Here is a 144,179-nt window from a genome sequence, read left to right as displayed (position 1 = left end):
GAAGTTGTTTGGAAATTATCTGTAGTTTAGCAGATTATCAGTAGGAGCCTCATTATGTACACTTTTAATTGCTTTGTTCCAGCTATCTCTGAGCAAAGCTAGTTCGCAAACACTTCACATAATTGAGGTTGCAAAACATACTGTCCAGTGTCACAGTCATCGACTGTGATGAAGTGCTGAGAGGTTGCTCACGGCCAGAATCAACTCCTGCCTGAACACCCAGACCCACTGCAATTTGCCTATGGTCACAATTGGACTACAGCGGATACAATCTCACTGGCTCTCCGCTCGGCCTCAAATCACCTGGAAAATATTAATACCTACAGTATGTCAGGCTGCTGTTTACTGATTTACTCAGCATTCAACACATCATACCCTCAGTTCTGATCAAAAAGCCCCAAAACCTGGACCTCTGTACCTCCCTCTACAACAGGATCCTTGACTTCCTCATTTAGGAGACCACAGTCGGCAGTGGAAAAGTGGGGCAGCTTCCAGTTCCTGGGTGTTAACATCTCTTCCTCACTGACAATCAACACTGGCACATCTCAATGATGCACACCTAGCCCACCACTCTTCTCTCTCTACACCCACAACTGTGTGGCTAGGCACAGCTCAAATGCCATTTATAAAATTGTCAATGACATAACACAACTATCGTAGGCAGAATTGTCGACGAAGAGACATACAGGAGCGAGATAGGTTACCTGCTTGAGTGGTATCACAACAACCACCTTGCACTCAACATCAGTAAGACCAAAGAATTGATTGTGGACTTCAGGGAGGGGAGGTCAAGAGATTGCACACCAGTCGTCATCAAAGGACCAGCAATGGAAGAGGTGAGCAAGTTTCTGTGTGTCAACATCTCTGAAATCTACCCTGTGCCCAACATATTGATGCAATTACAAAGAAGGCACGACAGTGGCTGTATTCATTAGGAGTTTGAGGAGAATTAACATGTCACCAAAGACACTCAGAAATTACTACAGGTATACTGTAGAGAGCATTCTAAGTGTTTGCATCACTGTCTGGTATGGAGGGGCCACTGCACAGGATCAGAAAAAGCTGCAGGAAGTTGCAAACTCAGTCAGCTCCATCACGAGCACTAACCTCAACAGCATCGAGGGCATCTTCAAAAGGCAATACCTCAAAATGTCAGTACCCATCATTAAGGACCCCATCACCCAGGACCTGCCCTCTTCTCATTGCTACCATCAAGGAGGAGGTACAGGAGCCTGAAAATATACAGCTGCTTCCCATCCGTCATCAGATTTCTAAACAGACATGAACCCATGTACACTACCTCACTATATTGTTCTTTATTTACTCTCTTTTTGTATTACTTACTTGTTTTAAAATTTATATTTATTATAATAGTATAGACTTTATAGTTATATTTACTACGTATTGCTACAAAACAACAAATTTCATGATATACACCAAAGATATTAAACCTGATTCTGATTCTAAAAAGAGACTTGGAATGGCACTTTGCAAACAAGCACCTAAATTTCCATCTGTAAGGAAAGGATTAAATTTGACTCCTCCTTGGTATATGCTAAAATGTGTAACACAAAATGGAAGTTTGTAAGACAAAATGGTGTTAGTCTGAGACAGAAACACAAAAAACCTACAGCACAATACAGGCCCTTCGGCCCACAGTGCTGTGCCAAACATGAAATTACTTTAGAAATTACCTAGGGTTACTCATAGCCCTCTATTTTTCTAAGCTGCATGTACCGTGGATGTGAGAATGTTTTGAGAATCAGTCCACAGCCATGTTTTGAGAACTTGACAGTAGAGAACAGTGGAAAACATGTTTGGCTGGAAAAGTACTCATTCAATCTTATGGATGTCACAAGAGGGCTTGCCTAAAGCATTATTCCTTCCCATTTCCTCATTATCTCAATTCATAATTTCTTCATTCCATGTTTTTTTCTCCATTCTCAAATATATACTCAGATATCCCACCTCTCCCAGAAGTTCCAGGAGTCTTCCGCATATTAAGAGTGGCTCCCTGATGCCCGCAAATTATATACAATATCACGGAAATCAATTTTTTTGAGAGCGAGAGCGCACGAGCGAGAGAGAGAAAGCAAGTGCGCGCCATGGACAGTGTTCCAAAAAAAGAAAATATAAACCGTACGTCACCCCAGACTACACTAAAGTGTACCCCTGCCTAATAGGGGTCAAAAATAATGACAGTGTTGCTCGCTGCACTGTTTGCAACAGTGACTTTTCTATTGTCCATGGTGGGTTAAGACTGTAAAAGACATGTTGAGGTGAGTTTAACAGGTGTCGTTCATTCATTAGCATAGGTAACGTTATTTAAACTAGCTGGCTGGCTGCTAAGGAGCTACTCTGTTGCAGACATCCCACCTCTCCTGGAAGTCTCCCACAAATTGATGATGCTACCTCCCTGAAATGAGTTTTTGCAGGGTGGGATGTCTGTATACTTCAAAAAGGGTGCTGACGGTAAAAGTTTATAATCTACTGAAACAAACCCTCTGGCTTTCCATAATGGTAGCTATTCATTCAGGCTATTACAAACCTACAGTACATGCTATCGCTTCCAAAGGATACTTGTTGGCACGCTAACAACAGGAGCTGCTGAAGCAAGCTCTGCCTCCTGTCTACTCGTTGTCTCAGGCGACTTGACTGTGAACCCCTCCAGCTCTGCTCCTTCCTTGCCCTCTACATACATACCACGTCCTGTAAGCCTCTTTCCATTCTGAACTGATGATGATCCTTACAGAGGAGCTTTCTGGTTGCATGACTCTATTCCTCTTTCCTGAATTTAAGATGGGAATGATTGGCCCCTCCCATTCCTGTGCTACGGTCACCTGACACCTGTGGGGTTCTCTTTGATGGGTTAGGTTGTCAGTGAGCATAGTTCTAGTCTTTAACCTTTTATCCATGATAATGTTACCTGCAATAGCAATGTCCACTGAGCTATACGACTTTGACTGACCGTCCCATACTTAGTACACCCATCCAGCATAGGCTGAATTCGGGAATGCTCTGTTAAAATGGAGAGTGGTTAAGACCCTCTTCTCATTCCCCATCAGGCAGGAGGTACAGAAGCCTCAGGTCCCACACCACCAGGTTCAGCAACAGGTATTACCCCACCACCACCAGGCTCCTGAAATGGTGCCGATAACCTCACTCACCACAACTGTGAACTGATCCCACAGCCAACAGATTCACTTTTAAGGGCATTACAACTCATTTTCTCAGTGTGATTTTTTTTATTTGCCCAATTTGTCTTCTTTTGAACATTGGTTGTTCGTCAGTCTTCGTAGTGTTTCATGAATTCTGTTGTGTTTATTTGTTTTACTGTGGACGCCTGCAAGAAGTTGAATCTCAAGGTGGTGTATAGACTTCAAAAATAAATTTATTTTGACTTTACTTTTGACTAAACATGAAATGGCTAACTGCCCAAAGGACTACGAGCAGATGAAGTTCATTTATCGTATATGCGTGTTCTGCTGGAGTAAGCGTTCAAGATGCATACACCACTCACGTGCCTCCTGTGTAACAAAGCTGATACTGTGTTACTGGTGACAGCAACCTCGAAAGAGAATGGATCAGAAGGTGTTGGGGTAGTTTTAAGATCTGATACTGCCTTTATGTGTTCTGGTTTCCAATATCACAGAACAACTTTTTCCAAGAGTTCCATAACCAGAGAAGCCGTCTATGTGGTCTCTACAATAGCAAACCCAGAAACAAGCTCAGTCCCCTTACTTCGGTGGGAGGGCATGGTTTTGCCACAACATTCATGGGCTGTTTATAAATCTTTCATCAAAATAGAGCTTTGATCAGTGACCAAAATTGAGCTTAGAGCAGAGACTAATTCCGATATCAGAAGATTGAGAGGAGGAGATTTCACTCGGGTCCACTGACAGAGTAGAAAAAGGCAGCAGCAAGTCGCAGCAGTGTGAATAGAGCTTTGAGCAATTGATGTTCGGGATTGATTAACAAGAGCAAGTTAAAGGAATGCGGCCATCGCCAGAGTGGACAGTGTTAGAGTGCTGATCTTGAGGCGTGCATATATCACGTGGTAGTGTGATGACGTATGTAATCCATGTGTTTTATATATAACTTACAATTAATTATTTAATGAAGGAAGAATGTTTAATCAAACAATATATACACAAGATCATTCAAATTTTATTGTAATATTAAATACACAGCACTCCTTCCTGCTTAGATATACATTCCAACTCAACGTAGAATGCATCTCAACTATACACACGGAGTATTATAAAATACAACTTCTAAACAGACATCCACAACATAGTAAATAAATTTTAAATTGTTCCATTCCAGCCTAAAGATTTAATTGCTTTGAAGGATTTCTTCTTCTTGTGGGATAGCATCTTTCCTGACAAGCCTGGCCAGTGAGACTTGTGGCTGTGAAAGCAATCACAGGTTCCAGGGCCTCCTCCATGGTGGTTGTAGGAGTTCACTCTGAGGCTCCAGGAAGCGGTTCTGACAGCTTTGGTCACCTTTCTTCTTTTTCTCTCTCTCTGGATCTTCTTTGATCCCTTTCGTTTTCTTTCTCACGTTCCTTCTCTCTTTCACACCTTTCCCTTTCTCGTTCATATTCTTTCTCTCCATCTCTTCCCTCCTTTTTGTTCTTTTAGTTTGAGCATCTTCAGCTTGGGAAGGTGCGTTTAGTTCTCTTATTAACCCTTTTATTGCTGCCTTTACTATATGATCTCTCCTCTTCACTTCTTCATCCACAATATCATCTGATGAATTCTCTGTTTCATATCTCTATTGACCCCTTTTCTTTTGGCCTTCCATTCATCCAGCTGGCCTGTGGTCTTTGCATCTACTTTTACAAGCAGCTTTTGTCTCCCCCATTGAAGTTCATGGAATAACCTTAATGCACACAGAGAAGATTCTGGTTCTTTATACTCACAAAAGCAGAATGCTTGCAACTTTACTGAAGCTCCTTGAACTCTCTTCCAGCTTAAAACCAAGCCACATTTTGCAAGTAACTACCTGATTAACATATCAGAAGTTCTCTAAGATACGTTTTCTACAAAAACTGTTATGGTTGGACCAATGCTTTCATCATTTTCAGGCTTTCTCTGAGCAGTATGGTCCTTCCTCGGTCCAATATGCTTTGCAAAGAGAAGCACAGAGGTTTGCAGCAACACCTGTTTGTCCTCTGTTGGACAACGGTTCATGGTGTTCAGCATTGAGACAGTTGTGGCATCGTACAATACCTTTCTTAATTTGCTTTCATATGGCTTCATTGCAGGGAATGTGTCATGCAAATTGTTGATGAATCTCCAATCAAGTTGCAGTTGTGTCAACCAATCATGCCCCCACATTGCTGGTCCTCCTGTTTTTACCACATACAAGCTCAATCTGGCTTGTTGGTTGCTGTATCTCACTGTTATGACATTTCCACAGGAGTTATCTTTTCTCCAGTAAAAGTTCTTATTTGGATATCTTCAGGCTTCAGTTTAGTATCTTTGAAATGCCATTTAAACTCATTTTTTGGAATAACTGAAACAGCTGAGCCAGTGTCCAATTCCATTTTAATTAATCTGCCATTTACTTCTTGCATCAGCCATATTGCTTATCTGTCGTTAAATTTCACATTGTAGATCTCAAGGGTACACAGTCCTGTGGCACTCACATCATTATCAGATTTTTCATCAACACCGTGTAGATTAGTGCTCTTTTAGAAACTGCAACTTGACTTTTTAGCTTTTTCTCTTCCCGGAGCAATCCAGTTATTTTTGTCTGCCGACATGTTCTTTGTATGTGGCCTGCAAGTTTCACATTTGGACCTGCATTTTTTTGGTGAATGTGAACCAAACAGTAACACAGTTTGTTTGGCCAGGCTGTTTTCTGTTGAGATGCTGCAATTTTATTCACACTCACTTTCATTCCTGACTGCAACTCAAATGTGTCTCTGTCTGTGGGTTCCATTGAAACAGTGATTTCCACTGCTCTTTTAAATATAAATTGTGCTTCAGTTGAGCTGTTTTAAATGATTTCTTGTAAGATTCCACAAACTAAGCAATCTCTTACTGTATCATTAATTCCATTACCGAACTGACAATGCTCAGGCAATCTCTTCAATTCAGCCATGTAGGCTGAAATGGATTCCCCTTCCTTTTGATTCCACTTATGAAACCCAAAGCGTTCTGCAACCAACAATGGCGTTGGTTACTTTCACAATATCAACAAAGCTAACTTCTACAAGTTTGGTTGGAGCAGTCAAACCTTGAAGCAAACTGTACGGCTTTAAACCCAATGTACTTAGCAAAATTGGCACTCACATCTCATTGGCTATTTCATTGGCTTTTTCCAATAGCTCAGTATACATGAACCAATTATCTGTTGTGTAATCAACTCAATTATGTCTTTCCTTCTGAAGAAAACATTTCAACTTAACCATTGCTTGCTGCGCAGTTTTTATTTTGGTGTGAATGTCCTGCTGTGCTTGAGTGGGTCAGTAGCCATCTCAGGTTCATTTTAAAAATATCTCGTCACCAAAATTATGTCTTGCAACTTCAAAACATTAAACTAGTTCAAAGGAAGAGACAGGAATCCAAAATGTGTGTCTAATTTTAAGTTTACTTTTAGCAAGGCGCAAACGTATCACATGGTAGTGTGATGACACATGCAATTAAAGTATTTTTACATACAACCCGTAATTATTTAAAAATCAAGAATGCTTATTCAAACAATATATATACAAGATCACTCAAATATTATTGAAATATTAAATACACAACAGCCTTTACCTGTGACCATGTTTTATATGCTAAGTGACAACATCTATCTGGTCTGTCAGCTTGAACTCAGTCACAATGGTCACAATGGTAACTTAGCCCATGTTGCCTGGATTGGTGCAGGCCAATTAACACAACCCCGTTGTCTTAACATTTGGCTCATGCTTATGCTAAAGCCTCATGTTCACCATTTTGCAAACCATATTTCTTAGTCTGTGGGCTTTTAAGTTCAATTTACTGCTTACAATTTATAATAAACACTGAAAACTAATTGCAAGCTTCCTGAACTTATTTATATTTAAAATAAGAATTGAAATCTGGTTGTTTGAATTAATATCTGTTATATTCACATAACTCCAGAATGCTTCTTAACACTGCAATACTAGGGTCCTAAGCCTAGTACTACTTTGCTCTTGACTTAAAATCTGTTTATCCAAAATAGGACAGTAAATACTTAAAAAAAACTTCACTAGTGCTCCTCTTTCCACTATTTACCACTTATGTAGAGCCTCCACCAGGTCACCCTCATTAATCCCTGCATCTAATATCACCCTGAGTTCCCTGGCCTTGTTCCAGCTCCAGATGAATGTAGTGCTGAAGTTAGACATAAAGGGTTAATCTTAACTCCTGCCCTTCATTGATACCATGTTTTGCCCTGCGCTGCCAAATACACTGGAAAAGTTCTCCATGATCATTTCTCAGCTCATTCTTTGGTATAGTTGCACCTGTAACACTTAATCAGTCTACATCATAAGAAGCAGATCCCCTGGCCGCAGTGTTCCCTGAACTCTCTCCGTTAAGGCAGGCACCACTGGGGACTGCTGGGGTTTCTGGGACTGAAAACTCTGCCTCCTAATGGAGAGGTCCAGAGGGTTTTGGACCATTCCTCCAAACATGCTCATTGTTGTAGTGTGTAGCCTCAATTGCCAAATCACCTCAATCTATAACATCACCACCACATGTCCTCACCCAAAATACACATCCGACTCCTCTCAGTTGTGTCTGCAGTTTCTCCATCTGTTCAAAACTCTTATCTAATGCCAAATGCTGTTCTACAATCACAGCAGTACATCAATCCTGACACTGACTTCCGTATGCATCTGTTTACCTTCCTCCCCACGTTCCTCCTTTTCTCTGGTGTTCATACTGACTCTGAAATTAACTCAATTCCATCAAATAAACCTGTCTCTGTTCCTGCACTATTCCAGTTCCTTTTTCCTCTCTTTCTAATTCTTCCCTGCAAATCAATCCCCTAATTCAAATTCTTCACTTCATATCATTCCATAATGAATAAGTTTCAAGACCTTCACCTCAATATCTCCTTGTGTAATTGGACCCTCGATTTCCTCACTTGCAGACTCCAGTCAGTTGGGATTTGCAACAACATCCCCTCCACAGTCTCCATCCGCACAGGTGCTCCACAAGGCCGTGTGCCTAGCCTCTGCTCTACTCGCTTTATACTGATGACTTCGAGGCTAAGCAAAGCTCCAAAACTATATTTAAATTTGCTGACACCACCATTGCCATTGGCCAAATCAAAGGTGGCGGCAAATCAGCAGATAAGAGGGAGATTAAAATCTGCCTGAGTGGTGCCACAGTAACAACTTCTCACTCAGTGTCAGCGAGACCAAGGAGCTGTTTATTGATTTCAGAAGGAGGAAACGGTGGTCTATGAGCCAGTACTCATCAGGGGATCAGAGATGGAGAGGGCCAGCAACTTTTAAATCCTTGGTTAACATTTTCGAGGATCTAGTCTTGGCCATGGTGAGTTTGTAATATGGAAGAAAATGTTGAACTTGAAGGACAGTGGGATGGAAACGCCCAATTTGTGAGATTGTCCTTGCAGTCTCCCCCACGATCCCACCTCCCCAATTTGTGGACTCTGAACTGATTCTTGCTCTGGGACAATCTAATCAGAGCAATTGAGTGTGGACACAAGGAACGTCAGGTAATGACCTGCTAAACCTAAAACCATTCTCAGTGTAAAGTGCCAGACCTACCGAAGAAGCAATCTGCAATCTCATTAGACTCAGTGTCTGGGTCACCTACTTTGAACCATTCAGAATTGAAAGGAACAAATACACAAGGCTGGGGGGGCAGAAACCATAGAACAATGTGGATTGTAGCTCCAAACCCGAGCCAATAAAAAGGTGGTAAGAGTTGACCCAGTGATGTGTATCCAATGACACTGCAACGCTACATCTGAATTGGTGAGGAATGAATATAAAATGGACACTTTATCAGCAATAACTCTTTCAGCAATAACTCTTTCAAGGGACCCACCATCACAAGGAAGAACCCCCACACCAGGGGCTGGGAGAAGAAAGGATCGTTTCTTTAGCCAACAGAGATCCCCTATTTCGGTGTTATAAATTGAAGAAGTGGTCTAAATGAGTATTGGTACAGAGGGATAGTAGAATTCATGTTCTAAGCTGTTGGTCCAGGGTTCAACATAGTTACGCTGTTGTTTGTGCAGAGACAATAAAATGTGAGCTTCGATTAATTATGAGTTGCGTAGTGGGTTTCCTGACCATGTTCTGTTGATGAACGGTCAGCACTAGCCTGGGCCTAGCACACATATGCAATTACGAAGAACACATGGCAGTGCCTCATGGAAGTTTGTGAAGATTAAGCGTGACATCTGAAACATTGAAAACTTGTACAGATCTATGGTGGAGACTATATTGACTGGTTGCATCAACAATATGGAAACACCAATGCCCTTGAACTGAAAAGCCTACAAAAAGTAGTGGGTACAGCCCGGCTCATCATGGCAAAGCCCTCTCCACCACTGAGCACATCTACACACAGCACTGTTGCAGGAAAGCAACATCCACCATCAAGGACCCCCGCCTCCCAGACCTTGCTCTCTTCTTACTACTACCATCAGGAAGAAGGTACAGAAGCCTCAGGTCCCACACCACCAGGCTCAGACACAGTTATTTCTGCTGAACCATCTGGCTCTAGAACCACAGGAATAACTTCACTTCCCCATCACTGAACTGTTCCCACATCCTATGGACTCACTTTCAAAGACTCTTCATCTCAAGTTCTCATTATTTATTGTCTATTTATTTATTTTGCCTCTTTTCTACTTGCACAGTTTGTTGTCTTTTGCTTTACTTTAGTTCGTGAGCCAGTGGGGTTGGTCGGTACCACCTGAGGGGAATAACGCTCATAGTGATTTTTGGAAAGGTATACATCTCTAGGGTTAGAAAATATGTGACAGCATTGCACCAGTGGTAGCTTTATTACTTCAAATAAGTAATCACTTTTTGCATATATTCCATATTGACATCAGTACAGCAGAAAATGTTACCCCACCCCACAAAAGGTAAAAAACCTCTTTTGGCGAGATTTCTGGAGTTTTATCAATGTCATGATATTTTCCATATTGTTGTATCAAAACCAAACAATCTTAAGCTTTTGTCATAGCATATAGAATTACAGTACAATAATTCAAATGTGGGGTTCCACATGGCCATAACCTAGGCTCTATTTGGTTGTAAAATTAATATATTTAATCAAAGACTGCTTTCCATACTTCGTTTTCCATACTTTCATAACCTATTAATAATCATAATAATTTTCCAAGTCTTCCACGTCTTCCACATCTTCATCTGAACTTTCCACACACTCTGAGGTGGATGCCTGGTTCTCACAGTCTGCCAGTTCTACACGTGTCAGTACCCCTGAGGCCATTTGCAAAACTCATACGTCTTGGGAGTGAACATTTTTTTGGACAGTTACAGGCCAGTAGATCCAGGACGGCATCGGGTGCTGGCTAGCCTTCCATCCAGTGCACCACCAACTGTTCAGCTTCCTCTTCTCTCTCCATCTTCCATCCTCTGCCAACAGGGCTTGGCACTTGTGGGTCCTTCTCTAAACATCTTCTCCATATACCAGCCTGGTAGCTGGCTCGCTGTGCATGTTTTGTTAAGCTGTCCTTGCATGGTGGGAGTTGATGACTTTCAACTTCACCTTTTTTGGCACAGAAAAGGTGATACCTGAGCTCATTGACCTTTGTGGCCAATGCTTTTGGGGCATAAAGGAGACATGTAAATACCTCCAGTTTGTCCATCAGTTCTGGGGAGAGGTCCCATTCCTGACCCAACTCTAAGAATGTGTCCTGAGTTTTTCTGTTGCTGCTCAGAAATTTTAGGGCACTTGTCTTCCCTTTGCCTGCAAAAGCGCTTACAGTGTCACATCCTGTATATGCGTGCAACCCGATGAGAGCCCTACAAACCTCTATGCCAACAGTGGCAGCAACCTTCCTGATGTCTACAAGCATTGTACGGGTTCTAGTGTCACACTTCTGAAACAATGGGGCCTCAATCTTGTCACAAAATGCTAAAGACATGATAAAGACATCTGTGTCTTCTGAGCAGATCACTACAGACTGGTATCCCTCTCTTGTGGCATTGGCAGCATGGAGAATTAGGTGGCCATCTGCTTCTTCTTGTTGACACTGAAGAGCTGACACTTCCTCACTGTCTTGAGATGTGATTCTGTAACATTTGTCATTCACAGTTGCACAGAATCTTCTCCTGTAGCTTTGCTCTGTACTCCACCTTCCTCCATTCATGGACTATGAAGCTAATGAGACTATTTTTGTTACTGACTTTGGTCAGGAAGCTCCTCCACTGCCTCACCATCTGTGTACCTGTGATACCTTGCAACTCATGACCAGTCTCTTCACCCCGTAGAGATCTTTCACTATTCTTGATAGAGTTCTCCTTGTATGTGTCGAGCACAACATCTATTCTGCTACTCTGCCTGCCTTCCCTCAGAGCCACACCCAGAATTGTTGTGGCAACATCTCTGAACATAACTTGATCACCTTTCACTCTTTGGACCAAGTTCATTCTATCAACCACTGTAGCAGAGTTTCCTGGGAGTTGCTCTTCTACTGCGACAATTTTCTGCAAGGTTGTGGTTAAAGTAGCTTTATTTGTCTTTCACACAGAAAGCTACCACCGCTGCAATGCTATCACATATTTTCTAGCACTTAGGGGTGTATACCTTGCCAAAAATCACTATAAGAATTATTCCCCCAGATGGTACTGGTGGCCCAAATTTGGGGTCCTGGCTCACGGACTACTTGTTTGTCCATCCTGTAGGGTCCAGTTTTTCATTGATTGGATTGTGTTACTTGGATTTACTATGTATGCTTGCAAGAAAACAAATCTCAGAGTTGTATATGGTGATGTATATATACTTTCATAATAAATTTACTTTGAACTGCACTTACACGTTTCCTCTGTAAGCTTTTGTTATTTAATGCTCCACTTCAATTATATCTTTGGACACACATCATCTCATTATAATAGCCTTGTAACCTCCTTGATTTCTCTTCACAAATTGCTTTCCACAGGTATCCCTGAGTGCCCCTGACCCTCCACTCAAGGTCAAGCATTTTTTTTGTATATACATAAGCATGAAACTAATCTCCTCTAAATTCCTTTTCTCATTTTAATATCCTAACTTAGTGGGTGCTTTGACTTGAAAACAGGGCCCAATACCTCTTTTATTCTTCTTCTTTTGAGCCACCCAGGTTCACCAGATATGTCCACCAATATAAAATTGACTTAGGTTAGGCAAATCATTAAATGAATCTTAATTAATTGAAAAATCACACAAATTATCTCAATGCAAATATCCACACAAATTATACTGATCCCAAGCCAATATTTTAAGACCTGACTGTCATTGTTCCCTTTGTACCAAAAATCACTCAAACCAATTTACAACACTGAAATACGGGATTTTCCACTGGCCAAGTGATTGACCCTACTAAAGACATGTGATCCTCTCTACAATAGTTACCGTCCGGAGTTCTAGCTGATTTAAATCTAAAGCCCCTCATTCCCGTTCTTTTTCCTTATCAGTTGTCTCCAGCCTATTTGGCTAATGCGTCAGCTGTTCATTGAATCTGGTCTAAGGCTACATCACTTTATTGCTCTTCTCCCAACTGAAGGCTTGTGCCTCATATCCCTGAGTCAGACCAGTAAAAATCACTGCAGTCAGGTCAGACACTTGCTGGGTTCAATTACTTCAAATCAGAGACACAGGCTGCCCTTTCCATAAGCCTGTTATTTCTATCTTACCAAAGAATGAATCTCAGAAACAATTTGTAGGAAATTATCTCTAGTTCAGCAGATTATCAATAGGAACCTTATTGTGTCCACTTCTAATTGCTTTGATCTAGCTACTCCCGAGTAAGAACCCGTTCACAAAATGGAGGTTGCAGAACAGTAACAATGGCATCAGCCAGGCCTCCCACCACATGGCAACAGCAACGGCATTTGGTTTTAATACTTCCACTATCCTCAACTCTTTCCAGTCAGGTTTTTTCTTCATATTTAAGTTTCTTCATGGTCAACAAATCTCAAGCAAATGGGACTGTCTTAACAAGGCACATTGGTTGGCATGGTTGAGTTGGGCCAAAGTGTCTGCTTTTGTGCTGTATGATTATATGGACCCTATGACTCAACTTATGCTTCAGTGAGCAAATTGATGATGTCTTGGAACTCGACTTCAGTGTGTATAAATGCATACTTTGTGGTGGGATAGATTAAGAGAATTGTGGAGTAGCGATACAACCTAATCTGACCCTAGTCTTCACTGTGGGTGGTTCTGTTGTGGACCGAGGACTGCAAGCTCTCATGAAGCAGCTGTAAGATGCAGACACATTTCCATAGGCAGCCAAAATTGAGAAGAATCGTTCTCAATTGATGGAGTCAAAGGTTTTGGTGAGATCAGGGAAGGCTGTGTACAATGGCCATTGCTGCTCCTGGCATTTCTCAGAGTTGATATGCCCAGTCCATCACAGTAAAATTCTCCCCACCATCCGGACCTTGCACTCTTCTTGCTGCTGCCATCAGGAAGAAGGTACAGGAGCCTCAGGACTCACACCACCAGGTTCAGGAACAGTTATTGCCCCTCAAACATCAGGCTCTTGAACCAGAGTGGATAACTTCTCTCAACTTCACCTGTCCCATCATTGAACTGTTCCCACAACCTGTGGACTCACTTTCAAGGAGTCTTCATCACATGTTCTCAATACTTATTGCTTATTTATTTATAATTATTGTTTCTGTTTTTCTCTTTTTCTTTTGTATTTGCATAGTTTGTTTTTTTTTGTACATTAGTTGTTGTCCATTCCGTTAGATGTGGTCTATTATTGATTCTATTGTGTTTTTTGTATTTACTGTGATTGCCCACAAGGAAACTGAAACTTAGTGCTATATATGGTAACATATGTGTACTTTGGTAATAATTTACTTTGAACATTGAACTTTGAAGATTATGTTCACCATACCTCTAGAATGGCAGACAGGAGAACAGCTCAAAGAACAAAATGTTGCTTCACCTTCTGCAGGGGGAAACTGGAAAAGGAATGCTATTATCATGGGGGAAGTGCCACCATCAGCAATAAACTAGACTTGTGTCTGAGCCACTCCCTGTGAGATATGAAGGGCCTATTACACACTGGTTCACTTCAACACAAAACTCCATTTAGGAGGGGCCATTGAACTGGGGTCAGTGGGGTGGGCCTGTGGAGACGATGCCAGTACTGTGCCTCTGTCTGCAGGGAGAGAGGGAGAAGCCCATGAGAAGCATTTGTTTCCTGGTGTGCGCCCCCTTCTCCCACCCCAAAACCCCTCAGATACACTGAACACAGCCACCAGTCCTTCCTTCCTACAGCAGAGTCCACCCTTCATCGTGCATGGACCATGGACCCTCTCCCCACCCACCACTGAGACCACTAATGAGATGTTCAGTGTGAGTTAATGTAGCTGCTGTCAGGAATGTTCGGGGAATGTATGGGAGTGTCAGGCTCTGCTTGTGTTTGCAATCTGTCCAGTTCTCACAGCTTCACTCTTCCCCTCATTCCACCCCTCCACCTCATTCCTCACCCCACCACCCCTCCCCCTCCACCTCATCCCACCACCCCTCCCCCACGCCTCATCCCTCATCCCGCCACCCCTCCCCCACGCCTCATCCCGCACCCCGCCACCCCTCCCCCACGCCTCATCCCGCACCCCGCCACCCCTCCCCCACCTCATCCCTCACCCCGCCACCCCTCCCCCTCCACCTCATCCCACCACCCCTCCTCCACACCTCATCCCTCATCCCACCACCCCTCCCCCACGCCTCATCCCTCACCCCTCCCCCTCATCCCGCACCCCGCCACCCCTCCCCCACCTCATCCCTCACCCCGCCACCCCTCCCCCTCCACCTCATCCCACCACCCCTCCCCCACGCCTCATCCCTCATCCCACCACCCCTCCCCCACGCCTCATCCCTCATCCCGCCACCCCTCCCCCACGCCTCATCCCTCATCCCACCACCCCTCCCCCACGCCTCATCCCTCACCCCTCCCCCTCATCCCGCACCCCGCCACCCCTCCCCCACCTCATCCCTCACCCCGCCACCCCTCCCCCTCCACCTCATCCCACCACCCCTCCCCCACGCCTCATCCCTCATCCCGCCACCCCTCCCCCACGCCTCATCCCGCACCCCGCCACCCCTCCCCCTCCACCTCATCCCTCACCCTCACACGCCTTCACTGATGAGGGGATTTTCCAGCCGACCTGCCCCTGGGTCACATCGCCTGGAAATCCCCCATCTCAGAAAGGTTTTACTTTCGTTGCTCATTTCTCCCTCTCCTCGCCCCTCACCGCCGCTGTTCACATTAAAACACACGGACTAAAGTTATTTCCAGCGGAGCAATCAGGGCGCTCCCTGCCCCCGCATCACCAGTTGCTGGGCAGATTATCTCCGGAAAGGTTCTTGTTTTGCTCGGGGTGAGCGCTGTTTCCGCTCCGGTTTCAAACGTCTCCGGACGGCTCGGCTCTGCTGGCGAGGACGATCACATGGAAATTTTCACGGATCTTTAACAATTTTGTGCAACACACATAAAATGCAGGAGTCCTTGTTTTGTATTCCTGTGATGTCTTTACAATTTAAAATGTTGTGATGAGTGATATGTGAGGTAATAAAGACAGTTTGGTAAAATATGTTTGTGATGGGATTAAAATTGGCCAGGACAGATTATCCTGGGCTCGCCTGTTGTTCTTCGTAGCATCCTTTTTTATCTCACCATGAGGCAGGCGGGACCTTGCTTTAACATCCTATTTGAGAGATGGCACCGCCTTTAACATTTCAAATGTAGACAATGCTGTGATGTGGGAGTTGTGTTACACCACAGCTCTCTTAACACCATGTTGTCTGTATTTGAATTGTTATAGGCTGTAAAGACATCTCAAGATTGCAAAACGCAGTCTCCTGCATTTTGTGTGTGCGCACCGGATTGTAAAAGACCCTTGAAAGTCTCCATGCAATCTTCGTTGCTATCTGAGCAAATATTACATGACCCAAAGTGCATTATCTCAGAATTAGAATCAGGTTTAATATGTAGGGTAACGTAATTGGGAGAAATGTACATAATTCACAACCATCGACTTGAGTTGGGGTTTCGCTTTCAGAGGCTGGTCTGACATGATGACGTCGTTACATAAGGATTTTTAGCGCACTTTTGTGTTTATGTTTTGGAGTTCAATAAAATATGTTATGGCCTCACTTCACTTTATTTGCGAAAACCTACATTGGTGACCTCCTGCGGTTTCATGCACCTCCTTACCATGGTGGACGGTATCACCAAGTGGCCAGAGGTCATCCCTCTAGCATCAACAATGGCCGCAGATGTGGCTCAGGTGTTTATCAGCACCTGGGTGCTGGGTTTGGCGCCCCATCTGATATTTCCTCTGACCGCGGTCCCCATTCACATCGCACCTCTGGGCTGTGATGACCCAGAACCTTGGTGTTAGGCTACATCACACCACGGCGTATCACGCGGTCCAATGGCCTGTATGAATGGTTTCACTCCTCCTTAAAGGCTGCTGTGAGCATTTCCCTGACGGATGAGTGTTGGCATGATCGTCTCCCGTGGGTCCTGCTGTGGCTCAGAGCTGCTCGAAAAGAGGACCTACAGTCATCCATGTCAGAGTTGGTATATGGGCAGCCTTTACGAGTGCCTTGTGATTTCATTCCTGATGCTACGACCGCCTTATCGGTCTCTCAACAGCTTTCCACTCTCCTCAGTAAATTCATAGAAACATAGAAAATAGGTGCAGGAGTAGGCCATTCGGCCCTTCGAGCCTGCACCGCCATTTATTATGATCATGGCTGATCATCCAACTCAGAACCCCGCCCCAGCCTTCCCTCCATACCCCCTGACCCCCGTAGCCACAAGGGCCATATCTAACTCAAAGGGCCATATCTAACTCAATTATCTAATTCAATTCATCTTCACCAATTTCTACCTCCCATCATGTTGTACAGTGCTCTTAGTTTGCAGTTGGCCTTTCATCCACCATGACTCACACCAACATCCCCTTAGATCCCTTTACGATGGTCCGTTCTGCATTTTGGAATGGAGGAGAAAAGACGTTTATCATAGATAAGAGGGGTAAACCTGAACATATTTCAGTAGATCGCCTTAAACTGGCCCACCAAGATTTGGAGTATTCTGCTGCTGTGCCCCTGGCAATACAAAATGACCATGATTGTGTCAACACACCTCTGGGTAAGCCAGAGGCACCTGTTGTTCCTCCACCCATTGAACACAGGACCTGAGCCAGACAGCTTGTCTGAGCTCCAGACAGACTCACAATGCCAGTTTTAGTGAATTCTGGGGAGGGGGAGCTATATAGGGTAACATAATTGTGTGAAATGTACATAATTCACAACCACTGACATTGAGTTGAGGTTTCATTTTAAGAGGCTGGTCTGACGTGATGACATTGCTACGTAAAGATTTTTAGAGCACTTTTGTGTTTAGGTTTTGGAGTTCAATAAAATGTGTTATGGGTTTCATTAAACATAAAATACCTCACCGTTTTATTTGCAAAACCTACAATATCAATGGCATATGTCATGAAATTTGTTGTTATGCAGCAACAATACATTAATAATAAAAACTGTGAATTACAGAGGTAGTGTTCATGGGTTCAACGTCTAGAAATCAGATGGCAGAGTGGAAGAAGCTTCAGGCTCCTGTACCTCCTCCCTGATGATAGCAATGAGAAGAGGGCATGTCCTGGGTGGTGGGGATCCTTAGTAATGAATGCAGCCTTTTTGAGGCATCGCTCATTAAAGATGTCCAGGATGCTGGGGAGGCTAGTGCCCATGATGGAGCAGGCTTGTTGGGATTAAATTCCACCTGCCACCATTATGCCCAACTTTCCAACTGATCCGTCAATTTCCAACTGCTCCAGGGTACCTCTCAACAAGCTTCTTCACTCTACAGCTGCACCAATTTTCATGCATATTTACTAATTACATTCCATAAATCCCCTATTAAGTTGTTTTCAGAATCAGAATCAGGTTTATTATCACCGGCATGTGACGTGAAATTTGTTAAATAATAATAATAAATAAAATAATAATAAATAAACAAATAAATCAATTACAGTAAACATATATTGAATAGATTAAAAACATGCAAAAAACAGAAATACAGTATATTAAAAAAAAGTGAGATGGTGTTCACGGGTTCAATGTCCATTTAGGAATCGGATGGCAGAGGGGAAGAAGCTGTTCCTGAATCACTGAGTGTGCACCTTCAGGCTTCTGTATCTCCTTCCTGATGGTATCAGTGAGAAAAGGGCATGCCCTGGGTGCTGGAGGTCCTTAATAATGGATGCTGCCTTTCTGAGACACTGCTGCCTGAAGATGTCCTGGGTACTGTATAGGCTAGTACTCGAGATGGAGCTGACTAGATTTACAACCCTCTGCGGCTTCTTCCGGTCCTGTGCAGTAGTCCCTCCCCACACCCCTCCCCCCCATACCAGACAGTGATGCAGCCTGTCAGAATGCATCTATAGAAGTTTTTGAGTGTATTTGTTGACATACCAAATCTCTTCAAACTCCTAATGAAGTATAGCCACTGTCTTGCCTTCTTTATAACTACATCAATATGTTGGGCCCAGGTTAGATCCTCAGAGACCTTGACACCCAGGAACTTAAAGCTGCTCACTCTCTCCACTTCTGATCCCTCTATGAAGATTGGTATGTGTTCCTTCGTCTTACTCTTCCTGAAGTCCACAATCAGCCCTTTCGTCTTACTGACATTGAGTGCCAGGTTGTTGCTGCAGCACCACTCCACTGGTTGGCATATCTCGCTCCTGTACGCCCTCTCGCCACCACCTGAGATTCTACCAACAATGGTTGCATCATCAGCAAATTTGTAGATGGAACTTAAGCTATGCTTAGCCACACAGTGATGTGTATATAGAGAGTAGAGTAGTGGGCTAAGCACACACCCCTGAGGTGTGCCAGTGTTGATCGTCAGTGAGGAGGAGATGTTATCACCAATCCACACAGATTGTGGTCTTCCAATTAGGAAGTCGAGGATCCAATTGCAGACAGAGGTACAGAGGCCCAGGTTCTGCAACTTCTTAATCAGGATTGTGGGAATGATAGTATTAAATGCTGAGCTATAGTCGATGAACAGCATCCTGACGCAGGTGTTTGTGTTGTCCAGGTGGTCATTAGAAGTACACAGCTTGTTTCCAACTTCCAGTCGGATAAATGCCCATCTACTTCTATTGCCTTCAGCCTCCTGTCAGCAGGCAAATTTTGGATCCAGTTCACCAACATAGCTCAGATCCTTTGTGCTTTCACCTTCTGGATCAGCCTGCGATGCAGATCCATGCCAAAAGCCTTACTGAAGTCAATTTAAACCATATTAACTGCTCTACCTTCATCAATTTTCTTAACTACCTCCTGAAAAATTCAAGCACGATTTTTCCAACACAAACTATACTGACTGCTCCTCATTCGTCCCTGTCTTTCCATGTGCAATTAAATCCTGTCCTTAACCCTGGCTTGTAGTCATAGAGTTATACAGAATGTCCAGCCCAAGTTGTCCATACCAACCAAGTTGCCTACCTGAACTAGTCCTGTCTTCCCGCATTTGACTCATTTTCCTTTGAACCTTTCCTATCCATGTTCTTGTCCAAGCGCCTTCTAAATGTTGTTACTGTGCCTCCTCTTCCAGTTCCTTCCATATAAGGTCCACCCTCTGGGTGAAAAACTTGCCCTCATTTTCCTAATAAACCTTCCCCTCACACCTTAAAACTGTGCCTTCTAGTTCTTGATCCCCAACCCTGGGAAAAAGGCTGTGATAGGTATGACCCTCACAATTTTATATACTGCCATACAGTTGCTCTTCAAACTTCTGTGCTTCAAGGAAGGCAACTCATTGCCTGTCCAATGTCTCTTTATAACTCAAGCTCTCCAGACTTGGTAGCATCTTTCTGAATCTTTTCTGCACCCTTTCCAGCTTAATGATATCCATCCTATTACTGGGTGACCAGAAATGGATACAGTACTCCCAGTATGGTCTCAGCAAAGTAGAGGTGTACCATAATGTCTCAATTTCTGTTCTCAGTGCCCAGACTAATGAAAGCAAGGGTGCCAAATGTCTTCCTCATCACCCTGACCACCTGTTTTGCCACTTTTGGGGAACAATGCACCTGTGCCCCTCAGTCTTTCTACAGCATTAAGTAGTGTCCAGTCATTTACTGTGTAAGTCCTGCCCTGGTTTAACTTCACAAATACAACAGCCTTTACTTGTCTGAGTTAAATTCCATCTGCCAATTCTTGGCCCACTTCCCTAGTTGATCCCGATCCATTTGTAACATTAGACAACCTTCTTTGCTGCCTACCGCATCACCAACTTTGGTGTCATCCACAAACTTACTAACTATGCCACCTGCTTTCTCATCCAAAACATTAATACGCATGACAAAGAACAGGAGATCTGGCACTGAATCCTGTGGCACACCCTGACCATAGGGCTCCAAACTGAAAAACAACCCACCACTGCAGCTCACTGTCTCCTACCACCAAGCCGATTTTGAGTTCTGAGGAAGGGTCTTGGCCCAAAACATCAACTGTTTATTCGTTTCCATAGATGCTGCCTGAACTGTTAAATTCCTCCAGCTTTTTGTGTGTGTTGCTTTGGATTTCCAGCATCTGCAGAATCTCTTGTGATTACAATTTTGTATCAAATTGGCTTGCTTATCCTGGATCCCATATGATCTCATCCCATGGAAAGTTACTGGAGGGGATTCTGAGAGATAAGGAAAGTTACTGGATATACGGTATGCCAGCATTTCTCAGAATCCCCTCCAGAAACTTTCACACCACCGATATTAATGTTAAACTGATCGGCCTATAATTCCCTGGTTTATCCTTGAAGATTTGGTTAAATAATACACATTAACCACCCTCAAGACTTCTGGTAAAATCTACGGAGCAGAATGTTGAGTCCATCTGGGTAGAGATTAAAAATATTAAAGTGAAAAAATCACTGGTGGGAGTTGTGTATAGGCCACCTAATAAAAATATTGCAGTGGCAGAGGCGATTAACCAAGAAATAACTGAGGTTTGTAAGGACGGAACGGCAATTGTCATGGGGGATTTTAACTTCCACATAGATTGGGTGAATCAGGTTGGTCAAGGAAGTCTTTATAGAATGCATCTGTGATGGCTTTCTTGAGCAGTATGTTAGTGAACCTACAAAGGAAAATGCTATCTTAGATCTAGTCCTGTGCAATGAGACAGGTAAGATTAACGATTTTGTAGTCAGGGATCCCCTTGGAAAGAGTGATCATAGTATGACTGAATCTTGCATTCAGATGGAGGATGAAATAGTTAGATCTAAAACTAGTGTATTATGCCTGAACAAGGGAGACTACAATGGGATGAGGAAGGAGTTGGCTAATGTGGATTGGGAGCACAGGCTATTTGGTAGGACAGTTGAGGAACAGTGGAATACTTTTGAAGAGATTTTTTGCAGTGCTCAACAAAAGTATATTCCAGTCAAAAGTAAGGACAGTAAGTGTGGGGAGAGCCAGCCTTGGATAACTAAGGAAATAAAAGACAGTATCAAATTACATCTCATGTACAGTTGCAGAGTACTGGGAGACTGGAGTATTGGGGAAACTTTAAAAAGCAACAACAAACAACTAAACAAGAAATAAGGAAAAGGAAGATAGAGTATGAAAATAAATTAGCACAAAATATAAAAACAGATAGCAAAAGTTTTTATAGGTATATAAAGCGGAAGAGGGTGGCTAAAGTCAACGTAGGTCCTTTGGAAGACGAGAAGGGGAAATTAATATTGGGTGATAAGGAAATGACTGAGGCATTGAACAACTATTTTGTATCTGTCTTCACAGTGGAGGACATGTCTAATGTGCCAAAGAAGGATGTTATGGACGAAATGGGAGGTGAGGACCTCGATAAAATCACTGCCACTAAAGACATAGTGATGAGCAAACTAGAGGGCCTGAAGGTAGGTAAGACCCCTGGTCCTGATGGGATGCAGCCCAGGGTGCTGAGGGAATTGGTGGAGGTTACAGTAGACGCGTTGGTAGTCATTTACTAAAATTCTCTAGACTCTGGGCAGGTCCCGGCAGTTTGGAAGACAGCAAATGTCACGCCACTTTTTAAAAAAGGATGTAGTCAAAAGACAGGCAACTACAGGCCAGTTAACTTAATGTCTGTAGTAGGGAAAATGTTTGAATTTATCATTAAGGAAGAAATAGGGAAACATTTAGAAAGGAGTGGTTCCATTAGACAGACGCAGCATGGATTCAGAAAGGGCAGGTCCTGTTTGACAAACTTACTGGAGTTCTTTAAGGACATAATGAGTGCAGTGGATAGAGGGGAAAAGATAGGTGTTGTATACTTGGATTTCCAGAAGGTATTCGATAAGGTGCCGCACAAGAGACTTATAAGTAAGATATGGATGCATGGAGTCGGAGGAAGCATATTGGCTTGGAGAGTGGATTCATTAACCAATAGAAGGCAGGGAGTTGGTATAAATGGGTGTTTCTCCAGTTGACAGTCAGTGGTGAGTGGGGTGCTGCAGGGGTCAGTGCTGGGCCCGCAGCTGTTTACCATTTACATTGATGATTTGGGAGAGGGGACTGAGTGTAGCGTAGCAGAATTTGCTGATGACACTAAACTGAGTGGAAAAGCAAATTGTACAGGGGATCTGGAGAGTTTGCAGAGGGATATAGGTAGGTTAAGTGAGTGGGCCAAGGTCTGGCAGATGGAATACAATGTTGGTAAATGCAAGATCATCCACTTTGGAAGGAATAATAGAAGAGCAGATTATTATTTAAATGGTGAAAGATTGCAGCATGCTGTTGTGCAGAGGGACTTGGGAGTGCTTGTTCATGAATCGCAAGAAGTTGGCTTGCAGGTACAATGGGTTATTAAGAAGGCAAACGGAATGTTGGCCTTTATTTCTAGACGGCTTGAATTCAAGAGCAGGGAGGTCATGCTGCAACTATAAAGGGTACTGGTGAGGCCACACCTGGAGTACTGTGTGCAGTTCTGGTCTCCTTACTTGAGGAAGGATATACTGGCTTTGGAGACGCTGCAGAGGAGGTTCACCAGGTTGATTCCAGGGATGTAGGGGTTAACCTATGAGGCGAGATTGAGTCGCCTGGGACCATACTCTCTGGAGTTCAGAAGAATGAGAGGGGATCTTATAGAAACATACAAAATTTTGAAAGGGATAGCTAAGATAGAAGTAGGAAAGTTGTTTCCATTGGGGACGTTGGCTCAAGATTCAGGGGAGAAGATTTAGGACGGAGGTGAGGAGAAACTGTTTTTCCCAGAGAGTGGTGAATCTGTGGAATTCTCTGCCCAGGGAATCAGTTGAGGCTTCTTCACTAAGAAACAGTTAGATAGGTTTTTACATAGTAGAGGAATTAAGGGTTATGGGGAAAAGGCAGGTAGATGGAGCTGAGTTTACGAACAGATCAGCCATGATCTCATTGAATGGTGGGGCAGGGTCGATGGGCCGGATGGCCTACTCCTGCTCCTATTTCTTATGTCCTTATGGTACTTCACCCATGCTAAAGATGAAGCAAATATCTCTGCCAGGGCCCAGGAATTTCTTTCCCATCTCCACACAATGTCCTAGGTCAGGCCCCAGGGATTTATTCACCTTTGTGCACTTAAAGACAGCCAACACCTCTCTTGTAACATAGAACATAGGACATAGAAATAGAAATCTACAGCACATTACAGGCTCTTCGGCCCACAATGTTGTGCTGACCATGTAACCTACTCTAGAGACTGCCTAGAATTTCCCCATCACATAGCCCTCTATTTTTCTAAGCTCCATGTACCTATCTAAGAGTCTCTTAAAAGACCCTATTGTATCCACTTCCATTACCGCCACTGGCAGTGCATTCCATGCACCCACCACTCTCTGTGTGAAAAACTCAGCCCTGACATCCCCATGGTACCCATTTCCAAGCACCTTAAAGCTATGCCTCCTCATGCTAGCCATTTCAGCCCTGGGAAAAAGCCTCTGACTATCCAATGATCAATGCCTCTCCTCATCTCATCAGGTCACCTCTCATCCTCCGTTGCTCCTAGGGGAAAAGGCCAAGTTCACACAACCAATTCTCATTAGGTACGCCCTCCAATCCAGGCAACATTCTTGTAAATCTCCTCTGCACTCTGTCTATAGTATCCACCTCCTTCCTGTAGTGAGGTGACCAGAACTGAACACAGTACTCCAAGTGGGGTCTGAGCAGAGTCTTATATAGCTGTAACATTACCTCTCAGCTCTTGAACTCAGTCCCACAGTTGATGAAGGCTGTCACACCATACGCTTTTTTAACAACACTGTCAACCTGCACAGCAGCTTTGAGTGTCCTATGGACACAGACCCTAAGAACTCTCTGATTCTCCACACTGCCAGGAGTCTAACCATTAATACTATATTCTGTCTTCATATTTGACCTACTAAAATGAACCACCTCACACTTATCTGGGTTGAACTCCATCTGCCACTTCTCAGCCCAGTTCTGCATCCTATCGATGCCCCGCTATAACCTCTGACAACCTCCAGACTATCCACAACACCCCCAACCTTTGCGTTGTCAGCAAACTTACGAACTTATCCCTCCACTACCTCATCCAGGTCATTTATAAAAATCACGAAGAGAAGGGGGTCCCAGAACAGATCCCTGATGCACACCACTGGTCACCTCCATGCAGAATATGACCCATCTAAAACCACTCTCTGCCTTCTGTGGGCAAGCCAGTTCTGGATCCACAAAGCAATGTCCCCTTGGATCTCATGCCTCCTTACTTTCTGAATGAGCCTCGCATGGGGAACCTTATCAAATGCCTTACTGAAATTCATATACACTACATTCACTACATACACAAAAATGCTGGAGGAACTCAGCATCTATGGAAATGAATAGATAATCAACGTTTCGGGCTGAGACTCCTCTTCAGGATATAGATGTTCCAAGCATCATTGTCCTCTTTCCGAGTTTCCAAACTCATCCCTCTTGCCCTTTTCTAACAAGTACAAGTTCAGGTTTAAGTATCATTCACCATAAATGAATACCTATGAATAGAGACAAAAAAAAGTGTTCCTCTGGAGCCAAAGTGCAAAACACAGAACTGACAGTCACACACAACACGAGACATATATAGCACATATAAGATAGCAAGTAAAATAGTCACATACAAAATAATATAAAATATAGCCCAATAATAATGTAGCCCAACTTCCTGAATAACATGTCTTGTAGATTGATGGTGCATGGATGTTGTCGGCAAGAATAAGCCCTCAGCAGTCCGCAAATGAAAGCATGAACATATGCAATCCAGCTTGTCTTCCCTCACACTCTCTCCATGAACTGTTTGTTCTTCTGCCATCAGGCAAACGTTACAGGAGCATCAAAACTAAAACCACAAGGCTACTAAACAGCTTCCTCCCACAGGCAGTCAGACTGCTAAATAGCTGCTCTACCTGACTCTGCTTTGGACACTTTTAACTTGCACTGGACACTTATAACTGATTTTAACTGACATGTGGCTGTTGTGTTTTACTATTTATTGTTAGGTTTATTATGTAGTGTTGCATTTGTTACGTTATGATTGCACTGCCCCTGAGAAACGCTGTCTCATTCTGCCCTGCAGAGCCGATGTACGGTTAGAATGACAATAAAGTTTTTTGAATCTTGAATCTTTGAACCTTTGAAAATACTGACAGGAGGGGTCAGCCTTAACCCAGGATAAACGCTGTGTTACACCACTATTAGCGTCGCCCATTCTGGGTGGCTGTAACAGGTAGCCCGCAACATGAGGCCCAGTCCGCACTAGATCCAAGGCCACACAGATCCCCCCACTGTCAGTCTCACCAACAAAGCAATGAACTAGACTTGCATATTCTACATTTCTAATGTCCAACAGGCTCTTACAATCACAAGAATAACATCCAAGACTATCACTGGCTGTTAGACTGCAGACCACCATCCTGCACCAACTCCGAAGCCTTTCTGTAGCAGGCGGCAACACAGTCCACACCAAGTCCAGTTCCTTCAGCTCGTCCGGTAACAACCAACTTGCTTATGATGTAGACCTGCAGTACCTGAAGTTCTTACTGTCCAGTAATGCCTAGTGACCATAAAAGTATTAGCTATCCTCCAGTTTACTGATACTTCACCTGTAGCTAACAAACTTGCAAATTCTCCATCAAGATCCCCATTGACACTTCATTCTATGCCAAATCCATGCCTTTAACCACCAGTTTCACTCCTTTCTTGCATTCAGGAAGCATTGGAATATCACCCATCTCCAGGTCATGGCCCTTGTCACTTCTTGCTCAGACCATGGCTTCCCACAAGCTATGGCTCCTGCTGCCTTTGGCTCAGACCTCAGCCAAGAACTTTCTTACTGCAACTCCACTGGGTCCGACAGACTCTCTTCTTCTACCACTGCTCCCCACCAACCCTGGATCTCTCAGGCTCCCCTTTACCCCTTGTCCCTTCTTTATTCTTCTGAGCCCCCATATTCCTTACATCCCACTTTCCCTGAACACCCAAACCTCCCCTTTCCTCTGACCTATCCAATTCTGTATCCCCCCGACCCTAGCTCTAATCCCTGCTGTGTCTTCACCATCCCCTTTGACCTTCCCTTCTCTGAAGTAGAATGTTCTGTCCTCAGCAAGAGTCTTACTGTTGTCTCCCAGCACCCACACCTCAGTGAGTTCCACACCCGCCGTGATATTGAGCTCTTTTTCCATTGCTTCCATCTCCAAGCCTACTTCTTTAGAAAGGAGTCACCACTATCACAAGTCATAACCCCTACTCCCATCTTCAAACGTCCTCCTCTTCCTGAACACCATTCTGGTCTTCTGCTCACTCCGGATCTTTTTATCTCTAACGTCAACTGTCCCAACTTCACTACTCCTCTCTCTTATTCAGACTTCATGCTCTCTGAATATACTGCCCTCAACTCACTGTGCACCAATCCCAACCTCGCCATCAAACCCGCTGACAAGGGTGGTGGTGTTGTAGTCTGGCAGGTTGAGGTCCATGTTCATGTTCCAAGCCTACACTGGTAGTGGACTGGACAGACCCCAGGTCTTTCTGTGCTACATTGACAACTGCATTGGTCTACTTGCACCCATGTTAAGCTTGTCAACTTCATCAACTTTACCTCCAACTTCCACCCTGCTCTCAAATTTACTTGGTCCATCTCTGACACTTCTCTCCCCTTTCTCTATCTCCCTGTCCCTATCTCTAGAGACAGACTGTTTACTGATATCTTTCATAAGCCTAGCAACTCTCACTGCTATGTTGTCTACCTCTGCCTACCCTGTTACTAGTAAAAATGCAGTTTCCTTTTATCAGTTCATCTGTCTTTGCCGCATCTGCTCTCAGGATGAGGCTTTGTATTCAGGGCCCCAAAGAGTCACTCCAGGTGAGATGACACATTACCAGTGCTCCCAGTGAGGCCTCCCCTGCATCAATGAGACCTGACATTGGTTGGGCGACAACTTTGTTGAGCACCTTCCACCACAAAAGGTGGGATTTCCCAGTGACCATGGTTCACTGACCTCTCTTATCAGATTTTTTCTTCTTCCACTTTATCAACTCCCAGCTTCTCAGTTCATACCCCTCCCCCACCCACCCACCTTCTCCCTCATCCAGCTTCATCTATCACCTGCCAGCTTGTACACTTTGCCTTCACCCACCTTCTTATTCTGGCTTTCCATCTCGCGCCCCCCCCCCCATTATTTTCCAGTCCTGATGATGGGCCTTGGCACGAAACAACGACTGTTTATTCCTTCCTGTAGATGCTGCCTGACTTGCTGAGTTCCTCCATCATTTTGTGTGGGTTGCTCTGGATTTCTAGCATCTGTAGAATCTTTTGTGTTTATGATCCTTATCAATCTTTGCCCTTGCTTTGCTTATTATTCTGGAATAGCGCCTGTCTGGCCCTGGGGAATTATTAACCTCTGCTCTAATGTTCCTCTTTCCTGATACATGTTTGCTCTAGAATATCAGCATACCCCCTCACTTAACTTTCTATCCTCTGTGTCCTTCTCCCTGGTGATTACTGATGAGAATTACTGGTTTAGGGTTACACTCATATCTTCCCACGCCATGCATAGATCACTCTTTCAATCCCTGAGGAGACTTAAACTCTTTCCTTAGCTACCCTTTTACTTCTAATATAAAGGTTTTAGGAATCCCTGAACCTTCCTTACTAAAGAGACTTCATGTTCCTTTGTCCCTCCTGATTTTTTCTTTAGGTTTCTCCTATCACCATGCCAAGTTTGGATCCAATTCACAACACCCCTCTAATTCCTTGTGCCCTCTATTCGGCCCATCGGGTTTATTCTGCCATTTGATCATGGTGGATTGATTATCGCTCTCAACCCCATTCTCTGCCTTCCCACAATAACCTTTAACGCACTGATGAATAAAGAACCTATCAATCTGGTTATCAAAATTGATTTTGATCGGCTGGGTAAATTCGCTGGAGAATAGAGGTAAATGGAAGGTCCCTAGGGAGTGCTGTGGAACAGAGAGGCCTAGGACATGGCTCGCTGAAAGTGGCATCACAGGTAGATGGGGTGGTGAAGAAGATCTTAGGTACACTGGCCTTGATCAGTCAGGGCACTGAGTTTAGGAACTGAGATGTTATGTTACAATTGTACAAGATGTTGGTTAAGCCACACTTGCAGTTTTGGTCACCCTTTTATTGGAAAGACATTATTAAACTGGAAAGAATGCACAGAATATCTATGCAGATGCTACTAGGACGAAGGCCTGGATTATAGAGAGAGGCTGGGCAGGCTAGGACTTTATTTCATGGAATGCAGGAGATTAAAGGATGATCTCATGAGGGACAGAGATAGGGTGAATGCACACAGTCTTTTCCCCTAAAATCTAGAGGGCATAGGTTCAAGGTGAGAGGTGGAAAGTTTAACAGGGACCTGAGGGGCAATCATACAGAGGGTGATGGATGAGTGAAATGAGCTGCTAGAGGAAGCGGTTGAGGGAGGAACACAATTACAACATTAAAAGACATTTTGGTAAGTACATGGATAGGACTCTGGACCAAACTAGAAAAATGGAACTGGCTTGGTGGGCATCATGTCTGGCATGGACTCATTGGGGTGAAGGACATGGTTTCGTACTGTTTTACTCTATTACTGACCTAGGCATTCACCTATCCTGCTATCCAAAAGAGCTAATCATATTGACACAGATCTAGCTGCTGTGGTTAATTTCTCCTGAGAGGCCGTGCTCACAAACAGTCCACCACTCCTATGCTTGTAGAGAGTGATACAACCACAGGAGACTGCCACATTAACTGCCTTCCCTCCTAGCGGTCACCCATCTATCTGAGTGAGCCTTTGGTGTGACCACCTCCCTTAAACTCTCTGTAAGGTTCTTGGTGAATCCTATTGCCATTCCAACCTATCTGTGGGTTCTGAGAGGAGCTGCAGATACTGTCACCAGGGAGACTTGACTGTTCCCTGATCAGTCACCTCTCATAGGAAGAGCACACCACCTCACTGACTGCCCAATTAATATTTACTGATGTAAATAAAAGGAATCATATTACCTCACCCTACTGAATCACTGCTCAGGCTGCTTGCCCAAGCCTCAGTTAAAAGGTGTGAAAAGCAAGTATGTACTGTATATAACCACAGTGATGTCGCCTTATAGTTTAATTTTTACATGGTTCACATTTTTACTGTTATGCTGCAGGTATTTCATTTAACAGTTCTGTAAGAGCAGTCTGTTCTGCTTTCAGCCTGCTTGGGTTATTGTTGAAGATAAAGAATGATGAGAAATGTGTGCCATCCAACTAGGAGGCCGAAACTGGAGGGAGGTTTTTTTTTGTGAGAGACGCTAGGGTCTTTTATTTTGCATGCGAGGGAGAGAGAAGATGCTGGAGAGAACCAGTCGTAAGATACGATCCAGTGGGGAGACTGTTTGTTCGAGATGGATTGTGAGCGACATTCGGAAGTTGGTGTGTGCTTTCACGTTGACCAAGGGCCCAGCTCGTGAGAGACAGAGAAGTTCAAGATGAGCTCCAACTTGTGCACATTTGACTGTTTAATTAGAATGGGCCCTTCTTGTTTTTTCTTTCTTTTCTTTACTAGCCCTTTAGTTAAGTTACCATTCATAAATACAATTCCTTTAGTCGTATGCAGTGTGCTGTCTGTTATTTCTTGGCACTAATTTGTAACAGGGTAGCAAATTATACAACATCCACACAAACCAGGTTTGCAGTGGGAGGGCCATCTCAATCTCATGGGTTTAGCGGGACAGGAGTGTGTCTTCCCTAGACCTGCACAGCCAGGGAAATTGGGTGGTTTCATTTATAAAGGGACTTTACAAGGTACTGGTGAAAATAACTCTGGAGACCAGCCATTGTTTGGGACAGGGAGTTGGGAAAACCCCTCACCAAGCGAGTGTGTAATATCCGAGCTTAGTAAAAGAAAATGTATCATGATAGTGATAATGAAAGAAATCAGTAAGTACGTGTTGGTATATGCATAAGTTTAAAAACAGAACTCTAAATGTGTTTATTTAGATGGAACTGCAGTCAGACAGCAAGGGACAACACTGGGATACTGTCAGAGTGAAAGGTGTGGAGGGCACTTTGGAGTGAACTTTTCAGCTGGTATGTAGCAAGCCCAACAAGAGGTAGGAGACAGAGGAGAGGGAATTCTGGATTTAGCTTTGAGAAAATGAACCTGCGCATGTGACATGTGTGCAAGTGGGAGAGAACCTTTGTAGTGGTGATGATAATTGACAGAGTTATGAAAAAGCCCAACATTACATTGAGTCACAGAGTCACACAGTATGAAAGCAGGTACTTTGGTCCAAACGGTACATACCCACCAAGATTCCCATCTAAGCTAGTCCTAGTTGCCTACAGCTCTCTAAACCTCTCCTTTCCATGTACCTGTCCAAGCAGCTTTTAAATGAGGTTAATGTACCTGCCTCAACCACTTCCTCCGGCAGCTGATTCCATAAACTGACCATCTTCTGGGTAAAATGTCTTCCCTCTTGCCCTAAAGTTCTTTCCTCTGGATTTTGATTCCTCGACCCTGGGAAAAGACGGTGCACATTGACCCTAATTATGCCCATCATGATTTCATACAGTCTATAAGTGTGTGTGTGTGTGTGTGTGTGTGTGTGCGCACCCTCAACTCCTGGTGGAGTCGTCAGGGCACCGTCATGACAATCTTTGCTCATCATACGGTGTGTCTTGGGCATCTGAAACCTGGCGGTGCCCATCCCTCTCCAGGTTTTTTTTTACGAGGTCGAGTTGTTAGCTTGACACTCAACCCAGGCACAGATGGAGAGGATGCAAGGGAGCTGGCTGGATACGAACTGGGGACCTCTCACCCCGAAGTCCAGCGCTGATGCCACTACGCCACCAGCCAGCTATAAGTCTATAAGATCACCCCTCATTCTCCTATGCTCCAGTGAAAATTGTCCCAGACTGCTCAACCTCACTCCATTACTCAGTCCCTTGAGTCCTGTAAACATCATTGTGAATCCTTACTGCACTCTCTTCAACTTAATAGCATCTTTCCTTTTGCTCAATTTAGTGAACAGAACTCAACGCAATATTCCAAACATGGCCTCACCAACGTCTTGTATAACTGCAGCATAACATCCCTACTGCTAAACTGAATGCCATGACTGATGAAGGCCAGTTTGCCAAAGCCTGCTTCACTACCCTGTCTACTTTCTACATGATCCACTTTCAGGAAAGCATGTAGATGTACTCCTAGATCTCTCTGTAATACATCATTCCCTGGAGCCCTAGTGCTCACTCTGAAAGTCCTGCTGTTATGTTTTTCAATTTCAAAACATTAAAATAATTCAAAAGAAGAAACAGGAGTCTGAAATGTGAGTTTAACTTTGTGTTTACTTCAAGCAATTCACATATTTATACATATAACCTGTAATTAATACTTAAATGAACAAGAATGCTTAATCAAACTATATATATATATACACACACACATACACACGCACATACATACATACGGTATATATATAAAGATTTCTTGAGTATTACTGAAATATTAAATACACACTTCTCCCTGCTTAGCTAGAAACTCCAACTCAAGACTGTAGGCATCTCAGCTACATACACAGTATACCATACAATACAACTACTATATACAGACACAAACAGGAGGAAATCTGCAGATGCTGGAATTTGAAGCAACACACAGAAAAGTTGCTGGTGAACGCAGCAGGCCAGGCAACATCTCTAGGAAGAGGTACAGTCGATGTTTTGGGCCGAGACCTTTCGTCAGGCACTTGTGTGAAGTTCCACACTATCATGACCCTCCGAGTAAAAGAAGTTTCCCCTCATGTTCCCCTTAAACTTCTCGCCTTTCACCCTTAATGGATGACCTTTAGTTGTAGTCCCACCCAATCTCAATGGAAAAAGCCTGCTTGCATTTACTCCATCTATACCCCTCATAATTTTGTATACCTCTATCAAATCTCCTCTCAAACTTTTACACTCTAGAGAATACAGTCCTAACCTATTCAATTTTTCCTATAACTCTGGCTCTCCAGACCAGGCAACATCCTTGTAAATTTTCTCTGCACTCTTTCAACCTTATTTACATCCTTCCTGCAGGTAGGTGACTAAATCTGCACTGAATCTAAATTAGGCCTCACCAATACCTTATACAACTTCAACAAAACGACATCCTCCTGTAATCAGTACATTGATCTATGAAGCCCATTGTGCCAAAAGCTTTCTTTATGACCCTATCTGCCTGTGATGCCACTTTCAATGAATTATGGACCTGTATTCCCAGATCCCTTGGTTTCCACCACACTTCTCAGTGCCCTACCATTCACCGTGTAATACCTACCCTGATTGGTCCCACTGAAGTGCAAAACCTCACACTTTCTGCATTGAATCCCATCTACCATTTTTCAATCTATTTTTCCAGAAGGTCAAGATCCCTCTGCAAGCCATGATAGCCTTCCTCACCATCCACTTCACCCCCAGTCTTGGAGTAATCTACAAATTTGCTGATCCAGTTAACCAAATTATCATCTAGATCATTGATCTAGATGACAAACAACAAAGGACCCAGCACTGATCGCTACGGTACACCACTAGTCACAGGCCTCCAGTCAGAGAGGCAACCTTCTCTAGCTTTTCCCACAAAGCCAATATCTAATCCAATTTACTACCTCATTGTGAATGCCAAGCGACTGAACCTCCTTGACCAACTTCCCATGTGGGACCTTATCAAGTACCTTACTAAAATCCATCTAGACAACATCCATTGCCTTGCCTTCATCCATTTTCCTGATAACTTCCTTGAAAAACACTGTAAGATTGGTTCAACATGAACTAACATGCACAAAGCCATATTGACTATCCTTAATCAGTCCATGTCTATCCAAATACTTATATATCCTGGTCCTTTAGAATATCTTCCAATAAATTTCCAAAAACTGATGCAAACTCACCAGCCTTCATGGTTTCTGTTGAAAGCCTTTATTAAACAGTGGAATAATTGGTTATCCTCCAGTCCTCTGGTACCTCTCCTGTCATAGAAACATAGAAGCATAGAAAATAGGTGCAGGAGTAGGCCATTTGGCCCTTCGAGCCTGCACCGCCATTCAGTATGATCATGGCTGATCATCCAACTCAGAACCCTGTACCTGCCTTCTCTCCATACCCCCGATCCCTTTAGCCACAAGGGCCATATCTAACTCCCTCTTAAATATAGCCAATGAACTGGCCTCAACTGTTTCCTGTGGCAGAGGATTCCACAGATTCACCACTCTCTGTGTGAAGAAGTTTTTTTCTAATCTCGGTCCTAAAAGACTTCCCCTTTATCCTCAAACTGTGACCCCTCGTTCTGGACTTCCCCAACATCGGGAACAATCTTCCTGCATCTAGCCTGTCCAATCCCTTTAGGATTTTATACGTTTCAATAAGATCCCCCCTCAATCTTCTAAATTCCAGCGAGTATAAGCCTAGTCGATCCAGTCTTTCATCATATGAAAGTCTTGCCATCCCAGGAATCAATCTGGTGAACCTTCTTTGTACTCCCTCTATGGCAAGAATGTCTTTCCTCAGATTAGGGGACCAAAACTGCACACAATACTCCAGGTGTGGTCTCACCAAGGCCTTGTACAACTGCAGTAGTACCTCCCTGCTCCTGTACTCGAATCCTCTCGCTATAAATGCCAGCATACCATTCGCCTTTTTCACCGCCTGCTGTACCTGCATGCCCACTTTCAATGACTGGTGTATAATGACACCCAGGTCTCGTTGCACCTCCCCTTTTCCTAATCGGCCACCATTCACATAATAATCTGTTTTCCTGTTCTTGCCGCCAAAGTGGATAACCTCACATTTATCCACATTAAATTGCATCTGCCATGAATTTGCCCACTCACCTAACCTATCCAAGTCACCCTGCATCCTCTTAGCATCCTCCTCACAGCTAACACTGCCGCCCAGCTTCGTGTCATCCGCAAACTTGGAGATGCTGCATTTAATTCCCTCGTCCAAGTCATTAATATATATTGTAAACAACTGGGGTCCCAGCACTGAGCCTTGCGGTACCCGACTAGTCACTACCTGCCATTCTGAAAAGATCCCGTTTATTCCCACTCTTTGCTTCCTGTCTGCTAACCAATTCTCTATCCACATCAATACCTTACCCCCAATACTGTGTGCTTTAAGTTTGCATACTAATCTCCCGTGTGGGACCTTGTCAAAAGCCTTTTGAAAATCCAAATATATGACATCCACTGGTTCTCCCCTATCCACTCTACTAGTTACATCCTCAAAAAATTCTATGACATTCGTCAGATATGACTTTCCTTTCACAAATCCATGCTGACTTTGTCCGATGATTTCACCACTTTCCAAATGTGCTGTTATCACATCTTTGATAACTGACTCTAGCATTTTCCCCACCACCGATGTTAGGCTAACCGGTCTATAATTCCCCGGTTTCTCTCTCCCTCTTTTTTTAAAAAGCGGGGTTACATTATCCACCCTCCAATCCTCAGGAACTAGTCCAGAATCTAAAGAGTTTTGAAAAATTATCACTAATGCATCCACTATTTCTTGGGCTACTTCCTTAAGCACTCTGGGATGCAGACCATCTGGCCCTGGGGATTTATCTGCCTTTAATCCCTTCAATTTACCTAACACCACTTCCCTAATAACATGTATTTCCTTCAGTTCCTCCATCTCACTAGACCCTCTGTCCCCTACTATTTCCAGAAGATTATTTATGTCCTCCTTAGTGAAGACAGAACCAAAGTAGTTATTCAATTGGTCTGCCATGTCCTTGCTCCCCATGGTCAATTCACCTGTTTCTTTCTGTAGGGGACCTACATTTGTCTTAACCAGTCTTTTTCTTTTCACATATCTATAAAAGCTTTTACAGTCAGTTTTTATCTTCTCTGCCAGTTTTCTCTCATAATCTTTTTTCCCTTTCCTAATTAAGCCCTTTGTCCTCCTCTGCTGGACTCTGAACTTCTCCCAGTCCTCAGGTGAGCTACTTTTTCTGGCTAATTTGTATGTTTCTTCTTTGGAATTGATACTATCCCTAATTTCTCTTGTCAGCCACGGGTGCACTACCTTCCCTAGTTTATTCTTTTGCCAACTGGGATGAACAATTGTTGTAGTTCATCCATGCAACCTTTAAATGCTTGCCATTGCATATCCACCATCAACCCTTTAAGTATCATTTGCCAGTCTATCTTAGCTAGTTCATGTCTCATACCATCAAAGTTACCCTTCTTTAAGTTCAGAACCTTTGTTTCTGAATTAACTATATCACTCTCCATCTTAATGAAGAATTCCACCATATTATGGTCACTCTTACCCAAGGGGCCTCTCACGACAAGATTTGATAATTAACCCTTCATCATTGCTCAATACCCAGTCTAGTATGGCCTGCTCTCTAGTTGGTTCCTCGACATGTTGGTTCAGAAAACCATCCCACATACATTCCAAGAAATCCTCTTCCTCTGCACCCTTACCAATCTGGTTCACCCAATCTATATGTAGATTGAAGTCACCTATTATAACTGCTGTTCCTTTATTGCACACATTTCTAATTTCCTGTTTAATGCCATCCTCAACCTCACCACTACTGTTAGGTGGCCTGCACACAACTCCCACCAGCGTTTTCTGCCCCTTAGTGTTACGCAGCTCCACCCATATCGATTCCACTTCCTCCCGGCTAATGTCCTTCCTTTTTATTGCGTTAATCTCCTCTCTAACCAGCAATGCTACCCCACCTCCCTTTCTTTCATGTCGCTAAGGAAGTTTTAAGTATCTCTGCTAGAGCCCTGGCAATTTCTGCACTTGCCTCCCATAGAGTCCAAGGGAACACCTTGTCCAGCCCTGGGGATTTATCCACCCTTATTTGCCTCAGGACAGCAAACATTTCCTCTTCTGTAATCTGTACCGGGTCCATGAATCTGATGCCTCTTTGCCTTATTTCTATAGACTCTGTATCTGGCTCCCGAGTAAATACAGATGCAAAAAATGCATTTAAAGTTACAAGCTTTGTACTCTCAAAATTTCATTTTTGAAGGCCTCTCACTTTCCAAGTACACCTATGCCAGAAAACAACCCTTCCCAAATCCGCACCTGTCAGATCATTTCTGGTACCATCAAAATAGGCATGCAAAAGTCTGTTACTGTGAATAGTTAAGTGAGTAGAAGATGAACTGATCTCCAAAAGTCATAAAGTTAAAGATGAAACATTCTTTTCAACATTTTAAGCAAGATTAGAACCATAGAGCCATAGGCCCTCGATGCTGTGCCGACCCAAATAATCCTTAAAAAAAAAATTCTAAACCCACACTACCCCATAACCCTTTATTTTTCTTTCATCCATGTGCCTGTTCAAGAAGCTCTTAAATACCCCTAATGTTTTTGCCTCCACCACCATCCCTGGCAAGTCATTCCAGGCACCCACAACCCTCCATGTAAAAAACTTACCCCTGATGTCTCCCCTAAACTTCCCTCCCTTAACTTTGTACATATGCCCTCTGGTGTTTGCTATTCATGCCCTGGGAAACAGGTACTGGCTGTCCACCCTATCTATGCCTCTCATAATCTTGTAACCATATATAACCAAATAACAATTACAGCATGGAAACAGGCCATCTCAGCCCTTCTAGTCTGTGCTGAACTCTTACTCTCACCTAGTCCCACCGACCTGCACTCAGCCCATAACCCTCCATTCCTTTCCTGTCCATATATCTATCCAATTTAACTTTAAACAACAACATTGAACCTGCCTCAACCACTTCTGCTGGAAGCTCGTTCCACACAGCTACCACTCTCTGAGTAAAGAAGTTCCCCCTCATGTTACCCCTAAACTTTTGCCCTTTAACTCTCAACTCATGTCCTCTTGTTTGAATCTCCCCGGCTCTCAATAGAAAAAGCCTATCCACGTCAACTCTATCAATCCCCCTCATAATTTTAAATACCTTTGTCAAGTCCCTTCTCATTCTTCTACGCTCCAAAGAGAAAAGTCCCAGCTCTGCTAACCTTGCCTCATAAGACTTGTTTTCCAATCCAGGCAACATCCTAGTGAGCCTTCTCTGCACCCTCTCTATAGCTTCCACATCCTTCCTATAATGAGGTGACCAGAACTGAACACAATACTCTAAGTGTGGTGTCACCAGAGATTTGTAGAGTTGCAACATGACCTCTCTACTCTTGAACTCAATCCCCCTATTAGTGAAGCCTAGCATCCCATAGGCCTTCTTAACTATCCTATCAACCTGTACAATGACCTTGAGGGGTCCCTTTGTTCATCCGCACTCTTAAGTAACCGACCATTAACCCTGTACTCAGCCTTCTGGTTTGTCCTTCCAAAATGCATCACCTCACACTTACCCAGATTGAACTCCATCTGCCACTTTTCTGCCCAACCGTGCATCCTGTCTATATCCTCTTGTAACCTTCGACAACCTACAGCTCCATCCACAACTCCTCCAATCTTCGTGTTGTCTGCAAACTTACTCACCCATCCTTCCGCCTCTTCATCCAGTTCATTTATAAAAATCACAAAGAGCAGGGGTCCCAGGTCAGATCCTTGCAGCACTCCACTAGTCATCGACCTCCAGGCAGAATACTTTCCTTCAAAAACTACCCTCTGCTTTCTTCTTTTAAGCCAATTTTTTATCCAAACTGCCAAGGTTCCACTGATCCCATGCCCAATGACTTTCTGGATGAGTCTCCCGTGAGGGACCTTGTCAAATGCCGTGCTAAAATCCATGTAGACCACATCTACCACCCTACCCTCATCAATTTCTTTTATTACCTCTTCAAAAAACTCAATTAGGCTCGTAAGGCATAATCTTCCTTTCACAAAGCCATATTGACTATCCTCAAGTAGACTGTACTTCTCCAAATGCTCGTAGATCCTATTCTTAAGAAGCCTTTCCAATAGTTTGCAGACCACCAACATAAAACTCACCAGTCTATAGTTCCCAGGATTCTCCCTGTTACCTTTTTTAAACAAGGGAACTACATTTGCCATTCTCCAATCTTCCGGCACCTCCCTGCAGCCAAAGTGGATTCAAAGATCAGAGCTACTGCTCCAGCAATCTCTTCTCTCACTTCCCACAGCAACCTGGGGTATATCACGTCCAGCCCTGGGGATCTATCAATCTTGATGTTTTTAAGAAGATCCAACACTTCTTCTTCCTTAATCTCGACATTGTCCAGCACACAGGCCTGTTCTATTTCAACCTCACCCTGATCAAGGTCCTTTTCACTTGTGAATACTGAAGCAAAGTATTTATTTAGGACTCCCCAACCTCCTCCGCCTCCAGGCACATGTTGCCTTCTTTATCCTTTAGCGGCCCCACCTTCATTCCTGTCATCCTTCTGTTCTTCACATACGCATAGAACGCCTTGGGATTCTCCTTAATCCTACATGCCAAGGCCTTCTCACGCCCCCTTTGAGCTCTCCTAAGTCCTTTCTTGCTCCTTCCTGGCTACCCTATATTTCTCATGAGCCCCTCCTGCTTCCTGCTTCTTATATCTAAGTGTACTTCCTTCTTCCTCTTGATGAGTTGCCTCACGTGTTCCGTCAGCCACGGTTCCCTTTTCCTACCGTTTTTTTCCTTGTCTCAGTGGGACAAACCTATCCTGAACAAGTGGACCCTAAACTTCCTCCACATTACTTCTGTGCTTTCACCCTTGAACATCTGTTTCCAATTTACTCTCGCTAGTTCCTGCCTCATCCCTTCATAGTTAGCCCTTCCCCAGTTAAGCACTTTCCCATTTTGTCTGTTTTTATCCTTTTCCATAGCTATGCTGAAGCTAAGGGAGTTGTGGTCACTCTCACCAAAATGCTTTCCCACCAAGAGGTCTGCCACCTGACCAGGTTCATTTCCCAGAACTAGATCCAGTATGGCCTCTCCTCTCGTCGGCCGGTCCACATACTGTGTCAGGAATCCTTCTTGAATGCACCTGACAAATTCAGCCCCATCTATTCCCCTTGCAGTCAGAAGGTGACAGTCAATATGTAGGAAGTTGAAATCACCCATAACTACAACCCTGTATTTTCTGCACCATTCTAAAATCTGCCTGCTTATCTGCTCCTCGGTGTCCCAAGGGCTATTTGGGGGCCTATAGACTACTCTCAGCACAGTGACTGATCCCTTCCTATTTCTGACTTCCACCCACACCGACTCAGTGGACACTCCCTCTGCAGCGTCCTCCCTTTCTACAGCCGTGGTACTATCCCTGACAGTAATGCTACTTCCCCCCGCCCCCCCCAACTTTTCTACCTCCCATCCTATTCCTTTTAAAACACCTAAACCCTGGTACCTGCATCAGCCAATCCTGCCCTTCCTCCAGCCAAGTTTCAGTAACGACTACAACATCGTAGTTCCACGTACTGATACATGCTCTAAGTTCATCCCCTTTATTCCTAATACTCCTAGCTTTGAAATAGACACATTTCAACCCCTCTAACTGGCTACATGTATGTTTTGTCCCCTGCCTGTCCTTCCTCAGCAACTCAGAACACACAGCATCATGCCCTTGTCCTTCTACCCTAACCTCTGCACTCACATTCTGATTCCCACCCCACTGACAAACTAGTTTAAACCCTCCCCAACAGCACCAGCAAACCTGCCTGCCAGGATATTGGTTCCTTTCCAGTTCAGGTGCAGCCCGTTCTTTTTGTACAGGTCAGACCTTCCCCAGAAGAGATCCCAATGATCCAGAAATCTGAACCCCTGACCCCTGCACCAACTCTTCAGCCACGCATTGATCTGTCATGACGTCCTGTTCCTACCCTCTCTGTCTCGTGGCACAAGCAGCAATCCCAAGGTTACTACCTTTGAGGTCCTGCTTTTGAACTTCTTTCCTAACTCCCTATATTCCTTCTTCAGGACCTCATCCCTACTCCTATCTATGTCATTGGTCCCCATGTGAACCACGCATTTGGCTGCTCACCCCCTCTCCTGAGAATACTGAGATATCGCGGACCCTAGCACCAGGGAGGCAACAGACCATCCGGGATTCTCGATCTCTCCCACAGAACCTCTTATCTGTCCCCCTAACTATCGAATCCCCTGTCACTACTGCTCTCCTCTTTTCCCTCCTTCCCTTCTGAGCTGAGGGTCCAGTCTCAGTGCCAGAGACCCAACCACTGCAACTTGTCCCTGGTAGGTCGTCCCCACCAACAGTATCCAAAACAATATACTTATTGTTCATGGGAACGGCCACGGGGTGCTCTGCTCTTGCTGCCTATTCCCCTTCCCTCTCCTGACAGTCACCCAGCTACCTGTCTCCTGACTTTTAGGGTGACTGTCTGCCTGAAACTCCGATCTTTTCTCTAGTATAAGCTCTTAGCTGGATATCTGTAGGCTTCAGTTTTGAAATACCATTCAAACTCATTTTGTGGAATGACTAAACAGCTGAGCCAGACTCTAATTCCATTTTAATTAATTTGCTGTTCACTTCTGGTGTAAGCCATATTGCTTGTCAATTGTCAATCTTCACACTGTAAATCTCAAGACTAGCTAATCCTGTGCCCCTCACAACATTATTAGATTTTTCATCAACATTGTACAGATTAGTGCTCTTTTTGAAACTGGAACTTGACTTTTTGGCTTTTTCTCTTCCCTAAGCAGTCCATTTACTTTTGTCTGCCTGACATGCTCTTTTTATGTATTCTACTTTGTTACACTAGCTGCAAGTTTTACCTTTAAATCTGCATTTGTTTGGTGAATGTGATCCCTGCTTCAATGCTAACACAATTTATTCAGCCAGGTTGGTTTCTGTTCCAACTCTGTAATTTATTCACACTCACTATCATTCCTGACTGCAACTCAAATGTGTCTTTGTCTGTGGTTTTCATTGAAACAACAATTTCCACTGCTCTTTTAAATGTAATTTGTGCTTTAGTTAGGAGCCATTTTTGAATGCTGTCTTGTAGGATTCACAAACTAAATGATCTCTCAGTGCATCATTAAACCCATTATCCAACTGACAATCTCTTCAATTCAGCCACATATGCTGAAATGGACTCCCCTTCTTTTTGATTCTATTTATGAAACCTTAAGTATTCTCTTATCAACAATGGCTTCAGTTGTAAATGTTCCACCATTAGTTTGACAATATCAGCAAAGCTTATTTCAGATGGTTTGGTTGGAGAGGTCAAAATTCCAAGCAAACTAAATGCCTTTAAACCTAATGCACTGAACAAAATTGGTACCCATTTCTCATTGGCTATTTGATTTGCTCAAAATATCGTTGAATTGGATCAGTATACATATTTCAGTTATCTTTTGTGTAATCAAAAGTGTCAATTTTTCTGACGTGCCATTTCTGCTCTTCTTTTATGACCATTATCACCCGATACTCACTCTTTATGAACCTGTGAATTGTTTCATTTCCTGCCTTTTTATTTAAAATGTAATTGTGTCTTCTCTTCTGAAGAACACCTGCTGCTCTGTTTCATTGTTTCTTGCCGTTCTTTTTTGTAACTTGACCGTCTCGCTGTGCTTGAATGGGTCAGTAACTGTCTCGGATTTGTTTTAAAAATACCTTGTCATCAGTGTTATGCATTGTGTCTTCAAACATTAAACTAATTAAAAAGGAGACATGGGAGTCCAAAATATGAGTTTAACTTTGTGTTTACTTTAAGTGAAGCACACACGTATCGTGTGGTAGATATAGGAGCAGAATTAGGCCACTTGGTCTGTCAATTCTGCTCTGCCATTTCAACATGGCTGATCCAATTTTCCTCTCAGCCCCAATCTTCTGCCTTCTCTCCGTATCCCTTCATGCCCTGAACAATCAAGAATCTATTAAACCTCTGCCTTAAATATACATAAAAACTTACCCTCTACAGCTGCCTGTGGCAAAGAATTCCACAGATTCACCACTCTCTGGCTAAAGAAATTCATCCTCATCTCCGTTCTAAAAGGACACCCCTCTATTCTGAGGCTGTGTCCTCTGGTCTTAGACTCTGCCACCATAGGAAACATCCTCTCCATGTCCACTCTACCATTTGATAAGTTTTAATGAGGTCATCCCTCATTCTTCTGAATTCTAGTGAATACAGGCCCAGAGCCATCAAATGCTCTTCATACAACAAGCCACTCAGTCCTGGAATCATTTTTGTGAGCCTCCTTTAAACCCTCTCCAGTTTCAGCACATCCTTTCTAAGATAAGGGGCCCAAAACTGCTCACAACACTCCGCACAAAATGCTGGAGGAACTCAGCAGGCCAGGCAGCATCTATGGAAAAGAGTACAGTCAACTTTTTGGGCTGAGACCCTTCAGTAGGACTGGAGAAAAAAAATGAGGAGTAGAGTTAAAAGATGGAGGGAGGGGACGGAGAAACACAAGATGATAGGCGAAACCAGGAGGAAGAAGGATGAAGTAAAGAGCCGGGAGGTTGATTGGTGAAAGAGATACAGGGCCGGAGAAGGGGGAATCTAATAGGAGAGGACAGAAGGCCATGGAAGAAAGAAAGGGGGAGGAGCACTGGGGGGCAGAGGAGATGGGCAGACAAGGAGATAAGGTGAGAGAGGGAACATGGGATGGGAAATGGTGAAGTGGAGTGGTGGGGAGGCATTACTGGGAGTTTGAGGAATTGATGTTCATGCCATCAGGTTGGAGGCTACCGAAACGGAAAATAAAGTGTCGTTCCTCCAACCTAAGTGTGGCCTTATCCCGATGGTGGAGGAGGCCATGGATGAACATATTGGAAATGGGAATGGGAAGTGGAATTAAAATGGGTGCCCACTGGGAGATCCCGCTTTTTCTGGTGGATGGAGCATAGATGCTCAGCGAAGCAGTCTCCCGATCTGCATTGGGTCTCACCGATATGTAGGAGCCAACACCGGGAGCACTGGACACAGTATGTGACCCCAACAGACTCTCAGGTGAAGTGTCACCTCATCTGGAAGGACTGTTTAGGGCCCTGAATGGTAGTGAAGGAGGAGGTGTAGGGGCCGGTGTAGCACATGTTCCACTTGTAAGGATAAGCGCCAGGAGGGAGATCTGTGGGGGGGGATGAATGGACGATCTCACTGGAGGCAAAGTTGACTAAGTCAACGAGTTCCACATAGGTGCACCAATGCAGTCTTTGATGTAGCATAGAAAAAGTTGGGGAGTTTTCCAGTGTCAGCTTGGAACATAGACTGGTCCAAGAAGCCGACTAAAAGGCAGGCATAGTTGGGACCCATGCAAGTGCCCATGGCTACACACTTGGTTGAAGGAAGTGGGAGAAGCCAAGGAAGAAATTATTTAGAGTGAGGACAAGTTCTGCCAGAAAGACGAGAGTGGTGATGGAGGGGAACTGGTTGGGTCTGGTGTCCAGAAAGAAACAGAGACCTTTGAGGCCTTCCTGGTGGGGGATAGAGGTGTATAGGGACTGGACATCCATAGTATCTCTTTCACCAATCAACTTCCCAGCTCTTTGCTTCACCCATCCCTCCCCCCCACTCCCAGTTTCACCTATCACCTTGTATTTCTGTCTCCCCTCCCCCCATCTTCTAACTCTGATTCCTCATCTTTTTCTCTCCAATCCTGCTGAAGGGTCTGGGCCCAAAACACCAACCATACTTTTTTCCATAGATGCTGCCTGGCCTGCTGAGTTCCTGCAGCATTTTGTGTGTGTTGCTCGGATTTCTAGCATCTGCAGATTTTCTCTTGTTCTCAATACTGCAATTGAGGTCTCACCGGTGCTTTATAAAGTCTCAACATTACATCCTTGTTTTTATATTCTAGTCCTCGTGAAATAAATGCTAACATTGCATTTGCCTTCCTCACCACAGGCTCAACCTGAAAATTAACCTTTAGGGAATTCTGCACAAGGACCTCAGCATTTTGTGTTTTCTCTCCATTTTGAAAAGAGTCAACCCTTTCATTTCTTCCACCAAAGTGCATGACCATACACTTCCCAACTCTGTATTCTATCTGCCATTTCTTTGCCCATTATCCTAATCTAAGTCCTTCTGTAGCTTCTCTACTTCCTCAAAACTACTTGCCCCTCCACCTACGTTCATATCGTCTACAAACTTTGCAACAAAGCCATCAATTCCATTTTCCAAATCATTGACATATAACGTAAGAACGATCGGTCCCAACACAGACCCCTGTGAAACACCATTAATCACCAGCAGTCAGCCAGAAAAGGATCCCTTTATTCCCACTCTTTGACTCCTGCCAACCAGCCACTGCTTTATCCATGCCAGAATCTTTCCAGTAATACCAAGCGTAATACATAGCTTGTTAAGCAGCCTCATATGTGACACCTTGTTAAAGGCCTTCTGAAAATCAAAGTGCACAACATCATCTGATTTTCCTTTGTCTACACTGCTTGTTATTTCTTCAAAGATTTTCAACATATTTGTCAGGCAAGATTTTCCCTTGAGGACACTATGCTGACCACAGCCTATTTTATCATGTGCCTCCAAGTATCCTGAGACTTCATGCTTAATAATCGACTCCAAAATCTTCCCAACCACTGAGATCAGATTAACTGAGCCTATAGTTTCCTTTCTTCTGCCACTCTCCCTTCTTGAAGAGTGGAGTGACATTTGTAATTTTCCAATCTTCTGGAACCTAGTCAAGAATTTACTGATTCTTGAAAGATTAGTACTAAGGCCTCCATGATCTTTTGGAATTCTGGGGTGTACACCATCTAGTCCAAGTGACTTATCTCCCTTCTCTAGTTATGGCAACTTCACATACTTCATGACCCCTGACACCTGGAACTTTCACCATACTACTAGTGTCTTCCAGAGTGAAGGAAAGGAAAAGTACGTCGCATCCGGAGTTTCTCCGGCTAGCGGACGATTTCCCTCCACGCCTCTCTGACGTAGTGGGGAACCGCGTACGAGAAAAGTTACAGCAGTGGTTTGCCATTGCCCTCTGCCGGTTGAGTTTCCAAAGAGATCACCAGCTCGTAACCCAGCATGGATGGGAAGCGTGCAGGGGAGCCGGCTGGATTCGAACTCGGGACCTTTTGTCACGGAGTCCGGCGCTGATGCCACTACTCTACTGTCTCTACACACATGACTGTGGGGCTAGGCATAGCTCAAATGTCATCTATACATTTGCTGATGATACAACCATTGTTGGCTGAATTTCAGATGGTGACAAGAGGGGGTACAGGAAAGAGATATACCAGCTAGTTGAGTGATGTCGCAGCAACAACCTTGCACTCATTGTCAGCAAGACGAAAGAGCTGATTGTGGACTTCAGGAAGGGTAAGACAAAGGAACACAAACCAACCCTCAGAGGGATCAAAAGTGGAGAGAGTGAGCAGTTTCAAGTTCCTGGGTATCAATATCAAGATCTAACCTGGTCCCAACATATCGATGCAACTATAAAGAAGGCAAGGCAGTGGCTACAGGAGCTTGAGGAGATTTGGTTTGTCAACTAAAACACTTGAAAACTTCTACAAATGTACCGTGGAGAGCATTCTGACCGGCTGCATCACTGTCTGGTATGGGGAGGAGGGCTACTGCACAAGATCAAAATAAGTTACAGAAACTTGCAAAATTAGTCAGCTCCGTCATGGGTACCAGCCTCTGTAGAACCCAAACAGTGGTGCCTCAGGAAGGTGGCGTCCATCATTAAGGATCCCCACCACCTTGGACATGACTTCTTCTCATTATTACCATCGGGAAGGAGATACAGAAGCCTGAAGTCAGACACTCACTGATTCAGGAACAGCTTCTTCCCCTCTACCATTCAATTTCTAAATGGACATTGAACCCATGAACATTCCCTCAAAATTTTCCCATTATCAGTTTAAAGCTATGCCTTTTAAGATTGCCGTCGAAAAATAACTCCTCCAAAAAAAAAAAACAACTCATCCAGTGCATCATGTCCAAGTGCTGTTCCTGGATTAAATATCAAAGCACATTTCAAGTTTTTTTTTCCATGAGTACAAGAAGGTAATTTCTGTTTCTATAATTATATAATGTTTATTTTGTCATTTCAGTCCATTAATCAGCTGACAAATCATTACATGCTATTTCTCATCTGGTTTGCAAATATAATGTATTATAAAAGCCATAAACTATCTGAACTTTCAAACAAATTCACATTTCAATTACAAATATCATCAAACAATTCTAAAACAATTTACTGATCTGGTTTAAAATTTCACTAAGTTTCAAATGACTGTACAAAGCACTAACAGCATCAAAGCAAGTGGGTCCATGTCCAATAATATCCAGGTACTTGGGTTTACTCTCCATTATTGGACTTTATGAAGTCTCTGTGAACTAATCTGTAGTATTGTCCTTTTGCTTGCAGCAACTCACGATGAGATCCTTCCTCCACTATGGACCCGTTCTCCATCACCAGGATTTTATTTGCCCTTTCCACTGTTTTCAGACGATGAGCAATGACTATAATTGCCTGATCTTGGAATTTGGACAGCTCCTGCTGAATCTGGAAGAGTTAATACAGAATGTTAGAGATTCTGCAGGTGCTGGAGATAAAGAGCAACACAGACAAAATGCTGGAAGAACTCAGCAGGTCAGGCAGCATATATGAAAAAGAATAAACAGTTGACGTTTCAAACTGAGACTCTTCATCCGCCTTGATGAATGGTGTTGGTCCAAAACATTGACTGTTTATTCATTTCTATATATGCTGCCTCACCTGCTGAGTTCCTCCAGCATTTTGTCTGTGTTAATACAGAAGATTATTGCACTGACATTATTCAGAATTATTTCAGATGCAATATTCACATGCACTCTCCAAAGCTACAGGCTGCATAAGTAAAGCATTTCCCAACCCAACGTGGACGCTCTAATTAAACTCATTTGTCTCTGCTGAGTAAGCCACTTGGCTTGTATGCCCAACACAACTCCCTCTACTACGAGTTCTAGCACGACAATAAATCAACAGGTGGCCAGAAAAATAAAAGAATCAAGGATGCTTCCAAAGCCACTTTCAAAGGGGGAATCTCTGGTCCATTATGGGGGGGAGGAGGCATTCTGGGTGGTATTCAGAACCCTGCATTCCATGCAACAGGAAAGCTCTGAAGCCCCATATATGTGTTAGTACACCACCTCACACCCAACATCAAATACCTCCTGACCCACCTGTGGCTGAGAATACAAGTCACATGTCAGCAGAGCTCCCCAAAATGGAGTGGATGCAAATCATTCTCAAAAGGACATTCAGGGGAGTGAATGAAGGGAGGGAGAACAGAGCTTTGCATATCTTGAGTTTTTCTTCAGCAAATGATCTTAACCCAAGTACCAATTAAAATCACCCAAAGATTCCAGAAGGGTTAAAGAAGAAGAGCCAGCACAAACATAAACAAAAAACAAAAAACAAAAAACAGCATAAACAAAAGAGTGAAATAGTGACCTTGTGCTGGAAATGTTGGGCCTTTTCCTGAAAATACTAGGACTCCAAGGTATCAAAAATATAGCTGTACATTTGGAAGTTTTTATTTTTTATTGTTTTACAACATTGAATCAGTGGATTTAATTTGGCTTTTTTGACACTGATCAACAGAAAAACACTTTCAGAGTGAAAGTGAAAACAGATTTCTACAAACTGATCAATTACAAATATAAAAACACAAAATAATTATTGGCATAATTAGGTAGATAGATAGATATACTTTATTGATCCCGAGGGAAATTGGGTTTCATTACAGCCGCACCAACCAAGAATAGAGCCACAAACAATCAAACAACAAAATGCAAACTATGCCAGATGGAAATAAGTCCAGGACCAGTCTATTGGCTCAGGGTGTCTGACCCTCCACAGGAGGAGCTGCAAGTTCGATGGCCACAGGCAGGAACGACCTCCCATGCTGCCCAGTGTTGTATCTCGGTAGAATATGTCCAAAGTCCAACAGTAAAAACAGTAATTACTCACCCCTTCAAGTCAATATTTAGTAGACGGACCTTTGGCAGCAACTACAGCCTTGAGTCTTCTGTGGATAGGTCTCTATCAGCTTTACACATCTGGACACCGGAATTTTCCCCCATCCTTCTTTATAAAACTGCTCAAGCTCTATCAGATTGTGTGGGGATCAGGAGTGAACAACCCTTTACAAGTCCAGCCACAAATTCTCAATTGGATTGAGGTCTGGACTCTGACTTGGCCACTCCAGGACATTAACTTTGTTGTTTTAAAGCCATTCCTGTGTAGCTTAGGTTTTACGTCTGGGGTGTTTGTCTTGATGGAAAACATACCTTCTCCCAAGTCGCAGTTCTCCTGCAGACTGCATCAGGTTCTCCTCCAGGATTTCACTGTATTTTGCTGTATTCATTTTACCCTCTACCTTCACAAGCCTTCCAGGGCCTGCTGCAGTGAAGCATCCCCACAGCACAATGCAGCCTTACTTCACAGAAGGGATGGTGTGTTTTTGATAATTTGCAGTGTTTGGCTTACACCAAACATAGCATTTAGTCTGATGACCAAAAAGATCAATTTTGGATTCATCAAACCATAGAACTTTCTTCCAGCTGACTTCAGAGTCTCCCACGTGCCTTCTAGCAAACTCTAGCCGAGATTTCATGAGAGTTTTTTTTCAACAGTGGCTTTCTCTTTGTCACTCTCCCATAAAACTGCGACTGGTAACGTACCAGAACAACAGTTGTTGCATGTGCAGACTTTCCTATCTCAGCCTCTGAAGCTTGTAACTCCACCAGAGTTGTCCTAGGTCTCTTGGTGGCCTCCCTCACTGGTTCCTTTCTTGCATGATCATTCAGTTTTTGAGGATGGCCTGCTCTAGGCAGATTTACAGCTGTGCCATATTTTTTCCATTTCTTGATGATTGACTTGACTGTAATCCAAGGAATATTCAGTGACTTGGAAATTTTCTTGTATCCATCTCCTGACTTGTGCTTTTCAATAACCTATTCGCAGGGTTGATTATAGTGTTCTTTTGTTTTCATGGTGTAGTTTTTACCAGGTTACCGACTCACCAGCAGATGGACCTTCCAGATACAGGTGTATTTTACTACAATCAATTGAAACACCTTGACTGCACACAGGTCTCCAAAAACAGATCTCCATTAAACTAATTATGTGACTTCCAAAACCAATTGTCTGCACCAGTGATAGACAATAGGTGCAGGAGTAGGCCATTTGGCCCTTCAAGCAAGCACCGCCATTCAGAGTAATCATAACCGATCATCCACAATCAGTACCCCGTTCCTGCCTTCTCCTTATATCCCTTGACTCTGCTATCCTTAAGAGCACTATCTAACTCTTTCTTGAAAGCATCCAGAGAATTGGCCTCCATAGCCTTCTGAGGCAGAGCATTCCACAGATCCACAACTCTCTGGGTGAAAAAGTTCTTCCTCAACTCTGTTCTAAATGGCCTACCCATTATTCTCAAATTGTGGCCTCTGGTACTGGACTCCCCCAACATCAGGAACATGTTTCCTGCCTCTAGTGTGTCCAATCCCTTAATAATCTTATATGTTTCAATCAGATCCCCTCTCATCCTTCTAAATTCCAGTGTATACAAGCCCAGTCGCTCCAATCTTTCAACATATGACAGTCCTGCCATGCCGAGAATTAACTTCATGAAATTACACTGCACTCCTTCAATAGCAAGAATGTCCTTCCTCAAATTTGGAGACCAAAACTGTACACAGTACTGTACGGTGTGGTCTCACTCATTCATGAGTACAGCTGCAGAAGGACCTCTTTGCTCTTATACTCAATTCCCCTTGTTATGAAGGCCAGCAGGCCATTAGCTATCTTCACTGCCTGCAGTACCTGTATGCTTACTTTCAGTGACTGATGAACAAGGACACCTAGATCTCGTTGTACTTACCCTTTTCCTAACTTGACACCATTCAGATAGTAATCTGCCTTCCTGTTCTTGCCACCAAAGTGGATAACCTCACATTTATCCACATTAAACTGCATCTGCCATGTATCTGCCCACTCACCCAACCTGTCCAGGTCACCCTGCATTCTCATAACATCCTCCTCACATTTCACACTGCCATCCAGCTTTGTGTCATCTGCAAATTTGCTAATGTTACTTTTAATCCCTTCATCTAGATCATTAATGTATATTGTAAATAGCTGCGGTCCCAGCACCGAGCCTTGCGGTACCCCACTAGTCACCGCCTGCCATTCTGAAAGGGACCCGTTAATCCCTACTCTTTGTTTCCTGTCTGCCAACCAATTTTCTACCCATGTCAGTACCCTACCCCCAATACCATGTGCTCTAATATTGCCCAGTAATCTCCTATATGGGACCTTATCAAAGGCTTTCTGAAAGTCCAGGTACACTACATCCACTGGCTCCCTCTTGTCCATTTTCATAGTTACATCCTCAAAAAATTCCAGAAGATTAGTTAAGCATGACTTCCCCTTTGTAAATCCATGCTGACTCGGACTGATCCTGTTACTGCTATCCAAATGTGCTGCTATTTCATCTTTTATAATTGACTCCAGCATCTTCCCCAGCACTGATGTCAGGCTAACTGGTCTATAATTCCCTGTTTTCTCTCTCCCTCCTTTCTTAAAAAGTGGGATAACATTAGCTACCTTCCAATCCTCAGGAACTGATCTTGAATCTAAAGAACATTGGAAAATGATTACCAATGCATCCACGATTTCTAGAGCCACCTCCTTAGGTACCCTGGGATGCAGACCATCAGCCTTCAGTCCCATCAGTTTACCCATCACCATTTTCTGCCTGATGCAAATTTCCTTCAGTTCCTCCGTTACCCTAGGTCCTCTGGCCACGATTACATCTGGGAGATTGTTTGTGTCTTCCCTAGTGAAGACAGATCCAAAGTACCTGTTCAACTCAACTTTCCTTGTTCCCCATATTAAATTCACCCGTTTCTGTCTTCAAGGGCCCAACTTTGGTTTTAACTAATTATTTCCTCTTCACATACCGAAAGAAGCTTTTACTATCCTCCTTTATATTCTTGGCTAGTTTACCTTCGTATCTCATCTTTTCTCCCTGTATTGCCTTTTTAGTTATCTTCTGTTGCTCTTTAAAAGTTTCCCAATCCTCTGGCTTCCCGCTCATCTTTGCTATGTTATACTTCTTTTTAATTTTTATACTGTCCTTGACTTCCCTTGTCAGCCACAGTCGCCCCTTACTCCCCTTAGAATCTTTCTTCTTCTTTGGAATGAACTGATCCTGCACCTTCTGTATTATTCCCAGAAACACTTGCCATTGCTGTTCCACTGTCATCCCTGCTAGGGTATTGTTCAATTGAACTTTGGCCAGCTCCTCCCTCATAGCACCATAGTTCCCCTTGTTCCACTGTTCCGAGATTCCCTTCTCCCTCTCAAATTGTAAATTAAAATTTATCATATTATGGTCACTACCTCCTAATGGCTCCTTTACCTCGAGTTCCCTTATCAAATCCGGTTCATTACACGACACTAAATCCAGAGTTGCCTTCTCTCTGGTAGGCTCCAGTACAAGCTGCTCTAAGAATCCATCTCGGAGGGACTCCACAAACTCCCTTTCTTGGGGTCCAGTACCAACCTGATTCCTCCAGTCTACCTGCATGCTGAAATCCTACATAACAACTGTAGCATTACCTTTGCAACATGCCAATTTTAACTCTTGATCCAACTTGCACCCGATATCCAGGCTACTGTTTGGGGGCCTGTAGGTAACTCCCATTAAGGTATTTTTGCCCTTACATTTTCTCAGTTCTACCCATACTGACTCTACATCTCCTGATCCTATGTCCCCCCTCGCAAGGGACTGAATATCATTCCTCACTAACAGAGCCACCCCACACTCTCTGCCCACCTGTCTGTCCTTTCGATTGGACGTATACCCTTGAATATTGATTTCCCAGGCCCTGTCCACTTGAAGCCATGTCTCTGTTATTCCCACAACATCATACTTACCAATTTCCAACTGAGCCTCAAGCTCATCCACTTTATTTCTTATACTCCGTGCATTCATATATAATACTTTTACTCCATTACTCCCCTCACCTTTCACATCGATTCCTATTGCACTTGGCCATACTCTCCAATCCCTTCCTGAGCTTTCTGCCCCGTTAATTCTGTTGTCTTTCTTAACTTTCCTTTTTCCCTCTTTCCCTTTAACTCCATCCTTATATTTCCTCTCCTCCCCCCCACTACTTAGTTTAAACACACCTGTGTTGCAGAGGCAAACCTGCCTGCCAGAACGCTGGTCCCCCGCCTGTTAAGGTGCAACCCGTCCCTTTTGTACAATTCATCCTTGCCCCAAAACAGATCCCAGTGGTCTAAGAATCTAAATCCCTGCTTCCGTACCAGCTCCTCAGCCACACATTCAGATCCCCTATCTCCCTGTTCCTGCCCTCACCAGCACGAGGAACTGGAAGCAAACCGGAGATAACCTGGAGGTCCTGCTTTTCAGCCTTCTTCCGAATTCTCTGAAGTCACGCTGCAGAATTTTTTCCCTCTTCTTCCCCACATCATTTGTGCCGACATGCACCACCACTTCCGGATGTTCACCTTCACTCCTGAGGATTCCCTGCAATTGGTCTGTGTCATCCTGGATCCCGGCACCAGGGAGGCAACACACCATCCTTAAATCCCGCCTGTGTCTTCTGTCCCGACAGCTTCCAAGAGGGTGAACTTGTTTTCAAGAGATACATCCCCCGGGGTCTCCTGTACTCCAAGCATCCATCCCTTCCTCATCGTCGCCCCCCTTCTCTCTTCCTTCGGTGTAATGATGTCGCTGTAGGTCCTGTCTAGAAAACTCTCGTTTTCCTGGATGAACCTGAGGTCATCCAGTTGCCTCTCCAGTGCCTCAACACGGTCCTTCAGGAGCTGAACCTGGACACACTTTCCACAGTTATAGCAGCCAGAGACACCATCAACATCCCTGACCTCCCACATCATGCAAGCAGCACACTGAATCAGTTGACCTGTCATTTCTTTACCACTTCTCACCCTCTCCAACTGTGGCGTAGTCTCCTCCCTCAGCTTCCTCGCCGAAGACTCTCGAGCCAAAGACTCGCACTTTTCTCACAAGGCACTTCCCTTGACAAGGCCGCTCCCCTGATGATTTGGTGTGGCATATTAAAGGGGAGAGGAATACTTATACAATCAATTATCTTGTGTTTTATAGTTGTAATATGTAGGCATGTGGCCAAGTGGTTAAGGCATTGGACTAGCAACCTGAAGGTCATGAGTTCGAGCCCCAGCCGAGGCAACGTGTTGTGTCCTTGAACAAGGCACTTAACCACACATTGCTCTGCGACGACACTGGTGTCAAGCTGTTTTGGTCTTTGCCCTTCCCTTGGACAACATCGGTGTCATGGAGAGGGGAGACTTGCAGCATGGACAACTGCTGGTCTTCCATACAGCCTTGCTCAGGCCTGCGCCCTGGAGAGTGAAGACTTTCCAGACGCAGATCCATGGTCTCGCAAGACTAACGGATGCCTTTAATTTAATTTATATTTGTAATTAATTTAGATCACTTCGTTGAGTTATGTTTTCACTTTGACATGAGAGAGTTTTTCTCTGTTGATCAGTGTCAAAAAAGCCAAATTAAATACACTGTGATTGTATGTGGTAAAACAATAACTGGAGCACTGCGCAGATGCAACAGAAGCGATCCCACTCAGGTTCAGTGAAGAGCTTTAAAAATCCAGCCTCCATAAAAGAGAGGTACCACTCAGTGGAGTGGTCATTATGGGAGCGGTGTCAAATGTGGGATTTTCAGGAGACTTCAGACCTCCCTGATGGCCACATTGGCACCAGGTGCATCGAGTTGCGCTCCTTTGAGACCATGTTAGGGAACTGGAGCTGCAGCTCGATGACCTTCGGCTTGTTAGGGAAAGTGAAGTGGTGACTGATAGGAGCTACAGGATGGTAGTCACCACAAGCCTACAGGAGATAGATAAATGGATAACTGTCAGGAGAGGGAAGGGAGAACATCAGATAGTGGAGAGCACTCCTGTGGCTGTCCCCCTGAACAATAAGTACTCCATTTTGAGTACCATTGGAGATGACCTACCTGGGGGAAGCAATAGCTCCTGTGCCTCTGGTACGGAGTCTGGCCCTGAGGGTCTGAAGTGTAGGAAATGGAAGAGGATGGCAGCAGTAAGAGGGGACTTTGTAGTTAGAGGGTCAGACAGGCAATTCTGTGGTCTTGCAAAGGAAACACAGATGATAATTTGCCTCCCAAGTGCCATAGTCCACAATGTTTCTGATTGTGTCCACGATATCCTGAAAAAGGAGGTTGAGCAGCCAGAAGTCATGGCACATGTTGGAAGGAAGGACAAGCCAATGATTGGGTACACATGCAGAGAGTGTAAAGAGTTAAATTGTACCACAGAGGCAAAATTCAAATGGGTGAAGAATGCAGGACTGAAGGTGCTACACTTAAATGTGCGTCACATTTGCAATAAGATGGATGAACTTGTGGTGCAATTAGAGATTGGTTGGTATGATGTTGTGGGCAGCACTGAGTCGTGGCTGAAAGGCAGCCATAGTTGGGAGCTCAACATCAAAGGATATACTTTGTATCAGAAAGACAGGTAGGAAGGCCTAGATGGTGATGTGGCTCTGTTGGTAAGAGATGGAATTATATCTTTAGAAAGAGGTGACACAGGACCAGAGAATGTTGAATTTTTATGGGTGGAGTTAAATTGCAAGGGTTAAAAAATCATTATGGGTATCATATATAGGCCTTCAAATAGTAGCCAAAATGTGGGGTTAAGATTGCAAAGGGAACTGGAAAAGGCATGTAATAAGAGTAATGTCACAATTGTAATGGGGAAACTTCAATATGCAAGGTACTGGGAAAATCAGGTGTTGTAAGTGAGGAAAACAGATTCGATAGGTCTCATGGACAAGGACTCTGGACACGCAGCCTTGGTAGTAAAGGATTTTATTTACAGAAGGCAAATGTGGGAAATGGCAACAAAAGCAACACGCATACGCGCACACCTTATGGTAGTCAGATTGGCAATAAAACACACGCGGACAATTAATAAAATCATGTGGGAACAAAGTACACACACACACACACACACACACACACACAACCAAGGGAAAAGTCAAAACAGTACCTGACACCCCTTGACCCTGTGCGGGCATGGCTCCTATGATATTAGGGACAATACCCACACTCCTAACCCTATTCAATGCACAACTCACCAACAACAGGGTGGTCCGTCAGAGGTAGCAAAAAAAGAGAGGGTCAAGCACACATAGCTTCCTTTATAGTGCAGCAGGGATGATGAGTCCAGCCCAGGTGGTTCACAGGGAAGCCAATGGCTCGGTGCCAGCAGGGTTAAGCTGATTACAAAGGCCAATTGCCCGAGGTCAAGTACAAGGCTAATTAAAGGGGCCAGTGGTTAGGTGTGCATTGATGGGCGAGGAGGGGTCAAACCTTGTCTGACAGGTGGTGTGTCCTTCAACCAGATAATGGACAGTGCTGTCACGTGACAGTCACAACCCCTCCAATACATCAGGCTGGTGTCAGATCACAAGAAAGAGAATTTGTTGAATGCCTACGAGATGGCTTTTTAGAGCAGTTTGTGCTTGAACCTACTAGGGAAAAGGCCATCTTAGATTGGGTGTTGTGTAATAACCTAGATCTTATTAGAGAGCTTAATGTAAAGGAACCCTTAGGAGACAATGATCATAATATGACTGAATTCATATTGCAATTTGAGAGTGAGAAGCGTAAGTCACGTGTAACAGTATCGCAATTACAAAGGGAATTACAGAGGCATGAGAGAGGAACTTGCCCAGGTGGATTGGGGGAGGAGACTGGCAGGGATGACAGCAGAGCAGAGGTGGTTGAAGTTTCTGGGAATAGTTCACAAGGCGCAGGATAGATATGTCCCACAGGAGAGAAGTTCTCAAATGATGGGGTAGGCAACCATGGCTGACAAAGGAAGATTCTGGCATTGTACCGATGACTGGAAAATTGCAAATGTTACTCCGCTAGTAAAGAAGGATGGGAGGCAGCAGAAAAGAAACTATAAACCTGTTAGCCTGACATCAGTGGTTGGGAAGTGGTTGGAATTGATTGTTAGGGATGAGATTAGGGCATACCTGGAGGCACATGACAAGATAGGCCAAAGCCAGCATGGTTTCCTGAAAGGAACATCCTGCCTGACAAACCTACTGCAATTCTTTGTTACCAGTGCTACGTGACAGTGATGGTAAGAATTGGAGGAGATGGCAGTTGAATGCGTGGCTGAGGAGTTGGTGCAGGGAGCAGGGTTTTAGATTTTTATATCATTGGGATCTCTTCTGGGGAAGGTGGGACCTGTACGGATTGGATGGGTTGCACCTGAACTTGAGGGGGAGAAATATCCTTGCAGGTAGGTTTGCTAGCATGGTTCGGGAGGGTTTAAATTAATTTGCGAGGGCAGTGAAAGAAGTGCATGGAGTAAAGCCAGATCTAACATACAGAGAGGCTTTGAGGAAAGAGAAGCAGAATAAACGGTGTAAAGGTAGTGAGGCAGAAGGGCTGAAGTGTGTGTACCTCAATATAAGAAGCATCAGGAACAAAGGTGATGAACTGAGAGCATGGAATTATGATGTAGTGGCCATTACAGAGACTTGGCTGGCACCAGGGCAGGAATGGATTCTCAATATTCCCGGATTTCAGTGCTTCAAAAGGGATAGAGAGGGCGGAAAAAGGGGAGGAGGGGTGGCATTACTGGTCAGGGATATTATTACAGCTACAGAAAGGGTGGGTAATGTAGCAGGATCCTCTTTTGAGTCAGTATTGGTGGAAGTCAGGAACAGGAAGGGAGCAGTTACTCTACTGGGGGTATTCTATAGGCCCCCTGGTAGCAGCAGAGATACAAAGGAGCAGATTGGGAGGCAGATTTTGGAAAGGTGCAAAAATAACAGGGTTGTTAGCATGGGTAACTTTAACTCCCCTAATATTGATTGGCACCTGATTAGTTCCAAGGGTTTAGATGGGGCAGAGTTTGTTAAGTGTGTCCAGGACGGATTCCTGTCACAGTATGTGGACAGGCCAACTAGGGGGAATGCCATACTAGATCTAGTACTAGGTAATGAACCGGGTCAGGTCACAGATCTCTCAGTGGGTGAGCATCTGGGGGACAGTGACCACCGCTCCCTGGCCTTTAGCATTATCATGGAAAAGGATAGAATCAGACAGGAAAATTTTTAGTTGGGGAAAGGCAAATTATGAGACTATAAGGCTAGAACTTGCGGGTGTGAATTGGGATGATGTTTTTGCAGGGAAATGTACTATGGACATGTGGTCGATGTTTAGAGATCTCTTGCAGGATGTTAGGGATAAACTTGTCCCGGTGAGGAAGGTAAAGAATGGTAGGGTGAAGGAACCATGGGTGACAAGTGAGGTGGAAAATCTAGTCAGGTGGAAGAAGGCAGCATACATGAGGTTTAGGAAGCAAGGATCAGATGGGTCTATTGAGGAATATAGGGAAGCAAGAAAGGAACTTAAGAAGGGGCTGAGAAGAGCAAGAAGGGGGCATGAGAAGGCCTTGGCGAGTAGGGTAAAGGAAAACCCCAAGGCATTCTTCAATTATGTGAAGAACAAAAGGATGACAGGAGTGAAGGTAGGACCGATTAGAGATAAAGGTGGGAAGATATGCCTGGAGGCTGTGAAAGTGAGCGAGGTCCTCAATGAATACTTCTCTTCGGTATTCACCAATGAGAGGGAACTTGATGATGGTGAGGACAATATGAGTGAGGTTGATGTTCTGGAGCATGTTGATATTAAGGGAGAGGAGGTGTTGGAGTTGTTAAAATACATTAGGACAGAAAAGTCCCCGAGGCCTGACGGAATATTCCCCAGGCTGCTCCACGAGGCGAGAGAAGAGATTGCTGAGCCTCTGGCTAGGATCTTTATGTCCTCATTGTCCACGGGAATGGTACCGGAGAACTGGAGGGAGGCGAATGTTGTCCCCTTGTTCAAAAAAGGTAGTAGGGATAGTCCGGGTAATTATAGACCAGTGAGCCTTACGTCTGTGGTGGGAAAGCCGTTGGAAAAGATTCTTAGAGATAGGATCTATGGGCATTTAGAGAATCATGGTCTGATCAGGGACAGTCAGCATGGCTTTGTGAAGGGCTGATCATGTCTAACAAGCCTGATAGAGTTCTTTGAGGAGGTGATCAGGCATATAGATGAGGGTAGTGCAGTGGATGTGATCTATATGGATTTTAGTAAGGCATTTGACAAGGTACCACACGGTAGGCTTATTCAGAAAGTTAGAAGGCATGGGATCCAGGGAAGTTTGGCCAGGTGGATTCAGAATTGGCTTGCCTGCAGAAGGCAGAGGGTCATGGGGGAGGGAGTACATTCAGATTGGAGGATTGTGACTAGTGGTGTCCCACAAGGATCTGTTCTGGGACCTCTACTTTTCGTGATTTTCATTAACGACCTGGATGTGTGGGTAGAAGGGTGGGTTGGCAAGTTTGCAGATGACACAAAGGTTGGTGGTGTTGTAGATAGTGTAGAAGATTGTCAAAGATTGCAGAGAGACATTGATAGGATGCAGAAGTGGGCTGAGAAGTGGCAGATGGAGTTCAACCCGGAGAAGTGTGAGGTGGTACACTTTGGAAGGACAAACTCCAAGGCAGAGTACAAAGTAAATGGCAGGATACTTGGTAGTGTGGAGGAGCAGAGGGATCTGGGGGTACATGTCCACAGATCCCTGAAAGTTGCCTCACCGGTGGATAGGGTAGTTAAGAAAGCTTATGGGGTGTTAGCTTTCATAAGTCGAGGGATAGAGTTTAAGAGTCGCGATGTAATGATGCAGCTCTATAAAACTCTGGTTAGGCCACACTTGGAGTACTGTGTCCAGTTCTGGTCACCTCACTATATGAAGGATATGGAAGCATTGGAAAGGGTACAAAGGAGATTTACCAGGATGCTGCCTGGTTTAGAGAGTATGCATTATGATCAGAGATTAAGGGAGCTAGGGCTTTATTCTTTGGAGAGAAGGAGGATGAGAGGAGACATGATAGAGGTCTACAAGATAATAAGAGGAATAGATAGAGTGGATAGCCAGCACCTCTTCCCCAGGGCACCACCGCTCAATACAAGAGGACATGGCTTTAAGGTAAGGGGTGGGAAGTTCGAGGGGGATATTATAGGAAGGTTTTTCACTCAGAGAGTAGTTGGTGCGTGGAATGCTCTGCCTGAGTCAGTGGTGGAGGCAGATACACTAGTGAAGTTTAAGAGACTACTAGACAGGTATATGGAGGAATTTAAGGTGGGGGGGTTATATAGGAGGCAGGGTTTGAGGGTCGGCACAACATTGTGGGCCGAAGGGCCTGTACTGTACTGTACTATTCTATGTTCTATGTTAAATTACAAGCAGGGTAGACAAAGCAGATGCAGTAGACATCGTGTAATTGGATTTTCAGAAGGTCTTTGATAAGCTGCCGCACATGAGGCTGCTTAACAATACAAGAGCCCATGGAATTACAGGGGTGTTACCAGCATGGGTGGAGCATTGGCTGGTTGGCAGAAAAGAGAGAGCTGGAATAAAAGGATCCTATTCTGGCTGGCCGCCAGTTACAAGTGGAGTTCCACAGGGGTCAGTGTTGGGACCGTTACTTTTTACAATGTATGTCAATGATTTGGACTACAGTATTAAGGGATTTGTGGCTAAATTTGCCGATGATACAAAGATAGATGGAGGAGCGGATAGTGTTGAGGAAACAGAGAGCCTGAAGAGAGACTTTGATAGTTTAGGGGAATTGGCAAAGAAGTGGCAAATGAAATACAATGTTGGAAAGTGTATGGTCAAGCACTTTGGTGGAAGAAATAAACAAGCAGACTATTATTTAGATGGGGAGAGAATTCAAAATGCAGAGATGCAAAGGGACTTGGGAGTCCTTGTGCAGGATACACTAAAGGTTAACCTCCAGGTTGAGTCGGTTGTGAAGAAGGCGAATGCAATGTTGGCATTCATTTCTAGAGGTATAGAATATAGGAGCAGGGATGTGATGTTGAGGCTCTATAAGGCACTTGTGAGACCACACTCGGACTATTGTGTGCAGTTTTGGGTTCCTTATTTTAGAAAGGATGTACTGACATTGGAGAGGGTTCAGGGAAGATTCACGAGAATGATTCCAGGAATGAAAGGGTTACTGTATGAGGAACGTCTGGCATCTCTTGGGCTGTATTCCTTGGAGTTCAGGAGAATGAGGGGAGATCTCATAGAAACATTCCAAATGTTAAAAGGCCTGAACAGATTAGATATGACAAAGCTATTTCCCATGGTAGGGGAGTCCAGGACAAGAGGGCACAACTTCAGGATTGAAGAATGTCCTTTTAGAACTGAGATACGGAGAAATTACTTTAGTCAGAGGGTGGTAAATCTGTGGAATTTGTTGCCATGAGTGGCTGTGGAGGCCAAGTCATTGGGTGCATTTAAGGGCGAGATAGATAGGTTCTTGATTAGCCAGGGCATCAAAGGGTATGGAGTGAAAGAGGGGAGTGGGGATGACTGGAAGAATTGGATCAACCCATGATTGAATGGTGGAGCAGACTGGATGGGCCAAATAGCCTACTTCTGCTCCAATATCTTATGGTCTTAAGGACCACATAAAAGCCAAGGAAAGGGCATATAAGGTAACAAAAGTGAGTGGGAAGTTGGATGATTGGGAAGCTTTTAAAATCCAACAACAGCCAACTAAAAAAGCTATCAGAAGAGAAAAGATGAAATATGAGAGCAAACTAGCCAAAAATATAAAGCAGGATGCTAAAAGTTTTTCAGTTATATAAAGAGTAAAAGGAAGTGGAGAATTGTTATTGGACCACTGGAAAATGATGCTGGTGAGGTAGTAATGGGGGACAAAGAAATAGCAGATGAACTTAATGGGTACTTCGCATCTGTCTTCAGTGTGGAAGACACTAGCAGTGTGCCAGAGGTCCGTGAATGTCAGGGAGAAGGAGTGAGTGTCATTGCTATTACAAAGGAAAAAGTGCTAGGCAAACTCAAAGGTCTTAAGGTGGATAGGTCACCTGGGCCAGTTGGACTACATCCCAGAGCCTGAGAGAGGTTGCTGAAGAGATAATGGATGCATTGGTCATGATCTTTCAAGAATCACTTGATTCTGGCATTGTCCAAAGGACTGGAAAACTGCAAATGTCACTCCACTCTTTAAGAAGGGAGGAAGGCAAAAGAAAGGAAATTTATATGCCAGTCAGTGGTTGGGAAAGTGTTGGAGTCTATTATCCGGGATACTCGGAGACTAATGATAAAATAAGTCAAAGTCAGCATGGTTTCTGTAGAGTGAAATCTTGCCTGACAAACCCATTAAGAGATCTTCGAGGAAGTGACAAGTAGGCTGGACAAAGCAGAGGCAGTGTATGTAATTTACTTGGAAGTCATTTGACAAGGTGCCACACATGAGGCTGCTTTACAAGTTAAAATCCTATGGCGTTACAAGAAAGATACTGGCATGGATAGAGGAATGGCTGACAGGCAGGAGACAGCAAGTGGGAATAAAGGAGGCCTTTTCTGGTTGGCTGCCAGTGACTAGTGGTGTTCCTCAGGGGTCAGTATTAGGACTGCTACTTTTCACATTGTTTGTCAATGATTTGGATAATGCAATTGATAATAGAGGGGTAGGTAGTGCTGAGGAAGCAATGTGATTGCAGTTGGACTTAGACAAAGTGGAAGAATGGGCAAAAAAGTGGCAGATGGAATACAGTGTTGGGAAATGTACGATAATGCCTTTTGGTAAAAGGAACAATAGTGCGGACTAATATCTAAATGGGGAGAAGGTTCAAACATCAGAGGTGAAGAGGGACTTTGGAATCCTCGTGCAAGGCTCCCAGAAGGTTAATTTACAGGTTGAGGCTGTGGTAAAGAAGGGAAATATAATGTCAGCATTTATTTCAAGGGGAACAGAATATAAAAGCAAGGAGATAAAGCTGAGCAACACACACAAAATGCTGGAGGAACTCAGCAGGCCAGGAAACGTTTCATAGACGCTGCCTGGCCTGCTGAGTTCCTTCAGCATTTTGTGTGTGTTGCTCGGATTTCCAGCATCTGTAGATTTTCTCTTGTTTGTGAGATAATGCTGAGGCTTTATAAGACACTAGTCAGGCCCCACCTGGAATATTGTCAACAGTTTTGGGCCCCATATCTCAGAAAGGATGTGCTGTCATTGGAGAGAGTCCAGAGGAGGTTCACAAGGATGATTCCAGGAATGAAGGGGTTAACATATAAGGAGTGTTTGGCAGTTTTGGACCTGTAGTCACTGGAATTTAGAAGAATGCAGAGGAATCTCATTGAAACCTACCAAATGTTGAAAGGACTAGATGGGGTGGATGTGGAGAGGATACTTCCTATGGTGGGGTTATCCAGAACTAGAGGGCACAGCCTCAAAATTGAGGAGCGACCTTTTTAAAACAGAGGTAAGGAGGAATTTTTTTTAGCCAGAGAGTAGTGAATCTGTGGAATGCTCTGCCACAGACTGTGGTGGAGGCCAAGTCCATTGTTACATTTAAGGTGGAAGCTGATCTTTTCCTGATCGGTCAGAGCATTAAAGGATATGGTGATATGGGGTTGAGTGGAATCCGGGATCAACCATGATGGAATAGCAGAGCAGGCTCGATGGGCTGAATGGTCTCATTCTGCTCCTATGTCTTATGGTCTTATGTTCTAATAAAACATGAAAACTTCCGGGGGGGGGGGGGGGGAGTTGAATACTTTTTATAGGCACTGTATATGCACAGTGTCAAAAATGTGGAAGATTCCAACAGGTAACAAACTGTCAACTACTGCTTCTGCAAGTCAGTGAAATTTATCAATACTGTTCGCAGGACAATACAAACAAACCCATGTTGTGCCACATTGGGACATACCGGAACAAGTGATTTGAAACTTGGGTAAAGGAGGTAGGTTTGAGAATAGGCTCGAGTTAGGGAGGCAGAGCATGCTGACGAGGAACATGGTCATCAGTGATAGAATGATTAAAATATAAGGTGACCAAGTGGAAATAGTGTATACATTTCAAAAATTATTTGACTAGAGGATACAGAGGCACAGAGAGGAGAAACAGGAGACAATCAATGTTTTGAATGTCCTCAGGTTTACTAGTGGGATTGAAACAGCTAGTCATGTCACAACCTGTAGTAAAAGAGATGGAGATGAGGGCTTTGGCCACATCCAGAGGCACGATTCATTCATTCAGTGGCATAAACAAGCTCAAGTAATTAAATCTGAGGATAGAATGCTAGTGCCAGTAACAGTAATGATAAAACTATATTCAATTTACCAATTTCTTCAGGAATGGAATTTGCCTGGTCTGGTTGTAACCCCAGGCCCACGAGTGTGATTAACTACAAAACTTCTTGGTTCATGGGCAATCCTCATGTGAATCAGGATCAGGAGGAGACTCAGCTCCTGGAGACAACTTCCCCTTGTAGTCATGTCACAGCTGATGAGACTACAACCTCAACCCTGCGTTCCTACCTATTTCCAGTAATCTTTCAGCCTCCCTGCTGATCAAGTATCTATCTACTTCTGACTTAATAATATTTAAAAGTTGCTTCCACTGCCCCTTGATAAAGGCCTTCTGAAGATTCATGACCCCTTATAATGAAACCATGAGCACTAGTACGGGCTACTCCCATAAGAGGAAACTATCTCACAACACTTAGGACCTTACATGTTTTACTCAAGTCCTCTCTCACTCTTCTGAACTCCAGTGCATACAAGCTCAGACTGTCTGAGCTTGTCTTTCTTATAAGCCAAACTGCAGATTCAAGGAATGAATCTAGTGAACTTCCTTACATAATGAAATAGACCAATTCTGTGAAGTATGATTGCACCAAACCTCTATGTAGCCAAAGCATAAAATCATAACTTTTGATTTCAATTCTCTTTACACTGGATCATAAGATTTTCTATTTACTCACTGCACCTGCACTCTAGGCTTTTGAGAAATATGCACCAAGTTTCCTGGATCCATCTGCATCTCAGAGCCTGGTAATCTCTTGCCATAATATGCATTTTTGCTTAAAAATAACCCTGCCAAATTCAACATTTTTCTACATTATTTGGATGATTGGTGTCCACTTGCTTAACCTATCTATATTTCCTCAAGTCCTCTTCACAACTTACTCTCCTTCTGATGTGTCATCAGCAAACTAAGCAACCCTACATTTAGTGAATGTTTTGTCCATACAAATCTATCACCGTCTACTTCATATGCTTTTTCCTCATCACGATAGCCGGTGATACAGCACGTTATCAAATGATTTCTGTTGCTGTGTGATAAAACACTTCCCAGAAACTGAGGCACACAATGATTCCAAAGTGCTCCTCATCAAATAACCCGAGTCTAATCCCAAGCAAATGAAATCTCTTACCACGTCATTTGTTCGGATACCAAGTATTCTGGATTTCCTAACTGATGGCTAAAGGGTCTCAGCTGTCCATTAATTAAGGTAGTGTCCAATTCCTACAGATCAATGTCATCTTGGGTATATCATTGATGTCTGAGTCAGTTTTACAGAATAGAAATTCTTGATGCCATTCCTCTGACATCTTGTATTTAGATGGTGTAATTGTAAGATTTAACATCAATGTGATCCAAACAGTAATTAATTTACTACTTCTTAGAAAACTGATTTGTGGGATATAAATATTTTGATTATTTGTCTCTTTTAATTATTTAAAATTAATATTTCACAATGGATAATGAACAAAGTTCTTGGCTTTCACAGAGTTCACTACACTTGGGTCTCTGCTATTTCTCTTTGAATTCTGCCAAGTCACAATAATGCTTCCATTGCATGGCCACTACATTCTTGGCCCACAGCTTCTGCCACTTGCATTTTCATGAATCTCTTCACTTTACTACTGCCCCTGCTAGGATCCTCAGCCTGGATCCCATTTTTGGTCTGCCCTCTTCGGAAATACCTTCAAACAAGAACTCACGGTTCTACCTCACTCAGTCATAAGAATAAGAATGAAATGTCTTACCAAGTGCTCAGTTTGTATATCCAGGGAACTGGTGGCTTCATCCAGGATGAGAACCTTTGGGTCTCGGACAATGGCTCGGGCAAGTGCAATCCTCTGTTTCTGTCCTCCGGAGAGATTACCTCCCTTCTCTCCAACATCTGTGAAAAGATTTTGCAATCGGATGTAATTGCCCATACCCCATCTTACATACAAGGGTGAATGTACTCTTTGTGAGCTCACAGTTCCAAAATTATGGATGTGGCATCATGCAACACCTGGCGCAATGCCATGAGTTCAAAGTAATTATGGGAGAAAGGCAAGTTCCTGTTTCCATCTCAACCCCTTCCCACATTATAATGCAACACTTGCTAGTAGTCCAATCCCTTGAGGTGAGGAGGACCTGGAGAGGGCAATCCATTAGTTATTCAGACGAAATCCAGTTTGAATGAGGTAATGATACAATCACATCTGACTTTAGTTTAGGGCAGAGTGACAGACATCTGATATGATGCCCAGCATATGGTGTGATGCACTATGCAGTAGAAGTTTGCGGCCTGATATGCCCTGTGACACTGCTCAGACACAACTCATTACAACCACTGGGACAACAGTGTAACCAGCACATGCAACACCTGCCTGTGTCATAACCATCCGTCATATCCTGCGTAAAACCGGCAGCACTGGCCTTTTCAGCGGCTTCACTCACAGCTTCATGTGGACAATCTGTGAGGCCATAGGAAATATTCTCATGGATGGATCGAGCAAACAGTATCGGTTCCTGGCTGACCAGAGCAACCTGGGGAGAGAAAAACAGAAAGACTAGTTTCAATATCCAACACCAACATCAAATAGTTAAAAAAATAGTTTTTGTTTTCATATCCATCAGTCCTTTAATACTGAACTCTGATTCTGGCCTCTTGAGCAACACTGAATTTAAACACTCCACCACTTTCCAGCTACCAAAGCCTGAAGCTCTGGAATCTCTTCTCATCTCCTTCTTTAAGAAGCTTCCTAAAACACACCTCACGTGAGTCTCTCTCTGAACATTAACCTGGCCATATGCAGACTAGTCCAAAGCAGTGGACATTAGTGATCCAAGCGGGTTTGCAGGCAATCCAATAACAGGGATTTGATTTTTAATTCCATGTTTAACGACTTAAAAGTAAAGCACCCAAGCTATTGTGCTGGGATTGAAACTCATGTCATTGAATCAATAGCCCTTAATTCATTGCTCATTGTATAACATAACCACTACCACACTGTACTCTGAAACTTAAAGAGTCTCCCTGGAAATACTACTCTCTAACATGGCACTCCATTAGTATCCTTGGTGGATATGACATTTCACATGGCCTTTCCAAGCACAAAGGGCCAGCCAGCATTGCACCATCATCCTCCTGCATCTCCTGAACTACAATGAACAATTTCTCCTTCAGTTCTATTCCCTTCATCCACATCTATGCCTGTCCTTTTGGTGAAGCTATGCTCACAATGCTGCGGAGGAGCGAGTTTCCTCAGGAACACAAAATGGGATTAGTGCAAATGGGCATTTGATGCCCATCATGGATCCAGTGGGCTGAGGGCCTGCTTCCACTTTGAAAAACTCTGTGACTTATTCGCATCTCCTCAGCAAGTGACTCCTGCATTAAGAAAGACCTGAACAACATTCAGGGCTCATTGGTGGCAGCTAACATTCACACTACAGAAGTGTGAGGCAATGACCTTCAACAAGGGAGTCTAGTTAGTGGCTGATAACTTTCAGAAGTCTGTAGACCTTGGAACAGTTCCTACAGATTGGAGGGTGGTGAGTGTGATACTGCTAATGAAGCAGATGAGAGAGAAAACCCAGTGGGCATCTCCAGACCAGTGGCAGGGAAAAATGCTGGAGTCCACTGTAGAGTCTGAGTCACACCACACAGAAAAATGACCATCCTATCTCCATCGACCCATCTACACTAAACTAATTTACCAGCACTAGATCCATACCTTCTCTGGTTTGCTGATTGCAATACTTCTCTAGATAGGTCTTAAATCTGTGATGGTCTCAACCTTCACCTTCCCCTCAGGCAGTAGGTTCTGCATTCCACACACCTTCTGGGGGAGAAAATTCCTCATATCCTCACTAAGCTTCTTCAAGATTCAAGATTGCTTAATGTCATTCTTCAGTACATGAGTGTAAAGGAGAACAAAATGATCCAACACAGCATAATAAAAAAACACAATGAACATAAAAAACACAAGAACCAAAACAAATGCAATAAACATAAAAGTAATCTTATAAAACAAAATGTACAAGCAACTGTTATATAGATAAACTGATTGTATGTACATAAAATGACACTAATGATGTGTATGTAGTGGTGGTGGTGGGCAGATTAATGGGTGGGGGTGTTGATTAGCTTGTTGGCTTAGGGCAATTAACTATTTTTGAATCTGATGGTTCTGGTGTGAATGCTCTGTAGCCTCTTTCTTGATGCGAGTGGGACAATCCATAAGCAGGAAGGATAGGTTGCTGGCCTTTTTCCAACACCATTCTGCATACACGTCCTTGATGGTGGGTAGACTGGTTCCGAGGATGTATTAGGAAGTTTTAACTACTCACTATAGAACCCTGTCTGCTGCAGTGCAGTTTCCTTACCATATAGCGATACAGCATGTTAGGATGCTCTCAACTGCACATCCTGTAGAAGGTCATGAGTATTGATTTGCGTAGACCAGTTCTCTTCAGCATCTTCAGAAAGTACAGGCATTGGTGGAACTTTCTTGACTGTGCATGTCAAGTCGGATTTCTTTTTCTTCTTTGAACATGTGCAGCTTCCCCACTTGAAAGAGATTGAGTGCATCTACCCGAAGGTTTTTTTAACTGGATTCTACCCAATGACCAAACAACTTTTCCTTTTTTTGTAAACACAAAATACTCTGCAGATGCTGGGGTCAAAGCAAAACTCACAACACGCTGGAGAAACTCAGTAGGTCGGGCAGCATCCGTGGAAGCTATGTGTCGACGTTTCGGGCTGGAACCCTTCATCAGGACTGAAGAGGGAAGGGGCAGAGGCCCTATAAAGAAGGTGGGGGGAGGGTGGGAAGGAGAAGGCTGGTAGGTTCCAGGTGAAAAACCAGTAAGGGGAAAGATAAAGGGGTGGGGGAAGGGAAAGCAGGGAGGTGATAGGCAGGAAAGGTGAAGAAGGAATAGGGGAAAACACAATAGGTAGTAGAAGGAGGCGGAACCACGAGGAAGGTGATAGGCAGCTGGAGGAGGGGGCAGAGTGAAATAGGGATAGGGGAAGGGAGGGGGCGGGAATTACCCGAAGTTGGAGAATTCTATGATCATACCAAGGGGCTGGAGACTACCTAGACGGCATATGAGGTGTTGCTCCTCCAATCTGAGTTTAGCCTCATCATGGCAGTAGAGGAGGCCATGTATGGACATATCTGAACAGGAGTGGGAAGCAGAGCTGAAGTGGGTGGTTACTGGGAGATCCTGTCTGTCTTGGCGGACGGAGCGGAGGTGCTCGACAAAACAGTCCCCCAATCTGCGTCGGGTTTCACCGATGTAGAGGAGGCCGCACCGGGAGCACCGGATGCAATAGATGACCCCAGCAGACTCACAAGTGAAGTGTTGCCTCACCTGGAAGGACTGTTTGGGGCCCTGAATGGTGGCAAGAGAGGAGGTGTAGGGACAGGTGTAGCACTTACGCTTACAGGGATAAGTGTCAGGTGGGAGATCCGTGGGGAGGGACGTGTGGATAAGGGAGTCGCGGAGGGATCGATCCCTGTGGAAAGCGGAGAGGGGTGGAGAGGGAAAGATGTCCTTAGTGGTGGGGTCCTGTTGAAGGTGGCGGAAGTTGCGGAGGATAATGTGCTGGATCCGGAGGCTGGTGGGGAAAATAATCCAGCACATTATCCTCTGCAACTTCTGCCACCTTCAACAGGACCCCATTGTTGTTGGTGATAAATCACTGTCATGTCATTGGCGAACTTGATAATGTGATTGCACAGGTGTTTGGTTCTGCAGGCACGTGTGAGAGAGTGTACAGTACTGAGTTCAGTACACAGCCCTGAGGGGCACGTGTTGAGGATGATAGGATGGGGTAGGTGGTTGTGCACCCTGACAGTTTGAGACCTGGTTGTTAGAAGGGCCAACACCCTTTTGTACAGTGGAGTGGACCAAGGAGTAGGAGCTTTTTCACCAAGGTCTGTGGGTTAATAGTGTTGAATGCTGAACTGAAATCCAGAAATAGCATTCTGACATACCCTCAGTTGCCACTTTATTAATGCAAATATATAATTAGCCAATCATCAAGCAGCAGCAACTCAATGCAAGAAAATTATGCAAACATGGTGAAGAAATTCAGTTGTTGTTCAGACCAAATCAGATTGGGAAAGAAATGTAATCTAAGTGACTTTGACCGTGAAATGATTGTCAGTTTCAGTTTTAGAGTATCTCAGAAACTGCTGATCTCCTGGGATGTTTGCACGGAACAGTCTCTAGAGTTTACAGAGGGAAAAAAAAAAAGCATCTTCTTTGGGTGAAAATGCCTTATTAATAAGAGAGGTCAGAGGAAAATGGCCAAACTGGTTCAAGCTGACAGGAAGATGACAGTAATACAAATAACCTCACATTACAACAGTGGTGTGCAGAACAGCATCTCAAACTTTGAAGTGGCTGGGCTACAGCAGCAGAACACCATACCTAGTTCCAACCCTGTACTTAATAAAGCAGCCAGTGAGTGTACATTTCAAGTGCAACCTCACCAATGTCTTTTACAGCTGTAACATGATGTTCTATCTTTTATACTTGATGCCTCTGTATGCGATGGCAAGCATGCTGAATACGTTCTTCTACACCCTATCTACCTGTCTTTCTATTTTCTGGGAAGTATGAATTTGCTCCCCAAGTTCCCTCTGTTCATCAATGCTTTCATTCCAGTGATGCCCTTCTCCTTAGTGAATACAAATGAAAAATATTCATTTAAAACCTTGCCCTAATTCTCTGGCTGGCCACACACACACACACACACACACACACGTTGCCCTTTGATCCTTAATGGGCCCACTCTTTCACTGGTTACCTGCTTACTAAAGAGTGTGCCACAGAATTTTCCTTGGCACCCCAACAATTCAGTTCAGAAACTAAGGTCCTCTCATCTCTTTCCAGAACTGATTATGGTCACTACCTCCAAAGTATTCCCCACTAACATTTCATTCACTTGTCCACTTAACCCTTAGGATTCGATCCTGTGCAAACCCTTTTCTAGTAACTATGTACTAGCACATAATGCTCTCATAGATGAACATTAAAAATCCAACACTGTTCGACTCTTTCACACTAAGGTGATCTCAGTTAATATGGAGAAGTAGAAATTCCCTACTACACCCTTGCTCTGACACTTCTAATTTAACCACATATCTACCTCCCTATCACCTGCTAACTTTTGGGAGATCTGTAGTAAATCCCAAGCAAAGTGATCACCCCTGTTTTTCTTTTTAAGCTTTACCCATAAAGCCTTATTTGAAGACCTTCCAGGACATCTTCCCTCATTTCTGTAGTGATGTCTCTTTGAACAATAATTCAATGCCATCTCTATTTTTGGGAGTGTTGAGCTGCCAGTCACCCATTGTTTCACTTTGCACTACCTATAAAATGCCTACAGCTTTTCAGACTGAATCATTGATTGTTTGACTCTTCACAGACATTGTCTGACCTGCTGAGTGTTTCCAGCATTTAATTCACATTAGTCACTTATCCCGGATACACCAACAGCACCTCAAGGACCCGACCTCTACCAACATGAAGGAGAATGACCTTGGTTGCAGGGAAAGGCAACTGAAATTCCCCTCCTAAAGGGAATATAATCACATTCCTTCAAGATTACTGGGTGTAAATCCTGGAATTTCCACCACAACATCTCTATGAGAGCACTTGCATTTGAAGACAGCAGCAGTTCAAGACAGTTTGCACCACCTTCTCAAGCATATTTCAAGAGGACGCAGCTCAAAACAAGGGAAAACAGGAATCAGTGTGTATGTAACATTCTGCACCCCATGGCTCTCTAACTGCCTCACTGTCCCATGTATGGAGCTCTCTCACCAGCCCTGTGTAACTCTCCCCCAACTTACCTTCCTGTGGTAATACTTGTGCTCGTACTCCTCGATGGGAATCCCATCCAGCAGGATCTGTCCCGACTGGGGCTGATAGAAACGTTGCAGGAGGGACACACAGGTGGTCTTCCCACCACCAGTGTGTCCCACCAGGGCCGTCACCTCCCCACTCCGCACCTCAAAGGACACATTCTGCAAAGAAAAATCAGTCAGATTTGTGAGGAACCTCCACCGTTCAAGTTCATGTTTAATTGTCATTGAAGCAGGCACGTGTATACAGCTAAACAAAATTTACCAGCTTATGCAAAGATATACTCAGTGAAGCAGAGTTATAATGCTAGACATAACTAGGTTGCTTCCTAAAAAAGTTTTTTTATATGGTTTTTTACATTCACCAGGTCACTTACAAAATGATCACTACTTGTATAAAATTACAAAACAGTGCCATCTAGATTTGAGACCAATTGGTCCCAGAGTAATCCACAAGCCTCTCTTAATCCTGGATCACACCCCTATCATCTCCACTACAAGCATCAGTCCTATTAAAGCATTAGGTAAATTAGCCAGCATCCACCCAAATAATGGTATTCTCTCAGAAAGGGCAATTCAGACTATTAGTTATTCCACCATTATTTTGTATGCAAAACAGTTAGCCTTCACGTACAGCCAGTAACTAGAAACCAAATCAGAAACTTAGCCATTACTGCCTGGACAATAGAATGTAAATGCATGGAAGTCCAAATACAACAGAGCATTGGCAAGTTTACCTTCAGTACTCTCTGAACTCTTTGGTCATGGATAATGTTGGAGGGGCTGTGAAGTGATGGACTTGTGTAAGTGGGGTGGGGGGGCGGTAGGAGGGGAGGTAAATAAAGCAAGATACAGCAGAATGGGCCCATCCTCATTGAAACGTACAAGACACTAAGGTGACAACAGGGTAGATGTACCTCTAGTGGGGCAATATAGAACTAGAGGCAACATCTGGAGATAAGAAGTTAAGGACCCCGCAGACTAGCCCGCAGATTAAGAGGTAGGCGATTAGGTTTGAGATGTGGAGAAATTTCTCCTTAACTCTTGAGGTCTGTGCAAGCTCAGTTAACTATATTCAAGAAAACTTTATTCAGATTTAGCCAGAATAGAGCTAAAGAAGGGAATTAGGAATGCCAGGTAGGGCCATGAAAAGTGCTTAGCAAGTAGGATTAAGATGACTCCCAAGGCATTCTATATATACATCAAGAGCAAGAACATAACTGGGGAGAGGGTGGGACCACTTAAGGATAGAGGGGGCAACGTTTGCTTGGATGTGGAGAATGTGAATGAGGTACTTAATGAGTACTTTGCTTCAGTATTTACCAAGGAAAAGGATATGGAGGACCAGGAGATCAGTGATGAATGTATAAATCCCATGTCTTATGGTCTTATGCAGGTGGATGGGGTTGAGTGGGATCAGCCATGATAGAATAGTAGAGCAGACTCGATGGGCTGAATGGCCTAACTCTGCTACTTTGTCTTATGGTCTTAAATATGTTAGGGCATTTAGAGGTTAAGGAGGAAGAAGTGTTGGGCCTCCTAATGAGTATTAAGGTGGATAAGTCCCCAGGGCTGATGGAATTTACCCCTGGTTATTGAAGGAAGCAAGAGACAAAATTGCTGGGACCTTGACCAGTATCCTCATGTCCTTTCTAGCCATAAATGAGATCCTGGAGGACTAGCAAGTGTCTAATGTTGTACCTCTATTTAAGAAGAGAACAAAGGAATCCACGTCAGTTGAGGAGAAATTGCTGGAGAAAAATTCTTAGGGATAGGATACCTGAGCATTTGGAAACCCATGGCATAATTATGGAGAGCCAGTACAGCTTTATGCATGGCAGGTCATGCTCTACCAACCTGATTGAGTTTGTTTGACAAGATGATGAGAGTGATTGATGAGAGTGATTCGACAGTGAATGTTGTCCACATGGATTTTAGTAAGGCGTTTGACAAAGTCCCTCATGGGAGGTTAATCCAGAAAATTTAGATGCATGAGGTCAGTGGTGAATTGGCTGTATGGATTCAGAACTGGCTTGGGCATAGAAGACAGAGGATAGTGGTTAAAGGGACTTGTTCAAGCTGGAGGTTTGTAATTAGTTGTGTTCTGCAGGGATCTGAACTGGGACCTGTGCTGTTTGTGATGTATGTAAATGACCTGGATGAAAATGCAGATGGGTGGGTTAGTAATTTTGAAGATGATACCAAGACTGGTGGAGTTGTGGATAGTGTAGTGGCAAAGAATACAGCGCATTATAGATCAGTTGCAGATATGGGCAGAGAAATGGCAGATGGAGTTTAACCCAGATAAATGTGAGGTGTTTCACCTTGGTAGGGCAAATGCAAAGAGACAGTGCACTGTTGCAACTTTATAACACTCTGGTTAGGTCACATCTGGAGTATTGCGTACAGTTCTGTTTGCCCCACTATAGGAAGGATGTCAAGGCTTTGGAGAGGGTGCAGAAGAGGTTTGTCAGGATACTGCCTGGTTTAGAGAGCATGTGCTATCATGAGAGGCTAGATAAATTTTGTTGTTTTCTCTGGAGCACTGGAGGCTGAGGGGAGATCTGATAGAAGTTTACAAGATTATGAGAGGCATGAGTAGAACCCAGGCACAAGTCCTGCAGAGAAAGGGATGAGTAGGGCATTGCATTTACATGGAAGAAGGGGCTCAGCCCGAAACATTGACAGTTTACTCTTTTCCATAGATGCTGACTACTCTGCCGAATTTCTCCAGTATTTTGTGTGTGTTGGGGATGTCTGACAGAGGCATAGATAGAGTAGACAGGGAGTATCTGTTTCTCAAGATTGAAATGTCTACTACCAGAGGGCATACATCAAAGGCGAGAGGGGCTAGGTTTAAGGAGGGTGTGAGGGGTAAGTTCTTTTTACTCAGAGTGGTGAATGCTTGGAATGCGCTGCCTGGCGTGATGGTCGAGACAAATACATTGGAGGTTTTTAAGAGATGTTTGGATAGGCACAGGGACGCAAGGAAGATGGAGGGATATGGACATTATGTAGGATGGAGGGATTAGTATTTGAGTGTTTTTGATTTGTTTTTCAGCTGGTTCAGCACAAATAGCCTGTTCCTGTGCTGTTCTGTTCTATGTTCTGAATATGAAGATAATCCAGGGATTATAGGGATAGTGCTGTAAAGTAGCCATGTACTCAAAGATGAGGCATGTTCTTCTGTCTTATTACACACTTGATGAAAGAGAGTGCAGGTGTAGCCTTCCCTGGAATGCCACATGAAGTGCTGTAGTAGACCAGCAGCTCTTTTTGGGAGGGGTGTGCTCAGTCCAACACAGGCTAACAGTGCGCCAACTTAACTGATGTGTTTGGTAGCACAGTTGAATTGTGATTCTCCTACTGAATAACTTTACCTTCAGCACCATTAGCTGTGGTCTGGTGGGGTAGGAAAATGATACATTACGAAACTCCACATGACCTCTCAGTGACTTGGGCTGCAGCTTCCCATCAGTGCGTAGAGCAGGTGTCCGATCCAGGTAGGCAAAGACTTTCTCAGCAGCTCCTACGGAGCGGTAGAGCTCAGCGTGAATGTGAACCAGAGTCTGTGGACAGGTGTGAATCAAGCATATTAGATTTTGTCATTACAGTCACCATCAACAGCAGAATCCTTAACTCACTCACGTGCTTTCTCTGTTGATCACATGCTTCTCATCTCAATATAGAACTACAGCACAGAAACGGGCCCTTTGGCAGATCCACACTGTGCTGAATGTTAATCACCCGAGCCCACACTTGGACCATAGCCCTCCATACCCATTGCATCAGTGTACGTTTCCAAATAACTCTTAAATGTTGAAATCAAGCCCACATTCACTTCTGCTAACAGCTCATTCAACACTTTCACCAGCCTCTGAGTGAAGGTGTTCCCTTCCAGGTCTCCTTAAAAACATCACCTTTGACCCTTAACCTATGACCTCTAGTCTTAGTCTCATCCAACCTCAGTGGAAAAAGCCTACTTGCATTTAACCTATCTATACACCTTATAATTTTGTACTTTTATTAAAGCTCCCCTCGTTCTCCTACGCTTCAGAGAATGAAGTCCTAACCTATTCAACGTTTCACTATAATTCAAATCCTCAAGTCCCAGCACGATCCTCGTAGACTTTCTCTGAACTCTTTCTACCTTATTGATAGCTTTCCTGAACATAGCTGACCAGAACGCACAATACTCCAAATCTGGCCTCACCAACATCTTATAAAACTTCAACATAACATCACAACTCCTGCACTCAATACTTTGTTTTATGAAGGCCAATTTGTCAAAAGCTTTATTTATGACCTCCTGTACCTCTGATGTCATTTTCAAGGAATTACAGATCTGTATTCCTAAATCCCTCTGTCCTACCACACTCCTCAGTGCCCTACTGTTCACAATTTGATAGTCTTCCTCGCGGTCCACTTCAACTGCCCTAGGCTTGGCCCTATTGCGCAGGATACCATCCCCTCTGCCAAATTAGTTTAACTAACTTTGCCTCCAACTTCCACCCTGCCTTCAAATTTGCTTGATCCATTTCCAACACTTCTCTTTCACCTTTCTTGATCTTTCTGTCTCCATCTCTGGAGACAGCCTATCTATTGATATCTTCTATAAACCCATTGACTCTCACTGCTTTCTGGACAATACCTCTCCCCACCCTTCTCTCACTTCCTCTGTCTCTACAGTATCTGCTCTCAGGATGAGTCTTTTCATTCCAGAACAACTGAAATGTCCTCCTTCTTCAAAGAAAGAGGCTTTCCTTCTTCCACTATCAACACTGCCTTCACCCACATTTCACCCCATCTACCCACCACCCCACAGAGGATAGGATTCCTCTTGTCCTCACCTACCACCCCACCAGCCTCCGCTTTCAGCACATAATTCTTCGTAACTTCCGCCATCTCCAGCAAAATTACACCACCAAGCACATCTTTCCCTCACCCCCTCACTTTCTGCTTTCCACAAGGATCGCTCCCTACGCAACTCCCTTGTCCATTCATCCCTCCCCACTGATCTCCCTCCTGGCACTTATCCTTGCAAGCAGAACAAGTACCACACCACACTTCCTGGCCACCCTTTGCAATTCTACTTCCCATTTCCATATGTCAGTCCATGGCCTCCACCAATCAACTTCCCAACACTTTACTTCACCACTCCTCCAGTTTCACCTATCACCTGCACCTTGTACTTATTCCCCACCCCTGCCCCCACCTTCTTATTCTGACTACTCCCCTTCCTTTCCAGTCTTGATGAAGGGTCTTAGCCAGAAAGGTCAACAGTTTACTCTTTTCCAGATACTGCCTGGCCTGCTGAGTTCCTCCAGCTTTTGTCTGTGTTACCTCCAGGGTAGTAATCTCTGGATTGCTGTCCATGCCATGCACCAGTGAGGGTAAGAATAGGATGATTTGGCAGATGAATGCATGGCTGAGGAATTGGTGCAGGGAGCAGGGTTTCTGGTTGTACTGCAAACAGTAGCCAGTGCCTCGTGCAGGATTCCCTAAAGGTTAACTTACAGGCTGAGTCAACGGTAAGGTAGGCAAATGCAATGTTAGCATTCATTTTGTGAGGACTAGAGTATAAATGCAAGTATGTAATGCTGAGACTTTATAAAGCATTGGTCAGTAGCCAGGACATGGGGTACAAATTACAACGGGGGATAGAAAGAGCATGTAATAGGGGCAATGTTATAATAGTCATGGGGGATTTCAATATGCAGGTAGATTGGGAAAATCAGGTTGATCCTGGATTCCAAGAGAGGGAATTTGTACAATGTCCACGAGATGGCTTTCTCGAGCACCTTGTGGTTGAGCCACTAGGGGAAAGGCATTTCTGTAATGAGCCAGATTTGATTAGGGAGCTTAAGGTAAAGGAACCCTTAGAGGCAGCCTTCATAATATGACAGAGTTCACCCAGCAATTTGAGATCGAGAAGACAAAGAAGGATGTATCGGTATTACAGTCGAATTACAGAGGAAATTACAGAGACAATGAGACAGGAGCTGGCCAAAGTTGATTAGAAGGGGTCACTAACAAGGATGACAGCAGAGCAGCAATGGCTGGAATTTCTGGGAGCAATACGCAGGAAAGATACATACTAAAGATGAAGTAGTATCCTGAAGAGAGGATGATATAACTGTGGCTAACAAAGGGAAGTCAAAGACAGCATAAAAGAAAAAGAGAGGACATAAAATATTGCAAAAATTAGTGGGCAGTCAGAGGATTGGGAAGCTTTTAAAAACCACAGAAGGCAACTAAAAAAGCCACAAAGAGCGAAAGGATGAAATAAGAAGGTAAGCCAGCCAAAAATATAAAAGTTGTTTTAAGATATACTGTACAAAGAATAAAAGAGAGGCAAGAGTGGATATTGGACACTGGAAAATGATGCTGGAGAGGTAGCAATGGGGGCAAAAAAATGGTGACAAACCTAGTAAGCATTTTGTGTCAGTCTTCACTGTGGAAGGCACCAGCAGTATACCAGAAATTCAATAGTGTTAAGGGGCAGAAGTGAATGTCATTGCTATTATTAAGGAAAAGGGGCTTTGCAAGCTGAAATCTCTTTCGATAGATAAGTCACTTGCACTAATTAGCCTGACTTCAGCATTTGGGAAGAAGTTGGAGTCCATTATTAAGGATGAGATTTTGGGGTACTCTGAAGCACATGATAAAATAGGACAAAGTCAGCATGGTTTCCTTAAGGGGAAGAAGGTTTGACAAATCTTGCCTGAGAAATCTGTTGGAATTCTTTGAGAAAATAACAGGCAGGATAGACAAAGGAGAGTCAGTGGATTTATTCATTTGGATTTTCAGAAGGCCTATGACAAGGTGCCATACATGAGCTTAACAAGATAATAGCCCATTATATTACATGCAAGATACCGTATTAGCATGATAGGTTGATTGGCAAGAGAAAAATGGGAATAAATGGAGCCTATTCTGGTTGGCTGTCAGTGACTAGGAGAGTGCCACAGAAGTCGATGCTGTGATTACTTTTCACATTTTATCGTCAATGATTTGGATGAAGGAATTGATGGATTTATGGGCAAGTGTGCAGAAGATACAAAGATAGGTAGAGGGGCAGGTAGTGTTGAGGAAGCAGGGAGTCTGCAGAAGGACTTGTACAGATTGGGAGAATGGGCAAAGTAGTGGTGCGTGGAATACAATGTAGGAAAGTGTACGGTCATGCACTTTGGCAGAAGGAATAAAGGTGCAGACTATTTTCTGAACGATGAGAAAATTAAAAAAAAAAATCAGAGGTCTGAAGGGACTTGGGAATCCTTGTGCAAGATTTCCTAAAGGATAACTTGCAGATTGAGTTGGTGGTGAGGAAGGCAAATGCAATGTTAGCATTAGTTTCGAAAAGACTCAAATATAAAAGCAAGGACGCAATACTGCAGTTTTATGAGGCATTGATCAGACCGTACTTGAAGTATTGTGAGCAGTTTTGGACCCCTTATTTAAGAAGGAGTGCTGGCATTCAGAGGGTCCAGAAGGGGTTCATGAGAATGATTCCTGGAATGAAAGGGTTGACATATGAGGAGCGTTTGCTTGATCTGGGCCTGTACTTGCTAGGTAGAGTGAATGTGGAAAAGATTTTTCCTAAAGTGGCAAAGTCATACCAGAGCGCACAGCCTCAGAATAAAGGAACATCCATTTTGAACAGAGATGAGGACAAATTTCTTTAGCCAGAGGGTGGTGAATTGGTATAGTTTGTTACCACAGACAGCTGTGGAGGACAAGTCATTGGGTTTATTTAAAGTGGAGATTGATAGGTCTTGACTAGCCAGGGCATAAAAGGTTTTGGAGAGAAGGCAAGAATGGGTTCGAGGGATTAATAAATCATCCATGGTGGAATGGTGGAGCAGATTCAATGGGCAGAATGACCTTTCTGCTCCTTGATTTATGGTCCAAAGCAAGGTTTCTCATACCGGGGTTCTGCGAGAGGTCGCTAGGGGTTCCAAGGTAGATCGTGATAAAAAAAAAATCACGCTTTGAACTTTGCGCAATGTGCAATGCTAGCACTAGCAATGGTTGTTGATCAAGCAGCCCCATCAGAGGTCTCTCAGCCCAGTGTGGCAGTGCGCAGTAGACCGAGTTTATTTGATTGAGTCCATTTTCAATTCTTGTCACAAGATAGGGGAGGCCGTTGATAATGGGGAGCACTGTATTGCATGGAGGGGAGGATGATAGGCTGATGAGGAGTGTGAAGTGTGTTTCCAAGAGCCTCTCCCTCCTGAACTACCTTCCCAACTTCTCCTTGCAACTGACTTATGGGAGTGAACAAACTCTACTGGCATAGTAGATAATTGGAGGGAAACTTTTGTTCTGAGGAAGGAATCTTTATGTGCTACAACTCAGTTGCTGGCCTGCTGCTTTGCTGTTGTTGTAAACATTGCAAAAAGTGGATTGTGTAGGTTAGAAATTAATTGTATTGTGAAGTTTTCATATTTTTTGCGGTTTTCTCATTTAGTTATTTATTATGCTGTTCTTTTTATATTTTTTTAACCCCTGTGTTTTACAGATATGTTTGATGGTCCAATGTGGTGATTTTTGAAGAGGAGGTGTGAGATGGAAGAGGAGCAATCTAGGCCTCCCATTCTAAGCCAAAAATCCTATTTTGGCTTAAGCCAGTTATTTACCAGAAATTTATTATGTTTGCCTTATCTGTTTTTAAAATTTATGAAATGGAAAGAAAAATATTAATTTCAAGAAAGGTAAGCTCAGCTTAACTATCCATTTTATTTTTAAGAAAGGTTGGTTAAAAATTCATTCGCTACTCAAAAGAGCACTGATAATTATTTTGGGTTATTATATCTACAACTTACTGATCACACTAACGTACCATGAGCTGTAGATATAATAATTTTTACACAGGGGTTCCCCCGAGACCTGAAAATTATTTCAAGGGCTCTTCCAGGGCAAAAATGTTGAAGAAGGCTGGTCTGAAGGGACGGATGGAATGAAGTGTGTATTTTAATGCTATATGTATTATGGGTAAGGGGGATAAGTGTGGATCAGCCGATATTTCGGGCCAGGACCCTTGCTGCTTTGGATTTCTAACGTCTGCAGAATTTCTTGTATTTAACCTTTGGTCTTAAGAAAGCTACAGATAAGCATGAACCTTGCAGGGGGTTATGAAGTTGGAGCAGGGCAAATTACAACAGTATTAGGCAGGAACTAGGGAGAGTTAATTTCAAACAGCTGTTTTTGGGCAAGAACACATCAAACTTGTGAAGCCTGTTTAAAGACCAAATGCAGAGAGTACAGAACAGGTGTGTTCCAGTAAGAAGAATGGACAAGGATGGCAAGGTAAGGGAACCTTGGAAGTCAAGAGAAGTGGTCCAGAACACAAAGGAAATTTACATATGGTTTAGGAAGCTAAAATCAAAACAGAGCCCTCGAGGATTACGAAGATGGCAGAGAGATTTTAAGAAGGGAATTAGGAAAGCCAGGACAGGCTGTGGCAAGTAGGATTAAAGAAAATCCCAAGGCATTCTATACCTCCGTTAAGAGCAAAAGGATAACTAGGGAGTAGTACGACCACTCAAGAATAAAGAAGGGTACATGTGTTTGGAGGCAGAGTACGTGGTTGGGGTCCTAAACGAGTACCTTGCATCAGTATCCTCTGTCAACATCTTCCAAATAGAACATGGAACTATTTATTTCACTTCTTTTATGTCTGTTTTTCATCTTGGATATGTTTCTGGAACTGTTGGAGCCCATGATATGCAGTTTGGAGATCATTTGGATGATCAAGAGCTTTGTTGTCTCTGAGAGGATCCCAGGAGACAGCAAGTGCCATCCTCGAGGTGAAGAGGCTGCAGGACAGAGCGCAAGATAACATTCAACTCCACTTTGCTGATTAAAGTTCCATTGTCAGCCAATTAAAGCGATGAGGGAGATTGAAACAGTGAGGCAAGCACCAACTGCCTGCCTTCTGATCGCTGGTGGGATTGCTCTGCTGCTGTGCCCAAAGGGTAGGACTCTGGGTCTCTCACTTTCAAAATGTTGGAGGATATTATCGAGCTTTTCTGCATTTATGGATTTGGACTATAGACTAAACTTTTTTTCCAGTCAAGTAGTTTTTATATTCTGCGTTGCCCATTCTTTCTAATTCTTTTGTGCAGGAAAGGGACATTTGGGGGGGGGGGGAGGCGCGATGTTCATGTAGCGCTTTGTGTAGAGGGCTGTGGTCAATGTTCTTGTTGCATATTTTTTGTTAGTTTTTTGTGTGGGGAAGAGGAAGACTTGGAGGCCAATGCTCTTGTTGCGTTTTGTGCGGAAAGACAATAGACAATAAGTGCAGGAGTAGGCCATTCGGAACTTCAAGCCAGCACCGCCATTCACTGTGATCATGGCTGATCATCCACAATCAGCACCCCATTCCTGCTTTCTCCCCATATCCCTTGACTCCGCTATCATTAAGAGCTCTATCTAACTCTTTCTTGAAAGCATCCAGAGAATTGGCCTTCATTGCCTTCTGAGGCAGAGCATTCCACAGATCCACAACTCTCTGGGTGAAAAAGTTTTTCCTCAACTCCGTTCTAAATGGCCTACCCCTTATTCTCAAATTGTAGCCTCTGGTTCTGGACTCCCCCAACATTGGAAACATGTTTCCTGCCTCCAGTGTGTCCAATCCCTTAATAATCTTATATGTTTCAATCAGATCCCCTCTCATCCTTCTAAATTCCAGTGTATACAAGCCCAGTCGCTCCAATCTTCCAATATATGACAGTCCCACCATCCCGGGAATTAACCTCGTGAACCTCCGTTGCACTCCCTCAATAGCAAGAATGTCCTTACTCAAATTTGGAGACCAAAACTGCACACAGTACTCCAGGTGTGGTCTCACCAGGGCCCTGTACAGCTGCAGAAGGACCTCTTTGCTCCTATACTCAACTCCCCTTGTTATGAAGGCCAACATGCCATTAGCTTTCTTCACTGCCTGCTGTACCTGTATACTTACTTTCAGTGACTGATGAACAAGGACACCTAGATCTCGTTGAAATTTCCATTTTCCTGACTTGACACCATTCAAGTACTAAACTGCCTTCCTGTTCTTGCCACCTAAGTGGATAACCTCACATTTATCCACATTAAACTGCATCTGCCATGCATCTGCCCACTCACCCAACCTGTCCAAGTCATCCTGCATTATCTCAACATCCTCCTCACATTTCACACTGCCATCCAGCTTTGTGTCATCTGCAAATTTGCTAATGTTACTTTTAATCCCTTCATCTAAATCATTAATATAAATAGCTGCGGTCCCAGCACCGAGCCTTGCGGTACCCCACTAGTCACCGCCTGCCATTCTGAAAGGGACCCGTTAATCCCTACTCTGTTTCCTGTCTGCCAACGGATTTTCTATCCATGTCAGTACCCTACCCCCAATACCATGTGCTCTAATTTTGCCCACTAATCTCCTATGTGGGACCTTATCAAAGGCTCTCTGAAAGTCCAGATACACTACATCCACTGGCTCTCTCTTGTCCATTTTCAGAGTTACATCCTCAAAAAGTTTTTTGAAGATGGCTTGGGGATTGATGATTGTGTTGCCACTCTTTTTTTGTGCAAGTAGGTGGATTTGCTGTTTCTCTCTGAACTGACTTCCACTGTGGTTCTTTGCTTTGTGGCTATCTGAGACGAAGAATCTCAGAGCTGTATGCTGCAAACATTATTTGATAATAAATGAAAACGAGAAAATCTGCAGATGCTGGAAATTCAAGCAACACACACAAAATGCTGGTGGAATGCAGCAGGCCAGAGAGCATCTATAAGAAGAAGTACAGTCAACATTTTGGGTCGAGACCCTTCGTCAGGACTAACGGAACAAAGAGATAGTAAAAGATTTGAAAGTGGGAGGGGAAGGGGGAGACCGGAAATGATAGGAGAAGACAGGAGGCAGAGGGATGAAGCTAAGAGCTGGGAAGCTGATTGGCAAAAGGGATACAAGGCTGGAGAAGGGGGAGTATCATAGGACGGAAGGCTTTGGAAGAAAGGAAGGGGGAGGGGAGCATCAGAGAAAAATGGAGAACAAGCAAGGAGTTATTATGAGAAGGCAAGAGAGGAAAAGAAAAAACAAACAAACAAACAAACAAACAAATAAATAGAAGGGATGGGGTAAGAAGGGGAGGAGGGGCATTAACGGAAGTTAGAGATGTCAATGTTCATGCCATCAGGTTGGAGGCTACTGAGACGGAATATAAGGTCGCAAACACGAGGAATTCTGCAGATGCTGGAAATTCAAGCAACGCATATCAAAGTTGCTGGTGAACGCAGCAGGCCAGGCAGCATCTCTAGGAAGAGGTACAGTCGACGTTTCAGGCTGGGACCCTTCGTCAGGACTAATTGAAGAAAGAGCTAGTAGGAGATTTATAAGTGGGAGGGGGAGGGGGAGATCCAAAATGATAGGAGAAGACAGGAGGGGGAGGGATAGAGCCAAGAGCTGGACAAGTGATTGGCAAAGGGGATATGAGAGGATCATGGGACAGGAGGTCCGGGAAGAAAGACGGGGGGCGGGGGGAACCCAGAGGATGGGCAAGGGGTATAGTCAGAGAGACAGAGGGAGAAAAAGGAGAGTGAGAGAAAGAATGTGTGTATAAAAATAAATAGTGGATGGGGTACGAGGGGGAGGTGGGTCATTAGCGGAAGTTAGAGAAGTCAATGCTCGTGCCTTCAGGTTGGAGGCTACCCAGACGGAATATAAGGTGTTGTTCCTCCAACCTGAGTGTGGCTTTATCTTTGCAGTAGAGGAGGCCGTGGATAGACATGTCAGAATGGGAATGGGATGTGGAATTAAAATGTGTGGCCACTGGGAAATCCTGCTTTCTCTGGCGGACAGAGCGTAGGTGTTCAGCGAAACGATCTCCCAGTCAGCGTCGGGTCTCGCCAATATATAGAAGGCCACATCGGGAGCACCGGACGCAGTATATCACCCCAGCCATTTCATGCACAGCTGCTCTCACTCCATCCTCCCGCCACTCCACTAGGAATAGGGTTCCCCTGGTCCTCACCTACCACCCCACCAGCCTCCGGGTCCAACATATTATTCTCCGTAACTTCTGCCACCTCCAATGGGATCCCACCACTAAGCACATCTTTCCCTCCCCCACCTCTGCTTTCCGCAGGGATCGCTCCCTACGCAACTCCCTTGTCCATTCGTCCCCTCATCCCTCCCCACTGATCTCCCTCCTGGCACTTACCCTTGTAAGCGGAACAAGTGCTACACATGCCCTTACACTTCCTCCCTCACCACCATTCAGGGCCCCAGACAGTCCTTCCAGGTGAGGCGACACTTCACCTGTGAGTCGGCTGGGTTGATATACTACGTCCGGTGCTCCCGATGTGGCCTTCTATATATTGGCAAGACCCGACGCAGACTGGGAGATCGTTTCACTGAACACCTACGCTCTGTCCGCCAGAGAAAGCAGGATCTCCCAGTGGCCACACATTTTAATTCCATATCCCATTCCCATTCTGACATGTCCATCCACGGCCTCCTCTACTGTAAAGATGAAGCCACACTCAGGTTGGAGGAACAACACCTTATATTCTGTCCGGGTCGCCTCCAACCTGATGGCATGAACATCGACTTCTCTAACCCCCGCTAATGCCCCACCTCCCCCTCGTACCCCATCCACTATTTATATACACACATTCTTTTTCTCTCTCTCTCCTTTTTCTCCCTCTGTCCCTCTGACTATACCCCTTGCCCATCCTCTGGGTTTTCCCCCCCCCTCCCACTTTTCCTTTTCCCTGTACCTCCTGTCCCATGATGCTTTCATATCCCTTTTGCCAATCAACTATCCAGTTCTTGGCTTCATCCCTCCCTCTCCTGTCTTCTATCATTTTGGATCTCCCCCTCCCCCTCCCACTTTCAAAGCTCTTACTAACTCTTCCTTCAGTTAGTCCTGATGAAGGGTCCCGGCCTGAAACGTCGACTGTACCTCTTCCTCAAGATGCTGCCTGACCTGCTGCGTTCACCAGCAACTTTGATGTGTGTTGCCGGAATATAAGGTGTTGTTCCTCCAACCTGAGTGTGGCTTCATCTTTACAGTAGAGAAGGCCTTGGATAGACATATCGGAATGGGAATGGGACATGGAATTAAAATGTGTGGCCAATGGGAGATCCTGCTTCCCCTGGTGGACAGAGCGTAGGTGTTCAGCAAAACGACCGCCATCTCCAACGGGATCCCACCACTAAGCACATCTTTCCCTTCCCCCCCTCTGCTTTCCGCAGGGATCACTCGCTACGCGACTCCCTTGTCCATTCGTTCCCCCCATCCCTCCCCACTGATCTCCCTCCTGGCACTTATCCGTGTAAGCGGAACAAGTGCTACACATGCCCTTACACTTCCTCCCTCACCACCATTCAGGGCCCCAGACAGTCCTTCCAGGTGAGGCGACACTTCACCTGTGAGTCGGCTGGGGTGATATACTGCATCTGGTGCTCCCGATGTGGCCTTCTATATATTGGCGAGACCCAACGCAGGCTAGGAGACCATTTCACTGAACACCTACGCTCTGTCCGCCAGAGAAAGCAGGATCTCCCAGTGGCCACACATTTTAATTCCATGTCCCATTCCCATTCTGATATGTCTCTCCATTGCCTCCTCTACTGTCAAGATGAAGCCACACTCAGGTTGGAGGAACAACACCTTATATTCCATCTGGGTAGCCTCCAACCTGATGGCATGAACATTGACTTCTCTAACTTCCATTAATGGCCCTCCTCTCCTTCTTACCCCACCCTTCCTATTTATTTATTTATTTATTTATTTTCTTTTTCTCTTTCCTTCTCACAATAACTCCTTGCCTATTCTCCATCTTCCTCTGATGCGCCCCTCCCCCTTTCTTTCTTCCAAGGCCTTCCGTCCTATGATACTCCCCCTTCTCCAGCCTTGTATCCCTTTTGCCAATCAACTTCCCAGCTCTTGGCTTCATCCCTCCCCCTCCTGTCTTCTCCTATCATTTCGGGTCTCCCCCTCCCCCTCTCAAATTTCTTACTATTTCTTTTTTCTGTTAATCCTAACGAAGGATCTCGACCCAAAACGTCAACTGTACTTCTTCCTATTGTTGCTGCCTGGCCTGCTGTGTTCCACCAGCATTTTGTGTGTGTTGCTTGATAATAAGTGAACCTTTTTAGTTAACCAAGTGGACGGATATGAAGAATGTGGTGTTCACTGCGAAGCATGCCAACTTCCTAGGGCATTTTGAAATAAAGAAAGATGTAGTTTTGGGTCTCTTAAAGAGCATGAAGGTGAATTAGTTCCCAGGGCTGAATGGCATGTACCCCAAGTTATTAAGAGAGACAAGGGACATTCTTGGGCCCTTGACCAAGATCTTCGTGTTCTCTCTAGCCATTGGTAAGATCCTGGAGGATTGGCTAATGTTATTCCATTGTTCAAGTAGGGAAATAGGAATAATCCTGAAAACTATGGATTTGTGAGACTCACGTTGGTAGTCGGTAAGTTACTGGAGGGAATTCTTAGGGGCAGGATTAATGAGCATTTGAAAAACTATGGCCTAATTAGGAATTGCCAGCATAGCTTTTTGTGGGCAAGTTGCATCTTACTAACTTGATTGATTTTTTGACGAGGTGACGAGGGTGATTGATGAAGGCAGAGCTTTGAATGTTGTCTAATTGGATTTTAGTAAGGCGTTTGACAAGATTCCTCATGGGAGGCTCATCCAGGAGATGAAGATGCATGGGATCATTTGGTGAATTAGCCATTTGTTTCAGAATTGGCTTACCCATAGAACAGTGGGCAAGTCTACAGGTGGTACGAAGATTGTGGTTAGTCTGGTCTTACTCAGGGAGGTGGGACACAGATTTTAATGGGAGAAGAGCGATAAAATGATGCTACCTTGGACCAGATACAATGAAAAGCTGATGCACATTAGCCAAGTAGGTCCGAAGCAACAAAATCTGTTCCTTTGTCTCTGTCGCATCTGTTCCCAGGATGTGGCTTTCCTTTCAGAACATCAGATATCCTGATGAAGGGTTTCAGCCCAAAATGTCAACTGTACTCTTTTCCATAGGTGCTGCTCGTCCTACTGAGTTCTTCCAGCATTTTGTGTGTGTTGCTCGGATTTCCAGCATCTGCAGATTTTCTCTTCTTTATGATCAGAGATGACCTCCTTTTTCAAAGAACAGGGTTTCCCTTCCTCCACCATTGAAGTTGCCCTCATCCACATCTCTTCCATTTCCCAAACATCCAAGCTCACCCCATCTTCCCACCATCTTAACAGTGATAGAGCTCCTCTTGTTCTCGCCTACCACCCCACAAGCTTCCACATTGAACACATTTTCCTCTTCTGCCATTTCCAAAGGGATTCTGTCAACAAACATATCTTTACATCCCTCCTCTCTTCGCTTTCCACAGGGATCGCTCCCTCAATGATTCCTTTGACCATTCATCCCCCCCCACTAATCTCCCTCTTAGCACTTACACCTGCAAGCGGCCAAAATGCTACACCTGCCCATTCACCTCCTCACTCACCTCCATTCAGGCCCCCAAACTGTCCTTGCAGGTGTGGCAACACTTCACCTGTAAATCTGCTGGGGTCATCTGTTGTATCCAGTGCACCCCATGCGGCCTCCTCTACATTGGTGAGACTTTCATAAATTGGGGGACCGCTTTATAAAGCACCTCTGCTCCATCCAGCAAAAGCAGAACTTCCTGGTGGCCAAACATTTTAATTCTGATTCCCATTCCGACATGTCAGTTCATGGACTCCCCTTGTGCCAAGATGAGGCCACCCTCACGGTTAGGAGCAACTCCTTATATTCTATTTGGATAGCCTCCAACCTGATGGCATGAATATTGATTTCTCCTTCCAGTAAAAAAATCCCTCCCCCTCCCCTCTTCTTCTATTCCCCACTCTGGCCTCTTACCTCTTTCTCACCTGCCCATCACCTCCCTCTAGTGCCCTCCTCCTTCTCCTTCTCCCATAGTCCCCTCTTCTCCTACTAGATTCTTTCCTCTCCAGCCCTTTATATTTCCTACCCAACTGGCTTCATCTATCACCCTCTAGCTATCCTCCTCCCCCCCCCCCTTTTTTATTCTGGCATCTTTCCTCTTCCTTGTTCTCAAAGTCCGAAACATCAACAGTTTATTCATTTTCATAGATGCTGCCTGACCTGAGTTCCTCCAGCATTTTGTTTTGCTTTGGACTTCTAGCATCTGCAGGTGTTCTCATGTTTAAAATCAAAACACAACAGTTTGAACTGATAAGGAAAGAGAATAGGAATGAGGGGTTTTGGATGTAACTTAGCAAGAGCTCCAGAGATTGAGTATCACAAAGAACACCCCATCCTACGGGCAGGGAGAAGGGTCGATTGTTTAGCAAGTGGGAAATCCCTTATTTCAGTTTTGTAAGCTGCAGTGATGGTCTGACTGAGTATTTGTACAAAGAGTATGATGACATTCAGGATTTAAAGTGTTGCCCCAGAATCAATATAATTTACTAGATAAATATACATAAAATACTGGAAGATCTCAGCAGGTCAGGCAGCATCTATGGAAATGAATAAATAGTCGACATTTTGGGCCAACCTTCATCGGACTGGAAAGGACGGGAAAAGAAGCTAGAATAAGGTGGTGATGGAAAGGCAGGAGTACAAGCTGACAGGTGAAAGGTGAAATCAGGTGGTGGGGGGATGAAATAAGAAGCTGGGAGGTGACAGGTAGAAAAGGTAGAGGCCTGAAGATTAAGGAAGAGTGAACCATGGGAGAAAGAGAAGCAGGAGGTGCACCAGAGGGGGTTGATACACAGGTGAGGAGAATAGAAAGGGTAAGAGAGGCGCCAGTATGGGGGATGGAAAAAGAGAGAATGGGGAGAAGGGAGAAATTACCGGAACCTAGAGAAATCGATGTTCATGCCATCGGGCTCGAGGCTACCCACACGGAATGAAGTGCTCCTCATCCTACCTGAGTTGCCTTCATCATGGCAGCAGAGAAGTCCATGGACTGACATGTTGGAATGGGAAGTAAAATTAAAATGGGTGGCCAGCAGGTAAACCTGTCTTTTGTGACAAACTGTGCTTGACAAAGCAATCCTTCAATCTATTGTACGTCGGATTTCACTGATGTAGAGGCCACCACACCCAGAGGACAGATACAGTAGATGTTTCCAACAGACTTGCAGGTGAAGACTGCCTCACCTGGAAGAGATGGTGAGAGCCCTGAGGGAGGAGGTGAAGGGGCAGGTGTAGCACTTGTCTGCCTGCAGCGATAAGTACCAGGCGGAAGTGCAATGAGGAGGGTTGAATAGTCTAGAGAGTCACAGAGAGTGATCTCTGTGGAAAGTGATGTACTTTGAGGAAGGATGCTGTTGAAGTCTGTGTAGGGGAGCACTTTGGTTCCAGTGATCATAACACCATTAGTTTCAATTTGATCATGGACAAGGATAGATCTGGTCCTAGGGTTGAGGTTCTGATCTGGAAGAAGGCCAAATTTGAAGAAATGAGAAAGGATCTAAAAAGCATGGATTGGGACAGGTTGTTCTCTGACAAGGATGTGATTGGTAGGTGGGAAGCCTTCAAAGGAGAAATTTTGAAAGTGAAGAGTTTGTATGTTCCTGTCAGGATTAAAGGCAAAGTGAATAGGAATAAGGAACCTTGGTTCTCAAGGGATATTGCAACTCTGATAAAGAAGAAGAGGGAGTTGTATGAAATGTTTAGGAAACAGGGAGTAAATCAGGTGCTTGAGGAGTATAAGAAGTGCAAGAAAATACTTAAGAAAGTAATCAGGAGGGCTAAAAGAAGACATGAGGTTGCCTTGGCAGTCAAAGTGAAGGATAATCCAAAGAGCTTTTACAGGTATATTAAGAGCAAAAGGATTGTAAGGGATAAAATTGGTCCTCTTGAAGATCAGAGTGGTCAGCTATGTGCGGAACCAAAGGAAATGGGGGAGATCTTAAATAGGTTTTTTGCGTCTGTATTTACTAAAGAAACTGGCATGAAGTCTATGGAATTAAGGGAATCAAGTAGTGAGATCATGGAAACTGTACAGATTGAAAAGGAGGAGATGGTTGCTGTCTTGAGGAAAATTAAAGTGGATAAATCCCCGGGACCTGACAGGGTGTTCCCTCGGACCTTGAAGGAGACTAGTGTTGAAGTTGCAGGGGCCCTGACAGAAATATTTAAAATGTCGCTGTCTATGGGTGAGGTGCCGGAGGATTGGAGAGTGGCTCATGTTGTTCCGTTGTCTAAAAAAGGATCGAAAAGTAATCTGGGAAATTATAGGCCGGTAAGTTTAACGTCGGTAGTAGGTAAGTTATTGGAGGGAGTACTAAGAGACAGAATCTACAAGCATTTGGATAGACAGGGACTTATTAGGGAGAGTCAACATGGCTTTGTGCGTGGTAGGTCATGTTTGACCAATCTATTGGAGTTTTTCGAGGAGGTTACCAGGAAAGTGGATGAAGGGAAGGCAGTGGATATTGTCTACATGGATTTCAGTAACGCCTTTGACAAGGTCCTGCATGGGAGGTTAGTTAGGAAAATTCAGTGGCTAGGTATACATGGAGAGGTGGTAAATTGGATTAGACATTGGCTCAATGGAAGAAGCCAAAGAGTGGTAGTAGAGAATTGCTTCTCCAAGTGGAGGCCTGTAACTAGTGGTGTGCCACAGGGATCAGTGCTGGGTCCATTGTTATTTGTCATCTATATCAATGATCTGGATGATAATGTGGTAAATTGGATCAGCAAATTTGCTGATGATACAAAGATTGGAGGTGTAGTAGACAGTGAGGAAGGTTTTCAGAGTCTGCAGAGGGACTTGGACCAGCTGGAAAAATGGGCTGAAAAATGGCAGATGGAGTTTAATACAGACAAGTGTGAGGTATTGCATGTTGGAAGGACAAACCAAAGTAGAATATACAGGGTTAATGGTAAGGCACCGAGGAGTGCAGTAGAACAGAGGGATCTGGGAATACAGATACAAAATTCCCTAAAAGTGGTGTCACAGGTAGATGGGGTCATAAAGAGAGCTTTTGGTACATTGGCCTTTATTAATCAAAGTATTGAGTATAAGAGCTGGAATGTTATGATGAGGTTGTATAAGGCATTGGTGAGGCTGAATCTGGAGTATTGTGTTCAGTTTTGGTCACCAAATTACAGGAAGGATATAAATAAGGTTGAAAGAGTGCAGAGAAGGTTTGCAAGGATGTTGCCAGGACTTGAGAAACTCAGTTACAGAGAAAGGTTAAATAGGTTAGGACTTTATTCCCTGGAATGAAGAAGAATGAGGGGAGATTTGATAGAGGTATATAAAATTATGATGGGTATAGATAGAGTGAATGCAAGCAGGCTTTTTCCACTGAGGCAAGGGGAGAAAAAAACCAGAGGACATGGGTTTAGGGTGAGGGGGGAAAAGTTTAAAGGGAACATTAGGGGGGGCTTCTTCACACAGAGAGTGGTGGGAGTATGGAATGAGCTGCCAGACGAGATGGTAAATGCGGGTTCTTTTTTAACATTTAAGAATAAATTGGACAGATACATGGATGGGAGGTGTATGGAGGGATATGATCCGTGTGCAGGTCAGTGGGACTAGGCAGAAAATGGTTCGGCAACAGCCAAGAAGGGCCAAAAGGCCTGTTTCTGTGCTGTAGTTTCTATGGTTCTATGGTTAAGATGGCACAAATTATGGAGAATGATATATTGGATATGGAGGCTCATGGGGTGGTAGGTAAGGAAGAGGAACTTTACCTCTGTTTTGGCATCGCAGAGATAGAATGAGGGTGGATATCCAGGAAATGGAGGAGATATGAGAGAGAGCAGCTTCATTCTTGTAGGAGGACATCTCAGACGTACTGCAATGGAAAGCCTCATCCTGAGAACAGATATGGCGGCGACAGGGTAACTGTAATGTAATAGTATTTCTTCAAATGAAGAGTGAAACTTTAATGGATATTTGTGCCGGGACAATAAAATGTGTGTTTTGAATTAATTATGATTCTTTTAGTGATTTGCCTAACTTAGCTTGTTATTGAGGTGAAAGGGGGTGAGTTCAACAGAGATATGCTGGGAAGGTTGTTTTATTACAGTAAATAGTGAGTGCCGGGGAGGCTGATGGAGGCAGTTGTGATAAAGATGTTCCAGAGAAGAGGTCCCCAACCTTTTTAATGCCATGGGCCAACACCGTCACGCAAGGGGTCCATGGAGGCTTTTAGCCATGTGAGTGTGCAGTGAACAGAGGGATATGGATAAGTTTAGGTGGGCAGTTTAATCAGTTTGGCACAACATCATGGGTGAAAGGGCCAGGTCCTCTGCTGTACTCTTCCATATTCTATGTTCTAATGCTCTTTTGCTTTAAACATCGTTTGAGAGAAAAATTGTTTATGAGGAAGGGAATTTACACAGGGTGGACAGTAAGGTACACCCGTCAGGACTACTCCACTCCAAAAAAACAAACTCAGCCTCTCCAGTCTTGTCTCATAAATGAAACACTGAATCCCAGGCAAAATCCTGGTGAATCTCCACACTCTCTCCACTGCAATCACATTCTTCCACAGCATGGCGACCAGAACTGCACAAAGTACTCTGAAGGTGGTCCAGCCAATGTTCTATGTATCTGACATTTGTGGATGAGGGGTAATGGTCGTGGACAAGGAGTAAGTGGGGATGGAGGGAAAGAATTAATCTTACTTTGAGAGAACTCACCTAATAGAAACTCACCTGAATATAAGCGCCAACATCTGTTTGATAAATCATAAAGGAGACCAGACTTCCCACGGTCATGTAACCACTTTCAATTAGTTCTTTCCCACAGTACAGTATAATGATTTGCATAAGCAGTTGGAGGAGCTGAAAGGAGACCAGAAATGATTATAAGGATTTAAACTAAAGCAAGTTTACAAACTGTAATTCAGTGGGAGTAAGATGTTGCATTAATTAATGAAGCAGACAAGGACAAAAAGGGCAAAAAGACCCTAGTGGGAGTTACCTACAGGCCCCCAAACAGTAGCCTGGATATCGGGTGCAAGTTGAATCGAGTTAACATTGGCATGTCGCAAAGGTAATGCTACGGTTGTTGGGGGGATTTCAACATGCAGGTAGACTGGGAAAATCAGGTTGGTACTGGACCCCAAGAAAGGGAGTTTGTGGAATGCCTCCGAGATGGATTCTTAGAGCAGCTTGTACTGGAGCCTACCAGAGAGAACGCAACTCTGTATTTAGTGTTGTGTAATGAACTGGATTTGATAAGGGAACTCGAGGTAAAGGAGCCATTAGAAGGTAGTGACCATAATATGATGTTTTAATCTACAATTTGAGAGGGAGAAGGGAAAATCTGAAGTGTCAGTATTACAGTTGAACAAAGGGGACTATGGAGCCATGAAGGAGGAGCTGGCCAAAGTTGACTGGAAAGGTACCCTAGCAGGGATGACAGTGGAATAACAATGGCAGGTACTTCTGGGAAGGTGCAGGATCAGTTCATTCCAAAGAGGAAGAAAGATTCTAAGGGGAGTAAGGGGTGACTGTGGCTGAGGATTGGGAAACTTTTAAAGAGCAACAGAAGATAACTAAAAAGGCAATATGGGGAGAAAAGATGAGATATGAAGGTAAACTAGCCAAGAATATAAAGGAGGATAGTAAAAGCATCTTTAGGTATGTGAAGAGGGAAAAATTAGTTAAGACCAAAGTTGGGCCCTTGAAGACAGAAATGGGTGAATTTATTATGGGGAACAAGGAAATGGCAGACAAGTTGAACAGGTACTTTGGATCTGTCTTCACTAGGGAAGACCCAAACAATCTCCCAGATGTAATAGTGGCTGGAGGACCTAGGGTAACGGAGGAACTGAAGGAAATTTGCATCAGGCATAAAATGGTGATGGGTAAACTGATGGGACTGAAGGCTGATGGTCTGCATCCCAGGGTACTTAAGGAGGTGGCTCTAGAAATTGTGGATGCATTGATAATCATTTTCCAATGTTCTTTAGATTCAAGATCAGTTCCTGAGGATTGGAGGGTGGCTAATGTTATCCCACTTTTTAAGAAAGGAGGGAGAGTGAAAACAGGGAATTATAGACCAGTTAGTCTGACATCAGTGCTGGGGAAGATGCTGGAGTCAATTATAAAAGATGAAATAGTGGCACATCTGGATAGCAGTAACAGGATGGGTCCGAGTCAGCATGGATTTACGAAGGGGAAATCATGCTTGACTAATCTTCTGAATTTTTTGAGGATATAACTATGAAAATGGACAAGGGAGAGCCAGTGGATGTAGTGTGCCTGGACTTTCAGAAAGCCTTTGATAAGGTCTCACATAAGAGATTACTGGGCAAAATTAGAGCACATGGTATTGGGGGTAGGGTACTGACATGGATAGAAAATTGGTTGGCAGACAGGAAACAAAGAGTAGGGATTAACGGGTCCCTTTCAGAATGGCAGGCAGTGACTAGTGGGGTACCGCAAGGCTCGGTGCTGGGACCACAGCTATTTACAATATACATTAATGATTTAGATGAAGGGATTAAAAGTAACATTAGCAAATTTGCAGATGACACAAAGCTGGGTGGCAGTGTGAAATGTGAGGAGGATGTTATGAGAATGCAGGGTGACTTGGACAGGTTGGGCAGTTTAATGTGGATAAATGTGAGGTTATCCACTTTGGTGGCAAGAACAGGAAGGCAGATTACTATCTGAATGGTGTCAAGTTAGGAAAAGGGGAAGTACAACGAGATCTAGGTGTCCTTGTTCATCAGTCACTGAAAGTAAGCATGCAGGTACAGCAGGCAGTGAAGAAAGCTAATGGCATGTTGGCCTTCATAACAAGGGGAGTTGAGTATAGGAGCAAAGAGGTCCTTCTGCGGCTGTACAGGGCCCTGGTGAGACCACATCTGGAGTATTGTGTACAGTTTTGGTCTCCAAATTTGAGGAAGGACATTCTTGCTATTGAGGGAGAGCAGCGTAGGTTCACAAGGTTAATTCCCGGGATGGCGGGACTGTCATATGTTGAAAGATTGGAGTGACTGGGTTGTATACACTGGAATTTAGGATGAGAGGGGATCTGATTGAAACATATAAGATTATTAAGGGATTGGACACGCTAGAGGCAGGAAACATGTTCCCGATGTTGGGGGAGTCCAGAACCAGAGGCCACAGTTTAAGAATAAGGGGTAGGCCATTTAGAACAGAGTTGAGGAAGAACTTTTTCACCCAGAGAGTTGTGGATCTGTGGAATGCTCTGCCTCTGAAAGCAGTGGAGGCCAATTCTGTAGATGCTTTCAAGAAAGAGTTAGATAGAGCTCTTAAAGATAGCAGAGTGAAGGGATATGGGGAGAAGGCAGGAAAAGGGTACTGATTTTGGATGATCAGCCATGATCACAGTGAATGGCGGTGCTGGCTCGAAGGGCTGAATGGCCTACTCCTGCACCTATTGTCTGTTGACATGGAAGTTACAACAAGCGAATAGCACAAATATAACCAATTAAATCTCGAGCCCAGATCAAAAGCCGGCGATAGCAGCAAATCTAATTAGGTGGTCACTTCTGCAGATTACATAAAAATAAAGCCCACAAAGAAAGTAAAATGGACAACACTCTGAAATTATCACCCTTTAACAACTGCAATAGCTGCCATTCCATTAGCACCTGGCTATCTTGGAAGAATCTGCACTGATTCCCCACCAACATTCCCCCACCCCACCCATTTACAGAGTCATAAAAAGTACAGCACTGAAACAGTGCATCTAGTCCGTGTCGAACCATTTAAACTGCCTACCCCCATTGACCTGCACCAGGACCACAACCCTCCATACCATTACCATCCACGTACCTATCTAAACTTCGCTTAAACGTTAAAATCAAGCTTGTATTAAAACCACTTGTATTGACAGCTCGTTCCACACTCTCACAATCCTCTGAGTGAAGAAGTTTCTCCTCATGTTCCCCTTAAACGTCTCACCTTTCACTCTTGACCGGTGACCTCTAGTTCTAGTCCCACCCAGCCTCAGTGGAAAAAGGCCCTCATAATTTTGTGTATCACTATCAAATTTCACCTCAAACTTCTACGTTCCAAAGAATAAAGTTCTAACCTATTCAATCTTTCCTTTTAACCCCGGCAACATTCTTGTACCCTTTTAATCTTGTTTATGTCTTTCCTGAGGTAGATGACTAAAACTGCACAAAATACTCCAAATTAGGCCTCACCAACATGTTATACTACTTTAATATAAAATCCCATCTCCTGTACTCAATGTTTGATTTGCATTCTCCTGCCAGAAAACGTTTTCAGTGATCCACCATCTTCATCATGATCTACGAAATCCATTCTTACCCCTTACTAGGGATTGTTGTACAACACCTAATAACTTCAAACCCATCGCTTCTCCTAACAGAGTGGCTCCTTGCATATCAGACTCATCTCATTGCACAAGTTCACTCACCCTCCGGAACAGCAAGTAGACAATTCGGATAAAGTCCCGCTTGATCTTTAGATTTTGTGTATTTAAAAGTTTTGTATGATAACGTTTTGCTTCTTCTTCTTCGGTTGCAAAGCTTCTCACGGTTTTGATAGAAGAAATTACTTCAGCTGCCTCCTGGTCTGACTTTGCCATCGAATCCTGGACCTCCTTTGCCAGAGCCTAAGATTTCAACAGCAGGTTAGTAAAATATCCTGAGAAATGTTGTTTGCCTCACACAGTCTCCCACTGATGGAAGAATCAAGAACCAGGAAACACAGAATGAATGTAATTGTGAAAGTAACCAAATCTGGAGCACAGCCAGTGGCTGGGATCAGGAGCACCCAACCTCAGTGGAAAAAGCCTGATCGCATTTACCCTATCTATAACCCTCATAATTTTGTATACCTCTATTCCTGGTGGAGTGGTGAAGACACATTCAATTTTAGATCTCATGGATTGGTATCTGAAAGGACTGAATTTCAATGTCGTGGGGTGTGGGATTGCCTGGATTGCTCTTACAAGGAGCCAGTACAGATACAATGGTTAAATTCAGCCCAGCATTGTTTCTCAAAACACATATCTCACTGCACATTTAAGTACCTGATAATATTTGTTGTACAACTTCTGCGCTGCTCCAGTTAGAGGAGACTCAATAAATGTTAGTAAAGTGAGGTGCCAGGAGATCTTGAACATGAAGAAGTACATGCCGACAGTGTTTATGAGACTCCGAAGGAAGACGTTGACATTGAGAGCAATAGAGCGACTTATCACTGTTGTGTCCGTGGACAGACGGGATATGATTTCACCTATTGGAGCAAGAGAGAACGTGAATACTTCTGATGATGTCATTGTGGGCATGACTGACTCTGGACAGAACCTACCTGTGTGGGTGCTCTCGAAAAATCCAATTTCCTGGCAGGTCAAGGATGTGAAAAGCAGGGTCTTCATCCGTTTGTTAAGTCGGGCGATTGTGAACGTAAACAGACCTCCTCGGCATCCAGCAGAAAGAGAGCTAGAGAGAAGAAATCAACATTTTACTTCAATTATTTCACTTTATACAGCAGATTTTTGCTCTTTAACATAATGTTTTACCACCCTTTGCTCATCCTTGAAGGAACCAGATAGGGTTTTAAACAATAAAACAGTTTTGTGTTTAACTTTAATAATGTCTACTTAGTTTAAAATTCAAGATTATTTAAATTTAAATTCCACAGCCATAATGGAATTTAAATTCAGTCTCAGATTATTAGTTTATTAGTCCATTTAGAAAGAGCACTGTTGCAGAAAAGCAACATCCATCATCAAGGACCTCTACCATGCTTTCTTCTTGCTGCTGCCATCAGGAAGGACATACTGGAGCTCAAGTCCCACACAACCACCAGGTTCAAGTACAGTTATTACCATTCAACCAGCAGGGATAATGTCATTCACCCCAAATGAATTCTCTACAATTCATGATCTACATATTTATTTCTTATTTTATTTTTTTTTATTTGCATAATTTGGTGTCTTTTGCACATTGGTCATTTGTCCATCTCTGTCATGTGTGATTTTTCATTGATTCTATTGTGTTACTTTCTATTTACTGTGAATGCCTGCAGAAAATGAATCTCAGGGTAGTACACGGTGACATCTATGTACGTGGATAATAAATTTACTTTGGAAAGGACTAAAAGGGAATTTATCGGAAAAATCTACACTTTGAAAGGCCTATTCATCATAGGTAGTCAGCATGGTTTTGTTAGTGTGGGAGATCCCTTCTGACCAACTTTATTAATTCACTCTTCAAAAAAAATATATTGAAGGCAGTACAGTGATGTGGTCAGTCTGAACATCAGTAAAGCCTTTGACAAGGTCCCATTGGAAGACTTGGCCAAAAAGTTTGGGGCTCAGGGTATTCAGGGCAAGTTGACAAAGTGGATCAAAATTTGCTTTGTGACTGGAGTCAGAGGGTGATGATGGAGGTTTTCTTTTGTGATCGGAAGCCAGTGACCAGTGGTTTACCACAGAGATCCTTATGTTGTTAATACGTATTGATGATTTTAAGTACAAATGAATGACATATGATCACTATTTTTACTGGTGATACAGAAATTTATTGTGGCATTGATAATGAGGAGAAGTCTCAGGCTACAGCGTGATGTGTATCAGTCGACTAATTGAGCAGAGCAGTGGCGGATGGAATTTAATTCTGATAGCGAAGAGGCACCTTGGGAAAAATTATGACATTACAGGCATCCCACCCTGCAAAAACTCATTTCAGGGAGGTATCACCACCATTTCAGGGAGGTAGCACTCCCACACCCCCGCAACACCATATTCCCACCCCCCCCACCCCCGTCGACCTCCAAGGGTGTATGTAATACTTTGTTTAGTGATTTTGTCTAATCTGTAAACCAAGTTGGGTATATGCAGCAAATGTGACATTAAAATATGTACATATATTATATTATCATGTTTATTCTATTACAACTTTAAGCAAGTCTACAGGGAGTTTGGCCTCATCAAGTAGGACATCAATAGAGTAGCTCCTTAGCTGCCAGCCGGCTAGTTTAGATAACATTAGCTATGCTAATGAACGAATGACACCTGTTAAACTCACCTCAACATGTCTTTTACATTTTAATCCACCATGGGCAATAGAAAAGTCACTGTTGCAAACAGTGCAGCGAGCAACACTGTCATTATTTTTGAGGTCGACTGTAAAGCCCGCCCACAGAGAAAACTGATAGGTCTACTTAGCAGGGGTCCGCAATCATTTTTGCACCGCAGACCGGTTTAATATTGACAATATTCTTGCGGACTGGCCAACCAGGGGCCAGGAGGTGGGGGGGGGGGGGCGGTGTTAATCATGACCGGAATATAGTTGGTAAGTCAATAGCATCATAACATTTTAAGTAACGTTTGGATATTAAACACACAAGGCATATTTTCCCTGTATGAACATATAAAATCATTGCAACACACCAATATCGCTGAATCAGTGGGAGCCCTGGGCTTGTTTCCCTGCGACAAGACAGTCCCATCGAAGGGTGATGGGAGACAGCGATACCCGAAGGGGGTTCCTTATGTCCAGTCTATTCCGCAATTTAGTTTTCATTGCATTCATTGCAGAAAACTCCGCTTCGCAGCAATATGATGTTGGAAATGGAAGCAACGTTTTCAGTGCTTTCGTGGCTATCTCAGGATATTCAGCCTTGACTTTGATCCAGAATGCCGGCAGAGATGTTATATCAAACATACTTTTCAGCCCGCCGTCATTTACAAGCTCGAGGAGTTGATCTTCTTCCCGCGCTGACATGGATGACGCCCGCGTAATGATCTTGCGTGCGTTCAAGTTCAACAGTGCGTGACAGGGAATGAGGAAAGGTGCAAATGACTCATATCGTTTCATATCACCAAATCATATTGTTCCCTCGCGGCCCGGTGGTTGGGGACCACTCTTAGCACGAAGAGAGACTAATCAGGATGCTCGCTCTCCCTCTCAAAAAAAATCTATTTCCGGGATATTGTATATAATTTCCGGGCATCAGGGAGCCACTATCGATATGCGGGAGACTCTCAGATCTTCCGGGAGAGGTGGAATGTCTGACATTACACAATGAATGGTAGGATCTGGGAAAAACGGAAGAATTTTCTCACCTAAAGGGTGGTTAGTAGCATCCAGACAAGCACTTCAATTGCCAAGGCAGACTGCAAGTGGGCCAAGTGGTAGCAAATGGAATACATGGTTGGATGCACAGGGTGGGCCAAAGTTCTGTGCTACATTTCACACAATGAGGTCGGTGAGGGTTATGCTAAAGGTCATGCTCTAATTGACAGAGGCAGTTAAATGAGTCAATTAGCGATTGAACAGGGTAACCCGTAACTGCACTGAGAAACATCATTTTTGAATTATATACAAACTATGTTATTAACCATACTGTAATGTTGACTTAGGATACCAATAATATCACTGCGTAAGGCAGCTAGATTAGACAAGCAGAATCTCAAGAGGCCACCCACTTTAATTCTACTTCCGATTCTGATATGTCCATTCATGGCCCCCCTCCACTGCCAGACATTTAGGTTGGAGGAACAACAACTTATATTCCATCTGGGTAGCCTCCAACCTGATGGCATGAACATCAATTTCTCAAACTTCCGGTAATGCCCCCCTCCACCATTTCCCATCCCCTTTTCCCCCTCTCCTTGCCCACCCATCACCTCCCTCTGGTGCTCCTCCCCCCACCCACTTTTTTCTTTCTTCCATGGCCTTCTGTCTATTTCACCAACTTCCCAACTCTTTACTTCATCCCTCCCCTCCAGGTTTCACCTATCGCCTGGTGTTTCTCTCCCCCCACCTTTTAAATCTCCTCCTGATCTTTTCTTTCTCCAGTCTTGCCAAAGGGTTTTGGCCTGAAACGTTGACAGTACTTTTTTTTTCCATAGACGCTGCCTGGCCTGCTGGGTTCCTCCAGCATTTTGTGTGTGTTGCTTGGATTTCCAGCATCTGCAGATTTTCTCTTGTTTGTTAGATTATTTCACTTGGTGTTCAGACACTTACCTCACGACCGAGGCTAAACACATCAATAAGATGGCGTTGTGAAACGCTGACGTCTTGTACTTATTGCTCAGGATATCGATAACTCTTCCTGTGTAATATGGGATAAATGTCTGGCCTGGAAAATGAACGTAAACAGGTGATTAAACAAAAACAATTTTAACTATATGAATGCGACACGACAGATTTTGAGATGACAAACCGAGGAGACAAACAATGGTGTCTTCAAGTCACAGAATCATACAGCACAGAAACAGGCCCTTCAGCCCAACTGACCAATACTGACAACAAGCACATCCAAACTAGTCCCACTTTCCACATTTAGCCCTTATCCCTCTGTTTTCCAATGCATGCAGCTGTCCAAGTGTCTTTCAAATGTTGTTTGTGTACCTGCCTCAGCTACTTCCTCTGACAGCTCATTCCACATACCCACATGGGTTAAGAGATTGCCTCTCAGCTCATTTTGACATCTTTGCCCTCTAGTTTTTGATTCCCTTTCCATAAGGAACAAAGTCTGAGTGCATTGACTGGACCTCAGCCACTCCTGATTTTATACACCTCTATAGGGTCATAGGCTTTGACTTTCAGGGTGTGTACTAGGCTTTCCCTCGGCTATAGCCTGCCCCAAAATTGTGATAGCTGCACCAGATTAGATTTTAAAACCCAACTAAATCCTTTTCCACAATTTTGGAAATTAGCTATTGTATCACTTAATTTCCTCTGCCTTCCATCCATCTTTCTTTTTGATTGATTTACTCATTGCATCTTAAAACCAGATGTTTACAATTATGATGAAAGATCATCACCTCTGTTCCTCTCCCCATAGGTGCCATCTGAACTTGAGTGCTGGTGAAACAGGACCTGACCTCGCACAACAGAACCCCTCCCTGCAAAGTTGCTTAGAAACAGGATTGTAATTAATTCAGCCTGATAGTTACCACTGTTAAGGAAGGAATCCCACACACTAGTTATCTGGAGCCAAAGTAATTTTGAAAGTTTTGAAAGTGAAACTCATTGAAGCCATTCACTGCATTTATAATATTTCTAAATCAAACTGTCAGGTTTTGTATATCGTTAAACTTTTGAACATCAAAGCTGTGGTGTTTACATTGATTACTCACTAAATACTGCAATTGTCAGGAAACAGAAAGCTCCCAAGAGGTAGAAGACGTCAGGCTTGGAATAAGAGAGGAGTTTGCGAATTGTGGCTTTGGATTTCTGTTTCTCAGCAGCGTCTTGAACTTTTTCACTGGCTGGACTAACAGGCAGAAAGGTTGTCCAGAAACCCATTGAGAGGGCGGAAGCCACATGAGTCAGGAGCAGGAAAACCCAGTTGTACATGTGGTTGCGATGACCCCTCTCCAACAGCTCCTGGACTGTCCCCAGCACAGGCAGCAGGAGACACAAAGTCCCGAGGTATGGAACTAGCTCCCTCCTCTCATGCCCCTTAAACAGGTTCCCCAGGGACAGCCCAGTCAGTGCGGAGACGCGGATGAGACAGAGCCAGTTGTGTAGAAGACTGAGAAAGGGCAGCGACTGCAGGACGACGAGCAGACCGATATCAGCGGCTGCAAGGATCAGCAGAGGCTGGCAAATTAACCTCATGTTGGCCATCAGCGCTGATAATTGTTAACAGTCTCGGCAGAGCCAGGTCCCTATCAGCCACTCACTGCAGCGAGTCCTGGAATGACAGAAACATCCATACTCACTAACGCGACGGGTAACCGCGACAGAACCACACAAATACCCCAGTCCCACCGCCCTACAACCCCGCCCCCCAGGACTCCCCACCCCAAGGTCTGCCCTTCACCTCCTCCCGCGTTTACATCCCGGCCACCGATCGCCAAAACACGCCTCCGGCCCCGTGCACCCTCTTTAATAAACTGCGGCCAGTCCCCACCGACCGTCAGGAACGAACCTACCATGGAAATGACAGCAAGACCCCGCTCTCTGCTGCCACACTCGAGTTTCACTTTCACACCGACCGGCAGTGGGGGCGGGACGACGAAGATAGGGCGGGACTATGCAAACGGCGGGAGGGCCATGGTGACAGTCTAAGACCAAGGAGGAGAGTACTGTATTTAGGGAAATGGAGGAAGAGGGTCAGTAGGACGAGATGAAGAGGAAGAGGAGAAAGTTTGATGGGGAGGAGAACGGCGGGGGGAGGAAAGGATGTTTTCGATCTCCTCATACAGAATTTTTTTTTACCAAAATAAACGTAATTCATAATAAAAATGTATCTTTACAAGAATAAAATGAACAATACCTTTTCATTTTCACATTCATAGACAATTCGTTTAGTAGTGTTCAATAACATCTCTTAAAACCAGTAGCACTCTATGTGGCCTCTCAGGGCAGTATACACCTGTACTACAATAACTGAGGAGCTTTCTCACCCAACCTGACCCCTCTGTCTCCATGAGCAGAAGAACTGAGGTCCTTTTTTGCCCAAAACTTACATATATTTTCATTTACATAAATATCGCACAAACCATTGGGCATTACAGAAAAAAAACAGCTAGCTCGATTTGAAAAGAGAGCTTTCCTGAAGATTTAGCTGAATTTGTTCACTTAGTCATGGCCTTTGCGTCTCCTGTCCAGTTTTGGTAGTTCAATTAGTTTACGATGTGCTGGGAAAACTTCCCACGGGATATTGACATATAATTTTTGGAATTCCCTGCTAAGTTCAGTGAGCTCAGCGACCACACGTTTTACCTCATCGTCATTAACGTACCTCCACATAACTAGACAGTGGAAAGAAAGTCTTTGAGAAAAGGATGGCCTTCAAATCCATAGTATGTGAGTATTCTTCTTAGATCTGGGTGGTTAGCCAAGAAATCACCATACATAGCCCAAATCTCTCTCTCATACCAGTTTGCAGCTTGAAACAAAGGTATGAAGGAATCCAGGTGAGTCAATTCTTCAGTGTAACAAGAGTTAAACCACAGATAAAGTAGGATGTATATGATCACAAATTATGATCAGCAAGTAACTTAAATTGGCCATTGGTATGATCTCGCAGGAATGTTGGCCAGGTATTGTGCCATCTGGATGGGTAAGAAGCTCCATTTCGTTGAAACAGGTCACCTGCATTTGTTGGATATATTTGGGAAGAATTTCAATGACACATTCACAAAGTTGGGATAGCTGGTTGTGCTGAAGTTCATTCCTTGGTTGGATTGGAGGGCGAGTCTCAGGGGTGGATCCCTCAAACATGGCCTGTGATACTGAAACATTTCAGCCAGAGGCTAAGATACAAATTCTCTGTGCAATCCAGCGCAGGCCCAACTCACAAGCCTGGTGATACCCCATCAAGCCCTCGCAGTGGCTGCACAGAGCATCAGTGTGTCCCCCAGCACGTACTCCTGCAGCCTGGAAAGTGCACTCCACTATGGTCAGACCAACAACATTCAGACAGCCAAAGGGTGACTTTCACTGAGTTGATGATCTTCCAGCAGCTCTTGATGTCCATCTCGGTGTGTCTCCATGGGAACTGTGTAGCGATCAGAAAGTCTCTCGCATGCAGCTGCTTGGGATGAACCGTGACACAGAATTTACGGATTTGTGGCCAAGTTTGCAGATGATATGAAGATAGGTGGAGGGGCAGGTAGTGGTGAGGAAGCAGGAAGTCTGCAAAAGGGCTTGGACAGATTAGGAGGATGGGCAAAGAAGTAGCAGATGGAATATAGAGAAGGGAAGTGTACGGTCATGCACTTAGGTAGAAGGAATAAAGGCACGGGCTATTTTTTAAGCAAGGAGAAAATTCAAAAACCAGAGGTGCAAGTGGGCTTGGGAGTTCTCGTGCAGGATTCCCTAAAAGTAATCTTTCAGGTTGAGTCAATGCTAAGGAAGAGAAATGCAATGTTAGCATTCATTTCGAGAGGACTAGAATATAAAAGCAAGGATGTAATGCTGAGGCTTTTTAAGATGTTAGTCAGATTGTACCTGAAGTATTGCAAGCAATTTTAGGCTCCTTAACTAAAAGATGTGCTGGCATTGGAAAGGGCCCAGTAGACCCTTTAGGGTTAGGGTTAGGGTTATGGAATGAAATTGGGAATGAAATAGTTAATGTATGAGGAGTTTTTATTGGCTCTGGGCTTGCACATGCTGGAGTTTAGGAGAATGAGGGGGAAACTCATTGAAACCTGTCAAATATTGAAAGGCCTAGATAGGGTGGATGTGGATAAGATGTTTCTTATAGGGTGAGGAGTCCAGGAGCGGAGGGAACAGCCTCAGAACAGAGGGACATGCATTTAGAACAGAGATGAGGATGAATTTGTTTAGCCAGCGGATGGTGAACCTGTGGGAATTCATTGACATGGAAGGCCAAGTCATTGGGTTTATTTAAAGCAGAGGTTGGTATGTTCTTGATTTAGTCAAAGGTTGCTGAGAGAAAGGCACCACAGCGGTGTAACAGTCACCATGACGCTATCACAGCTCGGGTGTCAGAGTTCAGAGTTCAATTCTGACATCACCTGTAAAGCCTCTCTCCATGGAATGTGTGGGTTTCCTCTGGGTCCTCCAGTTTCCTCCCACAGTCTAAAGGCCCACCGTTTACTAGGTTAAATGGTCATTGTAAATTATCCCATGATTAGGCTAGAGTTAAGATTGGGGGTTGCTGGCGGTGTGGCTAGAGGGGTTAAAAAGGCGTATTCTGTGCTGTATCTCTAAATAAAATAAAGGCAGGAGAATGAGGTTGAGAGGGATAATAGATCAGCCATGATGTAATGGAGGAGCAGACTGAATGGGCCGAATGACCCAATTGTGCACCTATGTCTTATAGTCTTACCAACAGAATCACATTCAGAATCAGATGTCATATCACTGGCATATATTATGAAATTTGTTGTTTTGCAGCAGTAGAAATGGCTAACATGAGAGGGCACAGTTTTAAGGTGCTTGGAAGTAGGTACAGAGGAGATGTCAGGGGTAAGTTTTTTACGCGGAGAGTTTTTTACGCAAGGAATTGGCTGCTGGCGACGGTGGTGGAGGCGGATGCGATAGGGTCTTTTAAGAGACTCCTGGATAGGTACATGGAGCTTAGAAAAATAGAGGACTATGGGTAACCCGAGGTCATTTCTAAAGTAAGTACATGTTCGGCACAGCATTGTGGGCTGAAGGGCCTGTATCGTGCTGTAGGTTTTCGATGTTCTATGTTCTAGTACTTTGCAATGTAAATAGGGATATATGGGGCGTCCAGGGAGGGGCAGCACCTCTGGTGAAGGGGCTTGTCATGTTCGTTCTGGAGCAGCTCACTCACCTTTGGTCTCAACTGGACATTCAACTCTCACCTGTGGCTCCAGGTAGCTGTTAGCATGCGACAGCGGCCACACTCCAGTACACCGTTTCGATAGGTGAGGGTAGCTGGCAGTCTCACACCCCAGTGAGACAGGGACATGCCTGTCCTTGCATGCAAAGTCAGTTCTGGTGGACTGGGCAGATGAGATCTACAGTGAGATCCAATGACAGGAAAGTGGTTCTGTAATGCTCTGTGGAGAGCGAACGGCACGACAAGGCACAGAAAAGTCCTTGGTTGCAGAGTCTCCTGGTTCATCCACGGCTTTTGATTCAGGTATGTTTAGTATGTTCTCAAAGGCACACACTCATCTACATGGGTTTGATGAAGTTGGTGACAACTGTGGAATACTCATGCAGACTCAAAGATGAATCTCTGAATGTTGTCCAGTCCGCCAACTCAAGCGGTCCATAAGACCATAAGATGTTAGAGCAGAATTAAGTCATTTGGCCTCTCAAGTCTGCTCCGCCATTCAATTATGGCTGATCCTTTTTCTTCTCCTCCTCAACCCCAGTTCCTGGACTTCTCCCTGTAACCTTTGATACCATGTCCAATCGCGAACTGATTAAGTGCTTCTCCGTCTCCCTTGAACAATGCACTGGAAAGTATCAGGGAACAGGAGATGATGGGTGAATGTGGAAGGATGAGCAGATCAGGAAGTCACGGAGAGATGAAGATATGGCTGGTGGTGGTGTTCTGTTCCAGCTGACGGAAATGGTAGATGATGAAGTGCTGGATCCAGAGAGTAGGGTACTGTTGCTGGAAAGGTGAGGACCAAGGGAACTCTATTGCTGTTCTCCCTAGAAAGAAGGAAAAGCAGGGGATGTGAAGCTGAGAGAGGAATCCAGGAAATTGGGGAAATACATGTGAGGGGCTCCATCAACCGAGGTGCAGGAAGTAGCCTCCCTTCTGGAAGAAGGACGTTTCAGAAACTCTGGAGCTGAAGGCCTCATCTCAGTAACAGGTGCAACAGAGATGGAGAAACTGAGAGCAATGGGTGCATCCTTACAGGAGTCAGAGTGGGAGGAGGTGTAGATGAGGTAGCTGTGGGTGTCAGTTACTGAAAATTTCAGTGGTCCATTGGTCTCCTGAGGTGGAGACAGAGATATCCAGAAAGGGAAGAGATGTGTGGGAATTTCAGAACAGCATGGCAGTTAGTAGCAAAAGTGATGGCGCTGTTGAATTCTACATGGGTGCAGGAAGCAGTACCAATACAGTTGCTAGTGTAACAGATAAAGAGTTGAGGGTGGTGGTGGTTTCTGGAAAAGGCTTGGAGCAAGGCCTGTTCCTCATAGCCATCAACAAGAGACCGGCAGAGCTGGGACCCAAGTGAGTGCCTGTGGCTACACCTTTGATCCGTAGGAAGCAGGAGGAATCAAAACAGAATCTTCCCATTATACCCTCCCCATCTGGTTCAACCTATCACCTCCTCGCTTTCGTCCCACCCACTTTGGGCTGCTATATACAGGTAACCTTTCCCCTTCCTTTTCAGTCCTGATGCAGAATCTCGACCCAAAACTCATATCTTTTGCCTCCACCGCGCCCCCCCCCCCCATGTACTGATTGACCTGCTGAGTTCCAGTGTTTGTTTTTGTTCTAAAGTGGATCCGAGTAGATGAGTGATGACTACTAATCCCTAGTCTGGGTCTGCAGAACAAATAGAAATCCATTGCTTTTCCAATAGGATGAAGTGGGTTTAGAGTCGTAGAGATGGTCATAAGGTCATACGGCACAGAATCAGGGCTCTTGGCCCAATTGGTCCCTGCCAACCAAGGTGCCCATCTAAGCTAGTCCTGTTTGCATATGTTTGGTTCATAACCCTCTAAACCATTCCTTTCACATATCTGTTTTTTGTTTTTTTTAAATTGATATTGACCCTACCTCAACATCGTCTGGCAGTTCATTCCACATACATACCATCCTTTGGGTAAAAAAAATCACCCCTCACTTTGCTATTAAATCTCTCGCCTCTCACCTTAAACCTATGCCCTCTAATTCTTGATTCCCTGACACTGTTAAAAGGACAGAGTACCTCATCTAGGCAGCAAGGAATAAAGGTCGAGCCTGTTCAACCCCTCCATATAACTCAGTCCCTCAAGTCCTGGCAACATCCTTGTAAATATTTTCTGTACTTTTCTAGTTTATTAACATTTTTCTGGTTTTCATAAACTCCTGCACCTTACCTGGCCCCAATGTGTTTTCAGGCATGACCTAATCATGCAGAGGACTGATTTTAACTGCATTAATTCATTAGAATCTGTCACAAAATAGCAAATCAAAACTTTTCCTGCAATTTTTTATTTGATTTTACGATTACAAAATGAAAGGATTCCATTTGCAGATTAGGCAAACATTTTTTGTGAGTCTAACGGTTTGATACTGCTGAACTGGCCAGCTTGCTCTGGTGACTGTCCTCACTGGAGAATCTTGGTTTTCTCAGCTCCATACTTGTAATGAAGCTCACCAACGTCATCCTCACAAACTTTTATCCAACCATCTTCACGCATGTGATACACTGAAAACAAAAACAAAAATTAAATTGAAATATTTGCAGAGGTGTCTTGCTCCATCGCTGTGAAATCATGGTGCAATTGCATCTGGAATATTGTGTACACGTACAGGTCAGGGCTCCCTACTGAAGGAAGAATACACTTATGGTAAAGGAAGAGCAGTGAAGGTTCACCAGATTGTTCACCAGGGATTATTATGTGAAATGAGACTAAACTGACTGGCAACACACATCAAAGTTGCTGGTGAACGCAGCAGGCCAGGCAGCGTCTGTAGGAAGAGGTGCAGTCGACGTTTCAGGCTGCCTAAACTGACTGGGTCTATATTGGAGGAGGAGATGAGGAGTGATCTTAGTGAAATGTACAGCACTCTTACAGGGCTCAACGGACTAGATGCAGGATGTTAGTCCTAACAGGGCTCCCAATCTAGAGGTCACATTCTCAGAACTTTGTTTTTTCATCTAGAAGGTAGTGAATCCTCATAATTCTCTATCCTAGAGGTCTGTAGAAGCTCACTAACTGAGTATATTCTAGTCAGGAACTAATAAGTCTTAAGGGAGTTAGGAGATATCGGGTTCATGCAGGAAAGTGATGAAGAAGTAGAAGACTAGCCATGTTCTTATGGTAAAACAGTATGAAAGGGCTGAACAGCCTCCTCCTGTTTACGTTCTCACGAACAGATAATCAGAACATGGAGTCCAAAGCCAACCAATGTACAATGTCCATGTTGAATTCTCCCAGTGTCCATTTCTGCCCTATACAGGCCAATGCCTTCATCCATGTGAAGGTAGAAAGTTACTGATATGTTATTCCAGTTAAGAAAAGATGAAGGAAAGATTTGTGATTCAGTAACTGGTGATCTGAGAAAGGGTCTTCATTCTTCCACCCTTTACTGAATGTACTAGGAAAGGATAATTTGTGGAACCAAAATGACAGCTCAAAGAAATCAGGAAAAAGTGATGAGGGCAGTCAGCTGCCAAATGCATGAATTATATTTGCTTTTATTTGGTGGCAAAATCTTACTGTTGACAAAGCCTCCAGAGTACGAATCGCGATGTGTGGCATGGTAAATGGCCCGCCGTGCCAGGTTGCAGGCTTCTTCCACCGTCAAATCATATCTGTAGCCACTGTCAATGACACCATAAGCATAACAGTTTCCAGAACCAGTGGAAAACATTTCTCCAGACAGTCTTGTCCCATTCTCATCTACATAGTAGAGTCCTGGGCCCTATGTAATAAAGAAAGGTCCAATGTAAATTCCAGGTTAAACTGAGTAGTATTTATTTCCTATTCAAATTGTGCTAACATGCAAAACTGCTGCAGAAACAAAGCAGGGTCTGGGATCGAGTGCACAGATCTCAATTTGAGTGGCAGATAGTACAGGGGTGGGAACACTTGACGATTTGAAACACCAGGATCTGAAGAAGAAGCTGATCGGGACTGAAGCCTGATATTGCAGGATCTGCAAATTCTGGAAAATCACAATTTAAAATGGGCATCAGATATCAATAAAACCAAATGATTGGTAATATAATCATTAGAAGTGTAGAATAATGGGTGGCTGATGGTCAGTGTGGACTTGGTGAGGCAAAGGAGATTTTTTGCGCTGTATTTTCCTATGACTTCCAGCTACAGTATTTGTTTTAATAACTGAAAAGTCTCACAAACAGTGTTAACATTGAACCACAGCACAGGAACAGGGTCTTCCCCACACCATGCTGTGCAAAACTAATTAAACTAGTAATTAATAGGCTAATTAAACTAATCCCTTCTGCTTACACAACGTATATATTCCTCCATTCTCTGCCTTATCTGTGCAATAATATAAATGGGGGCTTTTAAGAGGCAAATCTGATAGAGCCTCTTAAACAACTCTTTTATATTTGCCTCCACCACCACCCATGACAGCACGTTCCAGGCATCCACCAGTCTCTGTGTAAACAACCTGCTTTGAACATTGAACAACCCCCCTCACCTTGAATGCATGCCCTCTCATGTTAGTTATTTTGACCCTTTGAAAAAGACACTGGCTGTCTATTCTACCTATGCCCCAGCTTTCTGGTGATATTAAATTGAGTGGAAAAGCAAACTCTGCAGAAGATTCAGAGAGTCTGCAGAGAGTTACACACTAGATAGGCTAAGTGAGTGGGCAAGGGACTGGCAGATGGAGTACAATGTTGGTAAAAGTGAAGTCGTCCACTTTGGAAGGGAAAAACAAAAGATTTTTATTGAAATGGTAAAAAATACAGCATGCTGCTGTGCAGAGGGACTTGGGAGTGCTTGTACATGAACCACAGAAGGTTGGTTTGCAGGTGCAGCAGGCTATCGAAAAAGCAAATGGAATGTTGGCGTTCATTGTTAAAGGGATTGAATTTAAGAGCAGGGAGGTTATGCTGCAACTGTATATGGTACTGGTGAGGCTGCACCTGGACTACTGTGTGCAGTTCTGGTCTCCTTACTTGAGGAAGGATATACTGGCTTTGGAGGTGATGCAGAGGAGCTTCACCAGATTGATTCCAGAGATGAGGGGGTTAGACCCTGAGCAGAGATTGAGTCGCCTGGGACTTTACTTGCTGGAATTCAGAAGAATGAGAGATCTTATAGAAACATATAAAATTATGAAAGGGATGGATAAGGTAAAGGCAGGAAAGTTGTTTTCACTGGTAGCTGAGACTAGAACTAGGGGACATAGCCTCAAGATTCGGGGGAGTAGATTTAGGACGGTGATGCGAAGAAACTGCTTTTCCCAGAGAGTGGTGAATCAATGGAATTCTCTGCCCAGTGAAGCAGTGGCGGCTACCTCAGTACATATGTTTAAGAAAAGGTTGGATAGATTTTTGCACAGAAAAGGAATTAAGGGTTGTAGGGGAAATGCAGGAAGGTGGAGAGGAGTCCATGGCCAGATCAGCCATGATCTTATTGAATGGCAGAGCAGGCTTGACGGGCCAGATGGCCTACTCCTGCTCCTGTTTCTTACGTTCAAATCCTATAAACATCTATCAGGCTATCCCTCAGCCTCCACCACTCCAGAGGCAATCCCAAGTCCAGCCTCTCCTTCAAGCAGCTGGCTTATTTCCTCAAATCCAGGCAGCATCCTGGTGAACCTCTGCTGCACACACCCCCACCCTAAAACCTCCACACCCTTCCTATAGAGGGGCAACCAAAGTGAAGACAATACTCTAGATGTGGCCTAACTAGAGTCTTATAAAGCTGCATCATAACTTCCTAACTCGTGAACTCATTGCCTCAACTAATAAAGGCAAACATGCTGTACACCTTCTCTATCTCCATATCAACTGCGTAGCCACTCTCAGGCAGTTACAGACCTGGACCACAAGATGTATCTGTATATCAACAGTGGTAAGGGTCCAGCAATTAACTGTGCCCTGTCCCTTTACACTTGGTCTTCCAAACTGTAACAGCCCACACTTGGTTGGTTTAATCTCAACCTGCCATTGCTCTACCTATATCTGCAACTGATCTATATTCTGCTGTATCTTTTGGCAATTTTCTACACTTTCCACAACACCATCAATCTATGTATCTTATTAACCCATCCATTTACATTTTCATCGAGGGCATTTATATGTACAAAAAAACAACAGAGGTCCCAATACAGATCCTTGTGGAACACTACTAGTTACAGACCTCCAGCCAGAATAAGTCCTATTGAAAACTAATCTCTGTTTCCTATGGGCAAGACAATTCTGAATCAAACAGCCAAGTCACTAAGGATCCCATGTACCTTAATCTTCTGGATGAACCTCCAATGAGATATTGTCAAATACCTTAAGATCCTCCATGCAGACAATATCCATAGCTCTACTTTCATTATTTACTTTTGTTACCTCCTCATAGAAAACTCCATCACATTAATAGGACATGCTCTGCCCTGAACAAAGCCCTAAAGCATGATGATTGTCCCTAGCTAGACCATGATCTACCAAATAGTCATAAATCCTATCCCTAAGAACCTTCCCCAGTAGCTTCCGTACCATTGATGTGAGACTCACTGGTCTATAGTTTCCAGGATTATTCTTACTTCCCTTCTTGAACGATGGAACAACATTAGGTACTTGCAACATCACCTGTGGCTATGAGGATACAGCGATGCTGGTCAAAGCCCCAACGATCTCTCCTCTCACCTCAATTCTTTAAGAGACCTACCTTCTTTATCTCAAGCATGCTCCGCACTGATCTCATTGTCCTCCATGTCATTCTCTTTGGTAAGTACTGACACAAAGTACTAATTTAGGGCTTTCACCTACATCCTCAGCTCCAAGTATATGTTCTCTCCTTTATCCCTGAGTGCTCCTACCCTCTCCCTAGTTATCCTTTTGCTGTTGAAGTATGCGTGGAAGCAATAAAGTGACTTTCCAGTTTAGTACAGTGATAACTAATGGCTCAGAAACGAGGACTTTTTTTTGTGGGATACTTTACATGCAACTTAAAGGCTACTCTGAGTTGATGACGATATACGCTAATCACATTTTCCCATATATCTAAGTGCAGTCCAACTAATGTTTTGGATGCCACCATGACATCCCAACTCTTATACTTATTGCCTCATCCTATGACAGCAAGTCTACCCAAAGCCTTTTTCATCACACAATCCATCTGTGTTGCCCCTTCAGGCAAACTATGGAATTGAACCATGTGGTCCCTCTGTAGATCAATGCTCCTAAAGTCCCTTCCATTTACTCTAAATGTCCTACAATGAAACCAGCAATATTAAACCTGATTCTGAAATATCTAATGACGTGGGAGTAACTCAATGCATAAAAGCATGCAGACATGGTCAAGAGGTTCAGTCGTTGTTCAGACTAAACTTCAGAATAGGGGAGAAATGTGATCTAAGAGACTTTGACTGTGCAATGATTATTGGTGCCAGATGGGGTGGTTTGAGGATCTCAGAAACTGCTGATTTCCTGGGATTTTCACACAACAGTCTCTAGATTTTACAGAGAATGGTGCAAAAAACAAACAAAAAAAAAACATTAAATGAGCAGCAGTTCTGGGTGAAAATGCCTTGGTAATGAGAGAGGTCATAGGAGAAACACCAGAGAAGGCAACAGTAACCCATGCATTGCAACAGTAGTGTGCTGAAGAGTATCTCTGAATTTACAACACAATGAACTAGACGTGGATGGATCACCAGGCCACTGAGTGAGAGTATGTGTCGGTATGTGTGTGTGCATTATATACAGTATATATTTATACTTATAACAAACAGCAAAGATCCCAGCACTGAACAGTACACCACTGTTTCAGACTCCGGTCACATAAACACCCATTCACCACCCTTAACTCTCCAGCTTCCATGTCATTCTCCCTAGTGATTACCTTAAGACAGTGGCAAAGTTGCCCCTTGGTCTACTGAGTTTGATGCTACAAGTGAAATAGCTATTGACTGGTTAACAATCCAATCAGAATCTCACTTGAGAGGTGTGAGTTAATTTCTTGTCAATACTTTAGTGAAACTGATGCATCCTACTTTAAGCCTTACTCCTAGCCTAGATTAATCTCTATCAAGTGCTTGGGAAATCTAAGCAAAGTGCAAACAAAATTTAATGATTTTTGTCACACATAGTCAAAGAAGGAAATCTATTGGTGTTGTTTGCAGGCCAGTGTTTATTGCCTATCCCTAATTACTCTTGAGAAATTTGAAACGTGAGCAGTGCCTTGAAGCCCTTGACCCTCTGGTGAAGCTCCTTCCATAGTCCTATTGGGGACGAAATTCCAGGATTTAGACCTGGTGATACTGAAGGAACATTTCCCAATCAGGATGCTGTGCAACTTGGATTAGAATCTCATAATGGTGGCATCCCTCTATGTCTACTTCCCTTATTCTTCTTGGTGGTAGAGGTCACAAGTTTGGGAGGTGGGGCATCGAATTAAGCTCGATAAGTAACTGCACACTATAACCTGTGTGTTTGTGATGAAGGGAATCCATTTTTAAGGTCGTGAATTGGAAGCTGATTAAGTGGACTGTTTGCTCTGGATCATATCAAGCTCATTGCCGACAGAGTTGCAGTTATGCAGACAAGTATTCCACCGCAGTCCTAATCTGTGAATTGTGAAAGATGGAAGACCATGGGGTATTGGGCTACAAGTTACCCCACCTCTGAACTGCTCTTGGAACCACGGCTTTATGTGGCTGCTTTGGTTCAGTGTGTTGATGTTGTAGACCCAGCAACTGATAAGTAGTTAGACTCTCTCTTGTTGTAGAAGATCACTGGCTGACAATACAATGATGGGAATGTTTTTGCCATTTATCAACCTATGCCTGAATGTTCTCCAGGTCCTGCTCCATGCAGTCATAGACTATGTCATTTGCTAAGGAAATGCAAGTGGATTTGAGCATTGTGCAGTCATCAGTGAATATCCCTGCTCCTGGAATGGTTTTATCAAGGTCTGCCGGTGACATTGAGTGATCCGATTGCTCCCATTTATTCCCATCGCTTTTCATTCTACTTTTACTGCAAATGAACAACAATAAGATTAGCGTGGCAATTTCAGAGGATTGCTAACAGTCAAAAATATTACTGTGGATTAGGAGTGACACACATACTAAACCAGGAAAGAAGATATTTCAGCCTGGGTCCAAATGGATGAAATCTAGAGGTGAGCTGAGAATGACATCAAGATAGTATTTGACTGATTGTGTTAAGGAGACTGGGTAAAACAGAAGTCCATGGGCATTAAATGGAAAATGCACCATCTAGACTTGGTGTTATCATCACTCTGTACTCCACCATAAACATCGTTGGTCACCGTTGACCAGACGCTCATCTGGAACAGTCACAGAGATAATCTAGCGATAAGAGCAGGTCAGAGGCTGCGTATTCTGTGGTGACTGACTCATCTTCTGACACCCCAAGGCACAGGTCAGGAGTGTTATGGAGCACTCCCTACTTGTCTGGGTGAGTATGATTCCAACTTTCAGGAAGCTCAATACCATCTGGGACCAAACATCCTGCTGAACAGGTACCCCTGCACCGCCCTAATTATGAATCCCCTCCTTGAACATAATAGCTTTGGTGCAACGATGTACCACAATTTCACTGACAATACCTCACGTCTCCACGACCTCGTGCAGGAGAATGCCAGCAGGAACAAGGGAAACACCTCTATTAAATCCCTTTCAACTCACATATCACTTGGAGTTGGAACTGTTTTTCCATTCTTTCATCTTTGCAGACAAAATCATTAAACCACCCTTCCTCACAAAGACAATGTGGGAGTACACCCGAAAGGCTGCTGTAGTTCAAGGCAGCAGATCACCACCACCACCATCTGAAGGGCAGTAAGGGATGGGCAATAAATGTTGGTTTTGCTAGTGATGTCCACAGTTTGTAAAAGAAAAAATCAAAGGTATAAATTCAGGTAGATCTTGGCCGACCTTATACACATCCACTCAGGATCTCACTGAATGGCTGAGCATAATCTACCGCTCCAATAGTCTATTGGTGTTCCCGGCTGTATTGTCCAACACTTTTGAGGTTGGGAAGGTGATAGTGTGTGGCTGCTCAGCAGTTACCCCTGCACCACCCGAATTACCAATCCCCTGGATTACAATCTTTCCGGTGTACTTCCACAACGCCTTTGCAGTAGGTGATCCAAGATTGTGACCCAGTGTCAAGGAATGGCCATATAATCCACATCATGTAGGTTGGTTTCCTGTTCACAGCTGATGCCATGATATACCAGTGAGATGGGTCAGGGTGTATTTTCGAACTGTAGTGATACTCTACCTTCTTATCCCAGCCACAGATCATGCTGCCCATGGAGAGCCCCATTCCTCTGTACTCACACATCATGTTGCTCAGCAGTTTGGAAGCAGCTGATACCGTGATGCGTTGCTTGTTTCTCAGTTTGTATAATCTGTCAAAACAATATGCCAGCATAGTTTTAGAGACATTAAAATCGACGTATCAGTGCTCCTGAATGAGGTCACCTTTCTGACATATACCATAACTGTTCCTGTAAAAACAGCACTTTCTGACATATACCATAACTATTTGTGTAAAACAGCACTTTCTGACATTTTCCATAACCGTTTGTGTAAAATCAGCACTTTCTGACATATACTATAACTGTTTGTGTAAAAGCAGCACTTCCATATATATACTATAACTACTTGACAGTCCAGCATCTTTGCTTTCTTGGGAGGTTCAGCTTGTTCCCGAACACTCTAACAAACTTCTATAGATGTACGGTTGAAAGTGTCTTCACTGGTTGCATAGTGGTCTTGTGCAGCAACTCAAATGCACAGGAACCCAACAAGCTACAGAGAGCAGTGCACTCTGCCCAATCCAGCACATCCCTCTCCACCATCAGCAGCATCTACAAGTGTCTCAAGAAGGCCAATCCATCAACAAAGATCCGCACTATCCAGGCCATATCACGTTTTCACAGCTACCATCAGGCAGGAGATACTGAAAGTTCTATATTACCAGGTTCAAGAACAGCTACTTCTCTTTAACCATTTGGCCCTTGAACCACCTGGCAAAACCCTAATCACCATCGGTGTAGAAACACTATGACCACTTTACTACAATGGAATTTTATTTGTTATAATAGTGTTCATTCCATTTTAATTTCATATAATTTATGTTTTTTTTCTTGTGAATGTTGTGTATCCGATACGATGTGCTTGTGAATCTGCTGCAAGTAAGTTTTTCATTACACCTGTGCTTACATGTACTCATGGATATGGCAATAAACACAACTTTGACTTTGTTTTATCCTCTGCTTTCTCAGGTTGGCTGTTGCTGACTGAGCAACCTTCTGACCAGTTCTGGAACTTGATGACCATGTGAGCCTGAAACCTCCGCAGAGTCTCGTATGTTCAATCACACAGCAGGTAGTGTGTGTCTATCATTACCATGATGAGGCAGCATTCCATCAGTCTCACAAAATAACTTCATGTTTCACAATGACAAAATAGGAGGCCATTTGGCCCATTAGGTGTTATGCTGGCTCATGGAGAAATTCAGATTCCCCAGATTATTTCCCTGTAACCTATTCTCCCTCATATATCCATTAACATCAACCTCACCCCCATCACCTGCTCACTCGGGTTAACTTTATAACTTTACAACGCTCCCTGCCAGTCTTTGGGGTGTGGAAGGAAGACCATGTAGTCACAGGGAGAATGCGCAAACTCCTCATAGACAGCACCAGAGGTAGAACTGAACGCCGGTGCCCCGAGCTGTGAAATAGCAACACTACCCGCTGTGCTATTGTTCCATCCCAAATTCCTATGACCTTCAGGAGAATCCATGGTGGATGGACGAATGCTGGGTTACTGACGTATTACACTATTGCACATCAAGCTATCTGCCTGAGTTTTGACTAGGTTTTAACACAAAATTGCAGAATTTTCTTACCTGCACTGTTTGGCCAGCAGTCTCTCCCAGTACTGACAATCAGCAGCACTTCCAGACATGGTACCCAGCAAGAAGGGGTTGATTTCAATCACCTTGTTTATATTCACAGAATCTATATAGCAAATAATAACTTGCATTTATATCAATGGATATTGACAGTTACAATTCTTTCAGAAAAAGAACCCCTTGTAGTTCAAAGGGACATACCAGCAATAAGCAGGGTGGGAACTCACTCCCCTGAAAGGGACAGAGAGGCAGTGTTAAAGAACACTTGGACCAATGACTGGAAGGTATATCCTTGAGCAGAGTTATTAACAGACAAGATGTTTTAAATGGCTAATATATCATTTATCTTCAATGATTCTATGATGCTAAAGTCTTGACTGTACATCTGTGGAATGGTGTTGTGTTTAGGGTAATGTGCAGGAGACAAATACAATTGAGCCTCCTTGAAGTTCCATGAACTAACAGTGTGGGTGTAAGAAGGGAAGACTTTCATTCATTCATTTACTGAATGTGGCATCACCATCTCTTTTGCTGTATGGTAATCCTGGAATTTTGCCTCAGTCACAAATGATCCAAATTGCAACTTTGATCTCCAAGGAAGTTGTGATCTGACCTTAACCTCTATCTCCTTTCTCTCTTACAAGGTTTCTTCTGAAATTTTGCCCTGAGAGCATTTTTGTCAGTGTGGCCAGGAGATGGGTGTCACAAGAATGAGATTTACTGTATGGTATATATTTTAATATATTAACCAGAAACATCATTTTAACAGGCAATTGTTATCTGCAGTAGTCAAAAACAGTGGAGTGAAGTCAATTAAGAAAATTTCACCTTCTTCCTAATACATCGAGTAAAAAGGGCCCGTAGGATCACTGGGGACCTAAGTCACCCCAACCACAAACTGTTCCAGATGCTACCATCTGGGAAACGGTACCACAGCATAAAGGCCAGGACCAACAGGCTCCGTGACAGCTTCTTCCACCAGACCATCAGACTGATTAATTCATGATGACACAACTGTATTTCTAGGCTATATTGACTGTTCTGTTGTATATTTGCTGTACATACTATTTATTACAAATTACTATAATTTGTACATTGCACATTTAGATGGAGACGTAACATAAAGATTTTTACTCATGTATGTGAAGGATGTAAGAAATAAAGTCAATTCAGTTCAATTCAATTCAATTCTAGAGCTGAAGCAGGTTGTTAAGACAATTGAAATCATTTGGACTCACCAAGGTAATTTCCTGCTGAGGCCCTGGAGTCCACAGCCACAATCACCCCATGTTTAAATTTAAAGGCCAAAGTGGTTGTTCCATGGTTAATATTTATTCTTATTCCTTCCTCTCCTTCACCGTATGACTTCAGGAATTCCACGGGCTGAAAGTGTGAAGCATAAAAAGCCTTACTCTGATTTATAGTGGATTGGTAAGAATATTAATCACCGTTGTCAAATCTACATTTGAATACAAATACAGTAGGGTCCACATAGCCATGTAGCCTTTCCGCTTGCTATTCACACCAATTATAACTCTCGTCAGTTCATACTCTCCCGTCATTCTAAGAATTTCACTTTCCATCAGGTGTTTCTCCTACTTCGACAGGATATTCTTGAGACTATTCAATGAGACCGTATGGGTAGAATTTAGGAATAAAAGAGGGCCAATCACTTTGCTGGCAATATATGGCAGAATTAGAGCAACAGACAGCTAAGTGAATCACAGAAAGGTGTAAGAGCGTTACAGAATTGAGGGATTTTAACTTCCCCAATATTGACTGGGATTACATTACCAACCAGGCCTTTTGCTCTTCTTGCTACTACCATCAGGCTGGAGGTACAGGAGCCTTAGTCCCACAACAGCAGGTTTTATTGCTATGTATTGCAATATACTACTGCTGCAATACAACAAATTTCACAATATGTATTAAAGCTGATCCAATTCTGATTCTCCTGAACTGACATGGATAACTTTACTCACCACAACACTGAACTGATTCCACAACCTGCAGACTCACTTTATAGGAGTCCACAACTCATGTTCTTCGTATTATTTATGTATTTTTACTCGCACAATTTGTCATATTTTGCACATTGGTTGTTCGTCGGACTTTTCATGCATAGATTTTCATAAATTCTGTTGTATTTCTCTATTAATCTCAAGGCAGCACACATGTACTGTACTTTGATAATAAATTTGCTTTGACTTTAACATTAACTTACAGTAAAGGGTTTGGAATGGGTGGAATTTGTTAAGTGTGTCCTGGTGAGTATGGTAAAACAATATGTGGATAATCCTACCACAGAAAGGGCTGCTTATCTTACCTTATCTCAGGAAATTACATTGGGCAGATGGTGGAAGTGTTGGTAGGTTTAAAGGTAATTATGGAGAGGGATGAGGCATTGTCTTTCAAAAATAAATTTTACTCATAATAAAATATATACATAAAAGAAAAAACAGTACTAAACTCTTTAAATTCTTATATCCAGCATTCCCAGAACCCCTATAGCCAACACTTGCTCATTATATAAACATACTTATTCATCCAATTTTGGATCTAATTAACCAGCCCACTTTAATTCCCATGTGTTGTAATATTGTAATTTTTTTTGTGCGCATGCGACGGTCGTGCACGCAGCCTGTTACAGTTGCTCCGTAGTTTCTTACTTTTAAACTTTTTAACTTAGTTATTTGTTGTATTTTTTTTCACGGTAACACGTTGAAGCTGCACCCTCTCTAACATGCTGGTGGAGAGAGTTTTACTTGTTTTTTTAGCGCTGGAATTAGTTACATTCGGACACGTCTCGTTAGCGTGGCGGCAAAATAGCCGCATTGTTTATTCCAGGGACCGATTGATTGCACTCATGCCCCACCGGCTTAGCGGACACTCCGGCTGAAATCTTAACCAATTTCCCCTGGGATCAATAAAGTATGGCTATGCCTATGACTAAATTCTCAGTGTCATTTGGTCAACAAATTTAGCAGTATCCATGCATTTTTTCCAAAGTACATTGACAGCAAATGCCTGTAGATAAAACAACAGCAGACAAGTGGGAGTCTTTAAGGAGAATTAGCAAGAGTTAGTATGTCCTGGTAGTGATAAGCAGCAAAGATGGCAAGGTTAAGGAAGGCTGGTGGGCAAAGAATATTGAAAGAAAGAAAGGAAGCATGTGATAGGTCTGGGCAAGTGAAAATAAGGGATAACAAAGATGCCGAGTATCTAGACACTGGTGAGGATTTAAGGAAAGGATTTATCTTCATTTGGAAAGGCAAGGCTGATCAGGAACAGTCAGCCTGGTTTTGTTCAGCGTAATTCTATCTGATCTGATTATGTTTTGAGGTAGTAACCAAGAAGACAGATGAAGGTAGGGTATAGGCAGGGGTTCTCAACCTTTTTTATGCCATGGACCAATACCATTAAACAAGGGGTCTGTGGACCCCATTTTGGGAACCCCTGGCATAGAGGGTGTCAACATAGACAAGGCACTACATGCTAGGCTGGCTTAGAAGGTGAAGGCACATGGGAATTAAAGTGGGCTGGTTAATTAGATCCAAAATTGGATGAATAAGAATGTTTATATAATGAGCAAGTGTTGGCTATAAGGATTCTGGGAACGCTGGATATAAACACAAAAGTGTCTGTGGCCATTAGACTCAGGGAATCCGAATACATGGGGAAAGGGTAATAGGAACGGTTCGTGGCAGACCTTTGACCTCAGAGCCATTTTTCTACACTATCCCCATGTACCTTGATTTTCTTGCTGTCCATAAATCTACCTATTTTAAATAAACTCAATAACTGAGCCCCAGTGGTGCTTACGGGGGAGACAATTCAAAGAGTCAACAATTCCTTATTCTTGGAGACACAAAGAGGGTGATGGGGGTCTATAGGAAGAACTGGGTAGAACGAAAGGAGAGAGAAAGGCAGAGAGGGCAAGCAGGTTACCTGAAATCAATGTTCATACAGGTAGGTTGTAGACTACCCAGTTATTCCTCTAGCTTGTGATGTCTCACCCCGGCATTAGAGTAGACTGAGGACAGACTGTCAGTGTGGAAATAGGGAGGGGAATTAAAATGGCAGGCATTTGGGAACCCCAGATGGTCATGGCAGACAGAACACAGCTGACTGGCCATGCAGCGGTCACCTTGTCTGCACTTTGTCTCACTGATACAAAGTGAGACACTGGATACTGTTGACAAGGTTGGAAGAGATGAACATGAAGTCCTTATTCCTATTCATCCCAGCACATGCATGACCCCACTTTGTATCTATCTGAAGAGGAAGGATGTCTCCTCTTGGAGACCACTGTTGAAGAATAATAGTGGCTAACTTATAGCTGATTTTGTGATTTGTTTTCGGTTGGAGGGTCATAACCATAGCAGAATGGCAGGGAAGTAAAATTATTACAGTAGTGATAGGGAATAGTGTAATGAGAGGGATGAATGATCAGTGTGGACAATGGGACATGTGGTATGTTTCTGTGCTGATAATATTGTCAAAACAGAGGACCAAGAAATTCATTAGGGAGAGCAGACATTAGGATTTAATCAACTAAGAAATGTTCAAATAAGGTGCTGAAGGAATTCAGTGGGTCAGGCAGTATCTATTGACGGAAACATACAGTCGGCATTTCAGGTCCAGACCCCTCACTCCATTCTACAGATGTTACTTGGTGCACAGTGTTCTTCTAGATCTTGTGTATTGCTTCAGATTCCAGTATCTACCTGCAGTCTCTTGTGATTAAAGATTTGCACATAACATCTTTAACCCATTGGCATTCTGGTCTTTATTACAGAAAGGCATCCGTAACCCCCACCACCACCACCACAATCAATGCTGCTCATCGCATACACACACACACACACACACACACACACACACACACACGCACACACACACACGCACACACACACACACGCACACACATACACACACACGTGTGCGCAAGAGGAAACATCTTTCATTTGCACACAAAATGCTGGTGAACGCAGCAGGCCAGGCAGCATCTCTAGGAAGAGGTACAGTCGACGTTTCAGGCGGAGACCCTTCGTCAGGACTAACTGAAGGAAGAGTTAGTAAGAGATTTGAAAGTGGGAGGGGGAGGGGGAGATACAAAATGATAGGAGAAGACAGGAGGGGGAGGGATGGAGCCAAGAGCTGGACAGGTGATAGGCAAAAGGGATACAAGGCTGGAGAAGGGGGAGGATCATGGGCCGGGAGGCCAAGGGAGAAAGAAAGGAGGAGAGGAGCCCAGAAGAAGATGGAGGGCAGACAGGAGTGATAGTGAGAAGGCCAGAGAGAGAGAGAAAAAAAGGGAAATAATAAATAAATAAACAAACAAGGCATTAACAGAATCCTCTTCTTACCCCATACCCTATTTATTTATTTATTATTTCCTTTTTTTTCTCTCTCTCTCTGTCCTTCTCACTATCACTCCTTGCCTGCTCTCCATCTTCCTCTGGGTTCCCCTCCTTTCTTTCTCCATAGGCCTCCCGTCCCATGATCCTCCCCCTTCTCCATCTCTGTATCCCTTTTGCCAGTCACCTGTCCAGCTCTTGGCTCCATTCCTCCCCCTCCTGTCTTCTCCTATCATTTCGGATCTCCTCCTCCCCCTCCCACTTTCAAATCTCTTACTAACTCTTCCTTCAGTTAGTCCTGACGAAAGGTCTCGGCCTGAAACGTCGACTGTACCTCTTCCTAGAGATGCTGCCTGGGCTGCTGCGTTCACCAGCATTTTGTGTGTGTTGCTTGAATTTCCAGCATCTGCAGATTTCCTGGTGTTTGCATCTTTCATCTACAACTAGACAGAAATGGCAGAGAATAATGAAGTCATGCATGTGCTGGGATGGGTAGAAATAAAGAACTCACATTCCTCTCCTCCAAAAGTCTTTACTCGCTCTTGTCATTGACTCCGCCTCTCTCTCTCTCTCTTTCTCTCTCTCTCTCTCACACACACCTCTTACAAGTCTATCTTACAGTTGGAACTAATATTAAGCCTCCGTTTTACAGACTCTCACTGTGCTTTGCAGACTTCCCCACACAGCCCAACCCCAGAAGCGGCCGTGCGGGTGCCCGAGACGAGCCAACACTGAGAACTCACGTCCAACCCGACCGGCACAGCCAACTGCCCATCCGCGACCCCAAAAGCCCCGCTTCCAATCAGACAAGGACTTCTCGCTCCGAAAGGCGAGAAGTCCAGATCCAGGTCCCGAAATCCGCAAACATCCATACACGCCATGTCCTCGGAGAGTCTTGCCGCGCAAAACGCAAGTGAAACTAACTCTGACACAGACACGGACACGATGCAAAACATGGACTGGGGCTGAGTAACTGAGACAGTGGGAGTGGGGGAATGAGAATGAGATACGGATCTGGGACTGGGGGAGTGGGGGAATGAGAATAGGGGACGGGTCTGGAACTGTGGGGGTGGGGGAATGAGAATAGGACGGGTCTGGGCTGTGGGAGTGGGGGAATGAGAATAGGAGACGGGTCTGGGACTGGGGGAGGGGGTCAATGAGAATAGGAACGGGACTGGGACTGAGGGAGTGGGGGAATGAGAATAGGGGACGGGTCTGGGACTGGGGGAGTGGGGGAATGAGAATAGGGGACAGGTCTGGGACTGGGGGAGTGGGGGAATGAGAATAGGGGACGGGTCTGGGACTGGGGGAGTGGGGGAATGAGAATAGGGGACGGGTCTGGGAGTGGGGTAATGAGAATGGGAGATGGATCTGAGTCTCTGGGAGTGGGGGAATGAGAATAAGGGACGGGTCTGGGACTGGGGGAGTGGGGGAATGAGAATAGGTGATAGGTCTGGGACTGGGTGAGTGGGGGAATGAGAATAGGGTATGGGTCTGGGACTGGGGGAGTGGGGGAATGAGAATAGGAGACGGGTCTGGGGCTGTGGGAGTTGGGGAATGAGAATAGGGGACGGATCTGGGACTGTGGGAGTGGGGCAATGAGAATAGGAGACGGGTCTGGGGCTGTGGGAGTGGGGGAATGAGAATAGGGTTGGGTCTGGGAGTGGGGGAATGAGAATAGGGGACGGGTGAGGGAGTTGGGGAATGAGAATAGGGGACGGATCTGGGACTGTGGGAGTGGGGCAATGAGAATAGGGGATGGGTCTGGGACTGTGGGAGTGGGAGAATGAGAATGGGAGACCGGTCTGGGACTGGGAGAGTGGGGGAATGAGAATAGGTGACGGGTCTGGGGCTGTGAGGGAATGAGAATACGGGACCGGTCTGGGACCATGGGAGTGGGGGAATGAGAATAGGGGATGGGTCTGGGACTGGGGGAGTGGGGGAATGAGAATAGGAGACTGGTCTGGGACTGTGGGAGTGGGGGAATGAGAATAGGGGACGGGTCTGGGACTGTGGGAGTGGGGGAATGAGAATAGGAGATGGGTCTGGGACTGGGGGAATGGGGGAATGAGAATACATGATGGGTCTGGGGCTGTGGGAGTGGGGGAATGAGAATAGGGTTGGGTCTGGGAGTGGGGGATTGAGAATAGGAGATGGGTCTGGGACTGTGGGAACAGGGGAATGAGAATAGGGGACGGGTGTGGGAGTGGGGGAATGAGAATAGGGTCAGGTCTGGGAGTGTGGGAGTGGGGAAATGAGAATAGCAGACGGGTCTGGGATTGGGTGAGTTGGAGACTGAGAATAGGAGACAGGTTTGCGACGGTGGGAGTGGAGGAATGAGAATAGGGATGGGTCTGGTAGTTGGAGAATGAAAATGGGGGATGGGTCTGGGACTGTGGGAGTGGGGGAATGAGAATAGGAGACAGATCTGGGGCTGTGGGAGTGGGGGAATGAGAATAGGAGATGGGACTGGGACTGGGAGAGTGGGGGAATGAGAATAGGTGACGGGTCTGGGGCTGTGGGAGTGGGAGAATGAGAATAGGGGATGGGTCTGGGACTGGGGAAATGGGGGAATGAGAATAGGGGATGGGTGTGGGAGTTGGGGAATGAGAATAGGGGACGGATCTGGGACTGTGGGAGTGGGGCAATGAGAATAGGGGATGGGTCTGGGACTGTGGGAGTGGGAGAATGAGAATGGGAGACCGGTCTGGGACTGGGAGAGTGGGGGAATGAGAATAGGAGACGGGTCTGGGGCTGTGGGGGAATGAGAATAGGAGACGGGTCTGGAGCTGTGGGGGAATGAGAATATGGGACAGGTCTGGGACCGTGGGAGTGGAGGAATGAGAATAGGGGATGGGTCTGGGAGTGGGAGAGTGGGTGAATGAGAATAGGTGACGGGTCTGGGGCTGTGGGGGAATGAGAATATGGGACAGGTCTGGGATTGGGTGAGTTGGAGACTGAGAATAGGAGACGGGTTTGCAACGGTGGGAGTGGAGGAATGAGAATAGGGATGGGTCTGGGAGTTGGAGAATGAGAATGGGGGATGGGTCTGGGACTGTGGGAGTTGGGGAATGAGAATAGGGGATGGGTCTGGGACTGGGGGAGTTGGGGAATGAGACTGGGAGAAGGATCTGGGAGTGGGAGAATGAGAATCTGGGATTGTGTGAGCTGGAGACTGGGAATAGCTGACAGGTTTGCGACAGTGGGAGTGGAGGAATGAGAATAGGGACGGGTCAGGGAGTGTGGGAGTAGGGAAATGAGAATAGGGGACGGGTCTGGGAGTGTGGGAATGGGGGAATGAGACCAGGGGATGGGTCTGGGACTGTGGGAGTGGGGAATGAGAATAGGGGATCGGACTAGGATTGGAGGAGTGAGATAGAAGTTGACAGAAATTGCAACTGTTGGACTGGGACTGGTGGACTGGGGGGATAATGGGAGACAAACTGGGTCGGGGGAATTGGGACTGAGGGGGTCTAAGGGACGTGGGAGTGGCCGATTGGGGCTAGGATGGAGATATGTTCTGTGGTACTAGGACACGGGGGACTGGACTGTGACCGTGCGAGTGGGGGGGGGGGTGATAGGGGCCATGAGTCCATCATAGGAAAAACCTTCCAGAGCATTGAGCACATTTTCATAGAGCGCTGTGGCAGGAAAGCAGCATCCACCATCAAGGAAGCCATTTTCCATGCTCTGTTCTTGGTGCTGCCCTCAGGAGCCTCAGGACCACCAGGGTCAACCATCAGGCTCTTGAACCAGTGGGGACAACTTCACCCAGCTTCACTGGCCCCATCATTGAAATGCTCCCACATCCTCTGGACTGACTTTCAAAGACATATAGTGTGTGTGTATATATATATATATATATACCTGTGAAGCTGGTGAGACTTGTGGAACAGGCATAGCCAAGCGCTCTCATTTCTCAATTGCTAAGAAATTTCAGATTATTCAAGTGGTATTTAGTATTCTGGAGATTTACACAAACATTGCTGTGTAGGCCTAATTGTGTAGTGACTTTGTGATGAACTTAGATGTAGATATTACCATTGTGACAATGTATGCTCCGTTAATGTTCCATCATGAACGGTATACATTGAATTTTTAATTCAGCGTATTTCTGGTGTTTTTCACATATTTATTTCTATATATTATGTGTGTTTGGAATGGCTGTATCTATTAAGTAAGTGTTCTTGCTTGTTTATCCTGTATTATTATTATTTTATTTTTCCTTAGTCCATTCTGTTTGGTGTGGTTATTCATTGACTCTATTGTGTTTCTTGTATTTACTATGAATGTTCGCAAGAAAACGAACATTCAAAGCAACACTCACAACATGCTGGAGGAACTCAGCAGGTCAGGCAGCATCTGTGGAAACGATCAGTCAACGTTTCGGGCCAGAACCCTTCGTCAGGACTGAAGAGGGAAGGGGCAGAGGCCCTATAAAGAAGGTGGGGGGGGAGGGTGGGAAGGAGAAGGCTGGTAGGTTCCAGGTGAAAAACCAGTAAGGGGAAAGATTCAAGATTCATGATTCAAGATTCAAGATTCAAAAAACTTTATTGTCATTCTAACCGTACATCAGCTCTGCAGGGCAGAATGAGACAGCGTTTCTCAGGAGCAGTGCAATCATAACATAACAAACGCAACACTAAATAATAAACATAACAATAAATAGTAAAACACAACAGCCACATGTCAGTTAAAATCAAGTTATAAGTGTCCAGTGCAAGTTAAAAGTGTCCAAAGCAGAGTCAGGTAGAGCAGCTATTTAGCAGTCTGACTGCCTGTGGGAGGAAGCCACGCCTTTGTAGAACGTAGTTAAGATGTTAGTGGGGAGTGATGCTTGTTTAAGCTTCCTCAGAAAGTACAATCTCTGCTGGGCCCGTTTCACAATCCCAGTGGTGTTCCAGGACCAGGTGAGATTGTCCGAGATCTGCACCCCAAGGAACTTGATGTTTTCCACTCTCTCCACAGTGGAGCCGCTGATGCTGAGGGGTGTGTGCTCAGGCTGAGACCGTCTGAAATCGACGATCATCTCCTTGGTTTTGGTGACATTAAGCATCAAGTTGTTATCCCTGCACCAGCTCTCTAGGTGTTTGACCTCCTCCCTGTACATTGTTTCATCATTTTTGCTGATGAGCCCCACCACTGTGGTATCATCTGCAAATTTAATGATCAGGTTCTCCTTGAATCTGGCTGCACAGTCATGTGTTAGCAGTGTAAACAGCAATGGGCTAAGCACACAGCCTTGTGGGGATCCAGTGCTCAGTGTGATGGAGTTAGAGATGTTCCTGCCAACACGGACTGACTGTGGTCTCTCTGTCAAGAAATCCAGAATCCAGCGACACATGGCAGTGTTAAGGCCAAGCAGCGACAGTTTCTCCACTGGTCTCTGTGGGATGATGGTATTGAACGCTGAACTGAAATCAATGTACAGGATTCTGGCATAAGTGTCTTTGTTGTCCCAGTGAGAGAGAACTGTGTGCAGTGTGGTGGATATTGCCTCCTCCGTAGTGTGATTTGGACGATAAGCAAACTGTAGCGGATCCAGCAATGAGGGGAGGCTGGCTGTGATATGAGGCTTGACAAGCCGTTCAAAACATTTCATCACTGTAGGGGTCAGGGCAACGCGACGGTAATCATTCAGACAGGCTACAACTGTAATAAAGATAAAGGGGTGGGGGGAGGGAGGCCGGGAGGGGATGGGCAGGAAAGGTGAAGAAAGAATAGGGGAAAACACAATGGGTAGTAGGAGGCGGAACCATGAGGGAGGTGATAGGCAGCTGGGGGAGGGGGCAGAGTGAAGTAGGGATAGGAGAAGGGAGGGGGAGGGAATTACCGGAAGTTGGAGAATTCTATGTTCATACCAAGGGGCTGGAGACTACCTAGACGGTATATGAGGTGTTGCTCCTCCAACCTGAGTTTAGCCTCATCACGGATGCTGCCCGACCTGCTGAGTTCCTCCAGCGTGTTGTGTGTGTTGCTTTGACCCCAGCATCTGCAGAGTATTTTATGTTAACGAACATTCAGGGTTGAATATAGTGATATATATGTACTTTGATACCTGGAATAAATTTATTTTGCACTTTGGAACCGGGAGTCTGGGGGACTAGAAGCGGTGGAAGTAGGGTACTGGTGGACAGGGGGCGTTGGCCTGGGATCTGATCTGTTGATCTGGGACACGAGGGACGGGGCCGTGACTAGGGGAGTAGGACCTGAGGAACAGGGCTGGAAGTGGGAGGACGGGGGTTATAGGGAATAGGACTAGGAGTGTGGAGCTCTGAGGGACCCAGTGGGACCGGGGTGTTGGGACTGGGGATGTCAAATCTCCTGTCTAGAGCACAGTCTGCGGGATGGGAATGGCTGATTTTTTTTTCCGGGTTGTTCCTACAATCTGGACGGTATGGGGTCACTGAGTTCAGAGATGATTGAGGTCGTGGCAGTGTTTTACCTGAGTTTCGGTGCCCCGAGGTCCCACTGACCACACCTACCCCACCCCCGGTCCTGATGTGACTCCGCCCACTGTTCTGCCGCTGAACGTGTGTACATGGCAGCCCCGGCGGTTTGTTCACTCTCACACCTTGTCCCTGGGCACACTCGCAGCCCCTGTACATAGTACTATCTCACACCTGTCCCTGTTTCACTGTGCACACTCGCAGCCCCTGTACCCATTACTATCTCACACCTGTCCCTGTTTCACTGTGCACACTCGCAGCCCCTGTACCCATTACTATCTCACACCTGTCCCTGTTTCACTGTGCACACTCGCAGCCCCTGTACCCATTACTATCTCACACCTGTCCCTGTTTCACTGTGCACACTCGCAGCCCCTGTACCCATTACTATCTCACACCTGTCCCTGTTTCACTGTGCACACTCGCAGCCCCTGTACATATTACTATCTCACACCTGCCCGTGTCAGTGCGCGCACACGGTGCCGCTGTACAGCACTCCTGAAGCAAGTTTGCCCAGACATTATCAGCCAATGAGCAGCCGGATTTTGTTCTCGTCATCAGTTGCCGGGCAGGATCGGTGTGTACAGGTTAGCTCTGCACCCCACAACAGGAAATGGGCGGTGACCGGGTTCTCAACTGTAACCTGCTCATTGTGAAACTAATGCCAACCGTAAACGATTGTGTTTGCGTTTCCCACACAGACAGCCACCACATTTCAAATAGATTTCAATTAATGTCAGAGAAATGTATACAATACACATCCTGAAGTACTTTTTCTTCGCAACTGTCCATGAAAACAGAGAAGTGACTCAAAGAATGAATGACAGTTAAGTGTTACAACGCCAAAGCCCCTCCAACTCCCCCTCCCACGGGTAAGCAGCAGCAAAGCAACAGCCTCCCCCACCAGCAAAAAAATGCATCAGCACACCCACCCAGCACTCAAGCATGCATCACAGACTTGCAGTGTCCCAAAACTACTCGTTCACCCAGTAATTCGACATACCAAAGAGGTATTGGGAAAAGAGGCGTCTCCGTGTCACCAGATTTTATTTCAGACTGAAATTTTGAGCTTTCAGCTGTCAGGTGTCCATAGGACATTGGACGGTACAGCATGGAACAAGCCCCTCAGCACACAATGTCTGTGACAAATCAAACCAGTGCCTTCTACTACACTGTGGCCATATTTCTCTATCGCCTGCAGATCTATGTGCCTGTCTCATGGCCTCTTAAATCCACTTCTTCCTCCACCACGTCTGGCAGTGAATTCTCAGGTGTGTCAAAAAGACTTTGAATTGTAGAACTCTACAACCGAGAAACAGGCCCTTTGGCCCATCTAGTCTTGTCAAACCACTAATCTGCCTAGTCCCATTGAAGTGCAGCTGGACCATAGCCCCTCCCCCCATATCTCACCCATCTATGTACCTATCCAAGTTTCTCTTAAATGTAGAAATTGAGCACTCTACTGCCAAGTGAAGAAATTCCCCTCATGTTCCCTTTAAATATTTCACCTTTCACCCTTAACCCATGACCTTTAGTTCTAGTCTCACCAAACATCAGTGGAAAAAGCCTGCTTACATTTACCCTATCTATACCCCTCATAATTGTGTACACCTCTATCAAATCTCTCCTACACTCCAAGGAATAAAGTGCTAACCTATTCAACCTCTCCCTATAACTCGGGTCCTCAAGTCCTGGCAACATCTTTGTAAATTTTCTCTGCAATCTTTCAACCTTATTTACATCTTATCTGTAGGTAGGTGACCAAAACTACACACATTACTCCAAATTAGGCCTCACCAATGTCTTACACAACTTCGACATAAGATCCTAACTCCGGTCCTCAGTACTTGGATTTATGAAGGCCAATGTACCAAAAGCTCTCTTTATGACCCTATCTACGTATGAGGAATTATAGATTTGTATTTCCAGATCCGATCCCTCTGTTCTACCAGACTCCTCAGTGCCCTACTGCTCACTGTGTCAGGCCTACTCTGATTTGTCCTCCAAAAGTGCAACACCTCACCATTGCCTGCATTAAATTCCATCTGCCATTTGTCTGCCCATTTTCCCAGCTGGTCTGGATTCCTTTACAAGCTTTGATAACTTCCTCGCTGTCCACTATACCCTCAGTCTTGGTGTCATCGCCAAATTTGCTGATCCAGTTTACCACATTAACATCCAGGTTGTTGATGTAGATGGCAAATGACAAACAGACCCAGCACCAATCCCCGTGGCACACCATTAGTCACAGGACTCCAGTCAGAGAGGCAACCACCATCTACCACTCTGTGGCTTCTGCCACAAAGCCAATGTCTAATCCAGGGGTTCCCAACTTTTATTATGGCATGGTCCTCCACCATTAACCCTGTGGAACCAGGCTGGGAACCCTTGATCTAATCAAATTTACTACCAGATCCTGAATGCCAAGTGACTGAATGTCTTAATCAACCTCCCATGCAGGACCTTGTCAAAGGCCTTGCTGAAGTACTTAGCCTGTACAGAATATATCATTTAAACTTTTCCCCTCTAACTTCAGACTTCTGTCCTGTAGTGTTTCACATCTCAACTCTGGGGAAAAGATTCCTGCTCTCTACCCTCTCATAATTTTACAAACCTTGATCAAGTCTCTCTTTGGCTTCCAATAATCTGGAGCAAATAACCCAAGTTCAACCTCTCCTTATGGGGCACGTCCTCTAATCAAGACAGCTTCAACCTCTCCTTACGGGGCACATCCTCTAATCCAGACAGCTTCCTGGTGAACCTCCTCTGCACCTTGTCCACCGCCACCAAATCCTTCCTTTAATGGGGTGACCAGAACTGTACAGTAACCCTCAGGTTTTAAAATGGATTGAAGGGACATTACTGAATAGCAAATAGCAGGGGTTTAGAGTTAGAGTGCATCTCCCCTCATACTGGCCCATCACACAATCCTGGCATCAGACAAAGGGTGAAAATCTCTTGTATGCTCTGAGGTTTAGCCATAAAGGGAGTGTCACACTGAAATCTGTGATGGGACATTGTAGGGGGAGCTTCACTCTGTGTTTTACCCCGGGAATGTGTGATCGGACGGTGTGGAAGGAGTTTTACTCTGTGTTTCACCCTGGGAGTTTGTGATGAGACAGTGTGGAGGGAGCTTCACCCTGTGTTTTACCTCGGGAGTCTGTGATGAGACTGTGTGGAGGGAGCTTCACCTTGTGTTTCACCCCGGGAGTGTGTGATGAGACAGTGTGGAGGGAGCTTCACCCTGTGTTTTACCTCGGGAGTCTGTGATGAGACCGTGTGGAGGGAGCTTCACTCTGTGTTTTACCCCGGGAGTGTGTGATGAGACTGTGTGGAGGGAGCTTCACTCTATGTTTTACCCCGGGAATGTGTGATCGGACGGTGTGGAGGGAGTTTTACTCTGTGTTTCACCCTGGGAGTGTGTGATGAGACCATGTGGAGGGAGCTTCACTCTGTGTTTTACCCCGGGAGTCTGTGATGAAACAGTGTGGAGGGAGCTTCGCTCTGTGTTTCACCCCGGGACTCTGTGATGAGACCGTGTGGAGGGAGCTTCACCCTGTGTTTCACCCTGGGAGTCTGTGATGAGACAGTGTGGAGGGAGCTTCACCCTGTGTTTTACCTCGGGAGTCTGTGATGAGACTGTGTGGAGGGAGCTTCACCTTGTGTTTCACCCCGGGAGTGTGTGATGAGACAGTGTGGAGGGAGCTTCACCCTGTGTTTTACCTCGGGAGTCTGTGATGAGACCGTGTGGAGGGAGCTTCACTCTGTGTTTTACCCCGGGAGTGTGTGATGAGACTGTGTGGAGGGAGCTTCACTCTATGTTTTACCCCGGGAATGTGTGATCGGACGGTGTGGAGGGAGTTTTACTCTGTGTTTCACCCTGGGAGTGTGTGATGAGACCATGTGGAGGGAGCTTCACTCTGTGTTTTACCCCGGGAGTCTGTGATGAAACAGTGTGGAGGGAGCTTCGCTCTGTGTTTCACCCCGGGACTCTGTGATGAGACCGTGTGGAGGGAGCTTCACCCTGTGTTTCACCCTGGGAGTCTGTGATGAGACAGTGTGGAGGGAGTTTCACTCTGTGTTTCACCCTGGGAGTGTGTGATTGGACAGCGGAGGGAGTTTCACTCTGAGTTTTACCCCGGGACTCTGTGATGAGACCGTGTGGAGGGAGCTTCACCCTGTGTTTCACCCTGGGAGTCTGTGATGAGACGGTGTGGAGGGAGCTTCACTCTGTGTTTTACCCCGGGAGTGTGTGATGAGACAGTGTGGAGGGAGCTTCACCCTGTGTTTTACCCTGGGGAGTGTGTGGTGAGACCGTGTGGAGGGAGCTTCACTCTGTGTTTTACCCCGGGAATGTGTCATGAGATGGTGTGGAGGGAGCTTCACCCTGTGTTTTACCTCGGGAGTGTGTGGTGAGACAGTGTGGAGGGAGCTTCACCCTGTGTTTTACCTCGGGAGTCTGTGATGAGACTGTGTGGAGGGAGCTTCACCTTGTGTTTCACCCCGGGAGTGTGTGATGAGACAGTGTGGAGGGAGCTTCACCCTGTGTTTTACCTCGGGAGTCTGTGATGAGACCGTGTGGAGGGAGCTTCACTCTGTGTTTTACCTCGGGAGTCTGTGATGAGACAGTGTGGAGGGAGCTTCGCTCTGTGTTTCACCCCGGGAGTGCGTGATGAGACAGTGTGGAGGGAGCTTCACCCTGTGTTTTACCTCGGGAGTCTGTGATGAGACCGTGTGGAGGGAGTTTCACTCTGTGTTTCACCCTGGGAGTGTGTGATTGGACAGCGGAGGGAGTTTCACTCTGAGTTTTACCCTGGGAGTGTGTGGTGAGACAGTGTGGAGGGAGCTTCGCTCTGTGTTTCACCCCGGGAGTCTGTGATGAGGCTGTGTGGAGAGAGCTTCACCCTGTGTTTCACCCTGGGAGTGTGTGATGAGACTGTGTGGAGGGAGCTTCACCCTGTGTTTTACCCCGGGAGTGTGTGGTGAGACAGTGTGGAGGGAGTTTCACCCTGTGTTTCACCCTGGGAGTGTGTGATGAGACTGTGTGGAGGGAGCTTCACCCTGTGTTTTACCTCGGGAGTCTGTGATGAGACTGTGTGGAGGGAGCTTCACCTTGTGTTTCACCCCGGGAGTGTGTGATGAGACAGTGTGGAGGGAGCTTCACCCTGTGTTTTACCTCGGGAGTCTGTGATGAGACTGTGTGGAGAGAGCTTCACCCTGTGTTTCACCCTGGGCGTGTGTGATTGGACAGCGGAGGTAGTTTCACTCTGAGTTTCACCCTGGGAGTGTGTGATGGGATGGTGTGGAGGGAGCTTCACTCTGTGTTTTACCCCGGGAATGTGTCATGAGATGGTGTGGAGGGAGCTTCACCCTGTGTTTTACCTCGGGAGTGTGTGGTGAGACCGTGTGGAGGGAGCTTCACCCTGTGTTTTACCTCGGGAGTCTGTGATGAGACTGTGTGGAGGGAGCTTCACCTTGTGTTTCACCCCGGGAGTGTGTGATGAGACAGTGTGGAGGGAGCTTCACTCTGTGTTTTACCTCGGGAGTCTGTGATGAGACTGTGTGGAGGGAGCTTCACTCTATGTTTTACCCCGGGAGTGTGTGATGAGACCGTGTGGAGGGAGCTTCACTCTATGTTTTACCCCGGGAGTGTGTGATGAGACCGTGTGGAGGGAACTGTTACTGTGTTGTTCTATGTAATAGATTGAATTTCATCTGTTCATGAATTTAGAGACAAATTAATGAAAACTTGGAGCTCGCGATGGTGTGAAGTAAACTATTTGATGAATCGGCGCCTTCTCATCAATGAGTCAAAGTGTTATGTTAATGTGAGCCGGCTGTAAATTGTGAGCTCGGCAGCGTTTGATCGGAGGGAGAGCGGAACCGATCCTGTAGAGAGAGATCTTCCCCGACAACTGGTGACGCGACAGATACCGTGTGCTCATTGGTTGTTGGAAAGTCCGCGGTTAACGGAGCGTGTTGAGACATGACAAGCATTGCCGTTAAACACAATAGACCTATTCAAAGTGTTAACGTCAACAAAAGGGCAAAGGTTAAATGAAGGGCGGGAGTGGCAGCTCAGGGTGCAGAGCCCTCAGCAGTGATGGGGGTCGGGGGGGTCGGTAGGGAGGGGTGTCGGAGACGGCATTCCCTCACTGACATTCGTGGATGGAGATCCTGGGCCATCCCTTTGCTGAGGTATACCACACAGCAGACGTTCTTCTTGTAATTTCAAAACTAAACTTTATTCATAATAAAATATATAAGACATAGGAGCAGAATTTGACTATTCAGCCCATCGAGTCTGCTCCACCATTCTATCATGGCTGATCCCAGATCCCACTCAACCCCATACCAGACATCCCACCCTGCAAAAACTCATTTCAGGGATGTGGCACCATCAATTTGCGGGAGACTCCCGAAACTTCCAGGAGAGGTGGGATGTCTGCAGTAGAGTAGCTCCTTAGCAGCTGGCCAGCTAGTTTAAGTAACGTTAGCTATGCTAATGAACGAATGACACCTGTTAAACTCACCTCAGCATGTCTTTTACAGTCTTAATCCACCATGGGCAATAGAAAAGTGACTGTTGCAAACAGTGCAGCGAGCAACACTATCATTATTTTTGACCCCTATTAGGCAGGGGTACACTTTAGTGTAGTCTGGGGTGATGTACGTTTTATATTTTCTTTTTTTGGAACACTCTGCCATGGCGCTCTCTCGCACTTTCTCGCTCTCAAAAAAATTGATTTCCGTGATATTGTATATAATTTGCGGGCATCAGGGAGCCACTCTCAATATGCGGAAGACTCCCGGAACTTCCAGGAGAGGTGGGATGTCTGCCATACACCTGCCTTCTCGCCATATCCTTTGATACCTTGACCAATCAGAAAATGCTCAACTGCCACCTTAAATATAGGCAAGGATGGCCTCCACCACAGTCAGTGGCAGATCATTCCACAGATTTACTACTCTCTGGCTAAAAAAAAATCCCTCCTTACCTCTGTTTTAAAAGGTTGCCCCTCAGTGTTGAGGCTGTGCCCTCTAGTTCTGGATACCTCCCCACTATAGGAATCATCCTCTCCACATCCACCCTATCTAGTCCTTTCAATATTTGGTAGGTTTCAATGAGATCCCCACACATTCTTCTCAATTCCAGTGAGTACAGGCCCAAAGCTGTCAAACGCTCCTCATAAGTTAACCCCTTCGTTCCCAGAATCATCCTCGTGAACCTTCTCTGGACTCTCTTCAATCATAACACATCCTTTCAGAGATACGGGGCCCAAAACTGTTGACAATACTAAGTACGGCCTGACTAAAGTGTAAACTAAGTGTAAACATTTTACATTCTACATCATGTCAATACATTCTGTAATGTTAACTTATTAGAAATACATAGCATCCTCGGCCTTCATACAACCCCAGCTCTGATACACAATTTCAGTGTTTGAGGTCAGTACAATTATAGATGAAATTTGAATTAGGAAATTTAAAATAATGAGGAAGTTAGTGATTGCTGCAAAAAGTATATAGAATTGCATCACATAATCATTGAGTATGTGGTAAATAAAACATTGCTATTACAAATTCTGCAGTCGAGTACCCCACATTTGGGGACATCCAGCGGTCATCAGGCCCGGAGGGGAATGGGATAACATCGTCCTGAGCTTTTTCTATTTCAAAAAAAAGACTTTATTCATAACAAAACATGCATAATAATGAGAAACTGCAGAACTTTTACATCTCTAGGAAGAGGTACAGTCGACGTTTCGGGCCGAGACCCTTCGTCAGGACTAACTGAAAGAAGAGTTAGTAAGAGATTTGAAAGTGGGAGGGGGAGGGGGAGATCTGAAATGATAGGAGGGGGAGGGATGGAGTTAAGAGCTGGAAAGTTGATTGGTGAAAGGAATACGAGAGGATCATGGAACGGGAGGCCTAGGGAGAAAGCAAGGGTGAGGGGGGAAGCCCAGAGAATGGGCAAGGAGTATAGTGAGAGGGACAGAGAGAGAAAAAGGAGAGAGAGAAAAAGAATGTGTGTATATAAATAAATAATGGATGGGGTACAAAGGGGAGGTGGGGCATTAATGGAAGTTAGAGAAGTCAATGTTCATGCCATCAGGTTGGAGGCTACCTAGACGGAATATAAGGTGTTGTTCCTCCAACCTGAGTGTGGCTTCATCTTTACAGTAGAGGAGGCCGTGGATAGACATATCAGAATGGAAATGGGACGTGGAATTAAAATGAGTGGCCACTGGGAGATCCTGCTTTCTCTGGCGGACAGAGCGTAGGTGTTCAGCGAAATGGTCTCCCAGTCTGCATCGGGTCTCGCCAATATATAGAAGGCCACATCGGGAGCACCGGACGCAGTATAATCACCCCAGCCGACTCACAGGTGAAGTGTCGCCTCACCTGGAAGGACTGTCTGGGGGCCTGAATGGTGATGAGGGAGGAAGTGTAAGGGCATGTGTAGCACTTGTTCCGCTTACAAGTATAAGTGCTGGGAGGGAGATTAGTGGGAAGGGGTGGCGGGGTGGGGGAACGAATGGACAAGGGAGTTGCGTAGGTTCAGGAACAGTGAGTGAGAGGGAGAGAGAGACCGAGACCATCACACAGGAACCTTCTTTCAGGAACAGTGAGTGAGAGGGAGAGGGAGACTGTCACACAGGAACCTATGTTCGGGAATAGTGAGGGAGAGGGAGACCGTCACACACAGACATCTTCCTTCGGCAGCAGCGAGCAAGAGGCTGGTGGACGCCAAAGAACACTTGCTCGCCCTCCGCACCGTCCTCAGTGATTTCAATCTTCCTCAGCACTTTAAAAGATAGTAGAGGTAGTCCGGGTAATTACAGACCAGTGAGCCTTGCGTCTGTGGTGGGAAAGCTGTTGGAAAAGATTCTTAGAGATCGGATCTCTGGGCATTTAGAGAATCATGGTCTGATCAGGGACAGTCAGCATGGCTTTGTGAAGGGCAGATAGTGTCTAACAAGCCCGATAGAGTTCCTTGAGGAGGTGACCAGGCATATAGATGAGGGTAGTGCAGTGGATGTGATCTATATGGATTTTAGTAAGGCATTTGACAAGGTTCCGCACGGTAGGCTTATTCAGAAAGTCAGAAGGCATGGGACCCAGGGAAATTTGGCCAGGTGGATTCAGAATTGGTTTGCCTGCAGAAGGCAGAGGGTGGTGGTGGAGGGAGTACATTCAGATTGGAGGGTTGTGACTAGTGGTGTCCCACAAGGATCTGTTCTGGGACCTCTACTTTTCGTGATTTTTATTAACGACCTGAATGTGGGGGTAGAAGGGTAGGTTGGCAAGTTTGCAGATGACACAAAGGTTGGTGGTGTTGTAGATAGTGTAGAGGATTGTCAAAGATTGCAGAGAGACATTGATAGGATGCAGGAGTGGGCTGAGAAGTGGCAGATGGAGTTCAACCCGGAAAAGTGTGAGGTGGTACACTTTGGAAGGACAAACTCCAAGCAGAGTACAAAGTAAATGGCAGGATACTTGGTAGTGTGGAGGAGCAGAGGGATCTGGGGGTACATGTCCAGAAATCTCTGAAAGTTGCCTCACAGGTAGATAGGGTAGTTAAGAAAGCTTATGGGGTGTTAGCTTTCATAAGTCAAGGGATAGAGTTTAAGAGTCGCGATGTAATGATGCAGCTCTATAAAACTCTGGTTAGGCCACACTTGGAGTACTGTGTCCAGTTCTGGTTGCCTCACTATAGGAAGGATGTGGAAGCATTGGAAAGTGTACAGAGGAGATTTACTAGGATACTGCCTGGTTTAGAGAGTATGCATTATGATCAGAGATTAGGGGAGCTAGGGCTTTACTCTTTGGAGAGGAGGATAAGAGGAGATATGATAGAGGTGTACAAGATAATAAGAGGAATAGATAGAGTGGATAGCCAGCACCTCTTCCCCAGGGCACCACTGCTCAATACTAGAGGACATGGCTTTAAGGTAAGGGGTGGGAAGTTCAAGGGGGATATTAGAGGAAGGTTTTTTACTCAGAGAGTAGTTGGTGCGTGGAATGCACTGCCTGAGTCAGTGGTGGAGGCAGATACACTAGTGAAGTTTAAGAGACTACTAGACAGGTATATGGAGGAATTTAAGGTGGGGGGCTATATGGGAGGCAGGGTTTAAGGGTCAGCACTATATTGTGGGCCAAAGGGCCTGTACTGTGCTGTACTATTCTATGTTCTATATTCTATGTTAATCGGCGAGATCAGTGAGAAATGGATTAAATCTCGGGCTTGTGCCCCATCTCCAGGCTTCTTGGCCTCAAGCCTGTGCACCTGATGGAAACCCTGGGAAACAGCAAGCAGCAGATCGCTCAGCCGGCCTGGAATCAGACTGTAGATTTCAGGCTCCAATAGCAGCAGAGCCACATTTGAAAGAGAAAGAAGTGAAATAAGTCGTTTTGTGAACCATCCGGAGGACGTCGGCCTTGGTCGCGTTGTTCTCAGCCACCATCTTGTTCTGGTGGTAACAACTGGACATCTATGGTCCTTCAGGGGCATAGAACATTGGCGGGGGGGGGGGTAACCAGGGGAAGAGCAGAGGCTTACTGGGGACCAAAGCAGCAACCTGTGAGTGAGGCTTGAAATGCATACCTGTCACCTGTAGTCATCAGGAGAAGGACAGTGGATCAGGAGAGTTCAGAAAAAATGGACAGTGAAATTCCGACACGTTATTAAAAAGGTCAAGTTTAATTGTTATTCAACCATACTCATAAATACAGCCAAACGAAACAGTATTCCCCTGGAGCCAAGTGTAAAACACAGTAGCATCAGTTTCACACACACTGCACATATAGCACATACCATTATGATAGCAGAAAAACATACAGTCACAAAAATACTATGAAAAAATAAAAATATAACCCAAGTCCCTGAGTGTCACAGCCTGTAGAATGGTGGTGCATGGATGTTATCCTGGAGCCATGTTTCTGGAAGAACGAGCTCACAGCAGTTCCTCATCTTGCACAGTGCAGCCACAGACGAATGCAATCCAGCTTGTCTTCCACTGAGCGAACACTGGAGGGCAGCACCCATGGGAGGGGCCCAACCCAGTAAGGAAAGCTGCTGCACACTGCCAGCTCTGGTGTGCCCCTCCCTGACGGCTGCAACAGGCCACCCTGAGGCATGAGGTCATTGTCCGTGCAACAACCGAGACAATGCAGCCCCCCCGCCCCACCTCGCTGTCCGTCGTGGCAATGAAGCAGTGAATCGGGCTCACAGTACTCTATATTTAAGAAGGAAATATTGGATGTTTCCATTTTATAGACAAGTGGATTAAATCCCCAGGAGGTCTCAGGGATCCTGACATAGAGCTGGACACAGGTGGTTCCAGATAGCTGGAGGACTGCAAATATGGTTTCTTTACTCAAGGGCAGCTAGGAAGGGTCAGGTAATGTGTAACCATAAACCAGCTAGCAGTGTTAGAGTTAGCAAGATTTTAAGCAAATATTTCTGATGGACAGGACTTGTCTTCAATTGGAAAGGTAGGGTTAAATCCTTGACTTTCTGACCAACAGCACCCAATCAATAAGGATAGGCAGCAGAATTGCCCTCCAGTGTTTGCTCAGTGGGATAGAAGCTGCCCTTCAGGCTGCTGATGTGCTTTCAGACTTATTTCTTCTGCCAGATGTGAGGTGGAGAAGAAAGAATGCCCGGGGTGGGTGGGGTATTTGATTATATTGGCTACTGTAATGAGACAGATAGAGCCCATGGAGGGGTCTCTCCACTACTATCCACAACTCTGCAGTTTCTTGTGTTCACATGCAGTGCAGATGGCATGCATTAAGCTTCCATCCAGACAGAAAGCTTTCAATGGAGCATTGATAAAAGCTGGTAAGGGTTGATGGGGACGTGCCAGATTTTCTTTAGACCCGTTACGAAGTAGGGGCATTGGTGAGCTTTCTGAAGCATGACATCAATGTGGTTGGATCAGGGCAGGCTATTGGTGATGTTCACACCCAGGAACTTGAAGCTGTCAACCATCTCAACCTCAGCACCATCGATGTGGACAGGAGCACGTGGGTTGCTCCCCTTCCTAACGTCACTGACCAGCACTTTTGTTTTGCTGATGTTGAGGGTAATGTTGCTGTGATAATTACAGTGTCATTAAACTCTGCATCTCCTCCTGTACTCCAGCTTGAATCCATTCTCCTGCCTTCTCCACATAACTTTTAATGTCCGGACAAATCAAGAACCTATCAGCCTTACTTTAAAAATACCCAGTGACTTGCCTCCACAGCTGTTTGTGGCAACAAGTTCCACAGATTCACTACCCTCTTGATAAAAAAAAATCATGTGTTCTAAATGGATGTCCCTCCATCCTGAGGCTGTCTCTTCTGGTCCTAGACTACCCCACTATATGAAACATCCTCTCCACATCCCCTCTAACTTGGCCTTTTCATATTCAATAGGTTTCAAAGAGATTCCCCCCTCATTCTTCTAAACTCTAGTGCATGCAGGCCCAGAGCCAACAAATGCTCCTCATACATTAACCCTTTCAGTTCCAGATTCATTCTCATGAACCTCCTCTGGAACCTCTCCAATGCCAGCACATCTTTTCACAAAACTGCTCACAGTACTCCAAGTGTGGTCTTATTGAATGGCAGTGCAGGCTTGATGGGCCAGACAGCCTACTCCTGCTCCTATTTCTTATGTTATCACCAATGCCTTAAAAAGCCTCAATGTTATATTTTTGCTCTTATGTTCTAGTCCCCTCAAAATGAATGCCAAAATTGGAGACAATGTTTCCTTTGGTGGGGGTATCCAGAACTAGAGGGCACAGCCTCAAAACTGAGGGGCAACCATTTAGAACAGAAGGAAGGAGGAATATTTTTAGCCAGAGAGTGCTGAATCTGTGGAATGCTCTTCACAGACTGCAGTGGAGGCCAAGTCCCTGGGTAAAACTGGGCTGAGAAGTGGCAGATGGAGTTCAACCCAGATAAGTGTGAAGCGGTTTGTTTTGGTAAGGCAAGTATCATGGCAGAATATAGAACTAATGGTAAGACTCTTGGCAGTGCAGAGGATCAGAGGGATCTTGGGGTCCGAGTCCATAGGATGCTCAAAGCAGCTGCGCAGGTTGACTCTGTGGTTAAGAAGGCACACGGTGCATTGGCCTTCATTAATTGTGAAATTGTATTTAGGAGCCGAGAGGTAATGTTACAGCTGTATAGGACCCTGGTCAGACCCCACTTGGAGTACTGTGCTCAGTTCTGGTCGCCTCACTACAGGAAGGATGTGGAAACCGTAGAAAAAGGTTGCAGAGGAGATCTACAAGGATGTTGCCTGGATTGGGGAGCATGTCTTATGAGAATAGGTTGAGTGAACTTGGCTTTTTCTCCTTGGAACGACAGAGGATGAGATGTGACCTGATAGAGGTGTATAAGGTGATGAGAGGCATTGATAGTGTGGATAGTCAAAGGCTTTTTCCCCCCAGGGCTGAAATGGTTGCCACAAGAGGACACAGGTTTAAGATGCTGGTGAGTAGGTTTTCTTT

At 44.6% G+C, this 144,179-nt stretch overlaps 2 protein-coding genes and 1 pseudogene across 2 annotated transcripts; all 3 read right to left on the bottom strand.

The window, feature by feature from the left end:
- Positions 1-46,637: 46,637 nt before the first annotated feature.
- tap2a (transporter associated with antigen processing, subunit type a) lies at positions 46,638-103,644 on the bottom strand. Its single transcript, XM_072258921.1, has 12 exons — positions 103,584-103,644; positions 102,783-103,342; positions 101,665-101,779; positions 98,000-98,130; positions 97,719-97,924; positions 97,101-97,298; positions 93,392-93,520; positions 75,087-75,275; positions 71,695-71,868; positions 66,211-66,370; positions 65,596-65,732; positions 46,638-47,110 (listed from the first exon to the last, which is right to left on the bottom strand). The coding sequence occupies exons 2-12, from the start codon at positions 103,273-103,275 to the stop codon at positions 46,904-46,906; spliced, it is 2,139 nt and encodes a 712-aa protein (XP_072115022.1). The 5' UTR covers positions 103,276-103,342; positions 103,584-103,644; the 3' UTR covers positions 46,638-46,903.
- Positions 103,645-104,228: 584 nt separating this feature from the next.
- LOC140198413 (NADH dehydrogenase [ubiquinone] iron-sulfur protein 3, mitochondrial pseudogene) lies at positions 104,229-108,846 on the bottom strand (annotated as a pseudogene).
- Positions 108,847-109,246: 400 nt separating this feature from the next.
- On the bottom strand, positions 109,247-125,151 carry psmb8a (proteasome 20S subunit beta 8A). The gene is made up of 6 exons (XM_072258920.1): positions 124,966-125,151; positions 120,101-120,245; positions 118,857-118,968; positions 117,219-117,348; positions 110,488-110,692; positions 109,247-109,472 (listed from the first exon to the last, which is right to left on the bottom strand). Exons 1-6 carry the CDS (start codon positions 125,101-125,103, stop codon positions 109,372-109,374), a joined length of 831 nt encoding a protein of 276 aa, XP_072115021.1. The 5' UTR covers positions 125,104-125,151; the 3' UTR covers positions 109,247-109,371.
- Between the last annotated feature and the right edge of the window lie 19,028 nt (positions 125,152-144,179).

Source organism: Mobula birostris, chromosome 5 (genome assembly GCF_030028105.1).
Source record: "Mobula birostris isolate sMobBir1 chromosome 5, sMobBir1.hap1, whole genome shotgun sequence".
In the NCBI taxonomy this organism is placed as follows: domain Eukaryota; kingdom Metazoa; phylum Chordata; class Chondrichthyes; order Myliobatiformes; family Myliobatidae; genus Mobula; species Mobula birostris.
The sequence above is the reverse complement of the archived record's forward strand: the minus strand, read 5'-3'. Positions and strand labels throughout refer to the sequence as shown.

Excerpts from the sequence above, each read along its gene's own strand:
- tap2a (XM_072258921.1), bottom strand. The coding sequence starts at position 103,275 with ATGGCCAACATGAGGTTAATTTGCCAGCCTCTGCTGATCCTTGCAGCC. Across the intron at positions 75,276-93,391 it reads ATGTTGGCGCTTATATTCAG|ACTCTGGTTCACATTCACGC; the intron begins GTGAGTTTCTAT and ends ACCTGTCCACAG. Across the intron at positions 66,371-71,694 it reads ACAAGTATTACCACAGGAAG|GTTGCTCTGGTCAGCCAGGA; the intron begins GTAAGTTGGGGG and ends TTCTCTCCCCAG.
- psmb8a (XM_072258920.1), bottom strand. The coding sequence starts at position 125,103 with ATGGCGTGTATGGATGTTTGCGGATTTCGGGACCTGGATCTGGACTTC. Across the intron at positions 120,246-124,965 it reads CTGTGCCGGTCGGGTTGGAC|CCCGTGGAATTCCTGAAGTC; the intron begins GTGAGTTCTCAG and ends TCACACTTTCAG. Across the intron at positions 110,693-117,218 it reads TCTGTGGCTGGGATAAGAAG|GGCCCAGGACTCTACTATGT; the intron begins GTAGAGTATCAC and ends TTTATTACATAG.